This window comes from Zeus faber (genome assembly GCF_960531495.2).
Source record: "Zeus faber genome assembly, chromosome: 9".
Taxonomy (NCBI): domain Eukaryota; kingdom Metazoa; phylum Chordata; class Actinopteri; order Zeiformes; family Zeidae; genus Zeus; species Zeus faber.
In genome coordinates, this window is record NC_137197.1 from 29,776,951 (window position 1) to 29,904,450 (window position 127,500).

At 43.9% G+C, this 127,500-nt stretch overlaps 2 protein-coding genes across 5 annotated transcripts; one reads left to right on the forward strand and one right to left on the reverse strand.

Moving 5' to 3' along the window:
* Positions 1–24,233: 24,233 nt before the first annotated feature.
* Positions 24,234–84,078, reverse strand: LOC307235203 (uncharacterized protein). 3 transcript variants are annotated; one of them, XR_013844323.1, is made up of 7 exons: positions 83,686–84,078; positions 38,846–38,909; positions 31,848–31,923; positions 29,443–29,519; positions 25,241–25,275; positions 24,973–25,107; positions 24,234–24,269 (listed from the first exon to the last, which is right to left on the reverse strand). XR_013844323.1 is itself a non-coding variant. In XM_080007227.1 (4 exons), the coding sequence occupies exons 1-3, from the start codon at positions 83,947–83,949 to the stop codon at positions 31,892–31,894; spliced, it is 360 nt and encodes a 119-aa protein (XP_079863353.1). In that variant the 5' UTR covers positions 83,950–84,078; the 3' UTR covers positions 29,404–29,519; positions 31,848–31,891. The 3 variants fall into 3 exon arrangements, 1 of the variants encoding a protein (XP_079863353.1); XR_013844324.1 differs by lacking the exon at positions 24,234–24,269 and having other exon boundaries at positions 24,941–25,107; XM_080007227.1 differs by lacking the exons at positions 24,234–24,269; positions 24,973–25,107; positions 25,241–25,275 and having other exon boundaries at positions 29,404–29,519.
* Positions 84,079–102,000: 17,922 nt separating this feature from the next.
* LOC307235060 (transcobalamin-1-like) lies at positions 102,001–103,247 on the forward strand. 2 transcript variants are annotated; one of them, XR_013844321.1, is made up of 4 exons: positions 102,001–102,077; positions 102,154–102,338; positions 102,862–102,998; positions 103,110–103,247. XR_013844321.1 is itself a non-coding variant. In XM_080007023.1 (4 exons), the coding sequence occupies exons 1-4, from the start codon at positions 102,014–102,016 to the stop codon at positions 103,169–103,171; spliced, it is 408 nt and encodes a 135-aa protein (XP_079863149.1). In that variant the 5' UTR covers positions 102,007–102,013; the 3' UTR covers positions 103,172–103,247. The 2 variants fall into 2 exon arrangements, 1 of the variants encoding a protein (XP_079863149.1); XM_080007023.1 differs by having other exon boundaries at positions 102,007–102,077; positions 102,154–102,298.
* Positions 103,248–127,500: the final 24,253 nt, after the last annotated feature.

The window sequence follows — 127,500 nt, forward strand, 5'->3', positions numbered from 1 at the left end:
GAGGGAAGCAGGCACAAACATATGTGCTGACACATGCACGTACATACAAACATATCCTCACACACACAGGGCCGGCATTACCTATAGGTGACCTAGGCGGCCGCCTAGAGCGCCAACCGAAGGGGGGCGTTGAGGTAGAGTGATCATTGTGCAATTTATTTTATTTACTTTGTTTCCTTATGGAACGAAACAAGCATCGTCACGCTACACTGCCCCCCTTCCTTCGACAGTTTGCCTAGAGCGACAAAATAGCTAGAGCCGGCCCTGCACACACACACACACACACACACACACACACACACACACACACACACCAACTTAGGAGTACTCATTAACACGTAAGCGGACAAAACGCACACACAGCACATTTGGGCATATGCTTAAACCCGCATGCACCCACCCACCACACACACACACACACACACACACACACACACACACACACACACACACACACACACACACACTCACAGAGCATGTGGCCTTTCCTCATTTATCATCTGCTTTGTGTCCAGATACAGCCAGTCTTCTGCAAAGCGCTAATATTAGCCCGCTCTGACAGTGCCGGCAGGCTCCCAGCAAAAGAAACTCCACAGCAAGCAGACAAAGGCTCTGTCTCCCTTTCTCTCTCTCTCTCTCTCTCTCTCTCTCTCTCACACACACATACACACACACACACACACACACACACACTCACAAACACACATACATGGCCAACAAATTGAAAAAACACACAGACGTATATGTCCACACTGGAGACAGACCGTGCTACATGCTACACGCATGCACACAGATCAGCACAGGTGGAAATAGGCTTATGTGGCCTGCCGTATTTATAATGGAGCTATTATGCTCGCTCTTTTTTAAATAGGTCTTTGAGGTCCCCAAAACAAATGATGCATTCTAGCCATTCTAACATGCCTTGAAATCAATTGTGTTCCTGACGCTCTGTTAAAATCGGAGGAGCCACCCACCTAGGGCCACAAGTTCTGTGAGCCAATGGGGTTTGAGAACAAGTTCCGGGTTCTGTGAGGCAATGGCATTTGAGCATAGCTTCGGGGTTTCATTCTATTTACTCCATAGCTTTCACTGATTTCACCTTATCAGTCCACCAAAACCTGTTTCTGAGCAAATTTGAGGCGAGGAATAAGCAATGCAGTTGCTGAATCATCACTCATATTATATCTACAAGGCCTAATTGAAAAATTTTACTTTTGTTGCCATGCTCCAATCTTGTCGGGGCCACGGACCAGGGGTGCCAGAATAGGGGGGACACAGGGATTTTTTGTCTCCTAGCTTTCAGGTATTACGGTAATAGAACAACGACAGTAGGGTGGAGGTCTGGGTCTTCAGCCCCGAATTGTACCTGTACCCCTCTAACAGTACAGACTGTGCCCACGACACGCCAGCCATGGGGAGGCCGTGGTCGGTGGTCGGTCACTGTCTTGTGTGTAAAAACACACAAGACAGTGTGTTTTTACTTTACATGTAGGTTCTTTTATTTTACTCTGATTCCTTATGGAACAAAACAAGCACCGTGCATGATGTTCTCCGTCACGCTCTTTCTATCACTGCCGTCACTCTCTCTTAAACGACTAAGTAGACGCCTTATTATCGTGGGTAGAAAAAGAAAAGAAAAAGATAGAAAAGAAATCCCGATAAGCTGGCAGGGGCTGAAAAAAGAAATCACGGTTGTTGTTGATTTACTGGTTCGATTTGGGCGTCTTTAAGCATTCCTTATCTGCGGGTAATGGCCAGGCGGGAGGCGGGCTGGCCGCGTAGTACATCAAACAAGACCCAGATCTGTCACACTGAAGCCCACGCAGCCGCGCCGGGAGGAGGAGGAGGAGGAAGAACACAGCGCGGGTGCGACAGCCACGTGCATGGCGGCGGCGGAAAAAAACGCACAGAGGGAAAAGTGTGTGGGGGAGGAGGGGTGGTCAGAGGAATTACTTAATGTCCGCGTGCATGGCGGGTGTGGATATATACGCCTTGGAGGACGTGGCCTGTTAGAGTGTGACACCTGCATCCCTACATCCCTACAACCCTAAGAGAGCCAATGGGTCTCACACACACACGCACACACACACACACACACACACACACACACACACACACACACACACACACACAGGCAATTTCTTCTCTTCTGTGTGATGGACACCTGTCACATCTTGGTTGACAGGCCCCCCCAGAGGAGGGTGCATGGGGGGGGGGGGTCGGAGGTTATTGCTATGGCAACAGAACGGCCCAAAGATAGGGAAACGGAGAGTTTAGGCGTGGGGTTTCTCGAACACTGGTTCTATTTTGAACATGACGACAGAAGGCAGGAGGGAAGGCCAAGGTGAATAAATTAAAATATATGATAGTGTAATACTGTGAAACTAGTGGGGAAGAAGTCATACCACTTTCAAAATTGAATTAAGTATTGACCAAAACTGAGTAACGCTCCATTTCATTAGTTTCACTGACCACAGAACAGACTCACAGACTGGGTCAAAATAAATTAAAGTGTTAATCCATCACGTCCTCTGTGTCGGGCCGATTACATTACATGTCCCAGAATTTCATTTGAAACTGCAAGTGTCAATTTCTCCCACCTATATCGACAGTTTGCTGACCACAGCCTGCAGGTAGCGGCTTCACTTCTTGCACGTCCCCGATCGTTGCATTATTGCCGGCAAGGGTGGACCCTGCTACCAACAATAGCAGCACAGCATATAGGGAAGCACAAGCATTGAGCAAATACGCTGAATGGCAAACATACATTTTTTACCATACCATGTTGAAATAGAGTTGTTGCACTCTGTTGGACAACAAAACAACTTGCTCAATGGAACACAAGAGAGCAAAGAAGAAGAAGAAGAAGAAGAAGAAGAAGCCATTTAGATATCAGGGTGGTATAAAGGGGTGGTGGTAGTGGTGGTGGGTGATGGGAGGGTGCAGTTCAGCACCCCACACAGCTTCGGACCCCCTCTCACGTTCTGCCCTCTGTTTGTATTACTGCATCAAGGCTGAGAAGCCACACACACACACACACACACACACACACACACACACACACACAACCAAACTAACATCTCAGTTAAGGACAGCTGTTCGTCCTCAAAAACTTTTAGCCTTTCGAGGCGCTGGCTCAAGTCCAAACCTTGGACCCCCTACTTGACAGTTCACTGAGTCTGCCAACAGGGGGAAGCCTTTTGCTCTGCTACCCCACACGTGTGTGTTCATCTGCCTGCGCCAGTGTGTATGTGGGTGTGTGAGGGGGGTGGGTGATGAGTTGCAGCTCTCGCTGGATAGCATGTGTGAGCCATCAGCGTGTGTCTGTATGTTGTATGCGGTAAAAAAGTGGCAAATTCTGACACAGGCATGTTATCTTCAGCCCCTCCCCACAAACACACGCACGCACGCACACACGCACCACACACATTCCCGGTGAACAGCTCCAGAGCACAACTTTATGGAGTATTTATATATTTATATGTATAGTATTTATCCCCTTGGTAATCCATTTATTATTTTTTAACAGAATTTGTATTTGTTATTAATTATTATTATTATTATTATTATTATTATTATTATTATTATTATTATTATTATTATTATTCATAATAAATATGTTTAATTATCATTCCTATTAATGTTATTATTTTATTTATTATTCAATTTATTATGATTAGTATTATTACTATTATTATAAGCATTCAAATGCATTATCATTCTTTTTTTATTATTTAAATTTTCTTTTTTACATTTTTTATTAAATGTTTTGGGCATAAGTAGAAGAGAAAAGACTTCTGACTTCCACGATTTCTTTAAAATCTTTTATTTCCTCATCATCACTCCAAAGTCCAGAGACAGATACTTGTTTGTTTTTATTTAGACAACCCCCCCCCCCCCAAAAAAAAAACCAAAACAAAAAAACAGACAGACAGAGGGAGAGAGGAAAGGAGGGAGGAAAGGAGGGAGGAAAGGAGGGAGGGAGGGAGGGAGGGAGGGAAAAAAAAAAAAAAAAAGCTTCCATGCAAGAAAATGAGACCAATAAAGATGGCTTTAAGAGTCAACACAAAGCGACGTCCTCATTTGATTTCTTTTCATGAGTCAAAGGGAAGAGGTGGGGCGGGTGGAAAAAAAGTGTCTGCAAATAATACATTTTGTTGTCATAGTGCTGCATTTATCTGACGCTTCTACTCTCCTTCACAGTGGATTTATCACTCTTTTTAGACTGTCACAACATTTCATACACTGGATATTACGGTGGCCTTTTTTTGTTCTCTTTTGGGCGCCCGCGATCGTGGAAATATTTTGACAGTAATTGTTCTCGTGCGTGCCGGGGCCAAACTCCGTCCATCCGCCTAAACTCTCCACCTCTGGAACGGATTGGGATGTCGTGGGGTGGGGTTGACCATCGCATATTAAAATGCAAACTTTCTCCCCCTTTGTGTCTGCTGCTCTGCTCTGCCACAAGTGCCCCCCCCCCCCCCGAAACCCCACCCCCAAAAAACAGAACCAGAACCAAATATCCACAGAGGGACCAACACAGTCAGATTTCCCACCCATTCTGCCAGAACCTGGTGTACAAAAACCCTGCTTCAAAAAAGAAAAACGCAAAAAAAAAATCAAAAAAGGTGCCAAGTACGAGTCCAAACTCCCGTCGAAAACAATATCAAATATTATTTGACATTATTGGGGGGGGTCGGGGTTGGGGTGGGGGGGTTGGTGGCAGGAGCGCCAGGCGTACCTCAGGGAAAGCTAGGAGGTTGTACAGTTATCTCCCTTGGTGTAATTCTCAACTATACAACCTACTACCTCAGCCTGGGAGCAAGCATTCCTCGGCGTAGGAGGGTGGGGTATTGAACGAGCGGAACAACTCAAATGTAAAATGAAGAAAAGAACCCCAAATGCCCAAAACACAACCCTGTTTGGGTCACGGTTTGGAGCCAAGATGTTGTTACTTCTCTTCAAGCAAACATCTCTTCATTCAGGGCCGGTTTCGCAGGCAGGGTTTAATCTGAAATCAGGACCAAGATAACCCTACTTCAATTAAAGTCCTGAAATCAAAAATGCCTCTCTGAGACCTTGCTTGCGCGGATTAATTTGTTCTAGACTAGGACATCCTAGACGGAGGTCGTGAAGGACTGTCAGCTCCTTCTAGTCCAGATAATCCATTTTCTCGATTGTCAAGGTCGACCTGGAGGCCCACTTCCATTAATCCAAAGATAAACCCGACTCTGGCCAGGTCTAATTTAAGTCTTCACGTAGACCTAGATTGGCTCCAATCTTCCTTCTCGAAATCAGATCTTTTGTAAACTGAGACTAGAGCAAGTCTGAGACTATTTCAAACGAAAAAGTGAGAAAGGCCATTTCAGTTAGTCCTATGATTAAAAGTGAGATTTAGTCTAAGATTAGGCCTAACCTATGTCTGCGAAACTGTCCCTTAAATACACATTGACGTGTCTCCGGTTTGTCAACATCTGGATGAGCATTGGCTGCTGGATAGATAGACAGATATACAGACAGACAGACAGACAGATATACAGACAGATAGATAGATAGATAGATTGATAGATAGATAGATAGATAGATAGATAGATAGATAGATAGATAGATAGATAGATAGATAGATAGATAGATAGATAGATAGATAGATAGATAGATAGATAGATAGATATATCGACGCCACAATCCAAATGTAATGATTATGGAGTATATGGCTGTAATTTTGAGAATACGAGGTCTGAATGGAATTAGAAGTTTTGGTGAAAACCTATGATTTTTCCTCTCTGATACAATGCTTAACATTACAGTATAGTTCAATGTGATGCATATTTTGGATTTTGTGATTTGCAAGATATTAATTACTTTTAAGTTAAAATTCCCGATGACTATTGTGACGATCAATTCTTCCATATCACCAGAATGTGTGCGTAAGTGAGAAAATAAGAGCGAGAGACCGAAAGAGAGACAGGCAGACAGAAAGACAGAAATAGCTCATAAGGCGTCTGGCGGCCACTGAGAGGGTCCTGCTGTGTTTGTTGACTGTGGGCGAGTTGTTTGGGCAGCACGGACGCAGACCTGTAGATACGAGCTTGGGGGTTCCAGTCAACACAAGTTCGGATCTACGGGTTTGGAACCGTGCGCTGGCATCGCCCTCCACTCATTAAGCAACGGCCAAAAAAAACAACAACAATATTTTATTTAATGAATTTCAATCCATACGCAATACGTCTGCTTGATGAATAGCCATTTGCACCGCGTATCTGTAGCATGCCAGACTATTGAAGTCGATAGACAGACAGACAGACAGACAGACAGACAGACAGACAGGCAGGTATTTTTACCTCTGTCCATACCAATAAATCTCTCCATGTATATATTTATGTACCTGACTTTGTATTCATATATACAGTAAATATATGTTAAATCAGTATAACAAAATGATTTGGTTAAGTTAGATGCTCTAAATTATTCCTGATTGATAAATTGAATGCTGCAATAATGGGGAAATATCACATAAAAATCCAAAAAGTATGACTTCACTGGCCAATTTATCTTGGTATTTTTACATATATAATCCATAACAAAACCTATTATTAAGAATATTTTTATGATTATCATGATGATGATGATAATTATTATTGCAGTGGATATTCACTATTATCATTTACAGTATATATCAGATCAGATATCACTATATATCATTCGATTTTAGTTATTATTTTCTTTATCATTATTATTATGGATATTATTATTATTGATATTACTGTTATTGTTATTATTGTTATCATTAATAATATAACAACAATAACATATATAATCATAATAATCATAATAACTTCATAACAAATTTTAAATGTTTTTTATGATCCAAAGAATGCTACCAATGAGTTTGACGTCATATTATCTGACTGGAAATGATCATTTAGACCAAAAAGTTAACCCAGTCAATGTAAAACCCAGCATGTGCAATGATGCGATGGACTTGTGACTTTTATTAAGATGAGCTTTTCTCACTTTCGGAGAGGTGTGAAAATTCAAGCTAGCATTTTAAAAAGTGCAAAAAGCACGCATCCGACCATTACAATTTCATTTTGGAAATGATGTTTAAGATGACCTTGTGCCAAAAAGTATTTTGGTGGAAAATTCAGGAATCATTTCAGAGTAAGTGTTAAGATATGACGGCTGCTGTTAAAGCAAAACGATATTATTGGAATTATTAAACTGTGTTATATACTAAGAGTATATATTTGTATGGTTTTCATATGTATATGTTTTTTTTTGCATTTGATGTTTTTTATTGTGTATGTATGTTTAAATGTTATTATTTAATTTCCCTGTCAAAATTTTTGATGCAGGACTTTGTTATAATGTCAAAAATATATGAAGTCAATGAATTAAACTTTTATACATATAAATATATATACATATACATATATACATACATACATATACATATATACATACATACATCGATATAAATATATACATATATTTATATATATGTATGTATTCCAAAATTACAAAAACAATTCATGTATATCAAGTATTGAATCAAGTTAAATCACTAGAACGTCATAAAATAATTTGTGTTTAAATCGAATTATGATAACTTAACTCTATTACCACCACACTCGCAAAAGGGTACAAAGTAAAACCCCTTCCACCCGCCAAAATAATAAAATCATAAAATAAAAAACAGTTTAATCTGCTGCACCAGGAATAAAAAAAAAAAAAGCCGTCAAACTCCAAAAGGTGAAAGCCCCAGCGGTCCCTCTCCAACTTAGAGAACCTCGTGTAGGGTTCCTCTCCCCTCCGGCTGAATTTAAATGAGACATCTGACTTTGAAGCCGAGCTCCTTAAAGTATGTCGGTGGGTTCTGTGCCAGAGAGCTGAAAGACACCTTGAGAGCTGTCCAACAAAGAGGTCAGCGGGGTCCAGAAACCCCCTGCTAGCTCCCCGAAAAGCTAGCCCCTACTACCGCTGCCACCATGGCCATTGCCGGACCCCTGGGTGCGTATGGGTATGTATGAATGTGTGTGTGTGCATGTGTGTCTGTGAGAGGAACACACTGATTTTAGAAAAAAATAAAAATAAAACCTAGACAAATTTGATAATAATAGTAATAATAATAATAATCATAATAATCATAATAATCATAATAATCAAATAAGCCAAAGGCCCAGCACCGCAGCAGTGTTTGAAAGCACTCAACAGCTCTGGCAACTGACGGCGCCAGCGCCCACTAACTTCCTAGCTACAGAAATCTACCCGGCAACAAGACTGGCAAGATGCGAGAGCAAGCGAGAGAGAGAGAGAGAGAGAGAGAGAGAGAGAGAGAGAAAGATTGGCTGTGAGGGGAGGAATAAAAAAAGAAAATACATTTTAAGAAAAAAATGAAATAACGAAAGGAGTGAAGCAGAAGCTGAGGTGAAGCGCTGTGTCTTCAGCGCTCCACCAGCGTTCGCTCGACCCCCGCGCGAACCTTCACCGCCCGGTCACCACAGCACGTGGGAAGGAAAGAAAATGTCCGCCACGGAAGGAGGAAGAGCGGACCAGGTAGCGGATGTCAACAGCCACAGAGCGACAGGAGAGAGAGAGAGAGTGAGCGGGAAAAGGAAAGAAGCTCGGCGCACATCGTCCATCATGACTTACCGTTTGTCGGGCTTTCTTTTTTTTTGGTTTCCGTTTGTTTTTTTCCAACGTTTATTTTTTCCCTCATCGGTTTCTCGTGCGGAGGCCCCTGCAGCGCTCGATTGATTGAAAAGTAGAAAAATAAATTTAGTCCAAAAAAAAAAAAAAAAAAAAAAAAAACTAATCACAGAACGACAGTGATCAAAATCACCGAAAATTGGGGGGGAGTGGGGGGGGCGTGACGAGGGGAAGGATGGAAGAGGAGGGAGATAATCTAACTGGAGGGGGAGTCGGGCGAGGAAACGAGCAGATTTCAACTGGTAGAAAAAATAAGAATTACAAAAAGCGAAAAGTTATTTTTTTTTTTCCCTCTTTGTGGGGTGTTTATTACGAGAACTATTTTGCGATGTAGCCGCGAACGCACGAGCGCGGCTAGACCACTCCTTAACCACCAGCAAATGACAAGCAACATCTGTTCTGGAACGGCGCCAGGGTCCCAGTCTTTTCAGAAAAAAAAAAAAAAAAAAAAGATTTTTTTTTTTGCAGTTTACTCTCGCTAACTCTCTCTCTCTCTCTCTCTCTCTCTCTCTCTCTCTCTCTCTCTCTCCCTCTCAGTTTAGCTCACTCGCTCGCCCGCCTGCTAATTCGTCCGAAGGCGGGCGAGGGGACGAAAGCGGAGCAGAGTGGGGGAAATCCGGCAACACTGAGCCGTCCTCCTGTCACCCTCCTCCTCCTCCTCCTCTTTGGCTCCTTCCTCCGCTTTCCTCCACTCCTCCGTTCTCCCCCTTCTCTTCTTTCCCGGCGCAGGAACAGAGAGGAGAAGAGACCAGAGTCCAGGTAGAGACACTCACCCTCCTCCGGTCCTCCTCTGCCTAAACTCCCGGCCACTCTGACGCACATTTGCACCAAAACACACACTTACCGGCACTCTCTCAAACACGCACACACACACACACACACACACACACACACACACACACACACACACACACACACACACACACACACACACACCGACGTGCAACACTTGGGAAGCCGCGCGCTCGTACCCTCCTCATCTACAAGTGTCCCACAATTCCAAGCACAACCCCAGCCAGGCAGAAGCCAGAAGCAGACGGAGCAACGCGTGTGCGTGCGCGGAAAAAAGAATTAAAAAAATAAAAGTGTGTGTGTGTCTGCGGACATAAATACACATGCGTGCGACTCCCCTAGAAACACCGGGTCTCACGCACACGCACACGCACACGCTCACACACACAAACACACACACACACACACTCACACTTCTTGGAAGGCTTCCCTGCACCAAAACCAAATACCAATCTTTAGTTAGCCCGTGCTGCGAATAGAATGAAAAGAAAATGCATAGAGTAGTTTAGGGACTTGGGGCGGACCACCCTACTGAACCGACCCCCCCCCCGCAAAACAAAACAAAACAAAACAAAACAAAACAACAAACAAACAAACAAAATTTAATTCAATTTAAAAAACCCTACTCATATCTCTGGATCACATCCCGACTTCAGTCACAGGCTCTGGCTTACAGCAAAATGGGTTATTCGGGTATGATAATACATTTCAAAAAATCGAATTGGAAGAATTAACAGATGGTTGTTCTGTTGTACACCAAGTCATTTGCTGTGTCTAAATATCTCATATTTTTTCCACTGTTCCATTTATACTGTTCCATTCTACCATCTATATTGTTCCGTTTCACCATACTGTTCCATCAGGACCAGGCCCTGTTCCATGCAGTCGCCGTCCCTTTATCTACTGTTTGTTCATTTGCTGCAATGTATTTAATGGTTGGTTTGTCGATGCCGTGTCCTAGTGAATGGCAAATCAGTCCATCTGTCCCCTTCGCCAGCCCGGGCGCTGACACACTGACATTAGCATGACCCCCGCTAGCACCCCCCCCCCGCCACACACACACACACACACACACACACTCAAAAGACTGCAGACAAACAGACCGAAACCTTCGCAGGAAAGAAATTCCGCATCGTCCGACAGCGCAGCTACATCTACTGTACGACGAGACGGAACAGAACAGAAATAGAGAGCGATAAGAATAAAAAGCTCCACACAGACAGCCAGGGGGGTCCAACGCACTGTACTCTATTCAGCCCATTCAATGCAAATGAGCGTCTGGGTTTCTTTTCTTCAGTTTTTTTGGCTCAGAGTGGTTGTTGCCGTGTTGCACTGAGGGCTTTTTCCACACATCGGATTCCCAGCAGGTCTGTCTCTTTCTGTCTTGTAGTTTTTCTCTGGGCGCTCCGAATCTCAACCCCCCCCCCCCCCCAAAAAAAATCTGTCTGCAACCTCTTCAGCTCACCCCCACAATGCCTTCCCCCGACGTCCCCCCATCACCCTCACCCCTCCATCCCGTCTGATATTCTGCTCACGCACAACTGCGGCAGCCCTCCGCCAATCGCTGGCATTAATCCACACCTCCGACCCCCCCCCCCCCCTACGCTGCTGTCTGCTCTCCCACAACACACCTCAGCAACCCCCCAACCCACCAAAAATAAAAAATAAATAAAAACTTTCCCAGACACATTTTGCCCTCCCTCTCTCTATCATATACCTCTTCCTCTCCATGTTGGATTTTTTTTTCCTTCAAACACCCCCCACATATTCAAACGCTCAGCCGACAGCTCTTCCTCCCGTCATTGCATTCTCTCTCTCTCTCTGTTTAAAACTTTTCCCTGCTCTGTTCTCTCGTTTTCTCGTTGCCTTTTCTTTTCCATCGCCCACCTCCCAATAAAACATTCGAAACCACATGGCAAGCGGACCCCCCCGCCGAAGCCGTTCGTCCTTTCTCAAAATCGGGCTCTCCAACACCTTGTTCTATAGAAGGCAAATAAAGGTCAACGACTCGACAGCACCAGTCGCATCTGTTGCTTTGATTTTGTTTTTGTTTACATCTTGGGATGGGAACTCAAAAGCTCCCTTGATGTTCTCGCGTCGTAGAGTGATTCGATTCATTCCAGCGTCGACAACCGCTTTAGTGGGAAAAAAAACAAACAAACAAACAAACAAACAAACAAACAAAAAACTTTGCACAGCCTCTAATCAGGATGCGTTGGCTCGGACCTCCAAAACAATCGTACGTGTTTATCTGCGATCACTTGTGGCTTGGGCATCTTTGGGATTCCTTCTGGGGCCCGAACTCAAACTGGGGCCGAAACTAAAGAGGATTGAATTTGGGGGTCTGGGAGGCAGATGTGATGGGAGGTAGAGAAAGAAACCAGCCTTCACCAGTTAGGGCTTCTCTTCTCTATCTCTTCCCCTTGGAAGGCTATAGGTGTGGGGGGGTCTTCTCCTCGCCGCCATTTTTCCTCTCCACCAACACTTCTCTTTTACTCCTCCCTCGCTCCGCCGCTCTCCTTTCGTTGCCCTCCTCTGTGCTGCCCTTCCAAAAAAAACAAAAAAAACAAAAAAAAAAAACAGCTCAGCAAAGAACATCCTCCCCTACCGGCTCCCTCCCTGCCCGCTCTCACCCTGGCACTCGTTTTACCTCTTCGCCACCCCCTTTTCATTCCTTTGTCTCCAGTTCCCCTATCCTCCCTTTCTCTACTGTCCACCCCCAACCCACCCACCGTCTCTCTCTCTCTCTCTCTCTCTCTCTCCCTTTCTCTGCCAGTGTCCTCAGCTGACCTGGACTGAGCGCAACCTCAAAGCCCATTGGGAGGAGTGTGTGTGTGTGTGTGTGTGTCTGTGTGTGTGTGTGTGTGAGGGTCGGGGTAGTGGTGGTGGTGGGTGGTGGGGGGTGGCACAGCTGGTGTAGCTGATGCCCACAGCTCGACCTGCGACGCCAGAGCAGACGCTGCCGGGTCTTTATCCCGCCGCCGCTGGCCAATCACCTCTCTCTTTCTCTGTCTCTCTCTTTCTATTTCTTTACAAACACCTCACAAAGTCACCCCAATGTCCTGTCAAATGCTGAATTCATCAGGCCGTAAGAATAACTATAACTGACAACTAAGGGAGACGTAAGTAAACAGCGCCTCTTCGGCCATTTTGGAGCATTTGAGACAGCAAATTGGGCGGGGTGGGGTAACCAGGAAGTCGGAAGAGAGGAGGATATACAGTGTTGGGCGGCTCAGACGGCCCGGGCAACAATGACCCGCTTTGTGCCAGCTCCTGATAAGTGTGCGGAAAACAAAGCAGTGGGGGGGTTTTGAGCAAACCCACCCCCCCAAAAAATCTCGGGGAAGAATTCAGAAGTTTCAAGGAGAAGAGCCGCCCACTGTATTGAACTCACCGGTTTTCATTTAGTGGTCGGCGGTGGTGCCTCGCCAAGCAACGTCGACACATATTAACTATGGCAGGCTTTCTTTTTTTCTTACGAGCATGGTGAAAATATTAAAACAAGATGCATGATAATTAGAATTTTATTAACAACATGAAGAAGAGAGTAGATGGGCATTGGGAGGATTGGGGGGTGTCAGAGTTGGTAGTTACGAATTTTGGATATAAGTTGGGAAGTTCCAGACCACACAGCACAGTTAAATGTACGATGTGGAGCTCAAGGTTTGGGGGTTTTGAGTAGAATCAGAGGGTTAGAGAGCCCCGGGGTTATTGTTTAAATTTGTCCAGTTCCAGAATGTTTCCCGTGGAAAATAAAAGACAATTGCAAAGAGAGCTGCAAGTGATTACAGCATGACTAAGAAGCAACAGAGCTCCCCCCTTATGGGCTACTTCTTCCTCTTCCTTTGCGAGGTTCTATCTTATTTCTGAATTAAAGAATGGAACAGAAAGAATAATTATAAAATCTGCATGCCAAGTTAGAGGCCACAATTCACCTGAAAAGGAGATCTTTCAATACCCAGTGTAGTTTCAAATTTGCAGTTGAACAATAATCTTGGAGTGAAATCATGAAAACTAAAATTCATCCATGTCTCTGGATTGCCAAAAGTGGAAATGGAAGGAAATTTGGCCATCTGTTCTTTCCCTTTTATGATTTCATCAAAATGTTGTCAAAATGATCTCTTTATTACTGTACTGAATATTCAAAATTAAGGAGTAGTGACAATTTCAATTAAAGCAATAATTGAGACCACTCAATGAATCAGTAATTGATGTATTCACTGCTCTGAAAATCTGATATAATGTGAAATTTGATATCAATATCGTGATACTGTGACATATTGATTGAATAACATGAATTATCTATTAGTCTCGTTATGTTAGGACCTGTCTGCTATCACATCAGTTACTTGTGCTAGATTTGACAAGCTGATCTTGCTATATACAAAGTCAGAGGTATATGCCATATTCTCTACCTCTACAGAGTAGGTTTTGATATATTTTCAGCTACTTAAATTTCAGTGGAGCTTGCATACATCTGACATGCCTGAAAGTGCATGAACAAACAATATGTCCTTAAAAGAACGTTCCACTGAAAATGGCAACTCATCTGACAGAAAAACCAAAAGTATATTAAAGATATATTTGGTGACATTTTACTTCAAGGTTCCCATATTCATTTAGGTTACCTACCACGTCCAGGCCCGGCGTTAAGGGCAGGTTGTGCCCGCTCATTTGAACTCCTTGCTGGTGGCTGGTCCACCCTCAAATGTTAAAATGTTATAAACAATTATATTTTAAATACAATATTTATAGCAAAAACAAAATCTCCTGCTGCAAGCTGAAATTTAAAATAGCATTGTTTATATTAAATAAATAGAATCAAATATTTTTTATTTATGACATTATGTCATTTTGGACCTATCACAGCATTGCATAATTTGAGTCGAGATTGTGACCAAGTACATTTCCTGTAAAACAGGAGACGGGAATGGTTTGGATGGGTATTCTCAGGAATGCCGGCGTGGTGATTTTGTGTGCCCTCTCAAGAAAATCAAATGCCCTGTCAAGTGATATGCCTGACTAAGCCCATGTTGAGCCCATGAATTAGGCAGCTCTGAACGAAGAGCTCATTACCTTTTCACAATGGCTAACAGGGAGCCAAACCACTATAAATATGTCAAACTATCAATAGTTCTAATTCCAAGACTTGAAAAAGTGAACCAATCTTTTAAACGACTCGGGAGTCTGGAGTGATTCCGGCAGCGAGTGAATCTTTGACTCACAGATTTCAGTGATTCTTGTGGGAATTCCATTCACACTCTTGTACATCGTTTAACCGAAGTCCAGCCTCGCTCACCGTTCATTACACCAACTGAATTGAATTGGTCGTCTCTTTTTTACTCATCAAGTCACTCATCAAGAATCAAATCTGTACAGAGGAGTTGAAACTTTCACTACTATGTGACATCTACTCCCTTGGCCCTACAACAATAAACCATCACAGCTCTCTTTTTATTTTTTGGTTTGATTTAATTGTGATTGGATTTGCCACTAGTGAATGTGTACTGTACATGGTGGGTGTTTTGTGATTGTAATTCAACATACAAAACACCGTTTCTGTTTTGTATGTTGAGAAAGAGAAACTCAGGAACAATAACGTGATGAATATAACTTTGAAAATTGTGGGACTCATGCATTGTTTCTGTGGATACATTGATCAGTTTCATTCACCTGTAGTTGAGGATAGATATATACTGGATACAACTGTGTGTGTGGACTGTACCATTATGTTACAGACGACAACTCTTTCCGTCCAATGGTGTTTATTCAAGGAGACCACAGCAGATCAGTTGGTAGAAATGAGTAGAAACGGGAGACTGCACCTTAGTAACTGAATTTATAAGAAACTTTCTGTTGACAATTTTATGAGGTTACGAATATATTTTCCAATTTTTTACATGACTAATTTTTCAAATATTGCTCTTGACATTTTACTTCTGCACTGCTGTGGTTTGCTCCACGTGCACCTAAAAACTGTAATGGACGTGAACGTTAAGCTTGTCTTCCGTCTAGCGTTGGCAAATCTCAACATTTAATATATTTGCAAATACGGCATTTTATATGAGATGTCTGGGAACAAAAATGTAGGCAATACAGCTATATGGTTAGCTCTGCCTTCAGGTTGATTGGCTTCATGTTGACATGTTTCAGAAAGGTTGGAATATCAATAAACTGCTTGATGGCAGAGGACTGGAACTTTTAAGAGATGCATAATCTCACAGGTCCTTCACTTAACACAGGGTGTCTTCACATCATAAATGTTGAATAATTCAGCTTTAAAAATGCAATCAGCACCATTGGACAGTTAGCGGTAATGGGGTTGGGGCTCATAGATGTCATCACATCAATGCCAGTCAGTCAACTGTGGCCCTCACCCCCCAGACTGGGTCACAGTTGACTGACTGGCATCGATCAACATCATTTCTGAACCCCCAGAGATATATCATGGCCAATTTTGTGCAATGAACGGGTATAACTTATTGTACCTTTATGTCTATGAACTCAAATTGCTTCTTGAGAGTTCAGTATTGCAGCAATCTTACAGCCTTCATAATCGTGTTTAAACAAGCCCGGGTGGGCCGATCATGTGATCAGGTGCTTGGAATCTGTAAAACCTCCCGCTTAAACTAACGGTAAAAGGAGCTATGTGCTTTCTTTGTGAAAAACTTATATTATTTTTGCCAGAGGTGAACGCTGGTAGTAGAAGCCAAGGCAAATGAAGTTAGTTAGTGTAGTACTGAAGCTATCTGTGTCTTCTACATATAGAATTAATTTGATATGGATGAGATCGCATTAAAGGATGCACAAGTGCTACAGCGCCTGCAGCTGCGTGTAATTGCATTAATTTGGACAAAGAACGAAACAATGGACAGAAATACGGAAAGACCTTGCTGCTCTGCCACACATGTAAGTAATTTATCTATTAATCAAGCTGTCTGTATTGTATTTTGCCCAACTTACCTTGGACTATCATTCACTTTAATCAGGAGAGAACAAACTAACTATTGACATGGCTTGGACTATTATTTGTAATCAGGAGAGGACAAACTATTTACAGAACAGCCTTGCAAATTTTTTTATAATCTTTTTTTATCCCATCATAGGACAGATGGCACAATATGCACTCCAGCCTTTCTGCAGTCATCCCATCAGAACCAGGAGGACGAGGCTAATGTAACAAAACTAATATAAAATACTGACAGAACAGTATTATTGTGTGTGTGTGGTGTGGGGATGGTGTGATTTAAGCAGCTACACCTGTCTTGGGTCTAGGTAATTGGGGCCGGGATCAGGGTGGCTGTATACCTGTTGCTCATCAGAGCAATCAGTGAACACGGGTTAAACCACCCATCCCCAAACACACGGAAGGAGCCCTTGTCATGACATGTTTCCGTCTGCTCCGGGCTTGTTCCATCTTGCCCATTCTTGTCAATAAACTGGTACGTTTGAACATCATTGCCTGTGCCTCTGAGGGCCCTGGAAAAGCCACTTGAATTGCATGTGGCAAGTGGAACAGCCACAGTGTGTGTGTGTGTGTGTGTGTGTGTGTGTGTGTGTGTGTGTGTGTGTGTGTGTGTGTGTGTGTGTGTGTGTGTGTGTGTGTTTGTTTGTTTTCATGCATTTGTCTTGGGTGTGCTCCTTGCAATCATGATCATTTTGACTTTTTTTTTTAACTTCTTAAACTCATTAACTTTAATGAAGACTAGCTGCTCCACGTAGCCAGGGTCAAGTGTCGCGTGCTGTGGATTGACGACATTGCCAGCTGTACTGAAGACCCTCTCAGACTAGACACTGTGGCGGACAGCTTATATGCTTAAGGCACTGCGAGCCAGGGCAGGGCAACCCTGAAGCTTGCCTGACCAGTATTGAACTGGGTCTATGTCACCGTCTGAAAGGTATGCCTCCACATCACCTGATGGAAAACTTGTTCTCTGTGTGCCAAGAACTTCCACACTCTCGACCGGAGTCCTTTTCAGCGACTCAACATCCACACTGTCTGGGAAACAGCTGAGCTTGTACTTCTGGTCAAGGAGAGTGGCAAAAAAAAACGTGCTGTTTTCAAAGATGGGAGTGAAGCCCACCTCCAGCTCTGTGCTCAGGCTTGCTGCGAACCTCCTTGCTGCAGAGCACAGCTGTTCCTCAGGCTCAGTAGTAGCGCCTTGACCCTGCCCAAACTCATCATCCTCATTGTTCTTTCCGTCATCTGCAGAGCCATTCTGGGCGCTCACAAGCAGTGATCTGAAAATGGGGCATGGACCGCGCACGGGAGGAATCACCTCAGAGAGGGAGGAGCTGTGTTTGGGGAGGGCAACCGTCACCTCCTTAAAAGGACTGAGCACACAGACCATGTTCTAGGCCAACTTCAATTCACTGGGGTAGATTGCGGTAGGAGCTCGAATACACATGTTGGTCTCCAGCGCCATGATTTGCACCGCTCTACCAGTCAGTGGAGCATGTAGAACGTGGAGTTCCAACCGGTCTTTATGTTCGTTATGAGAATGTGCAAAGGGAGCCCAATTGTGAATGTAGCTCACAACCAGGTGAAGGGTTGAAAGGTGTGTGACATGCAGCGGATGTGCCCGTAGCCCTGGCCATCTCCATATTCTCTGTATTATCAGACACAACAAATCCGACACATATGTATCTGTTGTTCAGCTGCCTTCTCCCACTCTTTTAGTTTTTCCCTGAGACACTCTCGGACAGGGGTGGACTGGAAATATGGCATACCGGGCATTTTCCTGGTGGGCTGGTGCACCTTGGGGCCGATATAGTTCTGGCCCAATCACATCTCTTACCAGGCCCCATCCCTCCCTGCTTGTCCTCTGTTTCTCGTGGCAGATGCTGTTGCTCAGAGCTCCGCAATGAGATAATTGTGATTTTGATGGAGAAACTTTGTCAGTAACTCTCTTACAAATGCCACCCATGTGGCTTTTTCAGGGCCCTCCAACAAAATCCCAGTCCAGCCCTGCTCTCGGTTGTCTGAGGTAGGCTCTGTGTCTAAAACCCCCACACTTAGGAGCTCAGTTTTTCTCTGATGTCCAGAAAAATCCCCTGCTCTCTCACACCAGTACCCTGTAACGCACAGATATGCATGTACGTTATGTTTACTGCTCCAGAAGTCTGTGATGATGTGTATGACCCCACCTTCAGCTGCATTAAGGGGCTGCCCCAACTCCCCTTTCTTCTCCTCATAGAGCTCTGGCACTATTTTTCGGCTGAAATGATTACATGGTGGTATTTTGCACTCCAGAAAGGCAATATAAGGGAGTTAAATCCTTCCTTCTCCACAACAGAAAAGGGCTCAAGATCTGTGCAAATCGTCTTACCAATCAACTCTGTAATCTTTTTGCCCGGGGATGCTTTTCTGGGAACGGTTGCTTGGATGTAGTAAATGCAGCCAGTATTGGTGAAGATGATGAGGAAGAGGAGCCATTTGCCACATGGTGCCCTGTGATGTAGCATGGCTGCCAAAGTTCGAAGTGACCCCTTGCGCCATATGTTTTTTCATGTGATGAGTATGAATTAAGGTGGTTGTGCATGGACATCGTATTGTAGTGTTTGAAATCCCTACCTCACCTCAGTTTAGACCTGCAAAGTTTGCAAATAACTTTGGAGGTATCCCCTTCACTAACAGTGAATTAGTTCCAGAAAGAGGAGATCTTTCTCTGTTCGGTGGGTGGAGGACCATCACCAACACAGCTATCAACAACAACGTGAGTGGAGCCAACAGGGGTGTGTTGAGGAATGGGATCCTCATTGTCTTGTTTTGAACACACAACATCACCATCTTCCTCCACAACTCCGTTTTCAATAGGTAGAGAATCCATTGTCAAAACTGCAGTACAGGCTTCAGTAAGTGTGCGTGTGTGTGTGTGTGTGTGTGTGTGTGTGTGTGTGTGTGTGTATGTGTGAGTGACAGAGAGAGAGAGAGAGAGAGAGAGATAATTCTCAGAAGGTGCAAGTCATTAATGGTTCGTATCTAAAATGAAAAATTAAATCTAGAACCTGGAATTTGTGTTTATATTATTAATTTGTTTTATTTATGTATTTATTGTGTGTATTATGTTTTAAATTATGTGTGGTATTATATTCAAGCTATGAAATATTAAAAATGCCCTAAAAATCTGTATAAAAAAAAACCAATTACTTTTAGGAATTGTAATAAAGACTGAAAAATCAACAGATCTTTGTTCTTTCACATTAGCCTACACTATTTGTAATATGTATGTCAGGGAGAAGGGATAGAAGGAGGGAGGCACCCAGTCAGGGCAAATCTAGCTAACAGCTAGCATTATTGAATGTTAATGGTGATTAGATGTGGGGAAATCTGCTGATAAACAGAGAACTTGTATGGAATATAAATATAAATAGCACTTGAGGGGGAGAACATGAATAATAATGGGAAGTATGTGTGTGTATATTGTGTAACATTAGGCTATTAGCAGCTGGTGAACGCAATGGTACACTAGCAGGCTAGCAGGAGCAGGCTAGCGCTTGTGAGCTAATGCTAACAACTAGCTAGTAGCATCAGTGCTGCTGCTTGCCAAGAGCGAGTAACACAACTTGCTAGTCACTACCAAATGACAATGACAAAGACAACAACAGAAAGGCAGTTCACTGACAAAAACCCACTTTTTTACAAGAAAGGGTTAATAATCCAAGGTCGTAGTTGCAACATCAGCTAAGAGCAAGTCATTACACCAGCAGCAGCAAGATCTGACGGAAAAGGACCGGGCAAAATGTCAGGAAGAGTTTATAGCTTAGGGCTTAGGGGAGGGACCATATGTACAGCTGTCCGAGCACGTGTCGTAGGAAAACACAATAGTGTTTTGTCAGATAGTAATTTCAGAAACTTGTAACAAGTCTCTGTTGGTTGCTGAGTATAAATGGACCAGGAGACCGATGGAAGCAAAAGGCAGCCTTACCCAGGCATTTATTTTACAACAAGATATCACTGGTCTTTTCAGACCAACAGAACCAAATACTTCCAGGCACGTGGACTACGTGTCACACCCAGGATTGGAGCCCAGCCTCACTGTCAGGAGAGAGAGAGAGGTGAAAACATGGTAGCTTTTAAATGCTCTACTAATCACCTCAATCCTTTGTAGCCGCATTCCCCTCCGGTTGCCAGTGCTGGCTCTCCCCACCTGCAGATGGAGCCAAAATCCCTCCCTACTACCATATACCCCTACGGCCTGTCTTAGGCCGGGGAATTGCCCGGCCGACAGAAACTGGTAAAAACCGTCCAGAGTGGATAAGACTTTAAGTACGTTTGCTCCCTTTTGACTTTTGAAAGTGAAGAACCAGAGCTTCAAAACAAGGTGTTACTTGTGCGAATCAAGCAAATATTTTTAAAGCTATGGCTTGTTGGGTGTGGCAAACTGTGCTTCTGAGATAATCACCCTCAAAGTTTTCCCCACACTTGGACCCATTCAGCCAGCTCCCAGAATGCAAATGTATTGGAGGACCAATAATGCCACATGGCTACTTGCCACATGGCCTCTTGACACCCTGATGAGGGGCAATCTCTGCATTTTTCATGTGTTTATAGGGAATGTTGAACAGCTTCATCGACAAACATCATCTTTTATTTAACAGTAAGAACATACATCTTTTATAAAAGTGGAATTATTTAGGTGTTTAAAAGTGCAGACAACACAACAAAATGTACAGTCTGTCAATAATATTAGTCTCTGTATATCAACCTCGGTGTGCCATTTAATATATAAATGTGCGTATGCCAAATAGCGAAAATCACCTAGGAATGTTAATAGTTGAGCAACCCATATTTAATTTCTGCTGTAGCCTTTTGTCAAGCCCTTTCATGTAACTCTCTCCATGATGAATAGTCAAAGTTTACATCACTTCTCTCGACCATGTACTAACCTGTTGAGCGAAGTCAAAACTGAAATGCATCTTGATGTGGTTGCTTGCTTCTTCCATTGTAACAACAACGGGCGTGTCATTGGTCTGCTCCGGTGATTCTTGAAGATATTTAGTTTCATCGTCCGGGATACCACAGATACCAGATTCAGCATCGCTGTCGGAAAATTGACTATCAACGAGGAAAATGAAGACCAGTACGCGCGTGGATGTATGGCACTGGTCAGATTAAGGTCCACGATATGATTAAGACCTTCCGCCATTCGCTTCTTGTAATCCATCACAACACAGAGATGGATGTTTCACAGACAAGTGAAACCAAAGGCTCCTCGTCCCGCACTTTAACCATCTGTTTATGGAAGTGACGTCAGCTTTTCTTTTTCGAGGGTTACGCCATCTACACAACAATACATCCAGGTGTGTGTAAAACTAGTAATATTTAAAGTTTGAACTCTATCAAAACGGTTTCACATTGTGACTTCACATCATATGGAATATGGAGGAATGATTTTCACCTGGAGGGTCGCTTTAAAGGAAATGATCGATAGGCGTTTGCACTGTTCAGCGTCTCGGTAAGTGAACCGTGTTTCTCTATGTAATCTAACATGAATATTTGACTCAACTGTCAAACATTTATCTTCTATTTACAAATCAAACTCGTTTTGAAAATACTTTGAGAGCTAAAAAACCCCACAAACGATCACGAATCTCAAAAAAATTAATTTTCCTTCTAGAAAGGCTTTTTCCACTTATTTGGTGGCTCGTGGTGATTTTAGAACTGCGCAACAAATCTGGTTTTGTTGTGGTGGGTCACAAATCGAGTGTCGTAAAAAAGTGTGCAGTGCCCAGCCGATCCAGGAGTCTGTCGACCTAGGGCATTGGATAGGTACCAGACTTTGACACATCATTACCCTGTGATAGAATAGGATAGCCTGCACGACCTTTCTTTTCAGCAAAGGTAAGCGATAGGGCTGTAAACATACCAAAACCCCTGGGTCGTTTCAATTTTGTGGTCTATGAGGGCGGTGCACCCTGGCAAGGGGGAGAAAACATCGGGTAACCGCCGATGCAAGTCAAAACCTCTTCTCTCTTGCCTGGTGAGAGATGGTCATCACAAGGTGGATTGATTCGACTTTGGGACCTCTGGTCCCAACTCATCTCTCTCCATTACAGTTGTTGTCAGAGAGACAGGGCCTGACAGACAAGGCTGCCTCCCTCCATGCTATTAGGAGGGAGGTTGAGGTGGTACACTTGGGTAGCCCCCCGGTGAGCATACAACCTCATAATCAACATCCCCCACTGGCTATAGGGGGCCCTAATTTTGAGTTAGATGTGGAAAGTAAAACAAGGACCTTATCTTCTGCCTGGAGCAAATTTTACTGTGACAACTGCCGAAATGTGTGGAGTTTTGCTCTCAGGTCCAAGATGTATTGAATCGCATTTTTTCTTGTGATTGGACCTTCCACCCAGCTTTCCTTAAGCAGGTCCAACACACCCCTGGACTTTCTACAGAAGAGAAGGTCAAACTGAGAAAATCCCGTGGAGGCCTGGGGAATCTCCCGCACAGCAAATAGCAGAGGGTCCAACCACCTATCCCAATTTTGGCTATCCTCGTGGATGAAGTTACAAACTATGTTCTTCAGTGTTTTATTCAACCATTTCACCAGATCATCTGTGTGGGGATGATATACACTGGTCGGAGCAAACACCCAACATTTTGTACAGTTCTCTAAGTTTGCGTGAAATAAATGAAGTACCTTGAACCGTCAGAATCTCTTTCGGGATTCCGACTAAGGAGATAACATGAAACAGAGTCTGTGGAACACTCTTTGCAGAAATGCTTCACAGGAGAACGCTTGGGTATACCGTGTTGCATAATCCACCAGGACTAACACCAAGCAGCATCTCAGTGCATGCCAGTCTAATGAGCCCATAAGGTCCATCCCAATATTTTTGAAGGGGACCTCAACTGAGGGAAGGGGGCGCAATGGTGCTTTTGGGGTGGCCGGCAGATTGACTAACCAGCATTCAGTAGAAACGGGCCATTATCGGGTTCAGTGTTTTATCGTAACCCAGGTGTTCAGCTGTAGGATTGTGATGAGCAGCCTGGAAAACAATTTCCCGACGGCTTAATTTCCGCCTCTGTTTGAGTGTCATGACTCACTTTTTAAAGTTTATCCTGGATTATGCAGAAGTACGGGTGAGTGGGGGCAACGGTACAAAGGGACAGCGATTGACCATCGATTTTCATCACCTGGCCAAAGGCTGAGCACAGAGTGTCGTCACGTGACTGCGGGAAATCTGCCATCAGGCTGACCTCAGGAGCGTGTATGCTCTCCCTTGGAGGCACCTCTGGCTCTTTACCCTCAGCCGCATCCGACGACCACTGCTACTCCACTGACACCACTCACACGTCTGATTGTGCCCCCACTACCTCCTTAACTAGCCTATTAAACCCCTGCCAATTTGTCCCTTATAACAGGGGGCACGTGAAGCGGGACCAAACTGCTGCCTTCACTCTTCACATGCTTTTTCCTCTTCCAGTGAATTTCCACCGGCACTACTGGGTACTCATGAATATCACCATGCATATCCAGTGCCCCAGGTCCAACCAGACACTGGTAGATCAGGCCCTGCGTACAGCCTGAATCCAACTGGTGTATACCTCCCTGTATATTTACTGGTATACTGTACCTCCCTTCTGAACCGGGAGAGGGGGCCAGCTGGCCGACAACCCATATCACTTGTCCCACCTGCATCAGTGTATACTCCTTGCGGACGTGTCCGGGCCAATGGCAACAACAGCACACCTGCCCTGGCATCTGAGGTTCCCCGGAGGAGGGGGTCTGGAGGGGTCCGGAGCAGAGGACACTGAGGCTGGGCTTTTTGGGGAAGAAGGGAGAGAGGGGTTAGGCCATGGCATGGGCTGTTTTGGGGAAATTAAACAGGGAATAAAACTGTGTGTGTGTGTGTGGGTGTTCCCTGGGCAGCTCCTCCTTGGAGCTGGAGTGGGCCTGGACACGGGTGGCAGCTGGGGTTCAGTGTCCTGCTGGCTCAAGGCTGGTGGGCTGATGGCACTGGTCATTGCAGGTATTGCAAGGGAGGATGGCTGCTTTATCACAACTCATTGTACAATGTCCTCGGCTAAGTACAATGTCCTCTGGCTGGAGCCATCGATGACCAGCGTCAAGGTGCTGCTGCACGAGGGCGAAGGGGCGGCCAGCAGCCTCAAAGGCGAGCCTTCTGAACTGGCGGTGATGGTCTTCCGGGGAGTGACTCACCCGATCCAGAATGGCCTGCCTAAGGACGTCATAATCTGTTCTGGAGGCCACCGGCAAACCATGTGCTGGCCGCTGCACCCCCTTGTCAGCAGGGCGAGCAGGCGCACTGCCCTCTCTGCACCTGCCAGCTGCAAGCCTCAGCAGCCTCAAAAGTGGCGGGATACGCCTTTGGCGACGTCTGCCTGGGTCATCTGGGGCACCATGATCGGTGGTGTGCGGCCTTGGCCACAGAGTAGCCCTTGCAGTAGAACCTGCTCTTCCTTGGGCTGGCTGAGTAGCTCGACAGCGTCTATTGTCTGATTACCCGCATCTGCTTTTGCTGAATGGCCGGCTGCTGTATCTCCACTAGGCGGTGAAGGGCCTGCCCCTGCAGAGATTCACCCGGTCCTCCTGCTTGTTCCTCCATCTATTATGCCGACTACGCCACTGTAACAAGTCTCTGTTGGTTGCGGGGTATAGACGGACCAGGAGACAGGTGGATGCAAAAAGCAGTCTTAGCTGGGCATTTATTTTACAACAAAATATCACTGGTGTTTTCGGACCAACAGAAACCAATACATTCTGGTACATACTCTGTCACCACAACCAGGATTGGAGCCCAGCCTCACTGTCAGGGGAGAGAGAAAGAGGTGAAAACACGGCAGCTTTTAAACACCCTGCTGATAATCTAAATCTTCTGCAGCTGCGTCCCCTTCTGGTTACCAATGCTGGTTCTCCCCACCTGCAGATGGCGCTAAAATTACTCCCCACTAATACATGTGTCTTCCGAACTCTTAAGTTAAAGTGTTGCAAGGATGGCCTTTAGATTCTTCGGCAAGTGATGCTTCCTTGTGTCTCTCACTTTCTCCTTTTTTTAGTCTCTCTCTCTCCCTCTCGGTCTCTGCTGTTTTAATTTACCAAGCCCTCCTGAAGGACGGCCTCTCCGAGCTCCATGACAACCTGGCAGGCTGCCATCTCGTTACTCTGCCAGTCCATTTCTCTGCATACCCCTTCCCCTCCTGCCATTCCCCACCCCCATCCCGCTGCTTGTTTCCTGCTCTTAGCCCCCACCGTACTGCTACCCATCATGCACTTGTCAGACACTGTCTAGGTGCTGTGGCGGCTGGTGTTGCCAATGCGGCTGTAAAAATGCACAACAGAAAAGACAAATGTGCGCGACTGACCTCACGTCATAACAGAAAACACCAGTATTTTCTTTAGGCTAAACCTTATCGTTCCATTGCTGGGAGTCAACTCAAGTGATTGGCATCAGAATCTTTTAAATATTTAGAGTATTGAGAAAACAGCTTCAGTCAAAGCTGAAATTGGTTAAAAATTGTTAATACACTTGATGGAAAGAAGAACCAAACCTACATTTCTGACTCCATTACAGAATATAGTTGTTAAAAAAGTGCATTACTCCATTACAACACTCAAGTTAATGTATGATATACAATATCAGATCTGAAAATAATAACTGAATAGAATGAAAGAATGCATGGAAGGGGTAGTGCTATTGGTGTTTGGTGACCAAAAAAACAGTTTGTGTTGAAGAAGCAGAAGGAGTTACTGAATGTTTGGCGGCGGTTCTGTAAAAAAGAAGTTCAGCCGTTCAGAGTCTTGATCAACTAAATGTATTCTCAAGTCTTACAGGTGTCCCAAAAAACGACAGGCTCTACAGCGGTGAATTATAAATGGAGGATTAACAGGAGCTCTACCCTGCTGTGAGGTCCCGTCCCATGTCTTAATTTCAGCACGTCCAGAGAACAATGGCTTCTCAGGGCAATCCTGGGCAGCTTGTGAGCTCCAAGGACATTCCAACCATTTCAAGGTTGTCACAGAAGAGCTAGAAAGAGGCATAAAAGCTCCATACTTAAGAGCCCCTGCAGAAAATGTGCAATCTTCACTTTTCAGGCACTCTCTAGCAGGGGTCAGGGACTAATCTTGTTTTCCAGGCAATTTGGAGGGCCAGAATATATAGCTAACTAAATATACAGCTATTACAACAGGTTTGCAACACAGTATGTAGAAATCTGACCTTTTTTTATTGGAAATATATAATATGGCCACAACATTTTACAGCCAATGTTTATGAGGCTATTCTTGCAGTATATTTTCCTGTGCATTAATTGGTTGAAGAATAGAATAAAGAAGAGCTTATGTTCAGGTATGAAAAGCAGTCGCTCGCGTGAAAGTAAAATAAGCTTGCGTGGTGAATATAACCTTCAATCTTTGTGCTACTCAACCTGGTGGTATTTAATGGCTTTTTGATTACCTACAGTAACTTGTGTATTTTATGCATATTGTATTTACACTTGATGAACTCAAATATATGTCCATCTAAAAACATTTTTTCATTTAGTAATTGAAAAAATGGAGGACAGCAGCTTTCAGAAAATAACCATGAATCCTAATCATATACACTAATCAACCACAACATTAAAAGCACCTGCCTAATATTGTGTAGGCCCCCCTTGTGCTGCCAAATGGCTCTGACCCGTTGAAGCATGTACTCCGCAAGACCTCTAAAGGTGTCCTGTAGTATCCGGCACCAAGATTTTAGCAGCAGATCCTTTAAGTCCTTTAAGATGCGAGGTGGGGCCCCATGGATCGGGATTTTTGTTCCAGCACATCCCACAGATGCTCGATCGGATTGAGATCTTGGGAATTTTGAGGCCAAGTCAACACCTTAAACTGAACACCATGACCTCATCATGTTCCTCAATCCATTCCTGAACTATTTTTGCAGTGTGGCAGGGCGCATTATCCTGCTGAAAGAGGCCACTGCCACCAGGGAATACTGTTGCCATGAAGGGGTGTACTTGGTCTGCAACAATGTTTAGGTAGGTGGTACGTGTGAAAGTAACATCCACATGAATGCCAGGACCCAAGTTTTCCCAGCAGAACATTGCCGAGAGATTCACATTGCCTCCGCCATCTTGCCTTATTTCCATAGTGCATCCTGGTGCCATCTCTTCTCCAGGTAAACGACACACACTCTTTTACACACGATGTAAAAGATAATGTGTTTTATCAGACCAGGCCACCTTCTTCCATTGCTCAATGGTCCAGTTCTTTTGGCAATGGACCGGTGTCGGGCACTCTGACTGGTCTGCAGCTACGCAGCCACATATGCAGCAACCTGCAATGCACTGTGTTCTGACACCTTTCTATCATAGTCAGTATTAACTTATTTCAGCAATATCTGCTACAGTAGCTTTTCTGTGGGATAGGACCAGACGGGCTAGACTCCGCTCCCCACACACATTAATAAGCCCATAGGCGCCCATGACCCTGTCGCCGGTTCACCATTTGTGCTTCCTTGGAGCACTTTTGGTAGGCACTAACCACTGCATACTGGGAACACCCACAAGACCTGCTGTTTTGGAGATGCTCTGACCCAGTCGTGTAGCCATCACAATTTGGCCGTTGTCAAAGTCGCTCCTTACGCTTGCCGATTTTTCCTACTTCCAACACCTTTACTTCAAGAACTGACTGTTAACTTACTGCCTAATATATCCCACCTCTTGACAGGTGCCATTGGAAAAAGAAGATCAATGTTATTCACTTCACCTGTAAGTGGTGATATATAATATGGCTTATATTTCTTTGATAACGTCTGATTTGTCAAATTTGTCAGGACTCCAGTGTAGAGGGACATCAGTCAGAAATTTCGTAAACCTGCATTTGTTGTGTGTATTGGTTTTACGTTTTATTGGTTCAAGTGAGAAGTTTTTGTTCTCAGATAGAGGAATACACCAAGTATTTGATGTATTTCCACTTCTGCCAATTACCTTTTACATCAAAAATATATATAGCTAAAGGCGAGGCATTGGGATGGAATTAAATATGAAATGTTAAACGCCACATGTCTACAGTGGCATAAGCGCTGTTGACATATCTTTACCTTTATCAAAACGCCCTCACTGTTGCAAGCTTTCCTTGTCTTTCCCGACGATTTCTGCTTTAATCGGGCATTGTGGTGGCACATCACACCACCGGGATTGACTCAAGCCATGCCAGGCTGCCCCCTCCCCGCAGATGGCAGCCACAGGATGTGCTGGGAGGGCGTCATTACAGTGCAATGGTGGCTTTGGTTAAAATAAAACAAAGCGAGAGCAAGAGGGACGGGGAGGAGGGCGAACGAATAACACATGGAGGGCTACTTATTTAGTAATGAATCTCACATGCTATGGAATTGTTTTCGCGGAACACATGCAGTGATGGCACACATCTGGAAAGAGCGGAGAACGAGGCGGAGCGGAAGAAAGGAGAAATAAACGAAGACGAAAGAAAAACCAAATAAGAGCCCCCCCCTCAACGGAAAGGCTTTAACCATGCTGTGCGTCTTTGTGTCTGCACTATGAGAAGCAATATTAATACTAATACCGCCTTAGAAAAAGGAATAATGAACGTAAATGTATTTCATAAGCAAACAGGACTCACTATGCTCGTTTAGAGTAATGTTTGCTGAATGTCTTGCCGGGGGGCACTGAAGGGGATGAATCATAGGAGACACAACAGCTTGTATCGAGGGCAAAATAATGAGTGGAGATTCAGAGTCAACACTAATGCAACATAGTAGGTGATTTCATCCATGGGCAACCACATGCCACCAGTCCACGAAGCAATATACGCAATCATAAACATGAACGTAAACCGTGGTGGAATAGCCAAAATGATTTCTCTATTGTGAAATGGCTAACTGATTAAGGCATGTATGTAGGTATGCAGCATACCTACCAATGAGTCTTCTCTATAAGATAGTCATCGGCGTGAATGTATGCGCACATACCGTAGGTTGTGTGAGGACACCGCTTAATTCATGCTACTTGATTCGAAGTGGAGACAGCCAGCCGAAGGACGCCTGGCCTGGGGAAGAAACATGTCAGGAATTTTAGGGAGCTGGCTCAGCAGTGGCTCCAGATGTGAAGAGGGAGGGGAAGAGAGAGAGAAAGAGAGAGGGCAAGAGAGAGAGAGAGAGAGAGAGACAGAGAGAGAGAGAGCGAGAGAGAGAGAGAGAGAGAGAGAGCGAGGGTGGGGCACGGGCTATATTACCTAAGGACAGAGAGGTGTAGTGGGGTGCAGAAAATGATAAAAGAGAGAGACAGCACATGGAGAAGAGAATGGGGGGGTGAAATGAAAAGGAAGAAGGGACGAATAGGAATGGGGAGAAAAGGAGGGGTTCTGAGTTGGGAGGAAGGAGGGTTGAGGAGAGGCAGTCCAGGCGAGAGGAGAGGGGGAGGAGAGGGAGGGGAGGGGAGGAGCATTATCGAGGATGCGCAGCAAAGGGAGGGTTCTGTCCAGGAGAAGGCAAGGTGTGTGTGAACACATTTGCTGCCTTTTCTATCCAGGCGCATTGCGCAATGTGAAATGTTGCAAAGGCTGAAATGAGAGCTGAGAGAGAAGGTATTTTTTTATTTTTTCAAATCCACGTCATTGCAGCACATGCATTTGGCAGAGACACAATTAGCAAGTTGTTCACAAACGACAGGCCAAAGATCCTACTTGCAGTGATGTGTTATATCTCATACAGGTATTTTCCAGATGACCTATTGGCTGCACTGGGTCAGGTCACCAAGACTGTTCACTTGTGCCATGAACCATTGACAGTGTTCATCATTTCCATCATACTGTATCATAATGATGACCCATAAATATTATTATACCTGCTTTTTGTGTAGGAGGCTGGAGCCTGTCCGTACTGAATGTGGGCTTACGGCAGGGAATGGGTATCCTTCCATCGCATGTCAAGTCAAGTCAAGTCACACTTTATTTATAGAGTGCATTTCATACCAGGGCAACACAATGCGCTTGTGACTTAAGATTTCCAAATAGCCTAACCTGCATCTCTTTGGAGGTAATTAGAACACCCAAGAAGACAACCACCACATGGCCCACAATCTCAGAATTAAAATTATACTGAGGAAATTGTATCCTTTCGCAGTAATTTTTTCACCCAATTTACATAAAAACATGTACAGTACATTCCGTCATTTAGCAGACGCTTTTATCCAAAGCGACTTACAATTGCTCAAACACTGACGGACGCAGCCATCAGGAGCAATGAGGGGTTAAGTGTCTTGCTCAAGGACACTACAGCATGCTAGCAGGAGGAGCCTGGGATTGAACCAGCAACCTTTAGATTACTAGACGACCAGCTCTACCTCCTGAGCTACCGTCCCCCAATACAATAGTACAATAGCTATAGTCAAAGTCAAGGAAACAAACTAAACCAAAAAAAGTGTAGGGCTGGTCCAAAACTTTACGATCGGCCTGGAGCAGTTCACAGTCGTCCATGCAAGTACCTTTCCATACAAGTTGACACAGGATACACCATCACATTCGATTGATCTTTCATATGCTCACCCCCAAATTCATCCACCTTCAAGAGGGCTATATTATACTGTAATAACCTGGCTAACCGTGACCTTGAAAAAGGCTGTCGATAAACAAGTTGTGTATGTACACTAAATCTTAATCAAAAATCACCCGTAAAATAAAACATTACTAGCTTTTACGCTGAGTTTAGAGACGCAAACACAGTCAAGGCATTCTGCACAAAAACGCTTATTTCAGCTAATATCTAGCCTTCCCCCTTGCTGCTGCTTCTGCTGTTGTTCCTTCTCCCTGTCTTTGGCGTGAGGGAAGAAATCTTTTTACTGTACCTTTAGGCCACACACACACACACACACACACACACACACACACACACACACACACACACACACACACACACACACACACACACACACACAAAAACACACACAAAAACACACAAAGGTGAAAAACAGACAGAACACCCCTTTTGCACGGGGCGGTTGGACTGTGCTCATATTGTGAACATAATATTGTGTTGTTGATCTGAGCAGGAGAAAGGGAGAAGAGTTCGGCCCTGGGCAATTCACACCCACAGTGAAGGAAGGGTCTGATTGGAGGACAGCGTGGGTGGCTCTTGCTTGAAGAGAGAGAATGACATTGATTTCCACATGTTTGCGTTCGAGCCAGTTTAGGAGAATCAATGAAGACTGTACTCCCAAGGCTGAATGCGTGCACGCGCGAGAGAGAGCCATCAAGGATGATTGCACGGGCAAAAAGATTTACAGCGAAGCGACAGCGAGGTGTGGAGAAACGAACGAGAGTGAGGCGAAGTTAAAATGTACAGTAGGCCTCGAACACGGCGAATGGTGGTGCCTGTACCTTCACTACCTCTCTGCTCCTCTTCTCTTCACTCCACTTAGCCTTCAGCAGTAAAGGAAGCTCCCGGGAATTACGCCTGCGAACACAAGTGGTACGACATTCAAATTCTGAGCCAACACCAAAAAAAAAGGCAAGAAAGGAAACATTATGACAATATCACGAAAATGCCAGGAAGAAAAACTATCAAATCCTAGAATTTAAGTCTTCTAAGTCACTGACAACCCACATAATGTTTGGTGGCTGAGATGCGTGGAGAGGAGGTCCGGGCCAGTTGGGACCTTTTTAGACCCCTTTGACCAATTTCAATTTTGTGGAGTCACACCACATTTGGCCAGATCTGTTTCAAAAATGGTTCTTGTATGGCACCGCTCCCGAGAGCCATTTTGGCTACAGTTGGCTACCTTTAGACAGGAAGGAGGAGGTCAAGGATGAGGCAGAGACAGAGTTTACGGCAGCAAGGAGCAAAGCCGCCGGCGATTATGCTGGGAGTAGAAGCCCCTCTCTCTCTCTCAAGTCATTTACACACACTTGACCTCTGGCGGGAGCTTCAGGCAGCTCCAGGTTCGCTCACAATGCAGCACTAGTGGCTCAATCGATTGCTCTTGACTCGGTTCAACAGACTTGCCGGTGACTCTATCTTTGCCGGCCCTTAACGGTGCGTAATGACACAGCGGAAAAAAGCCTTCAGCCTTCTAAGTACAAACACACACCACACACACATGAACAGATGCAAAACAGTGCATGATCTTTTCTATGTCATGCCTCTTAAAGATTGTAATTCAAGATCATCATGAAGAAAACTGGAAAGGCCCATGGGTTATATGGTGTGGGGTTGGGGGGTTTAGGTAGATAACTATCTCTTTGTGCCCCCCGCTTAGTAGAAGCATTAAGAGATGAACCCAAGATTGTTGACCAAAACTTTTTCACATAGAGAAACCTAAAAAGTTGAGGAAAGTTCATGTTGAAATGTGACAAAACTTCAGTGATGTCGCACCTATTAATTCTAGCAATTAGAGCATGGTAGGCTTTATTTTTTATACCTATTATTAGTTGTGCCACAAAGATATAGTGCGATGTGTTTTCCTCTATAGTCGCTCTCAACATTGGCGGTGTCTTTATTTTTAGCCACCGTCTCTCTCAAGTTCTCTCTCAAACAAAACAAAACCAGCCCTTTTTCCCAAGCCGGCAAAGCTTTCATCTATATGGACGAGCAAAAGAAGAACTTTGCTGACTCTGGATTATTGTTAAAACAAGAAAAGGGAAAAGAAAAACTTAGGCAAAGTGGAGGTCACCCCCCACCCATCCAGCCCCTTGGTCAGTCTCTTTAAAAGACAATGACCTGAGCGGCGGGGTAGCTTGGCCACAGATGAGAGAGAGAGAGAGAGAGCAGGGCGGCTATTTCCATCGACCCCAGCTCCCCTACCCACTCCACCCTGACCAGGGTTTATTTGTGTGTCCAGACCTACAGTTGCTCGCTGGATGCCTGTGTACCATGCTGATAAAGCAGGAGCCCCCACCCACCACCACCGCACACTCACTCACTCACATACCGCCACCCTGGACACTCTACTCTGGGAGGCTGCTGGCAGGGTGGGTTGCTATGGAAGTGGGAGGGAGGGGAATGGCGGGGGGGGGTTGCATTTGGACGGATAAGATGTCTTTAACGCCGGTGACGAACTGCCCAACTGGCGCCCCGGCTGGCTGGCACTGGGCCCCCGCGTTCCTTTACTGGGGCCCCCCACTCCCACCCCCACCCGCAGGACTGTATTAGCTTGATGCCAGCACTGACAGAGAGGCTGAGAGAGAGGCTGAGAGAAGAGAGGTACCGTAGAGACAGTTTCTCCTCCCCGCCAGGCAGAGATGAGCAAGAAGTCGAAAACAAAAGAAACAAACAAAAACCAAAAATGGACAGAATAAGTGCTGGGGGGGCAGGTTGCTGACGGACTGATTGACTGAATGTCTGGAGGCGAGAGACACCCCGGCTGAGGAGGCCATGGCCATCTCGATGTGTCTTGCCTCTATAAAAAAATCCACAAACTAGTTCTGCTTATTGTCTGAGTCATGCCCCACAGTTCTGGTAAAAGCAAAAAATAAAATTGGCCAATCACGGTTCAGCTGCATTTTGAAATAATAAAAATGGAGGGGTAGAAGTTAGCTCGCGGACTAAAGAGGGTTTGGAATTGCATGTGTCATCGATTGGCGCGTGGGTGAAAACTGAAACGGCAAAAGTGGCGGACGGCCGCTGGTCACACATTCCGGGCCTTCACGGGCAACCAGACGGGCACTCTGCGGCTTGATGAAACAGCTTAAAAAATAGTGGATGTAAAGAGAGTCCTGAATTCCTCCTTACCGCTGTTATCCAGGCTCATTTTTTGCATTCCAATTCCAATTGTTCTATCTTGCATTAGGTTCAATGTAGGCAATGTGTGAAAGTTGTCTCTTTTTATAGTCTTTTTTTTATGACATACGTAAGCATGTATGCTGAAAGCCTGATAGTCAAAAGGAACTTTTACATGCAGATTTAAAAGAATGCATAGCATTGTAGCGATGTCTTTAAATAATGGGACGGCAAAGAGCATCTTTACAAATAAATGCATACAAACTGCAGATTCATGGGATTTATATATGAATTCAGGATATTTTAATCAAAAACTGTTGTGTTTTGTGACTTGTGGCATGCCAAAGCGCCCTGTTCAGCTTCAATCTCAGACGTCATTGAAAGGCTTCTCCTAAGAATAGGTGGGAGATACAAGGTTTTCTGAGGACAGCGACAAGAGAGGGCTATTTGTTGCCATGTTATCTTTCGCCACTGTTCAGTGCTATCTATATGTGTAAACATTGACAAGAGGAGCCAGCGTCTAACCCCTACATATTTGTCTGTAGACTGTATCGCTGGAATTCAAGTGACATCAGCACATAGTTTGCGATCAGAGTGTTATCCATTATGGTTTTTAAACTCCATCCAACAAAGGTAAATGAAGAGTACCTGTATCTTGTAAGTAGATAGGTAACTGTAAACAAAGCAATGGCTTCCTCTCCTTCAACGGTGAAGGTGGCCGCTCTCCAGACAGGAAGGGAAATATCGTCACCGAAAGAGAAAAACAAAAAACAAAAAAACCCACTACGGAATAGTTTCCTCGCTGAAGTGCTCAAAGTGGTTCCTATCTGCAAATGCGGGAACGCGGCCTTGTTTTAAAAGGGATTTGATTACGACCAACAGATCGATGAGATACTTTGTTTGAAATGGGAAAGAATAAATATACGCTTTAGTGTCCGTCTTGGCAGCTGTAAACTGTTTGGATTGGGTGAATCTTAAGGAGGTCAAGCTGTGTTTATGTTACAGGCCATTTTGACTGCCGCGTGATATTCGATAAATAAACAGTGGAAGCGCAGGGTCTCATGTACGGTGCTGTATGTGCCGGCTATCAACACATCCATTTGAGTGGGCCCGGTTGAATGTTTACATATATCTCTACAAACATTCATCTCTGAAAGGCGGATTGGCGGGGGGGGGCAGCAGCAACACTATGGACCGGTGGAGCTGAAAAGCCGTGGTGGAGCTAAGCATTCAAATAATCCTACAAGAGGAGGTACGTTACGAAAAAATCCCACGGGAGAAGTCGGTTCACGGTTCACACAGCTTTTGTAGTTAGTTTGTGATTAACAAGACCAGACACTCTTTAAACATAACTTAAGTTATACAGTATCATACATACATACATAAATTCCCATCTACAAGCGTTTATATTTTCATAATCAGAAGCACTGGTGGAGAACGATGGCTTCTCAGACGTGCTACATCGTACTGTAGTTCGCCACTCATGCAGCTGATGACAAAACCGCATAGAAACTTTTACCGACGCCTTGCCCTCCCAATGCACTGTGAGCTACACGGCATGCTACAATATTTCAACGCATGGAGAAGGTCATCCTGGTACTTTCCCCATGATATGGTTTCGAACATCCTAAACACAACCTTTATTCTGCGTACTAAATGGGATGACTGCCGGTGTCGTCGTTGAGTGTTATGAGGATCTCCCCATTCAAAAAGATGGAGTTCGCTTGAGAACAACCGATTCTGCTTGCAAGGCTCACAGGAAAACCAAGAAGAAGAAGAAGAACAATCTTTAATCGTCACACAGCACACCACACTACATCACATGCACGCACACACACACACACACACACGCACAAGCTTTGGTTGGTGGCCGGTGAAATGAGGCCTCTGCGTTTAACCCATCCTGGGTGTCCATTGCTGGTCAGATGATGATGTGTGCATGTTTTTGGTGGGGGTCCTTACTGACGTTAGGTGGAGGAAACCCCATGTGAGCACGGGGAGAACATGCAAACTCCACACAGAAAGGCTCCTATTTGGGAGATAACCCGCCGGAGCACGGTGCCAACAGCGCCCCAGGCGGGAATCGAACCCAGGACCTTCTTGCTGTGAGGGCGGGCACGGCCGGTCAGAGTGCCTGTCAGCCAGTTGGTCCTTTTGCGAAGTGGACTCTAGAAAGCAGAAGGAGTGGCCCAGCCCAGATGGCTGGTCCTATACAGCTCTGGCGACTCAATACCTCCCACACCGGCCCAGCAGGCCAGACGGAGACCGTTACACTGGCCAATAGGCCTGAAAAGCCTTTGAAACAGACAGAGAGAGAGAGAGAGACAGACAGAGACAGAGAGAGAGAGCGAGCTACCGAGTGATGGTGGGTCGTTGTGTGTGTGTGTGTGTGTGTGTGTGTGTGTGTGTGTGTGTGTGTAGGTTGGGGCTTTTTTCAAATCTGTAATTACCACAATTGTTAAAAAACTTTTTCTTTTCCTTTTCTTGCCTTTTTTTTTTTAACAAAAACGCTCCCTCCTAACACGCACTGTAAGACCTCCTGAGAATTCCAATAAGAGCCCTGGCTGTTTCTCACAGGAGTGAAAAGGCGCAGAATAAAAAGGAGAATCGAGAGGGGAGAGAAGAGGAAAGAAGCAGAGGAGGAGGGAAGGGGGGTACGGAAGGGAGACATTAAAGATATGCAAATCCAGCTGTCTGGCGCAGGCGGCATTAACTAGCGTTAGTAGCAGAGCTGCCTCTATTTATAGTGATTCTCCGTGTGCGTTGTGTGCACATGTTTGTTTGTTTGTCTATGTGTGTGTGTGTGTGTGTGTGTGTGTGTGTGTGTGCGCGCGTGTGTGTGTGTGTGTAGGAGTGTGTGTGTGTGTGCACGTGTTTGTTTGTCTATGTAAGTCTGTGTGTGTGCGCGTGTGTGTGCGTGTACGCCCATTTTCTGGTGAGGTGTGTGACGACTTCCTTAAGCCTCCGCTTTCATGTTCCGGTGAGACAGCCTGGGCGTCGAGATATGTCGGCGGAAATATTCTGCCTAATTGAGACACTTCACAAATGAAGCTGTCAGGCCGGTCTTCAAACAGAATACGCAACCGCAGTTGAAAGTCAATTTCTAGGACAGCAGCGTGATGTGTCTTTTTTATATCCAAAAAATAAAGTGTAGTGCATGAAGTGATTACAGGTTGGTTTCGGGACAATCGTCTGAGCCACTTGAGTCTATTTTTAATAGAAAAAAAAAATCTTGAACAGAGCTGTCACTCGATGAGGTGGTTCGAAAATAGCAGCAGAGCTATCCGGTGCCGGCCAGGTCCTAATAACAGCTCAAAGTAACACATCCTGAAACAAGAGGTGGGCAGGAATTAATTTGACTCACCTGTTTGCTTGCTGACAGATTCAAGCAATGACAGAGTGGGCACCAGCAATTGGTCTTTATGCAGTGGCACGCTGTTTATCAAAATGGGGAGTTAAAGGAAACCACTTTGTTGACCTAAACATTAATGAATGTACATGAAAACTGTTCCGAAATGAACCCAATACGTCAGTTTTCCGAGCGCATTACCATCCTATCTGTTGGTTCAGAAAAATGAGTTTCTACCCTGGACCTACCCTGGACCTTTCATTTTGCTGTATTATGAATTCGCTCTGACATTGTGACCTACAGGTAATAGAGAAAATAAATCACCACATGAGGAAGAGGCAACCTTTTAAAAACAAAATCGCAATTACAAACGTCGTATGCCTCAGCTGTAAGAGGTCTGACAATTCACACTTTGATATATGAGTTTTCAGAGCGCCAAGAGAACAAATAGTCTACACCCAAATTGCAAGTGCATCAGTCGGGGATAGACAGACACCGAACATGATAATGGATAAGTGCCACAATAGCACAGCCTCCAAAATAACAACAGAACTGAATGTGATCTCATCCCAAGAAAACCTGCACATTTGTGAAAAATGGAAAATATGGCAGGGTTTACCAGGTGTAAGGACCACAAAACCTACACCCGTGGGCAATAGACGTGAGAAACATGGTCTGATGAGTCATCTTCCACCCTATTTCCTACATCTGGATGAGGTTACTTTTGGAGAAAGCCAAACGATGCCTTCCAACCACAATGTCTGCTGCCAACTGCTAACCATAGTGGGGGATCAATAACCTTATGGGCAGCAATTTTGTGGGAGTCATTGAGTCCAATAATTGCTCTGCATGGCTGTATAAAAGCCACGGACTACAAGGCCATTTTATAATACCGGGTGCGCCCTAGGGTGCAAACACACATACACGCATACTGTACATACAGTACACGGCTAAACAAGTTCAAGAGTGGTTTAATGAACACCAGGATGCAGTCAACCTCCTAGCAGGGCCTCTCCGATAACCTGAGCTCAACATTATTGAACTTTTATCAGAGGTTCTGAAGTGAAGTACACTAGAACTAGAATTACATTTACAGTATATCATCTCTCAAAGAACTGGAGGCCTTTCTTGAAGAACGGTACCAAATCATGCTAAACACAGCTCAATACTAAGAAAATATTAACTTCGGACAATAGAAGAATTCCAGAATGAACAAAGGCACGGGTCTGTAAGGTTGAACAAACAACATTACTAAAGGCGAGGATTGAGTCGAAAGAGATAACAAGATGCAGCTGATAATAACAACCAGACCTGATTGGTTCAAGGAGGTGATTCTCCGGAGCTTCCTCTGGTGGCCAGGTAAGGGATCCAACCCCTGTCAGAGGCAGAGAGTGAAGAAGATTGGGAAGAATGCGTCAGGGATGGGATGATAGTAAACATTACCTTATTATACTTCAAATTCAAAATGATTATATTATGTGATTTGAACCATCATAAAAAATGTCCATGTAAGGGAGCAGCTCTTCTAATCCCCTCACTCAGTAGACACGGGGACAGAGTTAAGGTTAGGGTTCTGGTGAGTGAAAAGCAGCAGAGATAGTGGACAGTTATCGCGCGGCATGACTTATTTCATTTCACTGCGAGGGACATGGAATGTTTTTTGTTTAACGTTGTTGTGCTGCACCCAATTTTGTTGAATCGAGTTATTGTGTATTTTTCATGAAACAGGCCAAAAACCTCCTTCCGAATGAGCCGTAAGCTACTTTGTTAAAGCTTCCTTTGCCATGGCCAAAACATACAGCATATTTCCATCTAAGGTGTTTTGTGAGATAAATTCATTTTTTGAAGTATGTTTCATGAAGTATGTGTTCACACAGAATAATAATCAAGATCAGATGGTACAAAGAGATATATTTTAGAATTTTTAGTAATAGCAGCCTGGATGAGAGAAAAAAAAGCCAGAATCTGGTGCCTAAATGCAGGAAATGCAATGAAGGCGTGTCCAAGATAGTCATGGTGTCAAGGGCGTGTGGGGTGTAGCGTGGACTAAAGACAATGGCAAAAATGGCAAAGGGAATGGTTCCGCCCAACAGAAATCCATTCTCGTCCGGGAAAAACTTAAAGGCGGCGAAGGGTGTCCGACACAGGGGGAGCAGCAGGCCACTGGGAAACGCAAGAGCGTGCAGAGCATCTGGCACCGGGAACAAGATACACAACGCAAACACACAAAAACCAACACAAGGAGCGAGTCTGCCCGAGGAGATGGGATTACACTGGACCTACACATTTTGTGTGAGTGTGTCTGAGCCAGAAAGCCAGTTGCAGGGGTCGACAAAAATCATTCGTTATAGCAGCAGCAGCAGCAGCATACGTCTGCAGAAAGACCGGTAGGGGCTGACAGAAACCAGGTGCGCACACACACGCGCACACGCACGCACATACGTACACACACACACACACACACACACACACACACACACACACACACACACACACACACACACACACACACACACACACACACACACACACACACACACACACACACACAATGGAGCTAACAGAAATGTCAAACTAGGTCATTTTACAAGAAAGTCAAGACAAGATGCTAGTTACTCCTGGGGGCAGAGCCAGAGAAATTCAGGACAAAAACAGACAATAATTGTGGAAAAATAAACAATACACAGGGAGAGACAATTTTAGTTACTGGTTACAACCCATTGCATCTAGCATTGGAATCTAGTATTTCACATGATAGTGTGTACTTGTATGTGTGTATGTACTGTGTGTGTGTGTGTGTGTGTGTGTGTGTGTGTGTGTGTGTGTGTGTGTGTGTGTGTGTGTGTGTGTGTGTGTGTGTGTGTGTGTGTGTGTGTGAGTGTGTGATTGCTTTCTGTGCATGTTGGCGGTCATCTTACAGGCAACCCTGTCAGCACAAACTGTTAGGAGAGAGGGAAAATCCCAGAAAAACAAATACGAGATATCCAATAGAAATCGTGGAAATCAGCACTTTTGCAATATGGCTTTATTATACTGATAAGGTCTAGCTCCCCCTGCCAAATAAAATAAAATAAAAGGTATATACTTTATCTGTCTATAGCAAACTGCTGTGTGGTGTAACTGTAATTGACTTCAACTGATAACATACAGTTAGCATAACAACAAGTCATCATCATTAGTGGAGTTTGTCATTAAAAAATTATAATAAAAAAAAGAAAATCCTCACAAAATATATATTACTCAACTCCACTATTTATGCAGTTTTAGTTGATGAGTTATAATGTAAATATATTATATTAAAACATAATAACAATAATAATAATACATAATGTGTAAAGCATCCTAAATAATATTTACATGTATTATAAATGTATTATAATTAAATGTATGAATAAATAAATAAAATGTTGTATCACAAAAATTATTGGAAAAGCATTGAAAAAATATTATATATTTTTTTCAACATTTTTTTCAACTCCACAAATTATGCTGAGTTTGTGTTGATGAGTTACTATATACATATATTTTAAACTTAATAATAACAATAATTATAATGCAAAATATATAACACATATATAAAAAATAATAAACAATTTTTCATAATAATTAATAATAATATGCTTATAATCAAGAAAATAAAATGTTTGGCCACCAACCCCGTGCAATTCCTCCTGAAAGCTCTGGCTTGTCCAGCTAAATCTTTTATATCCTACAGCCCTTTCAGCCTCCATTTTAGAAACTCAGAGACTCGCGTCTTACGTCACGATGTGACGACGTCGCAATTTCGTGGATGATATCGACCTGCTTGGCGGTCGGACGTCTTCCATTTCACGTCGAGAAAGAGAGAGGCTGAGAATAGAGGGGATAAAGGCATTGTGAAAGCAGAGAAAAGAAAGAAATGAGAGAAGAAATGAGAAGGAGGAAGGAAAAAATGGGAGCAAGAGAGAGGGGGGGGGACGGAGGGGGGAGTGTGTCCAGACTTAATTGAATAGATAAGATGAAAGTCAGACGGGTCCAGCTGAGGAAAAAGAAAATGCCTATCTCTCTTTATATCTGCACTCTACACACGAAGACAAGAGAATACATTTAATAAAAATTCTTATGAGAATAATATTAAAGAACGGAAGAGAAAGATATTTTCACTTGTTAGGACACGACAGTTTTTTGGAGCCCGATTGTGAAAACTGTTCTCGAAATTGCCAAGTGTGCACACTCGCACGTTTAGCAGGCACTACGTTCCATATTCAAATGACTGTCACGGTAAAAGAAACACTTGTTTTTCGCTACCTCAACTTTAGCTCAACTTGCAAAAACATTTTTTAAAAATCCACACGCGACTGAGATCAGTGGAGCTTTCATCATCAAACACACAAGCACCGCAGGTTGAAATTGTTTGGTTTAGAAGTTTAGGTGGCGTTCAACAGCCACTTTTCCTTCCTGTATGGCTAATCAAAAAACTAGGTGGAACGGCATCTGCGAGACGAGAAGAGAGGAGTAGCGTATCCCAGAGAAACAAAGCCTCACTTTGGACCAGGGGCGTTGCTAGGCTGCAAAGACATCGGGGACTTTTGCTGCTTGAGGCAAGCTGTCGACGGGCGGGGGAGTGTCCCCATTACGCACGGTGCTTTTTTTCGTTCCATAAGGAAACGGAGTGAAATAAAATAATCTACATCTAAAATAAAAACACTCAGTTTTGGCGCACGTCCCATCGCTGGCACACCGTGGGCACTGTCGGTGAAGGTCTCCGGGTGCAGCTGTGACAGCCCACTGCACACGTCAGATATTAGACTAATTCGCCCCAGAGGGATTAATAAAGTTGATGAAATAAAAAAATACAAAGAAAAAATCGGACATCAAAAATACAGCAATATTTGATTTCGTCAATATCGCCCAGTCCTACCTCTACCTCAACACACACACACACACACACACACACACACGCAGTAGATGATTTTACAGTGATTTCTTGATCGGCCACGATTGAACATAAGGTATCATGGATGGTACCCATCCCATCCGTGGTCTTCTGATTGAAAACTAAATTAAACTAAACTACTGTAACTATCTACATTTTTCCATCACTTACATAAATTCCCAGCAACGACCAATGTCCTGCAACCCCATAACCCCTGCTGCGTCTGAGACGGCTGGAGGACGATGAAGGTCAGACGGGGAGGAAGGAACGAGGGAAAGAGAGAGAGCGAGAGAGAGAGAGAGAGAGAGGTGGGTGGAGAATCCAGTCGTCAAATCGAGAGGGATACAAGACCTGTGAGCCACAGCGGGACTCCGGGAAACGAGGAAAATAAACGAGACTAACTCTCGATTTCCGCACAGGAACCAAATGATTTTGCATTCTCAAGAATCAGATCCCGTTTTAAATCAATCAATTTCGTGACATTCGCTGAACGACATGCGATTCTCCACAAATTCCTCGTCAATTTGCGTATTGTTAGTGTCATCATAACCCCAAACATAACGGCATCTGCTTTCATGCATCATCGACACATGGTTCTCCGTTTTCTCCGGCATTTCTCCCGGCTGAAAAGTTTCGCTCCGTAACTTTCTGCCGTTATTGGAGTCGACTGGCTCATTTTTCAACTTGACAGTTTCATTAAAGCTCCCTGAAAAATGCAAAATATTTGCGTATGAGTGTGTGTGCGCGCGCGTGCATAGGTGTGCGCGGGCGTGGGTAGGCTCGCGCCCGTCTCCGTGTTCTCCATCATAAATATCGCCTCGCTGCCCATCAACGCTGAAATCAGCTTGGCCGCCGCTGGTGTTTCGAAAGCGTCTTTCTCCATCTCTTTTCCCTGGTCTCTCCATCGCCATCGCTCTCCCTCTCCCAATATCGCTCCCTTTCCGCAGCCATTGTCCCTCCTCCCGCCCTCCTCATCCATCTCACTGTGCTTCATTACCTTTCATTCCTTCTATCACCCCCCCCCCCGCTCCCTCACTCGTTCCTACTGCACCACCTCAATCTGATATTTTTTTTCTCTGTAAAATAAAGAGAGATAGATTGAAAAAAGAAAAAGGAAAATGTCTGACAGTCTGTTTCTAGCCTCTTTAAACTTCTCCCCGCCGGCGCATTGGCCAACAGGATGCAGCTGCCGTGCCGCTATTGGCTGAAGCCGACGTAGGCGGCCCCGACTGTCTGGTGGCGCCGCCGGCCCGTGGCAGGTGAGGCTCGGCGGTGCCACTTAATCAATGCAAAAGGGTTGTGGGGGTGATGGGGGTGGTGTGGAGGAGGGCAGTGTGCCAAGGCGCCCGCACTTACACCAACACACACACACATGCAACCACACACACACACACACACACACACGGAGACAGATTTAGGCCCAAGACAATCAGGGCTGGCGGCTCTCCACGGAGTTTGGCAACTGCGAGCAGCAGAGGGCTAGCAGGGCAGGGGGAGGCATGACCTTCATCAGGACCAGCCTCAGCACCGTGCAGGGCCAAAGACACACACGCGTGCGCACACACTGCACTTAAACAGTCACACACTATAAAACAAAAGCATGGAAATACCCGTCCACTAAAAAGTACCAACAGATTTAGGTTGTGCCACATTAGTCGCATTGTGTCAGAAATTACACAAGACAAAGAATTGATCAAAGTGAGGCCTACAGTACACTCGATAATGTTGTTCCTCACCTTGCTTAAAAGGTGCATTTCTTCACCTATTTTCACCTACAACCCAAACGAACTACAAACCACAAGCTAACTCCCGAAAAAAAACAGGGGTTTTCACATCATTAAAACGGAGGCAATAAACGACCCAGAGGTGGACATTGTTCATCAAGTTGCGGATAGAGAATGATCAGAGCACTGACCTTGCAGAAGACGGCCGTTAAAAGACAACAAACCCAAACACCCCCCCCACCTCACATTCATGCACAAAGACGCACAAAACTGAGCGCACAGACGGACGACAAAAAAAACAACACATGCGTACTTACACTGAAAACATGTATCCCTCCCTGCTCCATATGCCGCCAGCAGTCCCTGTGTGGCGGACTTGTCCTCCACCTCAAGCCCCCCCCCACCGCCCCCACCCCCCCCCTTCCCATCTCAGCTCCCCATCCCCGGGACCACCTTGGCCCTCCCCCTGCACCCCCTCCTCTCCCTCTCCCCTCCCATCCTTCCTTCCTACCCCGACTTCCTACAGCACGCCATGCCGAACAGGGGGCCCCCCCACGTCGCCCGTCTATTATCGAGGCCCTGAGTTTCCCCCCATAATGATGTCTCTCTCTCTCTCTCTGTCTCTTCAGCAGCAGCTGCTGCAGAGTTGAATAGATATGTGTCTGTGTGTGTGTGTGTGTGTGTGTGTGTGTGTGTGTGTGTGTGTGTGTGTGTGTGTGTGTGTGTGTGTGTGTGTGTGTGTGTGTGTGTGTGTGTGAGTGTGTGTGTGTGTGTGTGTGTGTGTGTGTGTGTGTGTGTGTGTGTGTGTGTGTTTCATTGCGGCCCCACCTCTCAGAATATGGAAAGGCATTTCCATATTCATTCACATTCACATTTCTCAACATATTTTTTTTCAACAGTGTCGGCAGATTCTGTTAACCAACGTGGGTTTCCACAACACACGAGCTGTGAAAGGCGTGTGGTTGTGGCGCAAAGTTCTCATCTAAGCTGCGCTAGCCTGAGACAGTTAGCTTCAGAATAACTGAATCGCAACGCTGTTATTTAATAAGTGTGTGTGTGTGTGTGTGTGTGTGTGTGTGTGTGTGTGTGTGTGTGTGTGTGTGTGTGTGTGTGTGTGTGTGTGTGTGTGTGTTTGTGTGTGTGTGTGTGTGTGTGGGGAGGCAACCAGAGGTCAGATCAGAATTAAGAGTAACTGACAGGAACACGGACACTAAGAGATCAGATAGGATGGGCGGCCCTTGAGTGGCACAGTGGCCCCTGGGTGGCCTGGCAGTTAGCGCTGTTGCCTCAAACTAAGTCCTGGTTTGAACCTGACTGGGCTTTTTCTATTCTGACTTTGCATGTTCTTGCCGTGTTCATGTTAAGCAACATTTTAAGACGTGCACGCTAGGTACACACACACACACACACATAATGCATTAGCCCTTAACAGAGGCCCCTTCGCTCCTGGAGTTGTGGCTGCCCCCGCACCTCCCAAATACTTATGGGATGCAGAGGATGCATTTGGACAAATAAGAGTTAATGTAAATTAAAGTAAAGTCACCACAATGTCTTAGCGTAGAGTTCCACTTTGATGAACTGCGAGAGAGATGACATTTTGCGGTGTCCGCCGACGGCAAAAGCGCTTTAGCTCTGTTGACCTCCGAGGGCGCGGCCCTCAGTTGGAGAGTCCAAAACGGGCGAGTTATTATTTTAGCTTACGTAATCCTATTTCATGCAGGACTGCACTGCCAGAACAAAACTGGCTACACACAAATGAGACCTGGCGTGGTTACGCAGGAGTAGATGGTTAAATCTTGCACTTCTAATTGCTGGTGTGATCGGGCCTAAAGGTTATACATACATCACTGGGTGAGTTTGTGTATTCATGTGGACGTACAGTATGTGTGTGTGTGTGTGTGTGTGTGTGTGTGTGTGTGTGTGTGTGTGTCTGTGTGTGTTTGTGTGTGTATATAAATTGAGTACCTAAGGGGCAAATGGGCAGCTGCCTCAGAGTCGGTCAGTCAGTCGTTCACTTTTTATTTATAGGGCGATGACCACAGAATGCTAACAGCTGCATAATAATAGAGAGACAGACAGAGAGATGCAGGAAGCTGAGATACAAAGAAAGAAACCGGGCAGAGAACTCCAGGGAAGGGACAGATTAATCAGTTCTTTAGGGCTTTCCAAATTCATTTCAAAATGCAGTACTTGCTACCGATCCCATAGACCTTTTTATTTTTCAACTAACGTCCCCTTGGATGGAACATCTGTAATCACACATCAGGGGTCTACGTCCAGACAGGTTTTGAGGAGTGGCTGGGCTATTTTCCAGCGGTTCCTACAAAGGGATTAGTTAAGGGTTATTGTGTATTGTTGCGGAGATCAGAAAAAAATAATTGGGGAGGGAGGACATGATTCTGCCACTCCAAATTCAAAGTTATGTCTTCTCATCCTCATCGTATAAATTGTCGTCCAGCCGTACAGAGCTGGACCCAGTACCCATCCCGAAACAGCGTCGGTGGGAGGGCGAGATGGTGAACTGAGCAGAAGTTGAAACAGCCAAGCCACGGGAGACCCCCTGTTATCCGCTCACAGCGAGATGACGGGAACCAAACACCACAAAAACACTGCAAAGGTGAGGTGGAGAAGTCAACGCTTTCACCGGTGGCCCACTCAGAAAACAAAAGTACAGGTGGCGATTTACTTTGACCCGCCAGAGACTGGGCCGTCTGTTACCGATACATCTGCTGAAAAAAATAAAAATAAAATTGTCTCTTCTTTTTCCAATCCCTTTCTTCCAGCTGTGAACTCTAGCTTCATGGTGTTGTTCACGGTCATTTGCCCGGTGTCACTGACTTGTGAAGCCCTTTCATAATGATGTTCCTGATTAAGCAAATAGACAGTACTTCACTCTATAGTCTTCAGTCGCTGACATTTGCAGAAAAGGGTAGGTCCAAGGTCAGACATCATAGTGACTCTCAAAAAACTCAATTTAAGCGTTTAATGATGTTAGCCAGTTTATTCAGTAAGGGTGCTCTGGGATATCTAGAAATGAAATGCCTACATGCAATATGACTTAGACACCTCACACCATTAGTAATTGTAGTAAAGACATAGCGAACAGTGTCTCAATAGGCGTACGCTGAACCAGTTGACAGCAGCCATATGTGTGCAGCACCCTTCAACCACATGATCAGAATCCAAAGTGTTTTGCAAATACTAGCTAGCTACTGTTAGCAGTCATCCAATCCATATGGTTCAGTGACCTGCTTAAGGTCACCGCTGTTAGACTAAAAGTAGGGTTGCCGCGGTTACCGATGTTGCCGGTGTTACATGGTGTTCGGGCGTACACCGATTACATTACTAGCCCACCGCCCCACCTTCGTTTTGCTTTTCTTTTTTTTTAGAGAAAAAAAACCCATCTCGTTCATTTTTTCATGTGTCATCACCGACGTTTCTGAAATAAAAATAATTCAAATTTGTAAAATACTGAGCGTGTTATCAATCGGACGCTACAAAAGTCAAAGTGAAAGGGGAATGTGCGCACACAGCAGAGTCTGCGGAGTCGCATTTTACTTATCACGGGAGGAGAGATCCGGTCTAGATCGGGGACCTGTCTCCCTTTATGTGTAATTATCATCTGTGCATGACAGGTACACTCCGCACATTGTAAAATATGTTGTCATGAGTTTATCAACCGGTGGGGACAATTCCTCTCTTTGGCATCCCTATCTAAAAAAAGATTTCAAAACAACAGTATCAGAGAGACAAAAACCAACAAATCTGATCAAAAGCATCCTCAAGTTGCCGCCCAGCTAATATTGACAGGTTAAAGCCACATTAAATGATATATCTGTGAATTTAATAATTCTGACTCGACAAGACTCCCTGTAGCATGAAGTATTGCTAAATGCAGCCGATCCCAATGAGAATCATCTGCCCAATATGCCACTGTGCTTTTTGACGATCTGTCAGAGCTACAGTAATCGTATGTTCTACCCCTGCTATAATCTCCATGACAAGCAGCTCAGAATGCCGCGTGTCCGTGCGTGAGCAACCAAGTGGCTGGTGAAGATTCATCTCACAGAGCAAAGCTTCTGAACCGCTCTGTGTGATCTCGTACTTCTCCGCTAGAAATGGCAGGTTCATACGCCTTTCACTCATGCGAGTGTTTCGGCTATGTTGACACTGCAAGCCTTGGTGCTCAATTTGGATTTATTGCTCAGATCAGATTTTTTTTGTTTGGCCGTTCACAGTATTTTTTAAATGTGGCCAATATCAGCTTCCAGTTGTGAACGGGTCACGGTCCTGACCTGACCCGCATGAGCAGAAGGAACAAAGATGTCACATGCAGCACACTGTCGTACGGAAATAAACAGGAACATGCACGGTAGTTGTCGGGCAGTGTGGGACCGTATACCTCGGTTCAGCTAATGGATGAAATCTTTAAATCCAGCCAAGGACGCAGTGCTTTTTTTGTTTCGTTCAATAAGAAAATTTGGTAAAAAAAAAAAGTACATTTAAAATACAATGTGCGCAAATTGCACCCCGATCGCTCTCTTAGAGGACACACACACACACACATACACACACAGTATTTTAGATCCGGTGCTATTCATAAAACGCAGCGAGCGTGGGTGCCCCCTTGCCGGGTCGGTCTATTTATCTATTAATTGTTTCTCCCTCCCCACGCTGCATACGATGCTGCAGTGGCAGGCGGCCTCGGTGCGGGTGGGGGCGGCCGCGGTGCGCGTTGCTCTGCTCGCCGGTCCCAGCCACATCCACTCAGTGACTGAACTGTTTGCCGACAACACACCGCTTCGCAGACGCAGAGGAGGAGGCGGCGGTGGCCTGCTTACGATGTGTAAGCCGTCCTTAACGAGAACAATTACGACTGCACTGTTAATGACTGCAGCACAGTGAGAGAGAGAGAGAGAGAGAAAACATAGTCCACCCAGAGCTATCAGGGGGAGACAGGTCTAAAATGGAGCGAGACAGAGCAAAAGGAAAAGAAAGAGATAGAAAACAGGGGGGTGTGCAAAGCAGATGGCGGAGTGAGGTGAGGGGGTTTCATCCCGAGTTTGAGCCCAGCTGTGATGTAACAGTGGATGATGGCCGCCCGATGCCGCAGTCGATTTTTTGGAGGGAGGCAAATGTCCTCGGACGACCTCGGCTCCCCAATTCCCCTTCTCTCTCTCTCTCTCTCTCTCTCTCTCTCTCTCTCTCTCTCCGCAAACTATCCTCTGGCTTTGTTGCAACTACCCCCACTAATATCAATACCGTTTTTTCCCCCTCTCTCATCCCTTCTTTTCCCCCCTTCCTCACCCTGCCTCATCTGGGCCTTTCAATCATTTGTGCATTGTTGCTACTATGCTACTCTAACCTGCAACCCCCCCTCCTTCCCTCCCAACGCCTACTACTCATCTAGAGGCCATATATATATATATATTTATATTGCAATGGTAGTAGCTCATGTTAAATTCACCTGATTGGGTCTCCAGTGGTGTGAAGCACATTAGCAGGCACCAAATGCTCCGCTCCCCATGGTAAACTGCTCATTAGATTACCTTACTGCTTTTAATAACGCTATTTCCCCCCCGACGCACTTAGCTTCACTATGTACTTTATGTGCTCCCCCCCAGACCACACACACACACACACACACACACACACACACACACACACACCTCTTCCCAGCTAACCCTCTACCCTGCGCCACTCTCATCACATCTCCTTTCTCCTCCCATCTTGGTTCTCTCCGTCTCCGTCTGCCCCCCGCCCATATATTGAAATCACCCCCCACCCCCCCTTTCTCTTTCTCTTTCTCTCCATCTCCTTCTCTCTCGCTCTCATATCTCCATTTGCTTGCACATCTCTCTTTCCCCCTAGATCTCTCTCTCTCTCTCGCTCTGCCTCACTCTCCAACTGATGGAGGGTGGGGAAATCTGCACCGGTTGCCATGACACCAGACAGCCCTTGCTTGGCACGTAGCTTCCTCTGTGCTCTATTTCCCCCGAGTCCACCGCACAGGAGTGCAAATATGTGTGTGTGTGTGTGTGTGTGTGTGTGTGTGTGTGTGTGTGTCTATGTGTGTCTGTGTGTTTATGTGTGTGTGTGCATACGTGCATCCAGGAGGGCACATCATTTATGATGCATTTCTATGTACATATAGATAGAGTTTGCAGTTAGTCGACAGTAAACAGTGTTTGCTGTAAATCTCCCTCCACCCCTACTCACCCAAACAGTTAAAACAAAGCGTTCCCAATCAAATTCCCAAAACGTGAATTTGGATCGTTGACATAGCTTGGCTTTGCCTTCGCAGAAATCACAAAATCACACAGTGTACCGGATCACATTGTGCTGCCCCACACAGTGTTCTGGAACATTAAGATGACGCCTATCAGGATCTGGGAGGCCTGTACCGCACCGACGGACACAGACAATGTTTTTCCACCGTCCAGCATGATCCAAGAAGGACACACAAAAAACCCCCATCATGAGATATTCTTCCCTTCACTTGCTTTGGCAACATGTGTGTACCTCCTCCTCGAAATAGCACGTGCCTGGGCCGAAAAGAACAAGAATCGGATCTAATTTTTCAGAGCCTCTGGAAACACCTGTTCCCAGCTCGGGTGCACAGGCAACACAATAGCGCCGTTTTTAGACACTCCTGCTTATCAGCTCCTCCAGTCCCAGGCCTCCATCTATCCATCCATCCATCCATCCAGATGAATAATTTATCAGGCTATATTTCCAGCCATCTGCTTCCCCCTGTATCTCTCTCTCTCTTGCTCTCTTTCTGTTTCCCTCACTCGACCACTGTAGCACCATGTCTCCATCACTCTCTCTCTCTCTCGCTCTCTTTCTATACTATGCTGAAAATTTATGCTCCTTCCGTCCTTGTTTGTAGATACAGTTCACCCTAGCGGTGCACCGGTCATTATGTTGGCATATGCTCTGCTATATGTGCACCATAACATACTAGGTGAGTGTGTGTGTGTGTGTGTGTGTGTGTGTGTGTGTGTGTGTGTGTGTGTGTGTGTGTGTGTGTGTGCAGATAGCGGCACCGGCTAATAGAGCCCAGCAGAGGTCAGCCAAGTCCTTCATTCCTAACCCCTCCCAACTAATGACGATAGGCACAGGTTTCGTAATTGACGACGACACCCCCCCCCCCCCCACCACCACCACCACCACCACCACCACCCCCACCCCCAGAGAGAATTGGAAATGGAAATGCAATAAAGTAAAGCGGGATCGGGAGTTCTGAAAGTTGTAATAAAATAATAATAAAGGAATTCATTATAAAATTTCAAAAAGAAGAAGAAGAAAGGAATGGATGCATGCGTGTGTGTGTGTGTGTGTGTGTGTGTGTGTGTGTGTGTCCCCCCATGGGTACATATAGATGTGCTATTAGTACCAGTGTACGTGAGCGTGTGTGACTGAGTGACTGGATTTGCTTTGGTCTGCTTGCTAAAAATGGAAAAAGAGCAGGCGCTACCCGGACAGAGGCTGTGCTGTGCCACGCACACACACACACACACACACACACACACACACACACACACACACACACACACACACACACACGCTCTGATCTATCTACAGTATATTCACACTGATCTGTGCTTATCTTCTGCTGCTAGAGGCAGCTACTAAATAGCTACATTTGTGGACTTATTGGCTGGCTGACAGCTGACTAGTTGGTCGGCTGGCTGAAGATGACAGACAGACTGACTGGTTGCCTTTGCAGTTGCCCTGGATGGTGAGCGGACAGGATGGCCCACTGACTGACAGACTGGCTGAATGTCTGATTAGCTGACTGTCTGACTGAATGTCTGACTGACTGGCTGATTGACTGATTGTCTGATTGGCTGACTGACTGACTGTTTGGCTTACTGGCTGACTGGCAGACTTTCTGAATGTCTGACTGCCTGACTGCCTGACAGGCTGAATATCTGATTGACTGGTTGACTGGCAGACTGGCTGAATATCTGACTCACTGGCTGACTAGCTGATTGATTGAGTGACTGACTGACTGACTGGGTGACAGACTGACAAGCTGACTGACTGACTGCATGGCTTACTGGCTGACTGACTGACTGACGGACTGGCTGAATGTCTGAGTGACTGGCTGATTGACTGATTGGCTGACTGACTGACTGACTGTTTGGCTTACTGGCTGACTGGCAGACTTTCTGAATGTCTGACTGACTGACTGACTAACTGACGGACTGACTGGCTGACTAGTTTAGTGACTGACTGGCTGACAGACTGACAAGCTGATTGACTGACTGACTGCATGGCTTACTGGCTGACTGTCTGTTGGCAGACTTTCTGAATGTCTGACTGACTGACTGACGGACTGATTGGCTGATTGGCTGACTAGTTGGGTGACTGACAGACTGGCTGACAGACTGACAAGCTGACTGACTGACTGCCTGACTGACAGACTGGCTGAACATCTGATTGACAGCTGACTTTCTAACTGACTGACTGACTGACTGACTGACTGACTGACTGACTGACTGGCTGACAGGCTGAATATCTGATTGACTGGTTGACTGGCAGACTGGCTGAATATCTGACTCACTAGGTGACTAGCTGACTGATTGAGTGACTGACTGACAAGCTGACTGACTGCATGGCTTACTGGCTGACTGTCTGACTGGCAGACTTTCTGAATGTCTGACTGACTGACTGACAGACTGGCTGATTGACTGATTGGCTGACTGACTGACTGTTTGGCTTACTGGCTGACTGGCAGACTTTCTGAATGTCTGACTGACTGACAGACTGGCTGAATATCTGATTGACAGCTGACTTACTTGCTGACTGACTGACAAGCTGACTGACTGACTGACCGGCTGACTGGCAGAATGACTAAATATCTGATTGACTGGCTGACTTGCTCACTGACTGGCTGACTGGCAGACTGGCTGAATATCTGATTGACTGGCTGACTGGCAGAATGGCTGAATATCTGATTGACTGGCTGACTGGCAGAATGGCTGAATATCTGATTGACTGGCTGACTGACTAGCTGACTGACTGGGGCTGAGGGGGTAGAACTGGTGCCTGAACGTGAAGTTAATGTCAGTGTAGGGCACTACTGGTGGGCTGCTTTTCACACTAACTTCACATTGGTGTTCACCCTAATGCTGCACTGCATACAGGACACCGCAGACCCCATGGACTGTGACGCCTGCACCAGCCTGTGCTCATTCTGAAAACACGGAAAACACGGTGGCGTCCATATTTAACCAGTTAACGGTGGGGACAAAATGTTCCACGGGACATTGTGTAGCCTTGCATCGCTCCATGCATACATCCATGCACACACACCCATCCATCCATCCATCCATCCATCCATCCATCCATACATACATACATACATACATACATACATACATACATACATACATACATACATACATACATACATACATACATACATACATACATACATACATACATACATACATACATACATCCATCCATCCATCCATCCATCCATCCATACATACATGCATACATGCATACATCCATCCATACATGCATACATCCATACATACATGCATACATCTGTCTTTTTCTCCCGACAGATGTATGCATGGTATCTGTGTGTGTGTGTGTGTGTGCATGTGTGTGTGTGTGTGCAACGTGACTACGCGGTGATGGCTGTCTGCACTAATGCCTGTGTTTCCTGTGCTGCTTCAACCCTCTGAACCTTCTGACACTGATTAAAAAACAACAACAGCAGCCTTATCGGGGAATAAAATGTAAAAATACAAATTATAAATATAGACGACTAGTCCCGTGTGGACTGGTCGTTTTGTGATGACCGCCCGGGTGAGTGCACGTACTCGAGCGCATGCACAAGACGGTGAGAGAGAGTGTGTGAGAGACAAAGACGGGTTAAATGACTACAATGAAGAAGGGAAAACAACAAGTGAGGGGCGGGGGGTTAAAAAAGAGAGAGAAAGGTGAGATCAATGGGAACAAGGGTTGGGGGGAGAGAGAGAGAGAAAGAGAAAGAAAGAGAGAGAGAAAGCTTCTACTACTATTTTTATGTATTATTATTTTTTTTTTTTTAATTTTTATTATTATCATATAAAAAAATATTTTTTATGATTTATTATTAGGGGTCCAGCCCTGAAGGGAGGAGGAGCCCTATTGCTTTTGTTCAAAACAAAATGGCTGTCGAAGTGTCTGGCATGTCTGAAACCATCAAACCCACGGACACAGACATGGACTTTGTATTTGGGGCAGCTCAGACACGGCATCATCCGAGTTTGATCCACAAACTTTTATGTGTGATTGGTCACATAAAATCGTCATCGCGAGTTGCGGCTGCGGACCACCACTCATAAATGGATAACGGTCTGCAACATCATGATTTTCACGGAAACACAGCTCAACAGCAACGTTTTCGATAGCACCATAGGCATCCATAGAGACCAGAGGTGGGGGACTGTGCATTTATGTAAACAAAGTTTGGTGCACGGACACTACTATCACCGAGAGTCGCTGCTCTGCTAACCTAGAGTATCTCATGGTAAAATGTAGACCTTTCTATCTGCCCAGAGAGCTTACATCTACCGTTGCGGCTGCAGCTTATTCCCCCAGATGCAAATGCTAAGCTTGCAAAGAAAGATTCATTATACATCATACCTTATCCTGTATATAACAAACTACTAATATTGCTACTAGCATTACTTGTACTTACACCTGCACTATATACACACTGTATCCTACCTACTGCTATTGCTGCTCATGTTCATAGTCTTCTACATATTCACCACTATTGTTCTACTGCCAATACTGTTCATACCGCATATATCTTATTCATTTATATATTTCACTATGCATATGTTCATCCTCTGCACCTAGTACTTTTTTGGACTTTTGGTTTGATATTAAACTGCATTTTTCGGTGTCTCAGTACTTGTAAAGTTGAATCTGATCGTGAGTTCACAGCCATCATTCTGGAAGGCGATGCCCTGCCGCTGCTCGCAGATCAGATACTATATGTGGAGAGAAAACACCTGGAAGCCGCCCTTGTCGTCCTCCGGGTACCTTTAACAAAAGGAATTAACTACACAAACATATTCTTCTATTCTTCGGAAAAGGTTTAGATTGTGCCACTACGCTGGTTTTACTAATGAAGAGCAAGAGTTCTTACTATGCATTAAGCTGTTGAGAGACAGCTCCACTGAATAAAGCTGAAAGCCCCTTTAAACCAACCAAGTCTCAGCTTGGCCTTCACAGGCTGTGATTGGGCCACTCGGGCACCCATCACAAGGCCTGCCCCACAGTATATATCCAGGGTCATCACCCGTCATACTTCCTTTGACATTCAGCTGTTAAGTGTGCTAGCCAGTGAGGCCACCTGTAAGAACTCTCGATCTTCAAAAGGCCGAGACATAGAACCCAGGGTCTGGGTAGTCAATTCCAAGCACCAACTGGCAGATGTGACATTAAACCCCAATCCCAGCATATAAGAACCCACTCATACAATGCGGAGGTAAATTATATTACCACCCCACCCGGACCCTTCGCAATGATCATGGTCAGGATTCCACATACAGCTGAGCTTGTATGATCTGACCATAACTACTCTCAACCACATAGTGCAACTCTGTAGACAGACTGTCGAATCTGGTGAACATGTAGGGTAGTCCAAGAAGCAGCACTAGACACCTCATCCAGGTGTGTAGTGCTGAGTATGCTCCTTGGAGGAAACTGAGTATGACCCAAATATTACAGCGTAATGGGTCATCTCCATGCGCTACACACCAGCCCTCAAAGGCTAGCCATTTGGATGTGTAAAGCATCCTCCTCAACGAGGCTCTAGCGCTCTGAATTATTTCCACCGCCACCATGGGTAAACCTTTGTTAAATAGCCAGTCCCGCTAAGGGGCCAGGCTACCAGTCTCCACTTGTGGGGAGCAAGATGTAAGATCTCCCCCGTTGACTGCGTCAAGAGGTCCGACCAAAGCAGGAGCACCCATGGCGTACCCAACGATGAGGGACTTCAGGTGCATGAATCAAGTCTGTGTCGGCTTACAAGGTACCACCAGAAACGCTTTTAGCCTAACCACTTCTATGAGGTTGCTGGGGGTCAGCTAAAACCTCAGGCCATCTCGACATTCCTGCGTAATGGTCAGTACCAGGAGAGATCCCTTGATGGATGCACCCGCTGTTTTATAAACCACCGTTGCAGAGGTCTCATTCTTAACAGACCCAATGGGACTGCGGCTGAGGCAGCCACCATCAAGCCCAGTGCAGTGACCGCAGCCAATCTCCTTGTCAGAGTCAGTCGTACACGTATCAACCGTGAGTCAAGATCGAGACCCAAGTACCCAGTGCGCTGGGCTGGAACCAGAGCGCTCTTTTTCCAATTAATCAGAAAACCCAGGTTGCGGAGATGGCCAAGCAGCGTCCCATGGGACTGTGCCAACTCCTTTGACCCTGCGATTATCACGAGATCATCCAGAAACCTTTATATCCTAGGTGCGCAGAGGGGCAATAGCAGCCTCCACACCAATAGTGAATTATTTTGGGCTCCAGAGAGAGACCAAACGGGAGAACACAAAACTTGTATGCCCTGTCCTGAAAGGCAAACCACAAATAATTCCTGAGCCTTTCCGCAATTAGTATGTGAAAGTAAGCATCTTTCAAACCCACCAATGTGAACCAGTCTCCCCGTCGGAATCGATATGAACAGGTGAAGCAGGAGCTTTCTCAATGTTTTTAAAATTCTCAGATCCAGTATTGGTCTCAGAGGAAGGGCGAACTGCAGCGCATAGCCCTTTCGCATTGTCCTCTCTACCCAGGGAGAAACCATATACTCCTTTACATACACTCACACAAGCAGAGAGGCACGCTCTGGTTTCTGGAAGTGATGGCACCGGGGCGAATTTGCCTACAAATTGAGCCTCCGGGCATATTTTCTGTGCAGGGAGGCTCACATCAGTGTTCATGTGTTAGGTGACGTGTCCTCACCTGAGGCTTCAGGCTCATATTTTCATGTCGGGCCCTGGCACTCATGTCTCTGAGTGGACAGGGGTGCTTGATGAACACACTGGGAAAACACACTGGAGGGAGGGAGGGAAATAAAGACTGTGTGCACTTTGTGTATTTTAACTGCCCAGCTTACGCTGGCATGGGACTTGGTACAGTAGAATGTATTTTTCATGCAACTCGAGGATGAACGGACAGTCCAGCGGCATGAAACCCCTCTCTGTAGCTGCTCAGGTCCTCCACACCTTCCTGCCCCTCATAGCCAAAGCCGGTGGCTGTTGAGGACGGTGGAAAAGATTCCTGTTCCAGCCCCTCATCTCGCCAGCGGGGGTTGGCTGGGACGTCTGGGTTTGCCAGGGCTCCCAACACGGGGACAGGGTCCGTCGAGGCATGAAGTTCCCTAAATGCCAACAACTCCTTCTTCTGCCGCTCAAACATGTGGGTCATGGAATCCACAATGTGCCCAAATAGGCCTGACACTGGAGCATCCAGGAGCCTGTTTTTCTCCTTCTCAGATATCTGACACAGGTTCAGCCATAGGTCCTGCTGTGTCACAACCGAAAACCCCATCATACACCCTGAATCTTGGGCCATACCTTTGGCCATTGTGAGGCCGAAGTCAGTGGCCTTGCCCAGTTCCACATCCGTCTCAGGGGTGGCTTTCCCCTCCAGCTCCCGTAGGAGCCTAGCCTGGTAGGCCTGCAGCAGACAGCAGCCGGCCCCGTGGCCTTGACTTCTCGTCTTCTGAGGAGAGCCCTACAACGACCTAACCTCCGTGGTAAAATCCTCCCGCACTGGAAGGGGACGCGGACGGGGAGGCCCATCCCCAGCCTCTGTAAAATACACCCCTGCATGGAGGGAGCTGTGGTTTAGGGTCTGCCCATGGGATCCCCAGTACATCTCGCTCCAGGAGGCACAGCAGCTCCTGGTATAAAGGCCCCTGGGACGGTTCGTGAGCAGCACCTTGTGCCTCCTCAATTGCCTCTTCTGCTTCCCCCTCTTCCACCTTCTCCTCATAGCCCCACTGGGCTTCGTGGAAGTCACGCCACTGCTGGTGCATGGCCAACTGCTTCTGGTCCACCTGGCACAGATGGTGAGGGAGATCCAGAGAGGCAGGGGAGCGTGGCCTCGAACCAAGGCCCAGGGTTTGGAAAGCCGATTCCTCCTCTTCGCCCTCCCCCATAACGCTTGTAGGCCTTTCGGCAGTTCAGGAGCGACAAGGAACAAAGATGTCAGCCCGATGGCGGATGACTTCCAGTGGCAGACTCGAGCAGTCGAAGCCTCCGACAGCGCTGCTTCCGCGCGTGTCTGGCCGAGTCAGCAGACGCACCACGGGTGAGCGTCCCTGCCTGGCCTCAGGTCTGCAGACAACAGAATTTTTCGTTATTTTTCCCTTTTTTTTACAGGGCTTTGTTGGTTTAAAGGGGCTTTCAGCTTTATTCAGACCCACGGACAGATTTGGGGCAGTCAAGACCAGAGTTTCCGTTATCTGATAATTGCCGCTTTTTGACCGGGAAAATCTGTTGAAGTCCGACATTTAAATCTCTCCGGTCATAATGTCCAGTGAAAATATTTACCTCTGAGCACAATTTGACAAAACAATTCAGATAATTATCACCATAAAAATTTCCACAGATCTGTTGATTTCCAAGTTCGGCAAGTTGCAAAGTAAAAGTTAAGCCAATCAGTTTCAGACATCAGACATAGAAATAAGCCCCACCCCTTCCCTCGTGGACAGGTTGCGCTTGTAAACACAGTAGACACACACACAGAGCAGCGACAGACTGCAGCATCCAGAACTCTGAGGAGAAGCAAAAAGATGATGTCATGTGACAACAAGGACACATACATCCATAGTTTGGTGTTTTTTGGGATATTTAAGTTCCGACCCGAAGCAGACGGTAAATATCCATTGTGTTATAAAATATGTCGACGAGACATAGAACACCACAAACTTATTATTTATTTGGAGCTACTTGCCATATTTATTTTGTTTTTCATTTTCGCAAAATTGTATTGGAGTTAAATGTTAATGAAATTATCTGCACTTGTTACCTATTGTTCACATAGGAAATGATTTGATTTCAAGTAGTAATATGCATTAGTATTTATTTATTTATCACCGTTAACTGGATTTAAAGGGGCCAGGGTTGGCGGAGCGGGGAGCTGGGTGGGGGTGGTGAACCGGGATGTTGAGAAATCGTCCTCCATTTGGATATGTTGTGGCTCTGGGGGGGCTTTCACATGAGGTGCGCTGTACTCTTGACTTCGTTGGTGTGTATTGGTTGCTAAGTGCAGGAGCTGCGCCGGGTCGAGATGAGCGACAGCAGGAACTGATGCTGGGTTCCATGGGAACTCCGAATATTGTAAAAATTTAAAATTTGAAAAAAGAGGGTTCTAATTCAGAAAACATGTCCTGAAACAAGCCGTTCAGCCTTGGGTCTCAGTACTATGTAGCACTGAGACACATTCTAATTAGAACCGCCCCTCTGAGTAACTCCACCCGCGGCTGGAGCCCAACCGGGCATCGAATCCAACAGCTTATCATGGGAAGCGCTCTGTTGTTGGCTGCAGAGACCAGCACAAATCTTTTAAAAGGAAGAGGAATTAATACCAACTGTCCATGACAAAACTGCAGACCATGGAAATGTAAGTATTAAAAAAAATAATTCTGCTGTGTGTTTCTTTCAGTGTGTCCATGGTAGATTGACTGAATTGTAGGCTGCGGAATGCGATCCACTACACGTCTCCCCAAACAAAACCGGAGATGTGTTTATTTTATTTTTATTTTATTTTCCAACGTTTCCGTAATTGAATGAAACAAAAAAAAAGCCCCAGTCCCGCTGTATCCAGTGAAACTTGGAACTAACTTTTAAATGAGGCCTGAGATCTAATATGACCTAAGATTCAGCAACTGGATTGCTTATTTCCTGCCTCAAATTTGTTCAGAAACAGATTTTAGTGGACTGATAAGGTGACATCAGTGAAAGTTTACAGAAAAATACAATGGAATGTGGACTAAAGCTCAAAACCCATTGGCTCACAGAACCTGGAACTTGTGCTCAAACCCAATTGGCTCACAGAACTAGGTGCCTCAGGAGAGTGTCTCCACCACGGAAACAGCCCGTTTTGGAACACTGGTCTTGAGGCATGTTACAATAGCTCGAATGCATAATTGTAATGGTATTTTTCGACCAAAAACTTCAAAACCATTTTTTGGGGAGCTCAGAGACCATATATTAACTTGTTGAAAAGGAGCATAATAAGGTCCACTTTAAGCCATTTATTCTCCAGTCTCCTTTTGCAAATGTACTCACTTTTTCTTCCCCCCGCGAAGCCTCTTGGCAATCGAACCAAATTGAAATTGAAAAATGAGACGCGGGTGAGGATCAGAAAAAAATGACGGTGTGTGTGTGTGTGTGTGTGTGTGTGTGAGGGAGAGAGAGGGGAGAGAGTGGAGTGGAGTGAGGGGTAGGGTAGGGTAGGGTAGGGTAGGGTAGGGGAGGGGGGCCGCGCTGCCGGCTCCAGGAGCACAGCGCGGCCAGGATGAACCGAGTGAACTGCAGCGCGGCACTGGCTGCGGGGTCAGGGAGTCCAACATTCCTCTGGAACACAGTGTTTACACTGGGATGGGAGGGGGAGGCGGGGCGGACGGACAGGGGGAGGGAGCCGGGCCGGGGGGCTTCTCGGGGGGGGCGCAAGGGGGCTAACGCGCGGGGAAGGAAATCATCTCCCGGTCGCTGCTGCTGCTGCTGAGAGAGTGAGAGACCGAGTGTACACACAGTCGGTCTCTCGGTGTGCGTGTGTGTGTGTGCGTGTGTGCGTGTGTGTGTGTGTCGGGGTTCATTCTGGCCTTACAAAATGAAATTCATGGACTCATGTTTTTCAGTATGTATGTTTCAGTATGTTTTTAAGCACTAATGTTTTTATTTTCAAAGTGAAATGTATTAATTATAATATAATATAATGTTAAACCCATTGTATCTTATTTCTATTAGTATATATATAGTATATATATATATAATATAAATATATACTGTATCTACTGTTCATCTCATTGTCATCTACTATTATAAGTGTCTCTTTCCAACTGGGTGGAATATCACAGGTTTTCAATGATCGTGGGTTTTTTTCAAGGACTTTTCAAGCACTTCAGCACAAAAGGGGCTATTTTCAAAGTATTCCAGTACTTAGATTTCTGGTGGGTCTCAAGGACCAGGTAAGAATGGTGTATGTGCAATTGTTATACTATGTGTACAGTGTAGGGTGTGTAATTATTTAAATCCAAGGCTCACGTAACTTTTTAGATGTGTGTGTGTGTGTGTGTGTGTGTGTGTGTGTGTGTGTGTGTGTGTGTGTGTGTGTGTGTTTTCGACCAATCGTTTCGGTTCCGTCAAGCTAAGCCCCGCCTCCACTGCACCTGTAATTTATTTAAGAACAGAAACAGAAAACATTTTTTCATATCAAGGACCTTCAATTTGATACATATTAGGACCACAGAGATGTATTATTTTTATTTTTTTAGATTTGATTTATTCTAAATGTCCATACTTGTCTGTACTGGGAGATAACAGTGAAACCATGATCAAAAATGGGATTTCACACTTGGGAGAAAGGAGGATTTAGGGCTGATAATAGAAAGAAATTATTATTTTTGTGAGAGGGGCCATGGTATTTATTAAAAAGAAACAGGTTTGACAAGTGCTCCTAAAGTATATCTTTTAAAAGTATTTATTCCACAAAGTCAACAGGAAAATGATTCATATTACAATTAAAATGGTACACATTAAGAAACGTAGGTCGCATACGGCACAAATAAATCTAGGAAAACAAATGAATTTGTATTAACCATTTTGAACTCCACTATTTCTTACTGAATGAATCATCAAAATTAACTGACTCAACTAGATTCCAATTCCATGGTATTTTTAGTTATCAAAAATAAAAAAAATATGTGGTTATTATTAGTCCCTTTTAAACTGCCAAGAGCGTTTTTAGACTATCTGACTTTTAACTATTTCTAATCAAATACAGGGGTTATCTCTGCAAATCTATGTGTTACAGTAGATGAAAGATAAGTCTATAAAATCCAATCTGAAAATGAATCAAAGTTTTAATGCTCACATAAAACATTTGTAACAAGTAAAATACTATTTACAAAAGATCTTTAATTGTATCTATAATTTTTCAAGAATTTTTAAAAAATAAAGTATGAACTGAAAATAAATAGATCAATTAAACGCCGAGATTTTTATGTTGGAGACTGTCGGGCCTACGATCGAAACGCACTTTTATACAAAGAGAGTTTCTCTTCGCCCTCTAGTGGCAAAACACGAGAACTGCATCACGTTTTGAAGGCACCGACTGCAGCTACAACACACGACGGAGAGACCAGTTTTGTGTCTACAAATATCTTCAACCTCCTTCTCTGGCTATCTGCAGTGGACTCATGTCGTTTAGATATATATATACATACATATATACACACACACACATATATACATATATATACATATATATATATATATATATGTATATATATGTATATGAATGACAGTTTACCCACATTCCTCCTCGCTTCCCAAATGGATGGTTACTTTTCTAACCCAATTCTCACTCCATTCTCACAATCAATGCTCAGTTACTATCATCATTAATTAGAAGTATCTCAGTTTAGTAGGCATAATAGCAATTGTGTTTATTAAAGCATTGATATTTCTAGATATACACTGTGTGTAGGCCTTATATTGGAAACAGGGCACGGTTTCTAATCACTCATCTATGGTCTAATTGTGGGTGCAAGGTCACCCTTGCAGAAGAGATAGTACTAATAACAATATTCATAATAATAATAATAATAATAATAATAATAATAATAATAATAATATCTTCTATCCCAGGCATCCATTGGCTGGTAAGCTTTTACATTCAGCTGAAAGATTTTGCTGTTTTTTGTTGTTGTGCAATTGGGTAAATCACCCCAACCATCCCCCCAGCATCATGCAGAATGGCATTTCAGTGAATAAAAGCTGAACGAGAGACAATTTGCTGTCCTGGGCTTCAGACTAAATAATCGATTTAGCGCTACCCCCCCCCCACCCCCACCCCCACCCCCACGGAGTGCTGCAGAGAAAGAGAGAGCGAGAGAAAGAGAGAGAGACTAGTCCTGTCCTGAAAATAGCAAAGACCTCCGTTCGAGATTCAAAGCTTTATCGGTCACGGGAGGAACAACCTACGGCTGGACAGAAGGATGTAGGACAGTTGTATGTGCATGGTCAGTGGCATTTTTGGAAATGCAATTCTGGCGGGGAACCTTGCTGATGAAGGCGTAATCACCTTTGATTTTTTGCTGCATCATCTGACACAGCAGGTGTTTTGTGTTCCAATATAAAGTCAAACTCATTACAATTTCGGCTCTAGACCATTTAAATTAGAAAAGTAGAAACTATGTTTCCTGACAGGAGGTCTGAAGCCTACAGCTCATATATACAGCAGACAAACACATAACAGAGGTAGTAAGAGTAGAATAACCAGAGATCAGAACTTCATGCATAAGGCAGGCTATGAACACGCATAGTAACAGAGATATCAATCAAAAAATAATCAAACGCTTTTACACACTCAACCCCAGAATAAGCCATCACCAAAAGCAGACTCTTCATTTTTTTTTTTTGTTTATGTCGACAAAGCAATGTTGTATTTTTGGGTAGTTATTTTATTTTTTTCAAAACAGTATTTTTATTAATATGTATAAATCTATATATAAATGCACATATGGCATGAAATACATATGAGCATACTATACAGGTGCATGATATTAAACATCTCCACGCTGTTGCATAAAAAGCTCAGGCATGCAGAGAGAAGGAAGGCGCGGCTTTAACGGAAATTCACTCAAGAAAATACTTTTTGTTTCATCTTAATCAAGATTTGACTGGAGATCAGCCTCCGGCCATCATGTGCTGTCACTGGATGTGATGGATGGATGCTTCTCCGCAGAACTGCGGGTGAACTTCTCTAAACTCGTAGTCTCCTTTGAAAGGTCATTAGGAAGTAGAAGGAGATTGTGGAGAGAGACATTTGCTGGCTAAAGCGGTCATAACTTTGTCTCTGGTGTGTGTGTTAAGCTGTTATGTGACACACACACACACACACACCCACAAACACGCACACACACGCACAACGCAAGCTGTAAAGAATGGTTGGAAAGAGAGAGCGTCAGGGAGAGAGCTTGGACAGCCGTAGCGTTGACAATACTCCCGCCCACATGCAAAAGGAAAAAAAAAAAAAGACATATACACACACACACACGCACGCACGCACGCACGCACACACACACACACACACACACACACACACACACACACACACACACACACACACACACACACACACACACACACACACACACACACGCCCAGGCCGGACAGGGAGAATGACACAGCGGAAAGATAGGAGGATTGATGGGATGTAAAGGGACGGGGGGGACAGTTAAAAACAGATGAAAAAGATGTAGGAAAATAATTATAAAAATGGGCAAGAGTGTTAGAACTGCCCTCACCTTTTATCTGATGAGCTCTATCTGTGTGTGTGTGTGTGTGTGTGTGTGTTTTGCGTACCCTCCCTTTGTATGCGAGGATGGACGACCGCCCACGAGGCTGGTGATTATTAATGACGCATTGTCGTTCCCCCTCCCCCCACCCACACCCACCCACACCCACACACACACACATACACCCACCCATCACCGCCACCAGAATTCTGAGGTGGGGGGGCGAGTCTGTCGAGTCCGGTTCAGTCCAGTCTCGTTCGTCGTTGGAGGAGAGAAGAGAGGAGAAGGGAGGAGAAAAGGGGAGGAAAATAATAAGAGAAGACGGGAAGACAGAGAAAGAAGGAGAGGAGAAAAGAGGAGAGAATAGAGGAGATGAGGAGAGTTAGGGCAAGGAGAAGAGGAAAAGAGAAGAGGATAAAGAGGTGGGGAAAAGGAGGAGAGTATAGGAGACAAGAAGAGGGGAGCCAGGAAGAGAAGAAGCAGAGAGGACAGGAGGAGGGGACCAGAAGAGAGAGGGAGATGAGGGGGAAAGGAAAAGAAAAGATGAGAAGACAGGAGAGAGGAGAGAGCAAAGGAGTGAAGAGGAGAGGATAGAGGAGAGACGAGGAGAGGAGGGGAAGAGGGCAGTGGAGGAGAAAAGAAGAAAGGAGATGACAAGAAAGGGGAAGAGATGAGAGGATACAACTGCGGTGAGGAAAAAATAGGGCAGTGGAGTGGAGGAGAAGACAGGAGATGAGAGGAAAGGAAATGAGAAGGAGATGAGAAGATGGTGGAGAGGAGAGAAGGAGATAGGAGAAAAGGAGAGGAGTGAAGAGGAGGAGAGGAGACAAGGAGAGGAGAAAATAGGTGAAGCAAGGAGAAGAGAAGAGAGGAGAGGAGAGGAAAGGAGAAGAAGAGACAGGAAGACAAAAGAGAGGAGAGTGGTGAGGAGAGGAGTGAAGAGGAGAAGAGGTGTCACAAGGAGAGGAGTAAGGAGGTGAAGTGGGGAGAAGTTTGCAGAGAAGTTTATAATTTTTTCTTGGGGACCCCCTGGAACGCCATTTGACTCAATTATTAGACAATACTGTACAGTATACAAATATTAAATCAATAAATTATTAAATAAATATGCCAATGATAAATCCTGAAATAAATACATGAGGCAATACATAAATAAATGTAAATATAAATATATAAATGAGTGTTATATACAGTAGTTAAATAAAAAAAATAGACTATTTATATTCATTTCAGGGGATTTTTATTTCATAATTCCAGATTAATTGATTTAAGTGGACTTTTATTTTATAATGCCATATTTATTTATTTTAGGGTACTTTTATTTCATAATGCCACATTTCCATTCCTTATATGCAAATGAACTGAGCATGGTTATCTCACAGATTCAGAGCCAGCGGAGAGAGGGGGAGCAGGGCTGGCGCTGCAGTTAGCGCTCTCCTACGCAACAGTGGTAGGACTGGTTGCTTGGAGCTGGTCCTCAGCTTCTGATACCTCCTCGGTTGGAGCCAGGGGCCTGTAGGGAGCGACCCGGGCACGGTGGAGGGCCACCACCTGGTTCCGCTTGACCAGCCGCATCCTGTACATCATGTCCGACAGCTGTTCCAGCACAGTGCAAAGGCCAGCCCACTGGCTTGACAGCTTGGGGGAGAGGCCCTTCTTTCTCTCAGACACCTGGGTCCTGGGCGCAAAGTCCGTTCCCCGGCAGCAGGAGTCGTAGGCCCCCTTCTCTCGGGACCTGGCGTCCGTTAAGGTTACCTGGTCAACCCGTGCACCTCCTGTCTTTCACAAAGGTTGTGGAGGTCACCCAGGCTGGGCTCCCCCCACACCTCCGGTACCGGGGGGCGGCCCGAACACCAAGCTGATTGGAGTACGGAATTTGTGTCCAAACATAAGCGCTGCTGGAGTGCAGAGCGTAACACTGCGTCCTGAGCGCTGAACCCAGAAGCACAGCAGCAGAAAGAACAGCCGAGTCACTGCTGTCCCGTTAAACCAGGAAGGGGAGACCAAGACAGGAAGTGTGTGTGTGTGTGTGTGTGTGTGTGTGTGTGTGTGTGTGTGTGTGTGTGTGTGTGTGTGTGTGTGTGTGTGTGTGTTGTGTAGGAAAACAGGGGCTGGCCGTCAAGTGAACCCGGTGAACCCTCAACAACAATATGAACTTCCGTGCGAAAACTAGGGGAAAACACTCAACGCAGAGCGGAGCTGCAACTGCAGTGGGAGGGTATTACTACATTTTACGCCAGAGAAAGAGGAAGAGAGTGAGACCTGGAGCGAGCGCCAGCCATCAGAGAGGCTCTGGCGGAGACATTAGATGTCTAAAAGATAGGGAGGTTGGAGAGATGACAAGCAAGGAAGGGTGAAGAGAGAGAGAGAGAGAGAGGGAGAAATGAGTTATCTAGTGCCCGTGCCCAGATGAGCTGAGCAGCTCAATACATCTAAAGCCTTCAACTTATACTGTACTGTATGTATTACTTATGCTGCTCGCTGCAACTGCTTGTTTTCTGCCGCAGCTGACTGACTGATTGGCTGACTGACTGACTGACTGTCAGACTGACTGACTGACTAACTGTCGGACTGACTGACCGTCTAGCTGAATGACTAGCTGACTGACTGCCTGGCTGAATGTCGGACTGACTGACCGACTAGCTGAATTTCTAGCTGACTGACTGACCGACTGACTGGCAGCCTCATTTCAACGCTAGTGATGGGGAAGACCAAAAAATAGAAATATTGGGGAGTCTCTATTTTGGCAGATTTTACCATCGCCACCATGATTTCCAAACTGATTGTGAGTCTGTGTTGTTTGCTGAGCTCCAAAGACGACGAAATGTCAAAATCCTTCTCACTGAAGACTTGCATTTGTGTATGTAATTTAAAACATTGTACAGACTATGTTTTTGTGGCCATTCCACACACCCAATAACAAACACTGTAACATTGTTATTTTCACTGTAAATGACAATAATGAAATGATTCAGTAATATTTCTACATCCAATTTAAAAGGCCTATATGGATGTTTTCTTTGATAGGTGAGGGAAGAGAGCTGAATATTGATCTAGCGGCAAATGCAAAACTATTTACATTCCAGAGTAAATTAAGCAAAGACAAAGCTAAATCATATTTCCATCTTCATCAAGAATATACTGTAAATTGTAAGGGCAAAACACCATCATTGTAATTACAATTCCCTGTACAACGGTGGCTCTGAATCTCTTCTCCTACTCTTTGACTGCAAGTGCACCAACATTTCATAACAACAAAAACAAAGATCAACAATTTTACAGAGGTTTGAGAAGAACTTAGCGCCGGAGGTCTTAATTTTAGCCAACATGTCCAAACCCAATTAGGTTTTCTGCCTATTTAAAGGCATTATACTGGTACTGGTGAAATTATTATTATTACTGGAGGCTATCTGCACACAATATACCCATTCGCCAATCCATTTAATGAGTTTATTATAGGAAACAAATGAAAACCATACATTATATGAGGACCATGACAAACCATTGCTCAATAGGCTTGCTGTCAGAAGCCTAACCCTAACCCCAGTCGAAAAAAGGCAGAGCAATTGTGAAGAAATTCACGGTGAGTGGGCTTTTTGCTTCTGTTTTAACAAGTGCTTGAAAAAGGCCACTTTCAGCCCTGGAAATCTGTTATTTGTCAAAAATATGTGTGCCACCGACTGTGCAATCAATGTACAGCAGCAGGGAGTGCCATAAAAAAAACAATGAATGGCTCAAAAAATGCAAAAATAAATTAATAAATGAATAAATGAAAAAATGAAAAATAATAATAATAATAATAATAATAATAATAATAATAATAATAATAATAATAAAAAACTAATTTTAGATGGCCTTCAGCAACCATTGTTTCTTTGTGTCTATGCATTGTGATATCAGATGGAAAGGTCCCTGCCAATTTCCCATTCTTATCACAGATTGGCTAGACTTATACTGTAGATGTATACATCAAAGGACTTCAGCCGGGATTTTAGAGTTCCAGACACATTTTTAAGATATTAAGAACATCCAAAGGAGATCTCGTCCTCAGGGTCGTTAAGAGCGTACTCACATTTAATTTGAAAGGTCCAGACCCGTCTGGGACAAAATGGAAGAATATCAGGCTGGTTTGATATCATCTTAAGTCTTAAGTCTCTGCTATATATCCTATAGTGTGTGACAGGATCCCAAGATTTAAGATCCCATGTGATCACCTGTCCTAGCTAAATCCTTTAGTGTGCATACTACTGGGAAGTCTTTAAATGTCTAATGTTGTCTTTGCAAAGTCTTTTGAATGTCTTTTGGTTTATGGCCACCATAAGACTATGTGTCCAAATGCCACCTGCTGCAATCCTATCTTTTCCCATGCTTGACCGAGGAAAAGGGCTGAACAATTAATTAAATTCAAACTGATAACGCAATTTAACATAATGCAATTCTCAAATCGCATAGGGCAGTGCAGGGCCGGCTCTTCCTATAGCCTGAATAGGGAGCGACGGGGCACATTTTGTGCACCTGCACACCTCCCACCGACGACGTGCGTGCCAGAACAGCATGTTTTTATTTTATTTTGCGTCTCCTAATGGAACGAAACAAGTGCGTGTGGAACTAAACCGTGCGTAATGGGGATACTTTCTCCGTGCTCCCAAATTGTTTTAACCCTCCGCGCTGCCCCTGATAAGACCCGGTACTCCAGCCCGGACCACGGTGCACTGTGCTGCTGGCAGAGCCCTGAACACCTGTAGAGCCTGGACGGAGCCTCTTCAAGAATAATGCGTCTGTTTTATTTATTGAGCTTAAAGCTGTCCCTGAGCACAGGTAGTGGTGCTCAACACACAACATTTTTATAAAAAACAATGGATTCCATCTGAAACAACTGGATATTTTTTGAATGTTAATTTTCAGATTTGAACAATTACAAGGCTTGAAGTTAAATCAATAAGCCAATATTGTACTGTTATTGAAGATTTTTCTTTTTACAATTGAAGAGTTCAATAAAGATATGTTATTCATATCAATTCATGCATCAATTAATCGCATTTCATAATAACATGTAGACCTGACCCACAGGAAAGAGCAGTTTATATGTTGACTGTATCTAATGTTGTGTTAGTCATACTATAGAATAGTTTATTGCTTGTGTTTAGTGACTAATACAGAAGATGAGGAACTTCAAAAAAAAGCACACTAAATCACAATCTCAATATTGGTCAAAAAAAAAATCGCAATTAAATTATTTCCCCAAATCGTTCAGTACTAGCAAGGAAGGTGGCTGTCTGCTTACTAAGCCAGTATAAGGAAGAGAAAAACCTTTTCCCACTTTTCCTAATCCAATTGCAATAAATAAAAGAGAAAAAAACAACACACAACCTTTTTTAATTGACACAATTTGCCCTAAAGGAGGCGGACTGAATAATGCCCCGATACGGCCTGTAAAACGACTCATCCATTTAAACTTGTCTTACTGCTGGTAATTAAACCAGTAAATCACGGCTTAATGAAATGGTGTTTGATCGAAAAGTCACAACGGAGCTTCACACACATGCTTTTGCCGAACAAAGGAGACTCGTCATTGTGTCACTGCGTCTATAGCAAAGTGAACCGAATGTCGCTTCAGTTAGTGCAAGAATCTGACGCACCCTCAACTGGCTCGGAATCAATATTTTAAGATGCGTCTGTGTGTAATTGAACTAGCCAAAGCTGCGTCTGCATATGTGTGTGTGTGTGTGAGACTGTCTGTATGTGTGTTGGAGTCCGACATTTCCCTGGTGGTGGGTAGAATGAGTAATAGCAACGGAGTCTAAATGCAACTATCGCAAGCACATCTGTACCCAGCCAGACAGTGTGTGTCAAAGTGCTAGAGTGCAGAGCCATCAATCACAGCCGTGCGTACACACACACACACACACACACACACACACACACACACACACACACACACACACACACACACACACACACACACACACACACACACACACAAACCACAAACACACACATACATACACACGACCAGAAGTCCCTGCAGTCAGATCAATAAAAGTATAAGAAAAAGCAGCCTTTTCTCTGCAATTTTACTCACATTAATTAGATGAGTGGCCTGGACTCAAGCCAGCCAGGCCCTGGAACAGTTAAGAATTTCTTCCCTCAGTGAAAGTTAATTTTTTTTTTTTATCGTTCCATGATACCCTTCACTGAGTATAAATATTCAGGAAAAACCATAGGGTGAAATGTTTTATTCAAAATACATCTGAAGAACGACAATCCACTACTGACATCTACCACCGATATGTACAAGATTTGTACATATCGGCATTTTACTTCTCCACAAATTCCTGTCTCAATAATGTCATGCAACTTTCCAGTGCAGAAAGCACTTCTCCCCATTTCTGTATTTTCTCTGCAATAGTCAACAATAGTAATGGTTTCAAACTGAGTTGTTGTTTGATTGAATAAGTCAAATTTCTATCTGTGTCTAATCCCACCAGCGAGACAGATACGGTTACACACTCACGTTTAGGGACTTGGATCCCGACAGCCTTGTAATCTTCTCTAAGGGCATTTTTAATTATGCCTTACGATACTGTTAGCTTGCCTTGTATTTCCTCCCGTTGGCCGAATGTGTGGCTGAAATTTCTACCAGTCCCCTGGCAGAAAACATGCTGGAAAGAGTGGCAGGTGGAACAGCCTAACCATACAGGAAAAAAATGTTTTTAAGCAGGGTTTACTTCCGGACCCACCCAACCCCCAATCTCCTTCTACAACCACTCTCCAATGGCTAATATACGAGCACTGTGTTTTTCAGCAATGCCTTGAGAGCCAAGAAAGATATGGCCGTACATACTGTAGTTATGAATAGTTTGGCCCTTCAGCTACATTTGCATTGTCTAGAAACAGTCTCTCTCATTTCTCGAATTCTAGGCCATGGAATGTACCCAAAGTAATTTGATACACTGTTTAAAACTACAAATTTGTAAGATAGATTGAGTGATAACTTTCTTAACTGTCCTTCACCATTAGGAATTTACTTTAGAAGTTATTCATTTTTTGAACAACCCATCCATTTTCCCTATCAATTTATAGTCACATTTTTTTACTTGAAAGTTAATTTTAAAAAAAAAATATTTGATTGATGGATTATTTTTTTAAACAAGTTAAACTTGGAATCGGGCTGTGCAGGTCACCAAGGATACAGGGGTCTGTCTGTTTGTGAGGTTAAGGATGACAGAGAAGGGGTCAAATTTCGAGAACAGAGAGACTGAGACGGAGTTTCTTCCCTCAAGCCATCAGAACTGTCAACGCTGACCTCACCAGGGGTCCTAACTGAGACAAACACTAGGCTCCACTACCTACTGTACTGTATGTAGCATACTGTACCGCATACTGTATCACTGTTTTGGGTTGTTTGTGATGCCGTATTGCTGCGCCGTACTGTTGTATACTGTGCTGTATTATCCCAAACACTACCTCACACTATTCACATTCACATGCCACTTTAATTCACATGCCACTTTTAATGCACATATCTGTATATACATAGGCATATTCCTTCTATCTATTCCATTTTATTTCAATTTATTTTTTATTGTATTTTATTCTATATATTTTTTATCTTATTCTATAAGTATTCCACTTACTGTATTACGTTTTAGGAGTCAGTTAGTCGGTCTATTAGAAAGGAATTTTCTACTTTTTATTTTATTTTATTTTTTGTACTTTTCTAGGACTTATTGTGTGCTATCACCGGGTGCGTTGCATTACATTTCACTGCATATATGTATGGAAGTATGTATATGTATGTGACAAATAAAAATCTTGAATCTTGAATCTTGAAATTTGTGCCTATTGGGAGAGAAAAAAAATACTCCCTCCTGAAGTTTAAAGGCAAAGAATGGAACCTATTCATACAAGTATGCGCTTTGCCTCAAATCCCAACAAGGTCATTCCTGAAATTACCATTGATCCATGTACCTCCCAGCTTTAAGTATCACCTACCTCATCCACGAACGACCTACCTGTACTGGAAATTCAACATGTAACCCCCCCCCCCCCCCCAAAGTATGGGTGAGAAAGATAACAAAACACATTGTAGCCCCAATGGGAAACACAATCATGACATGGACATTTGTGAAAATTGTCCATGATTGCAGGCCCAGAAAAGTGGTTAATCGTGTTTACCCAGTCACGTTGGGCGGAGCTGGAGCGTAACTTTAGAATTCCTGCAACTCCAGAACTGACAAAGCCTAAGATCTAAATTACAAGGCAAGCTCAGCAACAACCTATCCCCTTATTCAATAGCCTTGGGCACCCCATATTTCCACGCTTTATTTCTAATACTCTGCAGCAGCAAAGAATACCTGGTGATCTTACAGTATTGTGCAAACAAGCCGAACAACTTTAGCGTGGTGAGGTAGGCCCCACCTGATCTTTAGGAAAGAGGCAAAACAAGACAATATGGGAGTTTAATATTTAAGATTTCTTCATCTTCATAACATTTCGGACCATAAGATTTGTTTGGGTAATCATCATAAACAGAAAAGGCCTTGGTCCATGGAGTTTTCCTGGGCGATCCCTGAGATTGTTTCCATGCCTTCAACCCCAAAATCACGCAAGTCAGAGCGAGTTGTTGACCATTATCTGATATCTACACCATGGTAATCAAGAGATGCTGCAACTCACTCAGTCCTTACACCACCAATAATTAAAAAGTGGTTAGGGGCTCAAGCTAAGACCCAAAATCTTCCAGAAAAGCTTTCCAGTGACATAGCTAACCAACTCTCCAGACTAAGCTCTGCACACACAAAAAAGGCCAGCCCGAACCAAACCCTGCCCAGCTCAAGGCCAGACTCAATGGGGAATTTCAGCTAATTTTAAATATCACTTCTGGCCCCTCTGTTAGCGCAGCTTTAGCCAGAGCTACACAAAGGAGGCCAAGTTTCAAAGTTGAACGTGAGAACACCCTCATCTCCTGACCTCTATTAGCATGTGAATGGTGAAGAAAATGGGATTTTGGAATTAAAGGAAAGGGAGAGGGGCGGGGGCCGACTGACTGACAGACAGACATGGTCACTGAGAAGTTTCTCTACATGAATACATATAAAACAAATCTAAATCTCCAAGGGTACAATTTTTTCCATGCCTGCTGCAGCCAGTTTCAATATATACATAGATATATCTGGTATCCAGTATATTTTATAGTAATTTAATGGATATAAAACACAACAATCATTTTGAGAAAAGGGACTTAGGGTTTTAACTGCCAAGACACCCTGGAAGTCAACAGCCTATTTCAAATATCATGAGTTCATCATAAGTCCACCGGACTCTTGTCCGACCTCTTTCTCTCACAACTCAGCTCCAACTGTCAAGCTCAAAACCCGACTTCCTCTTTGGCTAGATTAACACTTTAACACGCCATTAAAAGCCTGACTGGGATGGCCTACTCAAAACTGAGTCAACTACGCAGATGTAAGGTCCTTGGTGGCATAACAAGGGAAGTGTGGGATGATTTACTTTATGAAGAGCTCGGCTCTGTAAAGGCAACTGCAGGGTTTCGTAACCCCCCCCCACACTTTAATAAAGCGTGCAGATCCCTGCGCCAGCAGAACAACAGTGATGTGTTACAGCTTTATTAGCTTGGCACACCAACGCAAGTAGAGAGCGCCTGGTGGAGATGATGTCCGTGCGACCATTAGTAACACTCAGGAGTCCCCCGCCCACCCTTCTGCAAGTGGCACCAAACAGTTACAAATTATGAAAACAAATAACCGGTACACGGAATAAGCGTGACTACCCTGCTGGGTTTTGGCCATGCTGACGTCCCGGGTCTCTCCGTTTTAACTGGCAGAGAGACAGAAGGGTGGGATCATCTGGCAAGAGGGTGTCAGACAGGTCTGACCCCCAAGGCAGGAGATGGATGGAAGACAGGGGGGGGCAGCCACGGACAAAGGAAGCACGGAGGGATGGGGGGGGGCACAGCGGAGCATGGAGGACGAGAGAGCAGGTGTAGTACTGGAGGGGGGGTTGGGGGGTTGGGGGGTGGAAAGGGAGGGAGGGAGGGGAGGAAGAGGGAGAGCAGATAAAGAGGCGAGGGGGCTCCAAGAGAAATGGAAATGGTGGTGTCGACAGAACAAATCTGACCCTGGCTTGAAGCCCAGGAGAGGGGAAGGGCAAGCCCTCTGGCCTCATCTGCAGCTGGCCTCGCTCGCAGACGGGGGGGGGAGGGTAGACCAGAATGATAGATGATGCTCAGGAGAGGTGGCGACAGGTCAGGGGAGGAGAAGCAAAATAACAACAACCACATTTAGAAAAAACTGAGTCAGGTTAAACACGATTTTGTGAATGATGGAACTATAGTCACTTCCTCCCCGCACAGTCACTTTAATAACAATTCTAACCAATAAGTGATTACATATTTCCATATGCTACTTTGCACAATGATCATCCCATGTTTTATATTGAATTCTATTTGGCATTATATTGAAAATAATTACACTGTATTGTCTTGAGTGGTTTCTTATTACTTTATTACTTATATTATTTGTTGAGCTGTTTATTACTTGTTTTTATATATTTTTGATGTGTATATTGGGAATTGAGTGTATATCCTCTCACTATGAACTTCATGTTGCCCACTAAGCTGCTGCAACACCTGAATTTGCCCTATGGTGGATCAATAAAGTACATAAATCATATTTTATCTTACCTTATCTTGTCTTATATGGGTTTGTTGGACCAACCTGGATGAAGCCTAAACCTGCATTTTTGTAAACCATCGTTTTAATCTTGGTTTTAGTTTTCACAGTAAACAGTCAAAGTAGATCAACTTTCATTCTGAACTCTGAACTCCGATTTTAAATTTCACTCTGGTAATTAATTTCAAACATGCGATAACTTGACTTCAATGGCGGCCTATTTTAGATGGACTTGGAAGAAATCGCCTCGACCCTAACCTCACAGTAAAATGGTCTGTTCTTTGGTAGTTGTTTTTCGGCGTCTCCATATTGCTCTCATGTGAGCGGGTTTCGTCTCTGCTCGTTGTCATGGAATTGAACTTTGCCTCGGGAGGAGACGATGCCAGGGTTTTATAGAGATGGGACGCCGCTGTGTGAGATGATGAACATTAAATTATCACATAGCAATATGTGCGCAATCCGTCCACCCTCTGGGAAAAGACTATCTAAACACACACCTGTTGCCATATATATTAGGACTGATAGATTGATGGAATTCAAACGGACATCCCAATTGAACAGAAAGCTATTTTCAAATCGCAAAGCCTGTGAAAGTGTGTGGTTTTTTTTTACGTTACAAAATCGAACTAATAGGGCTATCCAGGGCCGGCTCTTCCTATAGGCAAGATAGGCGGCCACCTAGTGCGCCATCCCGAGGGGGGAGGGAGAGGCATGGAGAGGGAGCGGGGCACATTTTGCACACCTGTCTCTCTGTCCAACGGCCCTGATGACGTGTGTGCCGGAACAGTGTGTTTTTATTTTATGTCTGCTAATGGAACCAAACAAGTGCGTATGCATGTGCAGCTGGCAGAACCCTGAACGCCTGTAGAGTCCGGATGGAGCCTCTTCTCGATGCGTCTGTATTTTTTCTTTTTTACCTTTTTTAAATGTAATGAGCATAAAGCTGTCCCTGAGCACACAGAGTGGTGCTCTGTGTATGTGGATAAATGTGCGCAACATTTTTTGAAAAAATAATAAATTTCTGCTGAAACACTGCATATTTTTGAATGTTCATTTTCAGAGTGGAACAATTACAAGGCTTGCAGTTACATCAATAAGCCAGTATTGTTCTGTGATTGAAGGTTTTTCTTTTTACAATTGAATAGTTCAATAAAGATATGTTATTCATATCAATTCATCCAATTTCATCCAATTTCATCATAACACGGAGGCCTGGCCTACAGGAAAGAGCAGTTTATATGTTGACTGTATCCAATATTGTGTTGGTCATACTATAGAATGGTTTATTGCTTGTGTTTAGTGAATAATATAGAAGATGAGGAACTTGAAAAAAATAGTACACAAAACCACAATCTCAATATTGGTCTAAAAAAAATTGCAATTAGATTATTTTCCCAAATCATTCATATATATATATATATATATATATATATATATATATATATAAAAATAAGACATTTTCTATAAATTCTAAAGCAGATATTACCTCATCTGGATGTTAGAGACATCTCATCTTTCGATCATAAATAGTAAAAAAAAAACAAGTATAACTAATTAATTTCAATGCAATACCACTGACCGACAATAAACAAGCTATACTGTATAAATATGCATATACATGTATAATTCCTTTTCATACCAGGCAAAGTCATCCAGGAGACGGGTGAGTGGTGGTTAGAGCAGCCAGACGTACCACGACACCCCCCCCCCCGCCCATCCGGTTTTGCTTTTTCCATCATTTAAATTTTTTTCTACATCAGGGGCCAGCGGTCGTTACTGCCCTCCAGACTGCCTTTTATCATCTCTATAAATCTCTGCTGGCTCAGATGCCGACGTAATGAGGAAACCTGCAAGGCTGTCAGACCAACCCTCCCCAACACACACACACTGAGAGAAGCCAAAAAAAAATGGGTTGCGGAGGGTGAGAGACAAAGAGAGAGAAGTACAAGAGAAAATTTAAAGGGTAGAAGGATAGGTCAGCTCTCAGACGCCTCAGCCACACGAACACACACGTTATTTTTGCTCTAGTCTGGGCGGGTGTTGACGCAGTGCTACAACACGGCAGCATTTTGGAAATGGCTTTCCAAAATTGGCAGCAAATTAACACCATAGTCATAGGGAACAATATATATATATACACACACACATACATATATATATATATATATATATATATATATATATATGTATATATATGTATAACAGAATCTACTTGTGACTTACAAACCCCATTTTTAAGAATAAGAACCCATCTTCATTCGGATATCACTTCAACCCTCCCCTGTTTCATCACAGTCCTGATTAATAGTCCTCTTAATATGATCACACCTATATACTTACATATACACACACACACAGTGTGTGTGTGTGTGTGTGTGTCTGTGTGTGTGTATATATATAACTAGATCTTACAGTATTGTAAGAGCAACTCGTAATTGTTAATTTCACAATATTCTGGAGCTAACTTTTGGTGCATTAAGATATTTAGACAATGAATATTTCAGAAACAATTATAAGTAATGCTGATATTATGATCAAGCTGGTAGAGGTGTTGGTTAGGATAGTCAATGCAGTTCAGAAAACTCTGCGCCTTAAAAATGTAATCACACTATATCACAATGTTGATATTATGACGATGTATCGCCCAGCCCTACAACACACACACACACACACACACACACACACACACACACACACACACACACACACACACACACACACACACACACACACACACACACACACACACACACACACACACACACACACACACACACACACACACACACACAGGACCAAAAGTCCCTGCAATTATATTATATTAATAACAGTAAATAAGAAAAATAACAAAGACCTTCAAGGCTTTGTGTGGAGAGTACACACTCATCCTCAGTACTAGGAACACATGAGTTTCCAGGAACTGCCCTTCCACAACAGCTGGCTCACACACCAGCCAGTGCGGGGGGGGGGGGGGGGGGGGGGGGGGGGGGTTTAACCTACATTTAGCAGACTAATGCTTGAACTCCATGACAGCACCGCTGCGGCATGGCATGGCGAGTGTGTGTACTGTATTTGTGTGTGTGCGCATGTGTGTTTGTGGATCGGGTGGCATTATTTGAGGAGTCACGTAGGTATGGAATATTTGTAAGTATATAAATCACGTGTCTGTAAACAGATAGATAGACAGACAGAGTAGATAAGAGTCGATAGAGAGATAGATAGACAGCATTTCTACTTTCTCTAGCGACAGAGAGCGAACAAGAAAGAGAGAGTGCGGGCAGGGGGGGGCTCAGATCTCCGTTTGTGGCACCACCAACACGAATGCGCTGACAGCTGACGGATTTTTGGACCACCAACAAACCATGACAAAAAAAAATAAAAAAATAAACCCTCGCCAGGTTACGTAAGGGGATAATCCTGTACACCACCACCATCACCACACTGACAGTTGACAGGGACTCCTCCAAACTATTTGATGTGCACGGCGAAAGTTATGTGCATTATTATTTTGATTAGCGTGACATCTTGGGAGCAGACTATCATGCCCCCCTCTTTATGATACCTACAATAATTAAATAAAATCTTCCCTTTCAACCATCCGGAGCCTCTACTGTACTGTATCTCAAAATGCGTGTCACTCGACAATCCCTTTTCTCCTTGACAGTTTCGCGACCCCTGATCCAGCATGCATGCACGCACACACGCAGTGTCCTCTACAACATAGGACAGAGCCTCTCCATCACTGGTTGAACCTATTATCCCTCTCTTCTCTCTCTCTCTGTTTCCACCCCCCAAATTAAACGCCGAATAACTCAGCTGAGAGAGACGTAGAGCAGGCAACGGAACGGAGGGAAAAGCCACTGAATTCCGGCAGGGGTAAATAAAATACCTCTTTAAGGGGCAACCGGTCAAGCCAAGACAATGGGCAAGGGAGAGACAGATGAGACAAACGGACAGGCCGATTTAATTACAGTACTGCGCTGGAGGTTGTCAGTGTCGATATTGCCAAGGTAACGAGAACCGAAAAATGGAAGAATTTATGGTAGGCAGACAGACAGACAGACAGACAGACAGACAGACAGACAAACAAGTGGACAGACAAGCAGACAAACAGGCGGACTAACAGACAGGCGGACAGGCTGTGGTGACAGAGAGGGCAGCGACGGGTTTGATGTCTCTATTCACATCCAGCAGTGACAGAGGGCAGCAGTGACCCGGTCACACTGAAAGCAGTCCAATTATTTCAATACATCCCACTGCAGAGGGGGCAGACACAGTGACAGAGACAGAGAGAGAGAGAGAGAGAGAGAGAAAAGAAAGAGTGACGTGGAAAAGAAGAATTTGTGTGGAGGCGGGAGGGGGGCTGCTGGAACTAACAAGTTCACAGCCCCTCCCTTTTCAAAAGATGGCCGCCGACGGGTTGATGGGATGGATTGGAGGAGTTGGGGGACCATGGTCTGGTCACCCAGGGAGGCTAAGATCAGTTGTTTCATTCATTAAAAAACGGGAAAAAAAGTTCCAAAAAACATTATGTTGTGTATATACAGTATATATATATATATATAATTTCTTCTTTAAAATGAGTGCACAGTGATGCTGCACATATAGGATACACCAAAAAAAAAAAAAAGAACAAACAATGAAACCCACTCAAACCTATTCACATTTTTTGTAGCCGAAACCACAACAAGCGACAGGATTATACGCGGAGGTGCAGCTGCGGTATGTGTGGTATGCGGGACAAAACAAATGGCTGGTCTTATCACACACGTTAGACCGCCACTCGTCCTCGCACCTCGAACAGAAACTATACTGTACTGTATGTCTGTATATATATATATATATATATATATATATATATATATATATATATATATATATGGAAAACAATGAGTCATTGGATCAGGTTTTCCACTGCTTTCAATTTGTCCATGTTGTTTTATATTGTAGTGCTCTACCTTTTATGTGTTTATGTTTAATGTGTTCTGTAACAATGCATGCTGCTTCCCTGGCCTGGTAAAATAAAGGTAAATTAAAAAAAAAAAGTTTAATAAATTGCTTCAAGGTTCCTCTCGTTTACACCTCAATTTCTCAAAGGTTATTTGAGAAAACCTACAAATATTTACAGGTGTAACACATTGAAGTAACATATCTATTTATGAATTTATTTTGTAATTGAACTGGAAATATTTTAACAGCGTGTGTACATATATATTATACATATTATATTATATTATTACATTCAGCGGCCTAAACAAGTCGGCCCAATGGCCTGACTTTATTTCTGCTGTCTCGTTGAGGTATTTTTGTGGACCACAGGTTCCAAAGGTGAGGAGAACCAAACTGACACCAGAGGACTGTGCCAGGGGCATGAAGGGGGGGCCTCATTATCACTTTTCCTCGACCCACAAAAGAAGAGGGAGTTGAGAAACCACAGGAGCACAGAGATGTGTGTGTATGTGTGCGAGTGTGTGTGTCTGTGCGTGTGTGTCTGTGTGTGTGTGTGTGTGTGTTTGTGTGTGTGTTTGTGAGTATAGTGCACGAACAGAACATTTTTAGCTTTCCGACTTAACACACAGCAAATTCTGTAGGTAAAGCTAACACTCCACTCAAAACTTTTCCAACAGCCCTGGAAAGAATAATAAACCTGTTATATGAAGGACTCGGAGGATTCACCGCCACCACATTATCAGCAGCAACGCATGCTGAAAGCTAATGAGATAAGCCGCAGGACGAGGGAGAGAGACTGCCCGTGAGAGGTGAGGACCCTCTGGACAGTCTTATGTTATCGCCGTGGAAATCGTAAACAATGCCTCCGCTTTGGACACGGCAACAGAGCAGAATTGCCAAAGAATAGTAAAAAAAAATGGAAAGGGAAATAAATGAATCTTTATTGACACTGACCGAGCCATTATGACTGGCGCTGCCCTGCGGTGCTTAAACACTAGCTACATTGGTTGATTCGAATTTTTGTTTCAATTGACACTGAAAAACACTGCTTTCTAATCTCCAAAAACATAACCCGCGTAAGTATTAAAAAATGTCTTCTGTTTGCCACACCTTCGGGAAAGTAAAACGATGACCAAACAGACGGACAGACAGAGACAGAGAGAGGATAATGGAAAAACACAGTATGTTTTAGTGATTTCCCCCAAATCTTTACCGAGCGCCCCCTTCAATACACATGTTCGTACGCATATGTTTGGAATTATTCATCCCTGGCTGAAGGGGCGTCACCTGAATATTTTCTTAACCTTAATAGTTTTTTCGTCCACATGGAAGAAACAAGCAAATACCTTAATTTTGATCTTGTGGGTCATAGGTGTTCCACAGCCACAAATCAAGCAGCTACACATAGTAATTACTATTGATTAATCACAACGCTCAAGCTTGATAACAAGCTTATGCAATAGTATTTCTACGTATCGAGCAGTTTATCTTGGTCTGACTTGATGTCGTCCTGCCCATGAATCGTGAGCTTGGACCGCTCTTTCAGTTCATTTGACTCCTGCTACAGTCTACTGCAGGGTTTCCCAAGCTTTTTCCTGCCACGGCACATTTTTTAACAATGAAATACTCCAACGTTACTATAAGACTATCCTGTGAACCACTAAGGGGCAGGACCAACTCATAGTGATGCAAGACTCAAAAACGATTTGGTCGTAGTGAAAAATCTTTTAAATGACTCGGGGGTCGAGAGCAAGTCCAACGCAAAACAGGGCCATGGCATTTGGCACAATCCATATTGAATGTGACTGATTTACTCTTTTCATTCCATCGAAATAAGTATTTTTCGCAGTATTAAATTATACTTTTTTTGCAATACAGAGCCAAAGCGACTCCCCCAACTTTTGTTCATCGGAAGTCCCCCCTCGTTCACACTGGTGCATTACACCAACTGAATCAAACGAACCAAGGCTAAGAAAATCGATCTCTTTTTGATGTTCAGTTCCTGATGAATCATTCATAAAAAAAAGAGTCTTGGTTCTTCAAACCTTTCATCACTATGTATAGTCACTAGTATAATCACTTTCAGACTGAAACTTCCTGATGAACGCAGAGCTGCTATTCTGGCTGGTACTGATGAATTGGATAAATTATTACAGCATCGCAATTTTCATCTTGCAAAAAGCTAATTTCCACAATTTATTTTTGGAAAAAACACTGGTCTATGGCAGGGGTTCCCAACCAAAATGTTCGACGGGATGTGGTGGTGTTGGGGGGTGGGGGGTGGGGGGGGGATCAATCTGACCACGCAGCTGGACAATGGAATGGATTTCAATTCCAGATTCAAAAAGTAGAGAGCCCCAACCATGTTTTTGCTTCACCCATGCACTGAAATCCAGTGGACTGGGTTGCTCCACGTGGTTGACTCAAAGTCCCGGAGTGGAATTTCACTTTCTGGAGATCAGTATCAACACCACGGCAAGGATGTCTCAATCACAACCGGAACCTCCTTTTCATCTTTCATTTCCGGTCAAAGCGGGTTCCTTTTCTGGGTAATAGATAAATCTGTTAAAGAATTTCCTTGTGCCATGTTACCAATAACAAACAAACAGCCTTTCAAAAAAATCTTTCAAAGTGGATCACTGATTGGGACTGTGACACTTGCCCCAGGTCTGGGCGAAATTGACATAGTTAAATATCACAGAATCTTTTGACCAACTAAATTTCGATAATTTGACAATATTTTAAAGATGACAATTGGTGCTTTCATAACATTTATACACAAAAAATGTAGGCGTTAGTTACAACAGTCTACGAAGTTCAGAAGACAGTATTTCTTTATTGTAATGCAGCCTTAAAGACAACATTTAACAATATAACACTATTATCATAACCAAAATCCCAAATAACACCTAGACAATGTATGTATATATCACCTAGCCCTGCATTCAGATACTGTATAATACAAATGGGAGGCTTTGGGGTACAGCGACCCTTTCCTACAACCTACAATATTTTTAATATTGACCTTGTCTGGTTTCAATGATTTTCAGGCAGTGACCGAGCAGTTTCTTCCAACGTTCTGAACAGAGACGCAACGTGTAAAAAGAAAAAAAGGGCCAAGAGTTTGTTTTTAGTCTGTTGAAGTGTAGTGTTTAAACGCAAAGGGGGAGGGGACGCACCTAGGGATAGTGACTACAGATCCGATGGTATTATACCGACACCATCCCCCGCCCCTTCCTCCCTACCCCGCCCCCACGTCTCCATCCTCTAGCTCCCACCACCACCACCCCCCCTTTCACCCAGCCACTGACCTGCACGCAGCACAGCGGGGGGCACGGCGCAGCGCAGCCCCGGTCTCTCGCTCCTCTCTTCTCGTATTTCACAGCCCCAGCGCTCCGTTCACCGCCCACCACCACCTTAAGCAGCCTTTTGAAGTTAAGTCCCGCCGCTGTTTCTGTGGTCAATGCCAGGCGGAGAGGAGGAGGAGGAGGAGGAGGGTGGGGGGACGGGATGTTGGTAGTGGGTGGGTGAGTGTGAGGGACGGAGGAGAGGAGCAGCGTGGGGGTGGAGGACATCAGTCTCCCCAATTTCTTCTTTCCCTCCTCCTCCTCCTTCTTGTTCTTGTTCTTGTTCTTGTTGTTCTTCTTCTTCTTCGTCTTCTTCTTCTTCTTCTCCTTCTTTGTCTTCTTCTTCTTGAGTTTTTATTTCTTCTTCAAAATAAAACCACCCCCACAGCGACAACAACAACTATACGGGCAAGGAAACGGGAACACTAACTGTGTCATAAGAACAGCCCGGCAAACTCTGAGGGAAAGAGAGAGAGATGATTAAGAGCGAGCGAGAGCGGGGGAGAGAGAGAGAGGGAGAGAGGGAGAGAGAGAGAGAGAGAGAGAGAGAGAGAGAGAAAGAGAGCGAGCGAGAGCAGAGCGGTAAAAGCCGCAAAAAAGTCTGCTCAGTCACCTCACCTCCCTGCTGTACAAATTTGAGAGGCTGGCTTTCAGGCTGCGAGGCGAAAACTCAACTGGGCATGCCCAACCCCGAGAGACGCACACATTTCACTTCCTCTCCGCTTCCTGGCTCCCCCCCCCCCCCCCACTCCCTCCCTCCCTCCTTCTCCCTCTCTCCTTCTCTCATCTTTCTCTGTCTCTGTCCATCCCCTCTTGCTTCGCAGGAACCAAGAATGCTCCTCTGGCCAAAGTCCGCTCCGTTTTAAGGAATACGCCCGGCTTTCAACTAATGGCAAACCCCTTGCCCACATTGAGAGAAAAGACAGACAAACAGACAGACAGACAGACAAACAGACACACGGAACATCAACTGAAGCAGGCAAAACCGCCCTCGGCAGTGACAATCAGGGACAACAAGATCGCAGAGCGTATTGGAAGAAGAAAAAATAAAGACAAAGAATTTTTTAACATCCCCAAGGAATACCACCTTAAAACAGAAAAAGAAAAAAGATAGAAAAAATGCTCTACTTTCTTTTTCAAATAAAGTTACTTTCTGTTGAAAAATGCCCCGTGGCAGATTTCCAATCACGCGCCGCCTGTTGATTACTTTAAGATCTGAGGCAGAGCTAAATTGAAAAACGGATCAGCCGCTTTGGGCATAAAAAAAAAAGAAAAAAGAAACAGACTTTAAATCCAAATTAAAGCCCTGATATTTGGGGATGCAGAATACATACACACAAAACAGCAATCTCCTCTACCTAGGTGAGCTAAAGACATAATCTCTAAATCTGAGCTCCCCTGTTTATTGTCAGGGCAGACAGCCTCCCCTCATTACCTATCACACACACACACACGAGCTCTTGTATCTACGTATATCGTGGATGATATAGTGTTAGCTCGTCAGCTGGCACTGTCTTCGCTGACCCAGATTCTTTCCGGCAAACCGTCGGCACTGTATCGAAAAAAATACAGGCTATGGAATGAGGACAGTCCGTTCCGAAAGATAGAGAGAGAGAGAGAGAGCTTAAGCTGCAAGCCACGTATCCACACTGTAGACCTAAATGCACTGAATGCAACACACACACACACACACACACACACACACACACACACACACACACAGAATTAAAGAATATATATTTACCTACCTCCTCATGTTTGGGGCGAGCCGGTTGCATTCCGAAATGAGATGTGGCCCAGGGCAGCCCCATCCGCCCGACTGCTGTTGCGAGTGGGACGAGGAGCCAGGTGGAGTAGGGAGTAGGGTGTAGGGAGTAAGTGGGGGTTAGGTACCGGGGGTGCGATGGGTTGGGTACAAGGTCCAGACGGCTGCAGATTGACCCGCAGAGGTCAGAGGTCGTGGGAAAGAGTGGGTACACAGGAGTCGAAGATGAGAGGTCAATGCCATGGCTGGGGAACAGCCAGCAGTCTCTGAGAAGAAGGGGAAAGTGAAAACGGTGAGGGATTTTTAGAGTTAGAAAACAGGGAATACACAACAACAACAACAAGGTAGATGAAACACAAAATGATGGTAGATTTCAAAATCAGTTTTTTGGCCATCTTCTCACTACAGACATGCAGAACCACAGTCCCCTTTAAGCTCATTAAGAGCCAGGCTGAAAGACCAGTGATCTCTTGGTTGAAATCATTCTGTGTCCACTGGCAGACAAGAATGTCCATATCTCACAACACAATTTTCAGAGTTAAATTTTGTCAGCTTCATTTGGACAATTACATGCAGTGAATGCAGTGGAATTCATCAAACAGATATCGTGATGAAATATCGCTGATTTTACACAACTTCCAAACATCATTGTGGTCAAACTTCCTAACACCCAGTCCTGAGGACATGCTTTGCATCCGCTGTTTACACAATGCCTTAAAGTGCATATCCATGAGGGCCTCCCAGTTCCAGAATTCAACATAAAGCCGAAAGTACAGGTTTACACTTGTCTTCCCTTTAAACCAGTCACTTCCTGTTCTCCAAAGCATGCCGTCTTCTCCAGTTGACATATGTTTTTTCCTTGGTCACTTAGTAGTAGTTTTTTCATCCAAGGGTGCAGTTCTTTTTTGGGGAATAGTTTATCTGGTATATCAAATTCATGGCACTGGATCACTGCATTTTTTGCCCGGAGGCGGACCCTGCCACCAAACAATGGAAACACCATATAGAGGAGGAGGCCAGGCATAACACTAACACACTGAATGACTGTTTTTAAGGAAAGTGCCAGTGAAATAAATATGGAATGATCATCCCAAATAACATGGGATTTTTTTTTTACAAAATAATCTTTCAGATTACCACTTTAACTATTGATCTTCCTTTTAAGGGTGAGCCGGGGGGAGGTTGCTTGTTCTAAAACATAGGGGTAAAAAGGAAAAACAAAGATTGAGCCCGCCCCGTCCTCCGACCAAGCCCATCTGAGGCTACAGCGGCACGGCCTATGTTCTGTTTAGTGCTTTGCTAACTCATTATCCTCCTCACCATGGCTCTCTTTTGGGACCCCTGACCTGGGCTATTGTCCAGTGGGGGTCTATCCCGACACGGGCCCGAGCGTCAGACAAAGCCTCATCCTTGACACCAGCTCAGCTGTCCACGTGGCCTCAACCTGGGGAACAGCGGGCCGCAGCCCCCCACAACCCCACCGCAATCCAGGACGTAGGGGGTTGGGGGTTGCCCTCACCAGCCTCTAGACCTCAGTCGTCTGACTGCGTCTGTCTGTCCACCTGCTCCTGTGCAAACCACAAGGGGCGCGACTCGCAAGAGTTGTCTTTTCCTTCCCCTCTTTCTTTAAACGCCAAGGTCCAATGTCAAGTGTAGTGTTGTAGAATGATATGGCAGGGGCTGGGGGCAGTAATAAAGGGGGAGCCGCTGGGAAATTGTTTATTTTCCCATCAATAAAACCAATAACGAGAGCAGATGTGAGTCTGTCATGTTTGAACTCACTCAGCAGAAGTGGTCCTTGTATTTGCAGAAACAACCGCCACCTATTGATCAAAATCTCACATTTGGACAAAAGTTTAATGAATAAAAAAGGTTACCGGGAAAGGCAAAAGAGATAAAGAGTTGTTAATCAGCCTAATTTGAGGAATTTTCTATTCACTCTTAAATTAACTTGGCAATGAAACAAGCTCTTTCACAAACATCCACAGTCCACTTTCGGACCATGCCTGGTCAAGAAACTCCACCGTCCGGGACGAGAATAGAATCGGGGAAGATTGGATAAAGCAGGAGTTCAATGCACACTGGGACATGTATTGTCAGGTATTGATACAACAATCAATTGATCTGCTGAGGTTATGGATCTTTTTTATTCTTCATCTGCGTGGCCATCAATGAACCAGGATATGTGATCAAAGCACTCAAGGTGTTACGCTTTTGCCGTGTTGTGTAATTCTTATTCTGTTATTGTTTCTATTCTGTTGTCTCCTGCCGACGTCCAGCCTGTGCCTGTCTGTTTGTTCGCTGCACCAACAGCATCACTGCTGTCAGCTGCTACTGAGCCGCAGCTACCTCCGCTTCCTGAGCAGCAGTGGCACCCTAGCTTCCAGCCCCAGGTGCAGCAGCAGCCGCACAGCTTCGCACTGAGAGGCAGCTCGGATGCAGCGGCCACCTGTTTCCCTGCCTACAGCAGTTTCTTGGACTGTCGCCCCGCCGCTTTCCAGCGACGTCCGGGCCGAACCTCCGGCGGTCCGGCTTCTCCGCCGCCTCCCAGCCTCTCGGTGGCCCCGCCTGGGTGGTGGGGGTCCCCCAGAGCGGCTCCACTCCTCTGCCCCGACGTGGGCTCGACCTCCTGAGCGCTCCTGCTCCCTTGCCCTGCCCTCTGGTCGCCCTCCGCCTATCTGCCCTGTTTGCTTGGGTGGGGTTCCAGCTCCCAGGCCATCCGCCTGAGGGGGGTGTTGCTACCTGAGGCCCGCCTCCAGACGCCATGCCTGTAGGGACGTCTCGGAGCCGTCCCTTTTTTGTTCCTCTCTCTCTCTCTCTCTCTCTCCCGAATGTATGTAGTCATGTGTTCCCCGGGTCTTGCTCTGTCTCCGTCTCCTTTCTCTGGCTCTCTCTACCTGTCGCGCTGGTCCTGCCACTGCACACCTGACCCCATTCAGCAATCAAGCCACCTGTCTTCACCTTCCTGGTCACTCCACCTGTACTGTACATAACTTCTGCCTGATGCCCTGGGCGCTGAAATGTCTTTGAAATAAAACGATATTTCGGAGGTCTTTTCTGATTCATTTTCGGTCACGCTCCCTTAACGTCAATTTAGGCTATAAAAAAAAAAAATGTACAACCACACAGCGGTTTCTAAATGAGGTCCTGATAAATAAAAGATACAATTGGTTGTCCACAATTCATACATACTATATATATATATATATATATTGAACAACAGCGCCATCTAGTGTCCGGAAGGTATCATGACATTTATCTCATTCATTAAATAAGGCATATTTAAGTTGTTCATACTGAGTACATAATATGCAATAATAAAAGTAATAATAAAATAATAATAATAAAAGGGTAAACAATTTCACACGAAATTAAATTGTAACATACCGAGCATGCGCACAATTGACCAATATAAAGAACTAGCACAAGACAATAAATAATGAGACGCGGTATAGATGTAAAATAACAAACACGGCAAACAATAGGACACTACAACCAATTCATTTTTAGGAAAAATAAATCTGTGGTGGCATTTCATTGTTCATTTCAAACTTTTACATATATTTTTCAAGTATTTATCTAATCTAAACAGCTTAACATTAACTGAGTGGTGATGGAACGCGTTTAGACATACCTTTGGATTGAGATCTCCTTTCCCCTCCTTGTTCCTTATCATTGTTTTAACTTATTCAATACAATTCAGAAATAACTGACATCAAGCCAAATTGCGGCTGTCAGTCGGGTGCTTGTTTGGAGACGTGCATTGCGTCCGTGATGTGTTTTTTTTTTTGTTTTTTTCTTTGTCCATGTATTACAAACCTCACTCTCTCTCAAATAATAATCAAGTATTAATAATGTTCCACTTTGTGCCCCATCTGACTGGATGGCCCCTTGGGAAGCCCTATGACCTAGTGCTGCATTCGATAGGACACCGGAAACTAGTGATTCCGAATTGGTAGTTTGCACTTCCCAGAATGTGTTCCAATGTGGCCAACTTCTGCCAAATTCTGCAAGCTATAAAACGTTTGGGACACATCATCACATTTACAGAGTAGTTCAAATTGAAACAGAGGTGTAACATGATGCTTGATAGGCCTTTCTGATTAGGAATTCAGACTAAAATGTCTGTTCCTTTGCATTTTTTCAAGTAAGAGCTCAGATTTTCTGAATTCCGATTTTAATGGAATGCAGCATATCCCCAAAGTCCTCTCTTTCTACGCCCCCCCCCTTTTAATTTTTTGGAGTTTTTTTGCAATGCGAAATATACCTTTGCATTGCCAAATCAAGTGGAAAAGTAGACCTTAATACAGGCAGAAATCTGTAAACATTGCAGATATTAAATACATATCAATGGATAAAGTTACCCTAAATTATACACATATGACCTATACCTACATATTGGATTCATGCATCTCTCGCTCACTCTCTCGCTTGCAGACCGCTTTAAAAAACAACTTCCTGCGTCAGCTATGACCATAGTGGAAGTGTCCTGCAGGCGCCCCTCTCATATACACATTGAGACATTATAGAAATGATTCCTACCTGAGCAACCGCGCACTGTGGACATATGCAGCTTTGAGTGTTAGATCCAGTCATCTTCTTCCCATGGTTGGTAAGCCGGAAACCAGAGGCCTGAGAAACTCCCACGTCTCTTCGTCAAAGTGAAAGCGTGTGGTCAAAACAACTCCACTTTTATAGTCAGGATCTCGCAGCCGGCGTAATTGAGGCAGGGGAATAGATTTTCAAGACAAAAACCAGGCCTGAATTCAATTGATCCAACCCTGAAAACGGAACGTATACTTATCGATGACACACATCGTTAATGCTTTTGTTAAGAGGGCGAGTAGTGATTCACATCCAAACGCCCAACATTTATTGGCGCACACTGCTGCCATTAGACGTCTGGTGCGGACGTTTCAGATCCTACCTCTGCAGGAGCTATTTTCTATACTCCCGAATGGAATCGATACGACACGGATTAGAGAGAAATATGCCAATGAGCTTTACCGTTGATCAAACAGTTCATCTGAGAAGATATCGCATTTGCGTTACATTTTTCCATGCATGGTGCAGTCTCCACCCAGAGTGTGATATTAGGTTCCTGGTGCTTTATCGTAGCTTTATTCATTATTGGGAGAAAAGCTACGATGATTATTCATGGAGCCCATTGACTTGGTTGACCGGGAAGCAGACTCGACTGTTTGGAAGTTATTGCTGCGTCCAAATTGTTAAAAGAAAGTGGAACGTTTGAGGAGGCTGGTGAGTGGCTGTCTTGGGAGTCTCCGCCATCATTGAAAATCGGCGATCAATCACAAATTAGTTTAAAAGCTTGAAAAGAACATTGAAAGCACTATTAGATTTGCTGCACTCCGATAATTGCTTGTTTATCAGGGCGGATGAATCCCCCTCCATTACCTTTTTGTTTCTACGGTGGTCTGTATCTCCCATAAGTTGCTGAAAAATGTAAGGCAACCATCCTCACAACCCTGCTGCTGGTTAACAGTGCTGTGTAAAGTATTTTTGTGTTTTTCAGTGACACAGCCGTACGTGTCAAATTCTATTGTTCAGACTGATGAGCCATCAGTCTCTATCACCAGAGACACACAGAATGCAGGGGAGAAAGGGACTGTATCGATGGTTCTGCTGAGCCTGAGAGTGCCTAAAAAAGCCTCCCTGTTGCAGAAGTGCAGGATTTATTATCTATAATAAAGAGTGTTTACACAAAAAAATTGAGTTTTTACTAATGTGACAGACTTATGTCAGTTTGTTACTTTGATAAGGCCAGGTTAGTTCGATTTGTCCCTTGGGTATTGCCGTAGGATGGAGTTGTACTGCTCGCATCACCTGAGCAGTGAAGTGTTCTCCAGGAAGAGGAAAATAAAGTGGTGCGGATAACTTACTTCATCGGATCGACTGCATCTGATTATTTTCATCATGAATCACGCAAACAAACCCACGGTTCTTTCATATCACCACAGTGTAACGCACAAATGTGTAGTATTTTTGGCCGTCTGCAGCTGAGTATACGTTAGTTTTCAAAAGTTTAGTTGGGCTTGGACATGAGGACTGTTTCGAGTAGAGTGCGGGGGAGATCCAGAGAGTTCGCTCCTGGTGCAAGGGTGAGAATTGACCCTCCATTTTTCACTGGCGATGGGAGTAAGAGCTTCCTCCACTGGCCGAGACAGCTGGAGATGGCCGTGAGGGCACTCACAGGGCACCGGCGGTGGCTGTGAGTATTATTGTGAGCTGGTGAAGATTCTCCCTACTCGCTTGAGCAAAGCAGATTTTTGTGACGGGACAGTCTACCTGCAGCTGTTCAATGTGATTACACAGCAGTAAAGAAGCAGCTGTCCTTTGGACAGAAACAGCTGATGGACCTTTGTTGAAGTGTTCTTTGAGTCTTTCGGCTCCCCTGTATCCTCTCGGGGTCGTTATGGCTGTGGTTGTGGTGAAACAGGATGCCAGTTGCTGGGGCCTCGGAACACATGGAGAGGCCGCTCTCCAGGTGGAGGTCTTGTCCATTTCACAGGGAACGGCCAGTCAAGTGATCGTCAGAGGGGGTTGGAGGAGGCCTTCTCCATCAGACCAACTGAAGTGCGGAGCCCCAGCCCTGGGTGGCTGGATTGTGCGAGGATGAGCAGCGGAAGAGTGGAGTGCGCTTCATGTCACCTTGATCAGACCGCAATGACAACCGACAGGGAAACAGGATGTAGCTGGTGTTGTGGCCCAGACATCACCATCCCTAATAATGGGCCCCTTATCCCATGACTACCTGTTGAAACAAACCCTGTGGCACAATGTAAGTGAGGGCCAGCGCGTGCTGGCTAGTGGACTGGGCGGACCACTGGACCGTCTTGTCATCGTGGAGGTGGAGCTGCTATGTTTTGTATGAGCATTATTACATTTTGACCAACAACTTTATAATTTATCAATTTTTTAATAAATTTTAAATTACCGGAGCCAAACATCAAGCAGGCACATAGTGCCGTAGAGCGGCAGCAACCACCACAGGTAACCGCTGGTAGCTAGCTTCTCTGCCCAGAAGCCAGGCCACCCCTCCAAGCTGCTTTCACCAGCCAACACAGCAGCTCGAGGACCCAGGCTCAAGAAGAGAGGAGGGGAGTGTGCATCGTCGCTCTGGAGGATGGGAGCCGGTCGACCGTGGTGTTCCAGGGGACCAGTAAATTGTATTTATTTATTAATTTTTTGTTTCAGGTATAGGAACCCTATGTCAGAGTCTAAATCTTCGGTATAGTAACCCTTTGCCCTAGTCTATATTTAAGGTATAGTAACCCTATGCCAGAGTCTATGTTTTAGGTATAATAACCCTATATCAGAGTCTGTATTGATTCATTTTTCATTCTTTTATTTTCTGTTCTCTGCTTGGTGGTGGTGGTGGGGGGGGGGGGGGGTTTAGGCTTCGGTCAGGTAGCCTCCCTGGTCAGGTAGCGGCAGGTGGCAGGTCTGCTGGCTGACTGTGTTATAGAGGAGAGTTGCAATCCTTTGGCATCCCAGTTGTTGTTAAAAAGAAGGGGGGGCAACTCTGTCACAATTAAAGACTCCCACCCACTCCCACTGGTGGACAACAGTCTGGATGTGCTGGCAGGCTCTACCTGGTTCAGCACTCTTTTAACAGCTACTGGAAGGTGGAGGTAGCATAGGAGGACAGAGAGAAAACTGCCATAACGCCTGGCTGGGGGCTCTACCAGTCGAGGGCCAATCCATGCCTATGGGCCTGACAGATTCTCCAGCTATGTTTCAAGGCATGATGAAGCTGGTGCACAGGGGCCTACCATTGAATATTTTTATGGTCTATCAGGATTTGAGGATCATCTCGCTGACCTAGAGAAGGTTTTCTCCAGGATTCAAGGAGCTGGCCTGAAACTTAACACACGGAAATGCCACCTGGCCAGGGTTCATGTGGTGTTTCTTGGGCATGTTGTTGCAGAGAATTGTGCCATTTGTGTAGATTGCTAAATATGATGCAGTGTTTGCCTACTTGATAGGTGTGTTCACAATTGCCCCAATTGTGACTCTGCTTAACTTTACTGTCCCTTTGTTTACTTCAAACAGAGCATCCGTGAGGCTTGGAGAATGGCCCAAGATGTAAAACATGTGGGAATACTGTGGACGATGGGATACTGTTAAAATCAGCAACAAAGAAAGAAAAGTTTGATGAGACGGCTCAAAAAAATGACCGCCAGATTTGAGACACATATGCACAAGCCCTATTGCTGCTTACCCACGTGCGCATGTTGATGAATCAGAACAATTCCAAAATGAACAGTAGTATGCCTGCAAGTTTTAATTTGCATAAACCACGGCCCAATTTATCCATTTAAAGAATTTTAAATGAGAGAGAGTTAAAGTCAAGTTAAAAGTTCCAGATCACAGAGTGGGCAGTGATCCAGTGGATCGGCATAAAAACCACAGCAGCTGGCGCACATTAGACCCGAAGGAAGACATGTCATGTAGGTGCTAATAAACAACGCTATGGGCGCCATAGAAACAGTATATTGTTGCATTTGACGTGACAATCGAGTGTAGAGTACACAAACATATTATGGCCGCAATAATTGGTTTTACATGTTTTCTGTAGCCAGACTCATTTCAAGGCACAGAACAAACACCAACTATCTTAGCTGTGGGACTTGGAATGATCAAATGCATTCATTGACGCCAAAAAACATGAAATGACTACAGTGTGGGAGGTAATCATTGGCCTATGCCATAATCATAATCATGATTGTCATAAACCTTAAGTTTATATGTGTGCACATATTTTATTATAATTTGTGACCCACCGCATACTTTTGGGTCATTTGGCGGCTTTCGACTATTTTTTCCCCCGCATCATTCGAAAGTGGAGAATCAGAGCTTCCAAACAAGGTGTCACTTTTGCAAATCAAGCAAATATTTTTAAAGCTATGACTTGTTAATGACAAGGGTGTGGCAAACAGTGTTTCTGCGATAATCACCTTGAAAGTTTCGCTGAGACTTGTTTCATTCAGCTAGCTCCCAGAATGCAAATGGGGTAGCCAAAGCCACATGGTTAATTAACACAATGCTGAATGGGCCAATCACTGCTTTGTTCTTGTGTTTTGAGGGAACGTTGAACAGCGTCAACAACACACAACTAGTTTTGTTTTTCAAAAAGCTTTTATTTAACTGAATAAACATGTTTTATAAAAGTGGAACTATTAAATTGTATTCAATTTTATTTTTGAAATCACCAACCTCAAAGGACTTCATCACGTCATCAAATTCTTACGTTGTATCAACAACAGGCGTATCGTCGATCTCCTCCGGTGGTTCTTGAAAACATTCAGTTTTATCGTCACATTCATGATGAAATGTTGTTGTTTGAAATGTTCTCCAAGTCCGGGATAATATCAGATTCCGTGCCGCTGTTGGAGAACTGACTATCATCGCATAAAATGAAGTCCAGTTCGCGCTGCTTAAACTGGTCAGATTAAGGTCCACTATATGAATTAGATCTTCCTCCACACACTTCTTGTAATCCATAACAACACCGAGTTTTCACAGACAAGTGAAACCGGATCCTCGTCTTGTTTACGGAAGTGACGTCATTGACACGCCCCCTCCACAACGACGTCTCCATGTGGGTGTAAAAGAAGTACGATTTAAAGGTTGAACTCTATGAAAACAGTTTCACATTGTAACTTCACATCACATGGAATATGAATGAATAATCTTCACCTGGACAGTCGCTTTAAAGGAAACGATCGATCGGCGTTGTTCAGCGCTATTCAGCTTCTCAGTAAGTGAACTGCGTTTCCCCATGTAATCTAACAGGAATATTTAACTCCACAGTTTAAAGTTTTTCTACTATTCATTAATCAAACTCGGGTTTCAAAATACGTTGAGAGATAAAAAAAAAACACAAAGGAACACGAATCTCGAAAAATTGAATTTTCCTTCAAGAAAGGTTGTTTTACAACTTATTTAGTTGCTCCTGGCGATTTTAGAAATGTGCAAAACGGCGAGTTTTGCTGCGGTGGATCACATTTTGTCTTGACTTTTTGCTTTTGGCTTGCACTATTCTGTCAACTTCTGCCGAAATTCCCTACCGGAATTTCCTCCCGTTGATTAAAGTGTCTTATATTACTCAAAATTCTCCTCCTTACCTTTCCTGTATTTGTCCACAACAGCCATTGGAGCACTCAGCCTCCCTACATCTTGCTTTACTCGTAGGCCGTGGTTGGCAACTTTTACTATCAAAATCATTTTTGGCCAAAACAAACAACCACTTCATTCCCACCATCGTGGGCGGAGGCGACCGAGAACTCTGGACAGCTCTTTAGCTGCAACCAGCATCAGGATCAGAACCTTGGAGAGCGCCACGCCGCAAAATCTTGACAGTTTTACCACATGTGACTACTCAGCAGTGGACTATTTATGATTATTTGGTACTTTAACTTTGCATTTACATTACAATAATAGCATGTGTTGTTGCATTTATGAAATTATAGAACTACGATAATCCCTTTAAAATTCTGCTCAACTAACTGTAAGAGCACATTTTAGAATAGAATGTTGAACTCAACCTTATTCAGCCATCTCTACCAATCGGTTTAAATAGTTTATGCAAAATAATTCCCCTAGATGTCACTGTGGCCTTCAATGGCATGCCTCTCCAGTTCAGTCTTGCTGAACAGAATTATGTAACTTGAGACATGATTCTAAACCAAACGGGTTGTTTGTCATTGAATGGTAAAGGTAGTGAAGCTAAGCAATGTAATTAGAATTACTATTTCCTGTGAAAAAAAGTCTCAATTTACTGTTGTTAATATGAAACATTTTAATGTTTTTCCATTATATATAGAACACACATAAATAATTGTGTGGTAAGGATGATTTATGCCGAAAACATGGTTGACCAAACATTCAATCGTAATTTGGTCATAAAGATAGTGATGCTAAGATAATAAATGTCCACCTTTTTATGATTTTTATTTATTTTTTAATATTTGTTTTGTTAATATATATTAGCTTACATTTTATTCATATGTATATATATATATATATATACTGTATATAAGCACATATATATTGATTGTAATTGTGGCGTTGCCCCCTTGTGGTCGCCTGTGCGGACGCTCCATTACGCACATTTTAGCATTTTTTTCCATTTTAAATTCACTATGTCCGCCAAAACTCATCGGCAGTGATCTCCTACGACCGCGATGCACTCGTGGTTCTGAAAATTTCCCTGAAAGAACAACTTTTTATCCGCGGATACAAAGTGGCCGCCGGAGATTTTATGTGCCAACGCTTTCAACCATGAAAACAACAACAACAACAATGGAGCCGCTGTTCCACGGGTGCACTCATGGAGGAAGACCCGTGGCAAACGAGGCAGCATTCGATTCAGAATGAGGACGCAACCTTACGGTCCACCTCTACCAAGCATCCTCCCTCCCATTGTCCAGTCCCTGGAGAACAAGATGGATGACCTTCGAGCGAGGATTATATTTCAACAGGATACGAGAAACTGTTGCGTCCTAACGGACCACGCCATTTGCCAGCCGAGTCGTTCTCCTGTTCCGTGCCAACGGGTCTGAGGAGTCGGGGAAATCCAAGGGTGGAGGCATCTGCCTCATGATAAACAGCGGCTGGTGTAACCCCAACTAGATCAAGACTTTCTCCAGCTCCTGCTCGCCCAACCTGGAACAGCTGACCATCTCATCAGGAATTCAGCACGGTCATCATCACAGCTGTTCATATAACACAGCAAGCGGACACCGACACAAACAAACATTCTGACGCAGCTGTGGTGGTGACTGGGGACTTTAACAGGGCGAACCTTAAAAAAAGTTCTGCCAAATTTCGATCAACACATCACGTGTGCTACCAGGGGAGATAGAACTTTGGACCACTGCTACACACTGTACAACAACGGATACAAGACTGTCTCACTCCCTGCTTTTGGGAAGTTGGATCATACCGCCATCTCGCTACTACCTGTTTACAAGCCGTGCATTGTGCATGGACTGGTAGTGACGAGCGACGTAAAGCAATCAGAGGCCGCACATCCAATCAAGTTCCAGTCAGCAAGTATACGGAAGTAGCTATGAGCTTCATAGCCGTGTTAGCGGACAGCATCTTTCCTACGGCCAAAGTTCAGAAATTTCCAAACCAGAAACCGTGGGTCAATAAATCCATCCGCGGCGCTCTGAATGCTCACACAGCCGCTTATAATGACAGTCTTGCATCTGGAAATTTGGACAATTACAAAGCGCCGTCATACAAACTGACTTAGTGACATTTCTGTTCCTGAACGTCACTGCAGATCTTCTCGATATCAGGGCTGTAAAATGTAACTTTGATCTTCACACAAGACTGGAGGCTGTGAGGTGGGAGCCATATTTGGATTTTATGTAGTTTATGCTTGAGAAAACCTGCTCACACAAGTATGTTGATCCAAAGATGGACAGGACTCCAAATGTATACTTCTTCATGTTCATATAATGGTCGGGAAAAGCATTTCATGTTTCAAACACAAGTTTGTCGGGTTTTGGGAGGTTTGCAATTTCTATCAATATCAATATTTGTGGTTTTGAGCGAGAATGGCCTTCTGACGGGCGAAATCTTCGAGCTCGGCTGTCAGGCTTTTGAAGGTGGACACCCATAAGTCTTTATCAGCTATGTTCGCCAGTTAAATTTCAAGGTTGGGTTGACTTACTCCCAGGAATGCGGACATGTTCAACAGGGTCAACATCCAGGGGTGTGACAGGGAAGGATTGTGTAGTTTTCTCCTATCGGAACGGGCTGAATGCTGTTTGCATTTTGATGATAGCACATTGTAAATAATCGCAATTGATGTGATTGTGTCCTTCTTAGAACTCTCTTAGGGAGGGGACGTGAGAGAGTGTGCCTCTCTGTACATGTCTGGTGAATACTGTTTAACTTGCGCTCCAACGCTAAAACATCTTCCAGCATCTGCAGGGCTGTGCTTTCCCTGGGGATTTTTGTTTAGCCTGTTTAGGTGACTTGTCATGTCCACCATGAAGTGCATCTATTCCTGCCAATCGGGATCTTCCAGTTCTGGATAGGTGAGGCCTTTGCTTTCCAGGAAGAATTTCACATGTTCTACACATGCAGCAAACTGTTTCAGTGCCTTTCCCCCTGGACAGCCACCGGACTTTGTTATGTAAGCAGGAGGTCCGAATATGCGTTGTCAAAGGCATCTAGCAATGCACAGGACTGTGTGTTAATCTCTTTGGCTTTTAAACAGTTCACAACAGCCTCACAAATGTCCTCCCCCGTGCTTGGCCTTTCAGCTAACTCAATGATTTCTTCCTGCAGGCCATCAGAGTTCACTTAGCTCCATAGCAGCGCTGTCTGCTCAATATCTTTCACATCGCTTGACTCGACGCAGGCAATTGAGTATGCTGGAGCTGAAATGATGTCCTTGATTTGCTGATTGGTGGTGTTTGTTGCCATTTTCATGACCCTCTCTCTTATGATCTTGGCGGAGAGGGGCATACCTTTAATTTTCTGAACAATCTCAGTTTCGTTTTTGAAGTCTGAGAATAGATGCTCCATGCCTCATTATCTCCTGAGCTGCCACAAAACTAGCAGCAGCAGTGGAGTTCAGAGATTTGATCCAATTCTTAAAAGTACATCTGCTGTGCTATGCTTCCCGCAGCAGTTCCGAAATCGCTCTTTTTCTCTCATCCCAAGCCGGCTACTTCTAAGTAAATACAGTGTGCTTGTTCTGGAAATGTCTTTCAATATGACTTTTTGTTTTACGGGTAAGCCAGCAGCATTGGCGGTGAAAGCAAACAAATGTTTCGTTGCACTATTTAATTTTATTATTTCTCTCAGAGACATGTCTTTTTTTAATGTAAACATTGTCGATATAGTGTATAGGCTACACATTTACATTTTGAGAACGTAAGAATCACTTTACACGTACAACAATGATAAATGAAAATCAAAATGTTAAGAAATAACAGTTATTCATTTTAATTTTGTCACAGCCACAGCTAGCCACTGGAGAGTGACTAAAGAGCTGCATGGGGCTCCAGAGCTGCAGGTTGCCTATCTCCGACCTAGGGCCTTTGGCAGCATTATGTCCTATTTTAATTCATGACCACACATATGGAATGACTTTTTGATAACTTTGTTGTTTTTTTATGTCCATAGCAGAAAATGTAACTGAGCAGGACAAGTTGCCCCAATCTGAGTTGCCACACCTCCTGTACATCCATCGTCCTCTCCTGCGGCGTGCTGCTCAGTACCGCTGACATGTACCACTGAGCTAGAATTGCTGCTATTAGCAGTGCTTTTGCTACCTGAGCTATTATTGCCACTCTGAATGAGTTTGCGCTTTCTGCTTAGAACCAACTGGCCAACTGGTTTGAAAAGAAAACAACAAAATTGATGGTCTTTTTGACATTTTACCAATTTTCCACGGGTCCCTGTGAGAATTGCCTACCAAGTACCAGGTAGGAAAGACTGGTAGCAAGCAAATCTTTGAAATGACACAGTAGCCGGATTCATTATTGCAAAAGGCCCGTCTCAGTGAAAAGAGCAGAGAGTCACAAGTCCTGCATGGGCCTCAAGCCCCATAGTGAATGTTGTACTCACTAACAGTAAATAACTACTGAGGAGTTAGTTATTTTGAGTTTTCCAGAGTTGGAAAATTGAATGAGTCACTTGTAAAGAGCCAAACTTATTATCTGTCAAAACTCTTAATGTCTTTAAGGCCGCAGCAGGGTGTGGCCTGCTTGACAAAAATATTTTTGTTAATAGGCTATGCCTACTGTAACGGGAGCGTCAAGGAGGTGGCTCAGTGATTGATGTGATCACATCAGGCAGTCAAAAGTAAAAGTTTACCTTTTGAACATTGGCCAGGGCTTTTATTCAAAATTATTTTATTTTAATTATTTTAAACAAACACAAAAAGTAACTGACCGCTTTGTACGGCCCCTCTCTGAGCGGGGCCACAATCCGGCTTCCCGGTTAACAGTTCAACAAAAAAGGCAAATAACAGATAAATCAAGTGTCTAATTAACACAGCACCCGCAAACAGTGAAATGTACCACTAACTGTGCTGCCACATAAATAGCGTCTTGGTGTACCGGTGCTATTAGCGCACATTTAAATAAGGTATTATGCATGCATTTGGTGTGAAATTGGCCCCTTTCTATGCAAATGAGCATCGTTGCAAAAAACACCCAATTCACAAACACTGGAGCTAATAGCTACACACAGTGAGAGTAATGCTGGCGGCGGACAATTTCCATTATTTTTGTTAGGCCTGTGAAATGCACAGGGGATGCTCCAAAATTATATTTTAATGCTTTTAGATCTAGACTTGCTGTCCACGAGCCACCCCCCACAAAGATGAATGAATTATGAATTGTTAGCTGGTGCATGAATTATGTGTTTACAGTACCAGCCACTCAGAATGGCCGGCCCCAGCTGGCTGCCAGTCGTTTGAGTCCTAGAAAATATATCACTTTGGGCCACACCCTAATGTTCTAATAATTTTTGGGGGCCCCTGTCAGTCACAGGCCTTTTTAATCATCCCAAGTCAAGCCAGCATGTCAAAACCACCAGAAAATAATCACACTTTGGTTAAAAAATGGCTGAATAACCCGTTCAGCTGAGCAGCACACCTCACTGTGAAACACACTGGCCTATGTTCAAAGTTTTTTGTTTTCTTAACAATGTCCTGAAGGGTTAACCAACTAACTTGCACAAATGTTGACAGCAAGGTGGTTGCTATAAATTTGTGTCACCATGCCCAACGTCAGCATTTGCCTGAGGCCGACCACGATGTTGACGCCTGCTCTACTCCTGGTGGTCCTGCTGCTGTTTGTTCCAGGGACCGTCACTCAAAGTAAGCTTCCGCAATGAAGTGAGAATTCCTTTTCCATCCCCCGAACTTCTAACTGGCTGTCATGTTGCCTTGAATGCACGTTACAATAACAACAGTGTCGCTCGTCATACACTTGGTGATTGGTTTAGGTTGAAGCAAGAGGGTCAAATCACAAGGACTCAATGAAAAATCGTACAAATGAACACAATGGTTCAGAAAATTCATTTTTTAAACGTAATGTTAATGATAAACTGTTCTCTTCAACATAGTGGATAACATTGGATGGATAACCAATAACCAATGCCTTGGTCATGAATCAACAAAGCCAAGTGTTTACATATTCTTTCATATCTTTCAGTCACTACAACCAAACTCTTATCTGAGTTAATCTAATCCTAAATCCAAATCCTAATCCTAATCCTAATCCTAATCCTAATCCTAATCCTAATCCTAATCCTAATCCTTATCCTTATCCAAATCGGCTTACATTACATAAACGTCATATTTCAGCTGGCACTGTGAAGCACACTGGCCTATCTTCAATGTTTTTTTTGTTTACTTAACAATCTCGTGAAGGGTCAACCAAATAACTTACGCAAATGTTGACAGCAAGGTGGTTGCTATAAATTTGTGTCATGATGCCCGACGTCAGCATTTCCCTGCGGCCGACTACGATGGTGACGCCTGCTCTACTCCTCGTGGTCCTGCTGCTGTTTGTTCCATGGACCGTCACTCAAAGTAAGCCTCCGCAATGAAGTGAGAATTCCTTTTCCATCCCCATAACTTCTAACTGGCGGCTTTTTTTTTTCACCAGAGAATGGCCAAGATTCAGACTTTGAGCTGGTGGTGGTCAATAGTATACTGAACACTAAAAATATGACCTACCTCCCGAAAGTCGTCACCGGGGGGATCCTCCTGGGGGCGATGAAGACACTGGAGGCCTCCGACTCAGACTTTAAGTACGAATGTTGCATTGCCCTTGACAGACCAGCGATGCTGGTAAGGATTTGAATCAGTGTCTTTCAACCCCTCACCGGATGTGCCGTGAAAATGTTTTCAAATTCTACATTAAAAAAATAGAGAATGGAAATTAGCTCTTGTGTTGCAAGATCAAAATTGCAAGGCTGCACTAATTAATCAATTCCAACCAAAATACCAGCTCCAGCAGAACAAGTTTCACTTTGACAATGAAGACGATTAGTAGTGATGAAAGGCTCAACTTGACCTGGGAGATTCGGTTCTTAGTGAATCAAGTCTTAAAAGAGTTTTTCAATTTCCCGAATCTTTGTCTATTTTGTTCAGTTGGCGTAGCGCACTGTGAGCGAGGGAGGAATTCTGGTGAACGAGAATAAGAAGTGTCCATTGGCTCTGAGTTGTGAATGGAATTCTCACAAGAATCCTGAAATTCACACACCAATTAAACACTGGTTTAAACAATGTCTAATGAGAGCAGCAGCAGCAATTGTTGACTAATGACTATAATGTTCAGATACCAACATGTGTTGTTCTGCTACCATCGCAGTTTCACCTACACAGAGGATTTAAACTACGGCCCCTACCTGGAGAGCGTGAACGGTGTGTTCGGAAATCATAAAGACCACACCTACTGGGAGTTGCTGGGCCAATCAGTGGATGATAATATCACAAGAGCCAATGTTGGTAAGTCAAATACCAAGATGTCCATTTCTATCTGTCTGTCTGTCTGTCTGTCTGTCTGTCTGTTGTCTATCCGTCTAAAATACTCTAAAACTCTTTGTTTCTTGTCTGCAGGCATTGGATGTTACATTCCTAGACCCACGGAGATGGTTATCCTGAATTACACTTCATGGTGAAGAGTCAATTCCTCATGTAAACTGATTGGCCTATGGGATCAGTGTACAAATTCATCTTCACAAATAAACAAACAAGCTACAGGAATGCATAGTGGCATCTTATTCAATTAAATTATTTCTCGATGTGTTGACACCCCTTTATTTTCACAATTGTTCTTTAACTGGCTTATGGCCGCTTGGATTTGTCTCTGGTAACAAGTAAAGTCGACGTGGAGCCATCGTGAAAGAGCCAAACCTTCATGATCTCTGTCTTGCGGAAGTTGTGGCATCGACCATGAACATCCTACTTTATATAATTCTGCATTGCCAGAAATTAAGTTGTATGTAACTATTTGGAAATGTACAACCCTGCTGCAGCTTCTCATTGCTAAAATGCTTGAATGCAGACCAACAGTGCAAAAAAAAATGTAATATCCTTTTTGAAAACAGGAAGTTCGCAATTTAGTCAGGGTAAAAATATGGCCACATACCATGCATTTTATTCAGTTTTTCAGGGTTTAATTGACCATTTTGCACTTCTTCAAATAAGCTATTTTGGCTACATCTGTGCTAACATAGGTGACTAGAAACAGGATGTTGCGCAACTTTCTTCTGGCTACCTGCTGTAGCCAATGTTGCGCTTTGAATGTAATGTTTGCAAAATGTAGGTTTCAATCAAATGTGATATTACTGTTCTTCTAAATATGGTCAAAAATACAAAATACTATAATGGGACTTTCCCATCTATAAGATATTGGAGTAAAGTGTTATCTAACTTTAATGGTCATTGTCTCATTAGCTCCAGGAGCACAAGCTCTCTGGTTGAAATTCTCATTTGTTATCACTAAATGGCGGTATTTCACAGATTTTACCCAAATGACTTCGTTTACGTGATGTGGACACACTGACACCGCCCCCCCGACACACACACACACAGACACAATGCAATGCAAAAAAGCAGCAAGGCATGGTTTATGCAGTTGTCAAGTGCAAACATTGTTCAATCATGTTCGAAAATTCTATTCCATGTCTTGATTTTTATTTCTTTTGTCATGGCCGTACACACAAAACAAGTAAATATTGATTATTTGTGAATCAGTAAGTCACCTTTAAAAGATCAGTAAACAAAAAAATAACAATAATAACCCAAAATGACAATGAAATGAAGAAATGAACTGCACATTGTAAAGAGTGCATGGACACAAAGTTCAGTATGGAGTTCAAGATTTAAGATTCAAAAGGGCTTTTTCGTCACAGACGGGTGTTCACCTACACAGAGGATTTAAACTACGGCCCCTACCTAGAGAGCGTGAACAGTATGTTCGGAAATGGTAAAGACCGTGTAGTTTAGTTTCTTGATGGGTGTGATGTGTTGAAGAATGAAGGACTGACCGCTGACGCTGACTTGATTAAAATAATAGTTTTATTACACAAATCAGCATCAAACCAGACTTGCCATGGATGTCCTGGGAGAGACCCGAGCCGGATGGGATCTCTGCCAAGTGATGCTCTGCATTCGCTTTTAAAGCTGTAAAGAGATAACATACCATCTCTGGTCCCAACCTATAGGTGCCCGCTCAGCCTCAGTCCTGTCATAAATCTAAACATTTCCTCCTCTGGTCGAGCTGGAGGAATAAACAAAATTCCTCTCCCATAGGGCCTCTGAACAGACCCTTGACGTTCTCGTTCTCAAGCAATAAATCTAATAATAACATAGTTAATATTATGAACGCACTATATCTCAGCTTTGGGAGCTCAGTGACCTATTCACCTCAAACCTTCCAGACACCTCATATTCCCCCCTTCGAGACTATACAAAGTCTCGACAGAGAGAAGAGTAATTGAACATATGATGTTAATTGGCTTAATAGAAATCACTTAATAACAACACAATTGGTTATAATATACCCTTCTGACCATGCTTAGTCATAGCAAATTACATACATCATACATCAAATTTGTGGAGTGTGAGAGCGAAAAACCCAACTGGCAGCTTCCTTTCTTATAACATCCATTAATCAATCAAGACAGGAAAATTCTCTCACGGTCCCTCTGCCCCAGGCATCCACCTAAGGTACTCCAAATCAATTAACAGAAAAAGACGAAGGGTTTAGAATACTGTATAGGATGTTACATATAAATGCATACATTTAGAGCCTCAGAAATAAATCTAAAATTTGTCCAAAGTCAGGCTGGTCGACCCATCGGACCTTCCAGTGGAGCTTTCCCTGCCTAGCACCAATGTCCCTCAAAAACCGCAAAAAAAGAAAATACCTGAGGTCCCAATGTATTCACTTCATCCTACTGCAGATAACTAAAAGAAAACAATAGCAAATCAAAGTAATATGTCTTGCTAAAAATATCTAGCGTAGAGTACAGGATATTCATCAATAATACAGGTTACCTTGTAGTAAACAAACTCCAATATTATAAAAACATTCAGGACACATATGTATGTATTTAACTGTTGCTTAATAACATCATCAACTTTTAATGATATTTCACTCGACACTCCTGCTCATGATGTCTTCATTCAGGGTCCGCCGTCCATTTCCATCCACCATTGTCAAGTGTCCATGTTTGAGTGTTCAAGTCCATTAGGCTGTTAGGATCTCTGGACACAGCCATCCTCTGACTGGTCCTGAAAGAAAGAATCACCAGCCAGTATCTTGCAAAAACATCAAATACAGTATAATAATTTCACTTTTGCATTATACTTTAACATTATTCCAATATATGATTAATATTTTCCTTTCCCCCTTTGTCCATGCATTTTCCTTGTTAACAATAGTGTTGAGTAAATGATGGAATCAGATATTTAAAATGGGTATTTCTCTGCTAGCGTTAGCTCCTCCTTTATCACTATTTCCTCCTCATCTTCACTGATGTCCTCACCACCCAAGAGTGGCATCTGAACACTTTCTCCGGGCATTACAACTCCTACCCATCTCAATATCATGGCCTTAGAAAAGGTCAACAACACTGTACAAAAACAAAACATCACACACAGTGATAGAAGAGCAGCCCCCATAACCTGAAGTACTATCGCTCCTAATGGTCCTAATTTGTCTTGCAGCCAAACATTAGCTGACCACCCAGCTCCTTTTGATGGCCCAAACGCATCCCTTATAAGTTTTAACGCATCTATGACGTTAGTCATATTGTCGGAGACATCAGGAATCAATGTATAACAGGCATCTCTGGTTTGATTTAAAGTCATGCAGAGGCCACCTTGTTTGGCCAAAATATAATCAAGAGCCATGTCGTGTTTCAGCAACGTCAATCGATAACTCCTCTGTGCGTTCGACAAATAATCAAGACCTCTCATGGTCTCATTTGCAAACCCTTGTAGAGTGTATGTGATATTATCAATATGATCACCTAAGAATGTAACCCCGTACCATGGAAACAATCCTATAGCCCATTTTTCTCCTAAAGATATCCTCCAATGATAAGACTCCAAATTGTGAAATTGTGCCAACTCTCTTTTCTTCCTACTTTTGGCGGTCTTTGCAGAATCACCCTCATCTGTCTTTTGTCCCTTCTGAAGGACAAAAACATCATAAGGAACTTTCAACTGTGCCATATAGCAACATCCAGTCCATCCATACGGCAGAAATAAGTATGCTTTATCACCCCATACCCACCAAATATCTTTGAATGTTCCTATAGTCACATTACCCGGTAAAGTTTGATTCTTTACGCTCAATGTTTTACTCTGATGACTATTTGTCGCATGAAAGGTCACTGTATATGTTTCACCAACCGTCCTTTTTATACTTTTTCCAAATTCCATCATGTAGATTTCACATTCTGATATCCCCATAAACATACCATATCCTTCATGAGTATCATTAGAACAAAAGCAGTCTATACCTTTTGCAGGTGTCACTTCCATCGTTTCAGGTGTTGCTGTTCTAATATCTTCATACTTATCAAGAAGATTTAAATATGGCAATTCTCTCAACCAGGAACATCTACGTCCAGGTCAAAATAGATTAACCGACAGAGCCAGCCATACTTCATTCGCTGCTTGTTGTCTGAATAGCAGCCACGATAATGCATTACTTTGACATTCAGACGTCAAAGGTTCCGGTACTGTCTCTAGAATTGATGGCCATGTGCCCGGAGCTGGAACTTTCACTACACACGGACAATTGGAATTAGTAGTTATTCTAACGGAGTGAGTTATCTGTTGGAACCACAGATTTCTCTTTGCCCATGGGTCTGTTATTTGCATCGCCGAGTAATCAAACCCATATGCTTCCCACTGGGTTTCTTGCTTCTGTAAAGCATGAAGATGATCAGTCATGTCTTCTGATGTCCACTCTGGTTCCAAAAAATCATTGACCACATTTGTCATCGTCGTCTGAGCTATTTCTCCTGAATTACTATTAATCTCCTCAGCAATTGGCTCTCTAATCACAGAGCTCTTCTTGCTATTATTTAACTTAATTTCCAACTTCACCATAGACTTCTGAGTTATATTTATCCACTTCTCAGATGATGGGGATGTAGCGATAGGTGTCAGTGTCTTATCTACAGACATTGTAGACACCAAAGAAGTCATCAGTGTTTTATAGGTGGTGGATCTCATCCTCACAACCTCTCTTGTATGATTACTGAGAGTTACAGAAGTAGAAGTTGTCATCATCGTAGTAGTAACATCATTTTCTGCCAATGTTGGAGCTAGAGTGGTAACTGACGATGATACGTTAATACTACTAGTTATTCCCCGAGCTAAGGAAATAGATGTCATCGGTCCAACAGTCACCCTTGGTGTGACAAGTTGTTTTTGGGTTTCATTAGCAATCATACTTATTTCTTTAGTAACCAGACCTTTAACTACCAGCATTATCTTAGGAGTTCTATATCCCGCTTCCCAATAATTTTGTCTTGGGACATATTTAAACTCTGGATCCAAATATGTGCATGTATATTCTCCTTGATCTTCCCATAGTACATTATGTACTACAAGTGAACAGTCATTTTGAAACTTAACCCCTCTCCTGTCATTCATCAACACATACTTTCGTTGATTGCGAGGCACACTGCTAACATCAGGTCCTGCTAGCACTATGTCTTCACCACGCGCATTTTTCCAGTTGGGGGAGATATTTCCACCAGTATTCCATTTACTACATTTACATGGAAGGTTAGCTGTATTTCCTAATTTAGTTCTAATCACAGTATTCGCTGAAATTGAAGTTGTTGGAATCATCTGAGGCGCAGCAGTAGTTAACCTCAATCCCTCTGCAACATTAGTGACTTTCAAACCTAACAAGGCGGACGTCTGCTTTGTTTCTTCAGTTGGTGGGGGTGTTGATACTTCAGTTGTTAATTTTCCTACTTCTTCAAAAACTGTGTGCTCTACAATTTTACTTTCATTCAATACCACAAGAGTCACAATTTTATATCTGTAGTCAGGCTTTGTTTGCACTCCATCCTCTCTCACAATCACAAATTTAGGATCGAAAAAAGGAACACTTGTAGTCTCCTTGATCTTCAATCTGGGGTCTAAAGACTACAGTCATCCTCCATCTTCAGCCTTCTTCGATCATTTAGCAGCACATACTTCTTTAGCGGTGACGTTCCCGACAAGTCAATTACCTTCCCATGGTTATCTTCCCACTGGACTCCGACTTCCCCTTTTTCATAATTTTCGTTGGTACAATGACATGGCAGCTGAACTGACTTTCCCAAAATCACTTCAACTCTAGTCCTCGTATCGTTTATGTTTAACCCTTTTTCCAGATTGTCTTGGACTCCTGGGTCCAACTGGGTTGGTACACTTTCCTGGAGAGGTGTCACAGCCCTCTGGAGTCTTTGACAATTCATTTTCTCTGGGATTAGACTCTGTTGTGTCTGGGACATGTTGTAAATCAATGTCACCGAAGTGTCTTTCTTGCTCAGGGACTGACGATAAATCCCTGGGATCATCAAAAGTGTGCTCATCAACATCAAGCACACCCACATCATCGCAATCCCTTTTTCTGGGTCTTGACCTGGGAGGTCCTCATGAACCTCTGCTGTGTCTGCAGCTTCTGTTGGCTCTCTTGAGCTTTCAACATTTCTGCTCAGGGATCGTGGCGCCTCTTCGTTTGGCGCTCTAACACAATGCGATAAATGGTAACATGTAGGAGAACCTTCAACCTGAACCGCAGTTCCTGTACTGCGAACAACTTTGAATAGTCCATCGCGGCGTTCGTTAAACCATTTCCTCCTAAACACTTTCACAAATACCTTGTCTCCAGGTTGCACCGCGTTCCTCTTTTGCTCATCAAGTCTCTCTAGCACCACCTGTTGTTTTTGCCTGTCAGAGACATATGTGTGTATTTTCTTATTCAGTGCAGCCATGTAGTTAACATACACTCGCATTTCGTCTTCTAAAAGGGCTAAGCTTGGACCCTTTCCACTTGTGCGCAAACACGGTGTTGGCATCCGTCTACCCGTGGCTAACTCATGGGGTGTCATGCACAAATCATGGAGCCCACTTGAACGGCACAACATTAATGACACGGAAGCGCCTCTACCCTATTCAGACCTGTGTGCTGACAGATTTTAACAATGCGATTTTTCAGCACACCATTCATTTTCTCACAAACTCCTTGGCTTTGCGGATGATAAACAGCTCCTAAACGTTGTTTAATTCCCAATTTTTGCAGAATTAATTTTACTGTTCTATCCACGAACACTTTCCCATTATCTGAGGATATCCGATCTGGAAGTCCCAACCTGCTTATGACCTCACGACACAAGAACTTGGCAACCGACTGAACATCTTTATGCTTGGTTGGACATGCCTCAGGACACCGTGAAAATCTATCCACGACGACTAGCATGTATCTTTTACCTCCTATTGGTCTTATCATGTCAACAAAATCCACAACCAACTTACACATAGGACCTGTCGTAGTTGGAATGTGACCGGGTGGACTCAACACACCCCTCCGAACATTATTTTTTAAACAGATTGTGCATCTGCCTATGACATAATCAATTTGCTCAAGCAAGTACGGTGCCCAAAAACCATACTCTTTCGTGATTTTTCTCCTAACCTCCCCCCTTGCAACATGGGCTAACCCATGAGCTTCCTGAATCATCAGACCTAGTAGGTCAGGGGGTGCTACCATCAGTCCTTCATGATTTCTCCACAGACCAGCAGAATCTTGTGTGGCCCCTCGGTCCAACCATAATTGTTTATCTATGGCTGACGCCACTTTTTGCATCGCGAACACATCTCTGAGCGTGATTTTATCTTCCAAGTCCACTTCATGAGTGACCAGAAGAACCTTGCCTGCTTTGTTTGCTCCTGTAACTGCTTTTGCAGCCTCATCAGCCGCTTTGTTACATTGTGTGACCCTTGACGTGTCCATTTTGTGTGCTGCACACTTAGCTACAGCTATTTCCTTTGGTTTCATCATTGCATACAACAATTTCATTATTTGGGCATGATGCTGTATCGGAGAACCATCGGTTTTCTAAAATCCTCCATTTTTCCACACTGATCCAAATAAATGACACACATTATGTGCATATGCAGAATCTGTATATATTGTCACTCGCTTGCCTTAGGCCAATAGACAAGCTTCAGTCAGGCCCACAAGCTCAGCAAGCTGTGCAGAAGCAGGTTGTGGTATTACTTCTGCTTTCTCAACAACAAATTCAGTTCCCTGGGCTTTGACTACTGCATAACCAGCACTCAATGTGTCTCCTATTCGATAGCAGGACCCATCAGTCCAATACTCCACATCTGACACATGCAGTGGGAAAGCTTGCAAGTCTGATCTGAGCTTTGCATATCTCTCTACTTCCTGAATACAATCATGTGGCTCTCCATCCCCTGGTGTTGGTAAATTCTCAGCTGGATTTACCGTGACGCACCTTACTAAGGTGACATCTTCCTTCTCTAAGAGCCTATGATAGTCTCTTAGCCTAGACATAGTCAATGTACATTTACCGAAGTTCAAAAGATTTCTGAGACTATGATGGGTAAGAATTGTCACTGGGTAACCCATAGTTACTGATGATGCTTTCTCATACATTAGATAAACTCCCACCATTGCTCTGTAGCACCGTGGTAGCCCCGATTCTACTTCTGAATAGGCAGTAGAATAATATGACACAGGTTGAGGGCTTGTCCCTGTACCTGTTGGCTGACAAAGAACTGCACATGCATATTTGCCTCCAGTGGACGTAGCCACATACAGCAAAAAGTTCTTCGAGTAGTCCGGCAGTGCTAGTGCCGGAGCTTCTTGTAGCCTCTGTTTGATCGTTTCAAATGCCATAAGACCTTCCTGCGTCCAGGTGAGGTTACAATGGAGTTGAGCATTCCCAGTCTCTTTTATCATGGCTCTCAAAGGCCCTGTTAGGGCTTGCTGAAGAATATCCCGCAATGCCAAGAAATGTCATCATCTCTCTGACTGTTCTAGGCTTTGGTGCCGTTCGAATGGCTTCCAAATGACTCTCAGAGATGCGTCTGTGTCCATGGGTTATTGTTTGACCCAAATAAACAACTTTTTCTTGACAATACTGTAGCTTCTTCTGAGAGGCCTTGTGTCCTTTGTCTGCCAATAGCTGTAACAGTGTGATTGAGTCCTCATGGCATGTTTCCTTATCTGGTGAACAGATGACGATGTCGTCCACATACTGAATGACAGTACTTTTCAAGATCTGATCAATCCCAGCCAAGTCATCCTGCAATACTTTATTGAAAATGTGGGGGCTATTTTTGAATCCTTGAGGGAGCCTCTTGTACTTGAAGGTTTGTCCTTTGTATGTGAATCCAAACAATCCTTGACTTTCTTCGCTCAGTGGAACACTGAAAAAGGCTCCACACAAATCCAACACTGTGAAGTGTGTAGCCTCTGGAGAACAAGGTATGTGGATCTGGTACATCTGCTGGAAGATCCTGCACCACTTCATTTATCGCTCTTAAATCATGTACCAAGCGATAGGACTCATCTGGTTTCTTTAAAGGCAATATAGGTGTATTGCTCTGAGGATCCAAACATATTTCCACTACACCTGCTTTAAACAGTCCTTCAATTTGTGGTTCAATCCCTTTGATTGCCTCCTCCTTTAGCGGGTATTGGTTCTTCCAAGGAGGTTTGGTTCCTGGTCTCAGTTCAACTCTCACCGGTTGGGCTGACTTCACAAGTCCGATGTCAGTACCATGTCGTGACCACAAACATTCTGGAATTTGTTGCAGCATCTCCTCTCTCATGCTGTCTGAGTCCAATTTAGCGCTGAAAATTGACTCATGTGTCATCTGTATCACTTGTGGTTCTCCTTGTCTTGAGCTGAAATCATGATTTTCATGAACTTCTGTTGTTCACTTATCCAGATAGCAAGATTCTCCTTTATTGGTGAAAAAATGGCTTCCTCAGCTTCTGCCATCATTTCTCCTATATGCTTCTGCTCAAATCCTTCAGCCATCATTAAAGTCACATGTGGCACACTTTTCACAATGTCATACTCTTTCTCAAGATATTCATTAGTGTTTATCTTCATAGCTGCTCCTTGTGGTCCCACAATTATGCAGCATGAGGTCAGCTGAACATGCTTGGGTTGACTACTCAACCATTCTTCTGGATCCAATTGGTCAGCTTTCTTGAAATATTTCAACGTGCAGTGATGTGGGAACTCAGGGGGCTTAGCATCAGGCATATTTGCCACAATGAACTTCTCCCACATCTTGGCTGGCTCTAATAGCTCTGGACTAAGATTTCCAATCCAATATACTGAAGAAGTCTCGGTCTCTGGTGCGATAAATAATGGGTGGTAGACATCAGGTGGCACATCCACCAGACAGCCGTCCGGTGTACACCGTATTGTACAGTTTAGTTTGCACATAGCATCTCTTCCCAAGAGTGCAATGGGCGTATGTTCTGAAACCAAAATAGGTAGTGTGATTTTCCGATTTCTACAGCAGAGCTCAATTGGTTTTTTGAGAGGAATCAGCTGTTTCACACCCTCAAACCCGATTGTCCGTACCAATTGGTCAGACATGGGGAGATGTATGGTATCTTCAGGCCGAACACAGGTGAAAGCTGCTCCGCAATCTGCCATTACTTCCAATGGCTTATCATTTATTTTCACCTCTATTTTTGGATCTTGCTCCGGCCCTGATACCACCAGCTGACACCTCCCTTTTGAGTCTTCTGGGCACCCCTAGAAACCAGGTTCCGGACCCCTGTAAGGGTTTGCCAGTCCCCTGGGTGGCTGTGGTTGTCCCCTGAAGCCTCCTCTGAAGCCTCCTCTGAAGCCTCCTCTGAACCTGTAGCAGTCACGTACAAAATGACCTTGTTGTCCACAATTATGACACGCTCCTTGAGACTGTTGGAAATTTCCTCCTCTTCCTCTTCCTAAATTTCCTTGACCTCTTCCTCTCCCTGTTTGTGGTTGGTCAAAAACTGGCTGTGGAAAGGAGACAGTGGGGACCACAGGTGGTAGAACCTGAATCTGTCCTTGCTGTGGTTGTGGTGGTAATTGGTGGCATAACCACAGCTTGTTTCTTTTCCTTCTTCTTGTTATCCACCAACTGTATTTGGGTGAGTTTTCTGAGAGTCTCCTGGTCCTGTTCCTTCTGGTCATGCTCCTTTTTCCGATATAGCTCCACTTGATGTGCTATGTGGTCCGTATAAACACTTTTGGTCATGCTTCCAAGACCAACCACTTCTGCCAATTTGCTCCTCACTTGTAGAGGCAGCCCCTGCTGTATTTTAGCTCGGAGAATTGATTTCTCCATTTGATTCAGTTCTGGATCATTTCCTGTGACATTTTTCCACAATTGATGAGTTCTTGACACATAAGATCTTGGATTTTCCTGTGGGCCCAATGCCTCAATAAAGATTTTCTCCGGGTGTACGTTTGTTGGAAAAGCATCTTTCAATGCTCTCCACATCCGACCTCTGCTTGCAGCAAACAATTCTGGGTCATATACTGCAGTTGCCACGTATCTGTTAAGGCCTGCCGTCTGCAGGATCTCTTCCATAGCTGGGACTCCAATGAGGCTAGCCGGAAGTCTCTTAATATCTCCCATGGCAGGCTGTGTTCCCACCAAAACCTCTTCCAGCTTTGAGATCCACGGATGTGCTCCATCTTGAAGAGTGGGTAACTTTTCAAGTATGTTAGACATATCGGTATTCTGCCAAGGCTTGTATTCTAAATTTTGTCCTCGAATTAACACTGGACACATTTTGTTGGGTCTCTTTCCTTTTCTTGGACGTAGCCCATACCTCAACGTGTCTGGCTTTTGAGGCTTTTTCTTCTGGAGTTTCTTCTCTGTTATTTGCAATTCGTGTAATTGTTTTTCCAATACTTGTTGAACTTGTTGGACAGGTGGAGTCACTTATGTCCTCGAGGCATCTGTCTATACTCCTCTCAAGCTCTCTTAAAATCATGCGTCTGTCATCTCCTCCCACAGTGCTGGCTGCTAACGGCTGAAAACAGGAAGGACCTTGTTTCTCCGATTCTTCATCGCTTTCACCCTGTTCACTTTCATCCGTGTCGTCCGTTCCTGGTGACATTTTCCTCATTGGTCGATCTCCTTTTTTCTCCGCTTTAGCCAACATCCGTCTGACTGCTGGGTCGTATCCTCCAATAGCTTCGTCAGAGTCACTCCCAATCTCTTCTCCTATATCCAGACTTCTGACTTGTTGTCTGCTTCCCAGACGGTTCCTTCTCTTGGTACTGTTGGAGCTCGGATACATCTTGATGGTTGTTTTAGCCTTGCCCATTTCTATTATTTGCTCATCTTCATATTTGCAGAGATAGTTGCCTTCCTGTGTAATCACTGGGAGCTGGGGATAAACATCAGTGAACTTCACCTCCTTCTCGTAAGGTGGGGGCTTCTTTACAGATACTGTACGTGAGAACGGTTAAACAGGAGGAGGAAGTAACCCTGGCCAGGGGAATTGGCCAGGGTTATTTCCTCTTGTTTTTCCTACCTAGATTTGACTATATTATATTTTCATTCGGCCAACTTTCACGCAGCATTTAATGTACACATGTCTGACTGTTTAACGAGATACGGGTCCTGTCTTCGTTAATCTTTCATGGTTATTTAAATAACTTTTGGCTACTAGTTCTACCATTCTACAATTACTTTTTTATTTCTACTTTCTCCACATCTTTTAAGCCTTTAACTTTTACTTTTAACTTCATTTTTCATTTCTCTCGTCCCTATTCTCTATTTCAAATTTTAACTTTTAGCTTTTATTTCTCTCGTCTCTATTCTCTATTTCAACTCTTAACTTTTATTTCTCTCGTCTCTATTCTCTATTTCAACTTTTAACTTTTAACTTTTATTTCTCTCGTCTCTATTCTCTATTCTCTATTTCAACTTAATTCTCTTTTTCTTCATTTATTATTCTCTCATTCCCCTTATTTACGTCTTTTACATCTTAATTAACCCCAATTTAGACAGACACTCACTTCACACATCAACACATCATCTCCATCTCCGCATAATCTCAGTGCAGTCTCACAACTGAGCACAGCCCACAACTGCTCCAGCCCACATAACAGCTAAATTTTTGTGAGAGGTCACCCACCCTGAGAGCGACAGTTCGCTGGAGCAGGCAGCATCGGCAGATGAGGCCCAACAGATCCTGTTCGTGACGCCACTTTGTAGTTTAGTTTCTTGATGGGTGTGATGTGTTGAAGAATGAAGGAGTGACCGCTGACGCTGACTTGATTAAAATAATAGTTTTATTACACAAATCAGCATCAAACCAGACTTGCCATGGATGTCTTGGGAGAGACCCGAGCTGGATGGGATCTCTGCCAAGTGATGCTCTGCACTCGCTTTTAAAGCTGTCCAGAGATAACATACCATCCCTGGTCCCAACCTATAGGTGCCCTCTCAGCCTCAGTCCTGTCATAAATCTAAACATTTCCTCCTCTGGTCGAGCTCCTCTCCCATAGGGCCTCTGAACAGACCCGTTGTTGTTCTCGTTCTCAAGCAATAAATCTAATAACATAGTTAATATTATGACCGCACTATATCTCAGCTTTGGGAGCTCAGTGACCTATTCACCTCAAACCTTCCAGACACCTCAACCGCACCTATTGGGAGCTGCTGAACGAATCAGTGGATTGGTTATATCACAAGACCAAATGTTGGTAAGTCAAATATCAAGATTTATTTCTTTTTTTTTTTTTTTTTTTTCTTTTAACAAAATAACAAAACAAAACAAGATGTCCATTTCTATCCATCTGGCTGTCTTTCTGTCTGTCTGTCTGCCTAAAATACTCTTTATTTCTTGTCTGCAGGCATTGGATGTTACATTCCTAAACCCAAGGAGAGGGTTTTCCTGAATTACATTTAATGGTGAAGAGTCAATTCCTCATGTAAACTGATCGGCCTATGGGATCAGTGTACAAATTAAACTTCACAAATAAACAAACGAGCTACAGGAATGCATAGTGGCATCTTATTCAATAAAATTATCTCTTGATGTGTTGACACCCCTTTATTTTCACAGTTGTTCTTTAACTGATTTATGGCCGCTTGAATTTGTCTCCGGTAACAAGTAAAGTCGACGTGTAGCCATTGTGAAAGAGGCAAACCTTCATGATCTCTGATATGCGGAAGTTGTGGCATCGACCATGAACATCCTACTTTATATAAATCTGCATTGCCAGAAATTAAGTTGTGTTACTATTATGTAACTATTTGGAAATGTACAACTCTGCTGCAGCTTCTCATTGCTTAAATGCTTGAATGCAGATCAACAGTGCAAAAAAATAATGTAATTTCCTTTTTGAAAACAGGAAGTTCACAATTTAGTCAGGGGAAGAATATGCCCACATACCATGCATTTTATCATGTTTTTGCACTTCTTCAAATAAGCTACTTTGGCTACATTATATAATGTCCCATTATATAGGAGTTTCCCCATCTATGAGGTATTGGAGTAAAGTGTTATTCAACTGCAATTGTTATTGTCTGACTTCTCCTCATTAGCTGCAGGAGCATAATCTTACTGGGAAAAATTCTCATTGGTCATCACTAGATGGCGGTATTTTACAGATTTTACTAAAATTACACACAAAAATAAAACAGGACTCAAAAAGATAATACAGAGTGGCGGTACAAGATAGAAGTAAAGGGAATATACTTATGAATATGGGATAGGCGGTTTTTATATACAGATATGTGTAGTAAAGTTTGTTTTGATAACATTTATTCTTGCATAAGCCTTTGAGTTCATGGATAGATATCTCAACATTTTATCCTCTACTATTGCTCACATCCCATGATCCTTCACCTTTTTCTGTTCCATTGAGATATTTTCTTTTCCAAAAGCTCAGATGCACATGTTTTTAAGCACAGTGAGAAAGATGCAGCAGAGTTATAATTAATGAGGTATCCTTTCAGGAATAAAGGATATCTGAGAGGTCACCTCATCAGAACGTTTATTTTGATTCAATGCATTTTATGTCTTAAGTAACTCACTTGACGTATGAAATGTGCTCTGCAAATAGGCTTGCATGGCCTTACATTAAGTTAAAGTGCAGTTACTTGCAAACAATTTAAACTCCAGATATGAATTAATGTAGATCTTTAAATAACAGCTTGACTAAGAGTAAGAAGGTATTGTGTTAGATCATGGTTTCAAACTATTAGGGGTATCTTGAGTGCCAAAGTTATTGTGTTTTAATAATACTGGTACATAGTTTCTTTGCAACCGTAGGCAGATTTTCCATTAGGCATAAGGCAATTACTTGGGGCCTTGTCTGCCAAAGGGTCCTTGTGAATATATATATATTTAAATTTATAAAATTTTAAGCTTGTGAACAAAAATTATTTGGACTTATTATGGTCCCAGCTTCAGCAGAACAGTGAGGATGCGCATTGCCTTCCCTTCACTGTATGTGTGTGTCTTCTCTCCATGAGGGTGTCAGAAGGCTGTCTATATAAGAGCTTCCAAGATGCTACTGATCAGTCATCCAATCCGTCTTTTTGGTTTTTGGTGTCGCTTTTCGAGACAGCGTTCCTGCTTTCCGACACCAGAACCGAGTGAGCATTCCGCCAGGTTGTGCTCTTGGCGCACCAAGATGTAGGTCTCCAATCCAGACTGCAAGCATCGTCCATCCCCTGTCATGGGCTGCAAGAGGGAATAACTGAGAGAATAGTCCGGAAATGCACAGGGGATGCTCCAAAATTATGTTTTAATGCTTTCAGATGTAGGCTTAAACCCGTGTGTGTACGCGTAAAATCCCCTGTCCATGAGCCACTTCCACAAAGATGGATGAATTATGAATTGTTAACTGGTGCCTTAACTTTGTGTTTAAAGTACCAGCCACTCAGAATGGCCGGCCCCAGCCGGCTGCCAGTCGTTTAAGTCCTAGAAAATATATCACATTGGGTCCCACCCTAATGTTCTAATAATTTTTTGGGTCGCCTGTCAGTCACCGGCCCTTTGAATCATCCCCAGTGAAGTTTGTATGTCAAAACCACCACAAAATAATCACACTTTGGTTAAAAAAAGGCTGACTCTACAGGTGTAGCTGTGTGCCAGCAGGACACGCCAAGCACAGTGCACCGAGGCCTGGCAAGGAGTACTGGCTCCGTCCCAGGCCTCGGGAGGCAGCATGGAGGTTCGAGTAAAACAATTCACTTAATTAGGCTTTTTTTTTCTTCTTGTCCAGTTTTGGAGGCCGTTTTCTTAAATCTCACAACAAATGATAAAGGAGGAGCAAAAACAAGGACCTAATCGTGTAATTATCCCGGGGAAAGGAGCCGTCTCAGCCCCCGGTCTGGGACTCTGCTCCCCGGAGGAGGCGAAGGAGGCGGATGCGGCGGCTGCGCCTCCCCTGGGACGGGCCCTCCACACATCTACGAGGTATGTCTGAGTGCGCTCCGCACCACTGCGTTGTTCCTCCAATATCTGAACGTAACTGAACCGAACCAAGGAAGACTACCAGGGCCTGAATGACAATCCAATTAAGAACAGGTACCCCCTTCCACTTATTTCATCAGTGTTTGAAGAAACTGTTCACCAAGCTTGATCTCCGGCATGCCTTTCATCTGGTCCGCATTAAGGTGGGAGATAGACGAGTGATTGACCATTCCATTGCACTTCGGACCCTAGCAGCAGAGAGCGAGTGGAATTCTGCGTCGCTAACCGACGCCTTCCACAGCGGGCTCTCTGACGTCATCAAGGACGAGCTGGCAGCTCGATATCCCCCGCAGGTCTGGATGCTCTCATCGCTACCGCCATCTGCATCGACAGACGTCTCCAGGAGCGTAAGCGAGAGAGGGGACAGACCCGGTTTTCCCGATGCCATCCATGAACACCAGCATCACATCCTTCGTCTGTGTCAGCACCTTCCTTGAGCGCCCCTAGTGACGCGGTGGAGCCCATACAGCTTGGCAGGACCAGCTTGTCGTCAGCGGAACAACAGCGCCGTCGGGGGGGAACTGCTGTCTGTACTGTGGCCAAGGAGGACACTACGTGTCAAGCTGCCTGTTTAAAGGAGGGTCTCACCAGTCAGACAGAGGGCGCTGGTGAGCCGTGCTATCAGTTCCAAAAGACGCTCTCGTCCGTTACTACAAGCCCAGCTGGGTTTAACCAGGCGGTTTCACACTGTTGCAGTACTTATTGACTCTGGAGCTGATGCAAATTTTCTGGACTCACCACCTGGTGGAATAACTGGGCATTCCCCCGGAGCTGTTGTCAGAACCCATTGACGCCAGAGCACTCAGTGACACCAGTCACTCAGTACTTGTACTGGTCGACTTTATCTGTTCTGTGCCAGATTGTTTTTGCTTAGGCTGAGCTTTACAGCGTGCCGTCCAGTGATCTCGCTAATACCTTGTTGATTCCCTGGTTTTTGATTCTCTGCCTGCTCCTTGCCTGACTTGTTTGCCCTTGCTGACGGATATCCTGGCTTTCCTGACCCTGGTCTGTTTCTTCTAATAAACCCCTGCTTTGTGAACTTTCACCTGCTCTCCTGTGTCGTGCTCTTGGGTTCACCTCTGGTCTGAGTCAGTGAGCCTAACATGTTTGACATATGGTAGGTACCATTTGTCAAAAAGGAGGGATAGTTAGCGAATTGTGTAAACATAATCATTGTGCTGAGAACAATGCAGGAAACCTCATGATGGACTTATCAAGCTGAGGATTTGTCATGGTTAAAATATTGTTGGGTGAGTTTGACATGGTCTTCTTAATGTAATCCCAGTGAAGGTAAGCTCGACTGAGTTTCATTCCTTCCATGAGTGATGTCGGGAATGCGAGGACGATCACAGGGTGTGACCGGACTGTCCCAGCATGACGTGCTGACCGGGGGAGCAATGTGGTTAGGTCTGTCTTCTGTCAACAAAAGCCACATATGAATTACATCACGTGAACCAGTAGTGATCAGATTGTCAAGTTTAGAATTCATCATAAATACATTTGATTTTATTATTGAAATGTGTAGATTTGATTCTGTTCAGGCAACAATCGCAAAATGCATTCTAGGAAAATTTAAAAATCCCTGCATGATTTACACTGTCAGTTATTTTGTAGCCTAATCAATATTCTATGGACATTATCTCCTTCAGACAAGACATTGTGATAATATTATTGTTGTTACACTAGGGTGTGTGCATACATTTATTTTTGTAGTTTTGAGTCCGTGGCTATTCAACATAACTGTTTGGGAAATCGCAGAATTATTCCACGTACCCCATTATACAATCGTGGACCTAAACCAAACAATGTTGTCGTAATGTGTGTCCCTCACCCAACTGTTTAAGTCTATGTGCCCAGGTCAAAGCAGCCCTACCCGTCCCACTTGAAGGACCTCTACACTACCTCTGACCAGGTGACTGGGTGGTGATTCGTGACTTCCAGAGGAAAAGCTGGAACTCTGCCAGATTCCTGGGACCGTTCCAGATCCTCCTCACCACTGCAGCAGCAGTTAGGGTGGCAGAACAACCAACGTAGGTACACACATCTCATTGCAAGAAATTTTCTACTCCCCTCTAGGTACTCGTTGAGGAGAGAATGTGAGTGTACGCCGAACGCTGCTCACCCTGCAACTGCGATGGAACCACATCAACCACACCTACATAGGCTACATGGGTTACCGTCATTCCCCTTACTACAGCCGAAGAAATGTGTGTTTTCGAAGCAGTTATCGAAGGGGCTTTTGACATCAACATTGGTGCCCCATAGTCCGCTCCACCGCCGGATTTCTGCTCCACATTTGATTATGCCTGGCATCTCCCCACCCTGTAATATCGTCATCTTTTTCCTTCGCCCCTCCATCAAAGGTGGTTTGGTTTTCCACTGGGTTTTACCAAATGTCAAGGGGAAGGTTTTTTCTGATAACCATATACAACGCATTATTTTTAGGCATACAGTTTATTTTTTGTGTAACGATCATTTATTTTATTGCATTTGTTCTCACTTTAATCTTAGTATACATTTATATGTAGCTATTGTTTTGTTTTTTAGTTTTGAGTTTGTGTTTCGAGGTTGGTCGTTGGTTTGTTTTCTGTTGTGATGTGCTTTACGTATATATTTTGTTCCCTGGGTGTGTTTCATTTTCAGCATTCTATTTTGACATTTTACATTTCATGTTTCAGTGTTAACATTTTACAATTATGTAGAAACAGGGAACTTGTCTTTAGCCATGCGAGCTATGAAAGAGTTATGTGATGATTTAATGAAATATCAAGCTGACACTTGATCATTTTCTGATCCCTTTGCCTCATTTATATGACATTTTAGCATTATTGCATTTTTCTTTTGTATTGTTCCACTGGGAACAACATGTGAGAGAAAAACAAGGGAGAAAAATGATGATCAAGTAATATGAATGATATAATTCTACCACCAAGTGATGTCCAAATGCTGAGGCATATGTTTGTTTGGTGACGCCCAACTCTTTCACAGGAGTTCTTACATTCCTGTACAACTGTCACAAATGTTTAAGTCATTATCTGTGCTTTTCTAGATCGTAAAAGGACCATTTGTGTAAACACCAAACGTATGCTCTCATGGCACCAAAAGTGTTCTATGTTTTCCTTGTTAAAACATGTTCTCAGCTGTTACTGAAGAAAACAGCGGTGCACGGCATACCAGAGCTTCCCCTTTACCCTTTATTAACACATTTGTACTGCACAAATGACACGTATGGTTGACATTAACCGACAGCTGGAACATTAAATTAACAACAGTGTCGCTCATCATACGCTAAGTGATTGGTTTAGGTTGAAGTAAGAGGGTCAATAAACAAGAGGGTCAAATCACAAGGACTCGTAAAAAAATAAACAATTGTTCAGAAAATTCCTTTTTTTAGACACTGTTAATGATAAACTGTTCCCTTGAACATAGTCGATAACATTTATGCCTTGTTCATGGAGCAACAAAGCCAAGTGTTTACATATTCTTTCATATCGCTCTGTCACTTCAACCAAACTCTTATCTGGAGTTCACCTAATCTTAAATCCTAATGGAGTGTGGAAATAGTGCATTAAAGCGCCGCCCCGTGAAAACACCTCACTGTGAAACACACTGGCCTATCTTCAAAGTTTTTTGTTTTCTTAACAATGTCATGAAGGGTCAACCAACTAACTTGCACAAATGTTGACAGCAAGGTGGTTGCTATAAATTTGTGTCACCATGCCCAACGTCAGCATTTGCCTGAGGCCGACCACGATGGTGTCGCCTGCTCTACTCCTCGTGGTCCTGCTGCTGTTTGTTCCAGGGACCGTCACTCAAAGTAAGCCTCCGCAATGAAGCGAGAATTCCTTTTCCATCCCCCTAACTTCTAACTGGCGGCTTTTTTTTTTACACCAGAGAATGGCCAAGATTCAGTCTTTGAGCTGGTGGTGGTTAATAGAATACTGAACACTGCAAATACAACCTACCTCACGACAGCGGTCACCAGGGGGATCCTCCTGGGGGCGATGAAGAGACTGGAGGCCTCCAACGCAGACTTTAAGTACGAATGTTGCATTGCCCTTGACAGACCAGCGATGCTGGCAAGGATTTGAATCAGTGTTTTTCAACCCCTCACCGGATGTGCCGTGAAAATGTTTTCAAATTCTACATAAGAAAAATTGAGAATGGAAATTAGCTCTTGTGTTGCAAGATCAATATTGCAAGGCTGCACTAATTCATCAATTCCAGCCAAAATACCTGCTCCAGCAGAACAAGTTTCACTTTGACAATGAAGACGATTAGTAGTGATGAAAGGTTCAACTCTTTTTGCGATTCGGTTCTTAGTGAATCAAGACTTAAAAGAGTTTTTCAATTTCCCGAATCTTTGTCTATTTTGTTCAGTTGGCGTAGCGCACTGTGAGCGAGGGAGGAATTCTGGTGCACAAGAATAAGAAGTGTCCGTTGGCTCTGAGTTGTGAATGGAATTCTCACAAGAATCCTGAAATTCACACACCAATTAAACACTGGTTTAAACAATGTCTAATGAGAGCAGCGGCAGCAATTGTTGACTAATGACTATAATGTTCAGATACCAACATGTGTTGTTCTGCTACCATCGCAGGTTCACCGTCACAGAGGATTTAAACTACGGCCCCTACCTGGAGAGCGTGAACGGTGTGTTCGGAAATCATAAAGACCACACCTACTGGGAGTTGCTGGGCCAATCAGTGGATGGTAATATCACAAGAGCCAATGTTGGTAAGTCAAATACCAAGATGTCCATTTCTATCTGTCTGTCTGTCTGTCTGTCTGTCTGTCTGTCTGTCTGTCTGTCGTCTATCTGTCTAAAGTACTCTAAAACTCTTTGTTTCTTGTCTGCAGGCATTGGATGTTACATTCCTAAACACAAGGAGAGGGTTATCCTGAATTACACTTCATGGTGAAGAGTCAATTCTTCATGTAAACTGATCGGCCTATGGGATCAGTGTACAAATTCAACTTCACAAATAAACAAACGAGCTACAGGAATGCATAGTGGCATCTTATTCAATAAAATTATTTCTCGATGTGTTGACACCCCTTTATTTTCACAATTGTTCTTTAACTGGCTTATGGCCGCATGGATTTGTCTCTGGTAACAAGTAAAGTCGACGTGGAGCCATTGTGAAAGAGCCAAACTTTTATGATCTCTGACATGTGGAAGTTGTGACATCGACCATGAACATCCTACTTTATATCCTACTTTAATCTTACCTTACTGGGCACTCGTTCAGTGTGAGATGGCAAGGCCAGCTGTCCGTGCCTCACAACCTCACCACAGGGGTGCCCCAAGACTCGGTGCTGGGACCCCTCCTCTTTGCCATATACACCACCTCACTGGGCCCGATCATCCACTCACATGGCTTTTCATATCACTGCTATGCGGATGATACTCAACTCTATCTGTCCTTCCTGCCTGACGGCCCCACTGTCCCGATGCGGATCTCGGATTGTCTCGCTGACATATCCACATGGATGAAGGATTGTCATCTTCAACTAAACCTGGCGAAAATGGAATTGCTGTTCTTCCCGGCAAAACAAGGTATTTATCACAACATAGATATTCAAATTGACTCTCTAGCTCTTGCTCCTACCAAGGCTGCAAGGAATCTAGGTGTCATTATTGATGACCAACTGACATTCTCAGACCATGTTGCCGCCATCTCCCGGTCCTGCCGCTTCGCACTATTCAACATCCGAAAAGTTAGGCCGTACCTGACCCAATATGCCACTCAACTGCTGGTACAAACCTTGGTGAAGCCACTGCAGATGATACAGAATGCGGCGGTGCGACTGGTGTTCAACCAGCCGAAGAGGGCACACGTCACTCCGCTGCTCATCGAGCTCCACTGGTGACCTGTAGCCGCTCGCATCAAGTTCAAGTCTCTCATGTTGGCCTACAGAGTGATTGTTGGGAATGCTCCCACCTACTTAAAGGCTCTTGTTAAAGCACATGTTGCCCCCCGGATGCTGCGCTCATCAAATGAGCGTTGCCTGGCTCTGCCGGCCGTACAACCACGGCAATCATGTTATTCTCATTTGTAGTTCCACGTTGGTGGAACGAGCTGCCAAAAACTACCAGAGCAGGGACCTCCCTCTCTGTCTTTAAGAAGCACTTATAGACCCAGCTCTTCAGAGAGCACCTCCTGTCCTAACTTACAATTACTTAGCATTACTTAGCAGTATTTATTGTACACTAATGTCTCTGTTGCATTGTAGCTTGAATGTTATTCTCCCTTGTAAGTCGCTTTGGATAAAAGCGTCTGCTAAATGACTAAATGTAAATGTCAATGTAAATGTATATATTTCTGCATTGCCAGAAATTAAGTTGTATGCAACTATTTGGAAATGTACCACCCTGCTGAAGCTTTTCATTGCTAAAATGCTTGAATGCACATCAACAGTGCAAAAAAAAAAAAGTAATATCCTTTTTGAAAACAGGAAGTTCACAATTTAGTCAGGGTAAAAATATGGCCACATACCATGCATTTTATTCGGATTTTCAGGTTTAATTGACCATTTTGCACTTCTTCCAATCAGCTATTTTGGCTACATCTGTGCTAACATAGGTGACTAGAAACAGGATGGCCGTTTCTCAATACCAAGTACGCGAAGTCCGGACTTGCGGACTTGGTAGTTCAGACTTGGCAAGTTCGACTCGGGAGTTCAGACTCCAGGGACCAATACCATTACCACCGCTTGGTGCGAAATGCATTCTGGGATACTTGGCTGTCCCAAGTCCACACAAGTCACCACCGATGCATCCTCGATAAAATGGGCGGAGCAAGTCCACATCCGGGCATTTGGACTGGACTTGGCTTGATGCGGACTTTGAATTGGAACAGTACTTGGGCTGCGACTGATGACGTTTCACAAGTCCACAAGAACACAAGTACAGACAAGAACGCAGATTGAGAAAGGGCCAATGTTGCACAACTTCCTTCTGGCTACCTGCTGTAGCCAATGTTACGCTTTGAATGTAATGTAATGTTTGCCAAAAGTAGGTTTCAATCAAATGTGATATTACTGTTATTCTATATATATATATGGTCAAAAATACAAAAGACTATAATGGGACATTCCCATCTATAAGATATTGGAGTAAAGTGTTATCTAACTTTAATGGTCATTGTCTCATTAGCTCCAGGAGCGCAAGCTCTCTGGTTGAAATCTCATTAGTCATCACTAGATGGCGGTATTTCACAGATTTTACTTAAATGACTTCGTTTACGTGATGTGGACGGACTGACACCGCCCCCCCCCCCCCCCCCACACACACACACACACACACACACACACACACACACACACACACACAATGCAATGCAAAAAAGCAGCAAGGCATGGTTTATGCAGTTCTATTGTATTCTATTCTATTCTATTCTATTCCATGTCTTGATTTTTATTTCTTTTGTCATGGCCGTACACACAAAACAAGTAAATATTGATTATTTGTGAATCAGTAAGTCACCTTTAAAAGAACAGTAAACAAAAAAATGACAATAATAACCCAAAATGACAATGAAATGAGGAAATGAACTGCACATTGTAAAGAGTGCTTGGACACAAAGTTCAGTATGGAGTTCAAGATTGAAGATTCAAAAGGTTTATTCGTCACATACATAAACATACGTTCATACATTATGCAGTGAAATGTCTCGCAACGTACCCGGAGATTATGCACAATAGTTACTAAATCGTACATAATTGCTAACCTAATTCCTACCAAGCTTACTAATTGAAACTAACTGATTCCCAAAACGTAATACAGTTAGTGAATAGAATAAATTAAATAAGATAATATATAAAACAAGACTCAAAAAGATAATACAGAGTGGCGGTACAAAATAGAAGTACAGGGAATAGAGTTATGTATATGGGATAGGCTGTTGATATATACAGATATGGGCAATAAAGTTTGTTTTGATAACATTTATTCTTGCATAAGCCTTTGAATTCATAGTAAAGGTCAGAAGGATAGATACCTCAACATTTATCCTCTACTATTGCTCACATCCCATGATCCTTCACCTTTTTCAGGTCCATTGAGACATTTTCTTTTCCAAAAGCTCAGATGCACATGTTTTTAAGCACAGTGAGAAAGATGCAGCAGAGTAATTATTAATAAGCTTAAAACATTTGCGAATGTATCCTCTAAGGAATAAAGGACGTCTGAGAGGTCATCTCATCAGAACGTTTATTTTGATTCAATGCATTTTATGTCTTAAGTAACTCTTTGAATTGAACTTTGAATTGGCCTGGAGTGCCCATGGCATTACATCAGGTTAAAGTGCAGTTACTTGAAAACAATTTTAACTCCAGATATTAATTAATGTAGATCTCTAAATAACAGCTTTACTGAAGAGTAAGAAAGTATTGTAATCAATCAAGGTTTCAAACTATTAGGGGTATTTTGAGTGC

Excerpts from the sequence above, each read along its gene's own strand:
- LOC307235203 (XM_080007227.1), bottom strand. The coding sequence starts at position 83,949 with ATGTCCTCCACCCCCACGCTGCTCCTCTCCTCCGTCCCTCACACTCAC. Across the intron at positions 38,910-83,685 it reads CCCCGCTGTGCTGCGTGCAG|GGGTTGGATCCCTTACCTGG; the intron begins GTCAGTGGCTGG and ends TGCCTCTGACAG. Across the intron at positions 31,924-38,845 it reads CACCTCCTTGAACCAATCAG|GCGTAATTCCCGGGAGCTTC; the intron begins GTCTGGTTGTTA and ends TTGTGTTCGCAG.
- LOC307235060 (XM_080007023.1), top strand. The coding sequence starts at position 102,014 with ATGGTGACGCCTGCTCTACTCCTCGTGGTCCTGCTGCTGTTTGTTCCA. Across the intron at positions 102,078-102,153 it reads TCCATGGACCGTCACTCAAA|AGAATGGCCAAGATTCAGAC; the intron begins GTAAGCCTCCGC and ends TTTTTTCACCAG. Across the intron at positions 102,999-103,109 it reads TATCACAAGAGCCAATGTTG|GCATTGGATGTTACATTCCT; the intron begins GTAAGTCAAATA and ends TCTTGTCTGCAG.